Source organism: Hyperolius riggenbachi, chromosome 3, assembly GCF_040937935.1.
Source record: "Hyperolius riggenbachi isolate aHypRig1 chromosome 3, aHypRig1.pri, whole genome shotgun sequence".
Classification (NCBI taxonomy): Eukaryota; Metazoa; Chordata; class Amphibia; order Anura; family Hyperoliidae; genus Hyperolius; species Hyperolius riggenbachi.
The window spans coordinates 417,438,541-417,582,719 of NC_090648.1; the positions used below are offsets into that span (position 1 = coordinate 417,438,541).

At 44.7% G+C, this 144,179-nt stretch overlaps 1 protein-coding gene and 1 long non-coding RNA gene across 2 annotated transcripts in view; both read right to left on the minus strand.

The window, feature by feature from the left end:
- Nucleotides 1-50,374: 50,374 nt before the first annotated feature.
- LOC137561620 (uncharacterized) lies at nt 50,375-99,925 on the minus strand. Its single transcript, XR_011030071.1, has 3 exons — nt 99,812-99,925; nt 53,819-53,990; nt 50,375-50,626 (listed from the first exon to the last, which is right to left on the minus strand). It is a non-coding gene; the product is annotated as an uncharacterized lncRNA (long non-coding RNA).
- A 31,104-nt stretch (nt 99,926-131,029) lies between these two features.
- Nucleotides 131,030-144,179, minus strand: part of YIPF5 (Yip1 domain family member 5) — a 17,462-nt gene continuing 4,312 nt past the window's right edge. The window contains exons 3-6 of the mRNA XM_068277514.1: nt 143,858-144,024; nt 139,885-140,030; nt 136,105-136,286; nt 131,030-131,525 (exon numbers count right to left, since the gene is read on the minus strand). Of these exons, the coding sequence (XP_068133615.1) occupies nt 131,363-131,525; nt 136,105-136,286; nt 139,885-140,030; nt 143,858-144,024 (658 nt within the window). The 3' untranslated portion in view covers nt 131,030-131,362. The remainder of the gene's footprint in view (nt 131,526-136,104; nt 136,287-139,884; nt 140,031-143,857; nt 144,025-144,179) is intronic.

Genomic DNA, 144,179 nt, shown 5'->3' on the forward strand with positions numbered 1-144,179 from the left:
TAGAGTGAAAGGTATTTGATACAGTAAACAAAAGAGATAAGTAAGTGAATTGTATTCATCATTATTTACCAACACTTTAGGAACTCTCTCAGTCCCAGGTTAAAAAAAACAAGTTAAAGCGGACCCAAACCAAACTTTTTTTTAATTCAAAATATTTAGTTGCACCACTCTGACACATACAAAGATAAATAAACACTCCTTCAAACCTATGAACATTTCAATGCATGCTTTTCACCCTTCTCTTTTCATAACTAGGGTTATACTGGGGGCAGCCATTAGCAATTTCTCCATTGCCAGACACCACTTAATTCACCAGTTTGCCGGATTTTGTCCCGGGAATTTGAAAGGAAGGGAGGGGTTCCTCCAATAGATGTAAAATATTTTATATTTGTCATCATGCAGCTGAAAAAAGGTTGCTATTTATTATTATAATTTAGAAAATAGATTTTATTTCTGAAATCTTGTATTTTTAATTTGGGTCCACTTTAATCGATAGTGTTCCTTTAAACATATGTCATTTAAAAATGAGGTCAGGAGTACTTTAAAGGAAACTTGAGATCTGGCTAAAGAAAGAAATTATACATACCTGGGGCTTCCTCCAGCCTCCTTCAGGCTGATCAGCTCCTCGCCATCTTCACACCCCGCCTGCCTTTTCCACTAAGTGGCCTGGTAATTCCACCAGTCAGGGAGTACTGTGCAGAACGCTCCCAGAAACAGCAGCGTGATGGAGAAGCATGCCACCAGACTGCGCCTGTGCCTACTGGCGCTGGGCCACCTAGCGGAGGATCCAGGTGGCGTGGGAAGATGGTGAGAGACCTATCAGCCTGAAGGGGGCTGGAGGAAGCCCCAGGTATGTACAATTTCCTTCTTTTGCCAGATCTCAGGTACACTTTAAACAGCATTTTTGGAAATCATCCGGCTTTTTCCCTTTTTTAACTTTTTATATGTTTTCCATAGATTTTATTGTCCTGATCAGTATTTGATGGAATATATGATTCTTTACCTGGATCCTACTCTTTGTTCCTCCCATTACCCTTAAACTCACTGCAGTGAGGGTATGTGTGTGGTGAGTGTACGATTGGTAGTTTAGAGGCATAGAGGGGAGAGGTGTTAATTAGTACTTGATCAGAAATTTCACGCTATTGATATAATCTGTTAATAAAGGTTTATTAACGTTTATTAAGACTAGTGCTGTGGGCATATTTTTTGCAAATTCCTAACTATTTGGAGTATTTGGGGTAAACTCTGGTCCACATAGCTGCTGACAGTCCCACTAGCCCAGGTGTTCTCTCCTTTTGTTGCTACATAGTGCATATATCTGTTTATAGTGGTACATAAGCTAGAAATCAAAAGGTTAATTACTAGATATAATTTTATAAAAATGAGAAAAACATAATCTACCACAGCAAATCATGTTAAAATTAAGCTATTGGGAATTAAAGACTTTTTTTCTATGACATCTTTTAGTAATATCACACAACAGGAGGCGAGTCATTCACTGTGGTTTTTCAAGGTACAAGTCAAAGTCCAACAACCTACTTCAGAAAACGTATCTTGCCAAATGCAGATAGCAACATAGAATAAATGAAAAAAACAATACTTATATTTATTGGCCATATTCAGTTCTTTCTAGTGTAACAGTGAAGGGGAAAGGGAAGAGAGGCCTTTTAAACTATTGTGTTATCTGTAATGCCCAGTTTCCTAGCAACAAATGCCAAAGCAAGTTTAGGCCCATTATATCTGAGTGGGATGCTACAGAGCTATTATTGCTTCAAGTGCTGCCAAATGTTTCACAGTCTGTATAACCTTCTTCTGTATATTTTGTTGTTTGTTTTTTCCATTTCATTTTTTTAACATTTGAATGAGTAATCAGCAGTGATTATCACCAAAGGCTGTGATTCCTTTGTCCATTTAACAACTGAGTAAAAAGAGGAAATATTTACTAGCCTCTAGATATGACTATGTATACAGTACATTATAAAATAACAGAATCGTTATTTTCTAGACATCCTTGGAAGGTGATGTCTGGGTATATTTATATGCCTGAAGAAATTACAAAACTGACACTTGCCATTTAAATGTACTTTTAATTCAATATGTTGCAATGATGCAGAAACATCTGTTTCCAAAATGACTGGCCTATAGAAAAATGATGCCCACTACCCATTGCAATACTACTTACATAACCTACAGGAAAGGAAAATGCACACTACTGTCCTATGAACAGGCTTCTGGGGGTCCTTTCACACTAGGAGCTGTTCCGTCCGTTTTGACAGAACGCACCTAGGATGCGGTAAGAAAAGTAACATCATGTTACCGTTCACATTAGACAAAGCGTTCCAGAGCGTTATCTTGTAACGCTTTTAATTGTACAATGCAAGCATTTCTCTGTCGGATGAATTGAGAACTAGTGCCGCTGATATGCGTTGAACTGCACCTTCCTGACGTCATGCCATGCCATGCTATATCACGTACATAAAATCTGGTTTATGCATGCATTAGCCAGTGTGAAAATAGCCCTCAGCCTTATAGTAGGAGGGTTTTTTGGTTCCTTTTATCCCCCTATACATTCCTAGTAGTTTGGGTCACCCTGAGCTGCTTGGTTACTCTGTTGTACTCGTCCAAGCCCTATTTCATACAGCCTTATCAATCCCTGCCATGTACTGTTGAGGATCAAAAGTCCAAAACAGGCTGTCTACATGTGGGTTTGATATGGCTGTGTAAAACTTAAAGCAATAGGCTTGCTATACACCAGCGGTTCTGGATGCTTGCTTTGCTTAACAAGGGCGAAATGGGATAATTTGCATATTTAGAGGTAGTGCATTGTGGGTAACCACAAATGTTCACTTATAACTGAATTATTGCAAATTTCCTTCTGTTTTAAGAAGGCAATTACACCAATCTTATAGAAAAAAAGAGATACGTTCTACTGGCCTACTGTAAGCTGGCTAATTTGACCTATAGAAAAAAAGATGCATTATACAAGTGTGCTGTGAACTTGACAGGACTATAACACTGTCCCATGGAACTAATGCTCCCCGTCCCCGCCCATGTAATAATTTGCTACATTGATTTATTCTTTTGGCAAGATTTCAGCAATGGGGTGTATCTAGATTAATTCCTGGAGTGAAGTGGATTCATAATTATACATATATTAAAAAAGATTTCTGCATGAGGTTTTATATGTGTTCCTGTTTGCTGCTTGTTCTGCTGTTCCCTATTGTCTTTCTTCTTTCTCTCCACAGATATTTTGAAATGCTGTTGCTGTGCTTTCAAGATAAGCCAGCTATTGCAAGGGTCCTGGTGGGACTGTCCCTTGAACCTGATTGGTTCTGGAATTATGGCGGGGTTTTCACTGCCCTATGGGACCTAGTGGCATACATATTATGTTTTACCTCATTTCTTCACACTATTTCACAAAAGTCTACCTTACCAACCCACCTTACTCCCTTTAATTGCTGCTCCATATTCTTGGGGGCTATGCCAATTGGGATGGGTGAAAACAGTTTGGACTTTGGGCAATGTCACCCAAAGAAGAACTTTTGGAATACATTTAACTGATGCTTATGAATTGTTATTGATGGTTGTTTGTTTGGCTATGATACTGAACCCAGTTATATTGTTTAATCTCCAGCTGAGCTCGGGCTAAGCCGCTGCAGAGGATTTCTCAGGCCCTGGTTGGCCCATTTGTACAATTTACTTTTCTGATGCGTGTTCTACATGATCGCCGCAGCTCCGCGCCGATTCGCCGCTACCCGCCGCGCCGCCCCCCCTCCCCCAGACCCCTTGTGCAGCCTGGCCAATCACCGCCAGGCAGTGCTAAGGGGTGGATCGGGACTTGCTCCGACGCCATGACGTCGATGACGTCATCCTGATTGTCGCCATGGCGACGGGGGAAGCCAAACAGGAAATCCCATTCTAAACGAGATTTCCTGTTTGCTCTGATCGTCGGAGGCGATCAGAAGGGGAGGGGGGATGCCGCTGCACAGTGGCTATCATGTAGCTAGCACTAGGCTAGCTACATGATTAAAAAAAAAAATGTAAGTGCTGCGCTGCCCCCTGGCGGTTTTAATAGAACGCCAGGGAGGTTAAACCCTCAAAAAAGACTGAAACCATTTTATTCCACTAAATATAATCTCCATATTATTGAAGATTAAGGCTGAAAAGAAGACCAATATGACCTTACTGTCACGTTTGGAAAATCTTAGTGGGCTGCAGATTGAGATGAGAAAGATCATTTTTAATACCATTCAATTTCAGAGACTTGTGTAGGACTAAAGTCCGTTTAGGGTATTTTTTTTAACACGTGCTGAATTTTCCTTTACATAGAACATTGTTAAAATAAATACTGATGATTAAATATATTCTTCAAAAGATATCATCATGCATTGTTATTTAAATATGATCAATGAGTCACAGAGTAAAAGGTAATATTAATTGTATTATTTAAAGTGAAAACAAAATGTATGGTAATTACTCTTTCTGTTAACAATAACATAGTGGTTTAACATAAGAAAAGGCATTTGATGTACATTTGTTATGCGAATCACTTGAAGCCCTTTAAATTACATGCAGTGTTAGTAATTGTTCAGTGCATAACTTCAATTTCAAAGAATACTGAATAAAAACTTTTAGCCACAAATAAAGGGAAGAACAAACGTCATGCTAGTTTGCATAGTATGATGATCTGTTATTTCCAGTTTTATGTTTCAAAACTCTCTCCTTTTATACAATTTAACCCTGATTGATTGAGGTTTAGATATGATGACCATGACAATCAGAAAATTAATGGAGATTCTGTTTTGCGGTGTCATGCTCACTTAACTGAGAAACCATATGATAATAACACTTCAACTGAACAATAAACTGAGCAGTCTCAGACTAGTAATTAATGGCGAGGTGGATTATGTATTTTAACAAAACGAAATGTCTGTAACTGCCCAAACAAACAGGTTGATTTCAATCTGGATTAAAACACCTCCAGAGATGCAGCCGTCCTGTGTGAATGTGGTAAGGAATCCCAAAGGGTAGGGAAAGCATGACAAAGGCTCTGGTTCTAAAGGATTTAAAGTGGATTCTAGGGATGTGTCCTACAGCAATTGGGTCTCCTTTGCTGTGTTTTATATGAAGCTGGTTCAATAAAGTATTTTGATTGCTTTAATAGCTCTCATAGTTTGGTGGTTTAATGATTCAAACCAAATTCTTAGATCCTGTTAATCTGAGGTAATTGGAGGTCTGGTATATTTACAACACATCTTCCATACAGCCAGAGATTTGAATGTAAAGATGCGCTATCATGCACAGTTACTGACACCCGAAGGGATCAGGACTCCTTTTCTTGGATGCCAGTTCAGAGCCGAGTGCTGGACAGACATATTGCTTTCCTACAGTCTAGCAACACATCTGCTGCTATGCAGAGGGAGAAGGGTCAACTGGTGCAGTGCACAATGGAGTGGTTTAGAGGAAGTAGGGTGTGGAGGAAAGCGATGGGCTCAGATGTTGTTCGCTGATTGCTCTTGCTGACGATCCAGCATGCTTGATTTTTATGCGATGTCGGTGACACTTGTACACAGGCTAAATTCTCAGCTGAAAGGTCCTGTCCTGAATAGTCTAAAGGTGGCCATACACTCATTAGATTAGCAGCGGATAGCTCATCAGATTGATTTCTGATCTATCTGATGTGTTTAGGAACATTTTTTACTAGGAACAAATTTCCAATAGATTTCAGTATGAAATCTATTGGTCAATCGATTTGCGATTGATCGATCAATTTCGATCAATCGATCGGCCGCTAATCTGCTCAGTGTATGGGACCCTTAACTTTAGTTGGCCAATTTTGAAGAAGTATTTTCCAAGTTATAGGTAATCATTTGAGTGAATGGAGAATCACTGTTTTGTGGCATTGGTTTGCTGTCAGAAGCATTCTATATTAACTTTAGGTTATGCAGGTCCTGGAAGATCTGTGTAGGGGTCCAGTTGTAATGTGTTGATGAAAGCCTGCGCTAGAATCGGCAGATCATCTGGGATAGGGTGAGGGTGGTATGGGGTGGTGCTTATTTTTTGCAATGTTCTATAAGTGAAAACATTTTTTATGTAAAAAGAGGATGCACCATCATTACACAGAACTGTGTACCTGTATACGACAGGTGGAGCTGCCTTCAAGTTATTTTTCTACAAAAAGGAATTATATCATAAGGCGCTCTTATAGTTTCAAACCTTTATTGAGTACCAGTAATGAACAATGTCATCAGCGCAGCCAGTGATGAGTTCATCCGGACTGGGTATGTGGAAGTAGAGTCTGAGCCAGTAGCCCAGTAGCTCAGAGCCACTTTTTTCCTACGTTCTACTGGACATGCATGGACCTTACTCCAGGGGCGTAACTAGAAATTACTGGGCCCCCCTGCGAAACTTTGGATGCCCCCTTTCTGCACAGGTAAACTTAGAACCAATGTTCATCAATTGGCTAGTGCACACTTGAATGTGTTTTCCCCATGCAGATAAAAACAGACAGCAGTGAAGCAGGCATTTTCTCTATCAATTACATTAGCTTCTGTGACAAAACATGCATGTTTACTAACATACAGACACACGTTGTGCAGAAAACGTATAGAGAAAACTGACAGATGAGTGTGCTCCCAGCCTCAGCTTATTAAACTCACTCTGTCCTTCTCTGATGGAACAGAACTGGCTCTTCAGACTTCTAAGTAGTGTTGGGCGAACACCTGGATGTTCGGGTTCGCGAACGTTCACCGAACATGGCCGCGATGTTCGAGTGTTCGCGCCGAACTCCGAACATAATGGAAGTCAATAGGGATCCGAACTTTCGTGCTTTGTAAAGCTTCCTTACATGCTACATACCCCAAATTTGCAGGGTATGTGCACCTTGGGAGTGGGTACAAGAGGAAAAAAAATATTTGAAAAAGAGCTTATAGTTTTTGAGAAAATTGATTGTAAAGTTTCAAAGGAAAAAATGTCTTTTAAATGCGGAAAATGTCATTTTTCTTTGCACAGGTAACATGCTTTTTGTCGCCATGCAGTCATAAATGTAATACAGATAAGAGGGACCGGTAACGCTAACCCAGCAGCAGCACACGTGATGGAACAGGAGGAGGGCGGCGCAGGAGGAGAAGGCCACGCTTTGAGACACAACAACCCAGGCCTTGCATGAGGACAAGAAGCGTGCGGATAGCAATGCATTTTGTCGCCATGCAGTCATAAATGTAATACAGATAAGAGGTTCTGTAAAAAGGGACCGGCAACGCTAACCGAGCAGCAGCACATGTGATGGAACAGGAGGAGGCGCAGGAGGAGAAGGCCACGCTTTGAGGCGCAACCCAGGCCTTGCATGAGGACAAGAAGCGTGCGGATAGCAATGCATTTTGTCGCCATGCAGTCATAAATGTAATACAGATGAGAGGTTCAATAAACAGGGACCGGAAATGCTAACCCATCACAGATGTTCATTGTTCATGTTAATTGGTTGGGGTCCGGGAGTGTTGCGTAGTCGTTTCCAATCCAGGATTGATTCATTTTAATTTGAGTCAGACGGTCTGCATTTTCTGTGGAGAGGCGGATACGCCGATCTGTGACGATGCCTCCGGCAGCACTGAAACAGCGTTCCGACATAACGCTGGCTGCCGGGCAAGCCAGCACCTCTATTGCGTACATTGCCAGTTCGTGCCAGGTGTCTAGCTTCGATACCCAATAGTTGAAGGGTGCAGATGGATTGTTCAACACAGCTACGCCATCTGACATGTAGTCCTTGACCATCTTCTCCATTCGATCGGTGTTGGAGGTGGAGCTGCACGCTTGCTGTTCTGTGGGCTGCTGCATGGGTGTCAGAAAATTTTCCCACTCCAAGGACACTGCCGATACCATTCCCTTTTGGGCACTAGCTGCGGCTTGTGTTGTTTGCTGCCCTCCTGGTCGTCCTGGGTTTGCGGAAGTCAGTCTGTCGGCGTACAACTGGCTAGAGGAGGGGGAGGATGTCAATCTCCTTTCTAAAGTCTCCACAAGGGCCTGCTGGTATTCTTCCATTTTGACCTGTCTGACTCTTTCTTCAAGCAGTTTTGGAACATTGTGTTTGTACCGTGGATCCAGAAGGGTATAAACCCAGTAATTGGTGTTGTCCAGAATGCGCACAATGCGTGGGTCGCGTTCAATGCAGTCTAGCATGAATTGAGCCATGTGTGCCAGAGTCCTGCCAGAATCCTCATCATCCTCTTGTGAGCGTTGTGATAGTTGTGATGCATCATAGTCGTCACCTTCTTCCTGGTCTGCTTCTGCTGACCATTCGCGCTGAATTGTGGAAGTCCAACGTGCACCGCTCTGGCCCTCGTCAGTGGTGGCATGAAATTCCTGCTCCAACTCCAGCTGTTCCTCCTCCTCTACTTCGTCATAGCTGCTGGGGCCAGCGTTTCCTGAGGCAGATGGCCTGATGTTGGTATCATCACGCTGATCGTTTTCTCCTTCAGATTCCCCCAGTTGCATTATGACAGCTGTTTCCTTGATTTTCAACATTGACTTCTTCAGTAAACACAGCAGTGGTATGGTAATGCTGACTGAAGAGTTGTCACTGCTCACAAGCAACGTGGATTGCTCAAAATTTTGGAGGACTTGGCAGAGGTCCAACATGTTGGCCCAATTGCATCCACAGAAGCTTGGCAGCTGTCCGGATGTGCCTCGGTACTGCGCCGTCATGTACTGGACCACTGCACTCTTCTGCTCGCAAAAGCGGGCTAGCATGTGCAGCGTAGAATTCCAGCGCGTAGGGACATCACACAGCAAGCGATGGTGGGGGAGATTGAAGCGCTCCTGCATCTTGGCGAGTGCCCCCGAAGCAGTACTGGAATTTCTACAATGTTTGGCCACTCGTCGCACCTTCAACAGAAGATCGGCCACGCCTGGGTATGTCCTCAGGAACCGCTGAACTACTAGGTTCATCACGTGCGCCGGGCAAGGGATGTGTGTCAGCTTAGCCAACCTTAAAGCGCGAATGAGATTACTCCCATTATCACACACAACCATGCCCGGTTTCAGGTCTACCGGTGCCAGCCACAAATCCGTCTGTTTCTTTATTCCCCTCCAAATTTCCTCCCCTGTGTGCTGCTTATCCCCAAGGCAGATCAGCTTCAGCAACGCTTGCTGACGCATGCCAAAAGCTGTGTTGCACTGCTTCCACGATCCTACTGCTGCTGGGTTAGCGTTTCCGGATGAGGTACAGCTTTGAGATGCGTTGGAGGAGAAGGAGTCAGAGAGGTAGGTGCTGCTGTTGTTATCCAGTGGGAGGGACGGCGGTGCAGCTGTTTGCGGCGTGGGCAACACCCGCGCCGTAGCAGGTGAGGAATCGCTGCCAGGCTCCACAAGGTTCACCCAGTGCGCGGTAAGGGAGATGTATCGACCCTGGCCGAACGCACTCGTCCAGGTGTCAGTGGTGAGGTGAACCTTGCAGGCAACGGCATTCTTCAAGCTTCGGGTTATTTTGCTGACCACGTGCTCATGCAACTCAAGCACTGCAGAGCGCGCAAAGTGGTAGCGGCTGGGAACCTCGTAACGTGGGATGGCCACTGACATCATGCCCTTGAAGCTGTTTGTCTCCACCACTCGATATGGCAGCATTTCGCAGGCCAGAAGCTTGGCTATGCTGGCTGTTAGTGCCACGGCCCGGGGGTCATTTGCTGGCAATTTCCTCTTGCGCTCCAACATCTCCGAGACAGACAACTGAACCGTAGGGCTGCACACTGAAGGGCTGTTGGTTGTTGTGTTTGATGAAGACTGGGAGACCTCAAGAGCACTATTCCGGAAAGTGACAGTGTCAACGTCGTGGGTTCTTCAACAGACTCATCTGTGCTGCTACAACGGCAATGTTCTCCTTCACATACAAAATCTGGGTCTGTGTCCACATTGTCCAAACCCTTCTCTTCCATCTCCTCAAACTCGTCATATGTGATTGTGGGCCGCCGCCGTGGAGTAGAGCTCCCCAGAACAACCTCTGCGCAGCTCACTCCAACGTCGTCTTCCAGATCTTCTCGGCCGACCTCCTGCAATTGAAACCCCTCCTGCCCAACTTGCTCTGGGATTTGGGTTTCAAAGTCCTCGGACTCGCCTTGCATTTCAGTGCGCGGTGCATTTCCCACAGTAAATGGTTGTGAATCCAGGCACAACATTTCTGGCTGTTTCATTGACCTTTGAAAGGTGGAAGTTTGTTGGGCTGGGAATAGCTCCTGCGAATACTGGTTATTTGGCAGTTGTGTGCGTGGTGTCGCTGCCGGTTGTGTCAGCTTTGTGCCCACTGGCTCCTTGTAACTGGCTGAGGACTCGGACCTCGTGCGTGATGTGCTGGTGCTGCTTAACCCACTGCTGGACGCTTGAGAGGTCATCCAATTAATTATCTGGTCCTGTTCTTTTGTATTTGTGAGGGATGATTTCCTGGACAACATGGGCGGTATTGAGTGGGTTTTCTTCAGTGCTCCACTGTGGCCTGTACGTGAACCGTCAGGGGAAACACCTCTTCCCTTGCCCCTCCCTCTATTACAGGATTTCTTCTTCATTTCACTTATCCTTAAAGTACACGCTGACTGGCAGCAGTACAGTGGCAGTACAGAAATGCTATATAGTGGTGGGTGAGCGGTGTACTACTATTCCCAGTAGCGACACAGAGCACAATGCTATACAGTGGTGGGTGAGCGGTGTACTACTATTCCCAGCAGCGACACAGAGCACAATGCTATACAGTGGCGGGTGAGCGGTGTACTTCTGTTCCCAGCAGAGACAGAGAGTGGCAGTAAACACAATGCTATACAGTGGTGGGTGAGCGGTGTACACAGAGTGGCAGTAAACACAATGCTATATAGTGTGGGTGAGCGGTGTACTACTGTTCCCAGCAGCGACACAATGACTGGGGGGACCCTGGCTAGCCTGGCTGGAGAGAGAACTACCCTGCCTGCCTACCCAAAGCTAAACCCACAGACAAATGGCGGAGAAATTACGTGGATCGGGTATTTATTTACCCGAACCACGTGACCCGTTCGGCCAATCAGAGCGCGTTCGGGTCCGAACCAGGTGACCCGTTCGGCCAATCACAGCGCTAGCCGAACGTTCGGGGAACGTTCGGCCATGCGCTCTTAGTTCGGCCATATGGCCGAACGGTTTGGCCGAACACCATCAGGTGTTCGGTCGAACTCAAACATCACCCGAACAGGGTGATGTTCTGCAGAACCCGAACAGTGGCGAACACTGTTCGCCCAACACTACTTCTAAGGCATCACTATAGTACAGAGCACTTGGGGAGGGGGAGGAGAGGTTGGGGTCTGGGCGCTGTACACAAGACCCTGCTGAACACTGAATAAGGACTGTCTACAAATCTTTGTCTGCAATGCTTTGTTTGATTCCTTTTCAGTGGCTGAGCAGATGCAGTCATTAGAACAGTTGTGCGGAGAGCAGAACGTTTTGTCTCTTCCTTTCCCTTAGTTGTCAGTCTCTCAGGATGGGGCCCCCTGTAGCTTCTGGGCCCCCCTGTGGCTGCATCCCTTGCAGGGTTTATTGTTATGCCTCTGCCTTACGCACATGAGCCCACTCTCGAAGCGCTCGTCTGGAAGCCTCTGGACCACACACTGGCTTCCCACTAATGAGGTGAGTATTTTTTTTAACTTTGGGTGTACTTTAATTATAACTCAAAAGCTTTTGAAAATCTATATTTGCATCATAACCTTTATGTAGTAATATGGTGCTACCACAAGGACACAGCTCATTAAAAGAAAAAAAAAGTCACCTTTCTTTAGCTCTTAGTTTTTTTCCCAAGCACTTTCTGATATAAACATCCATCTCTATTAAATCAGCATATGTTTCTGGGATTACTCTTGGAATCACATTATTTGTTCAAATATTGCACTCTGGCAGCGGGTGAAGATGCTACTGAAAGGTGTGTTTTACATAACTCTACAGCTCCGGTATTTCACAGAATGTAATTATTATATACATTGTAGATTTCTGAAATGATAGAAATGTTTCAAGAACAAAACTGTGTAGTGTGTGTGTTTTTCCTCCTGAAATGAAACACTGGTAGCCTCTGCAGGAAAAATGGAGTATTCCATATCTTCATGACATAACCAGGGCAGACTGTCTGGGCTCATATTATTTCTGTAATAATTAGCACAAGAACTCTTGCTCAACCATCTGTGTAATGCAGTAAAAGCATATTTCTTGTCCTTGGAGAGTTGAATGAAAGTCTAACGCTAGCAGATTTTCATTTTGTAGGACATTTAAAATTGGATGTATTGCAGAGGCATAAAAACTGTACACTAGTGAGTAAGTTTGACAAACCCAATAGATTTGTCCTTGCTCTCTGTTTAGGGATGTATATCACAAACTTGCCAGGCACTTTATGGAGTGCAGCCTGTGTGCAGTGAAGAGGAACTAATGGAACCAAAAATGCTCTAAAAAGTGCTGCAGTACCTTCTTAAAATAAAATGTATTCAAATCTATCATCATCATCATCGAAAAATAAAAACATTAAATCTACATTTAAATGAAATTTACACATTGCCAGCCTAAAGGTATGCAAGTAATATTGCCTGTTTACAAATTACAAGGTCCCAAAGTACAGTTTATCTGCTCTAAAAGCTGTCATTGCATTTAATTAATAGATTTTTAGTTAGAGATGGCTCGAACCTTCGATTTTCGGTTCGCGAACCTCGAACGCGAACATGCGAAAAAAGTTTGGGTTCGCACAAACTTTAGAACCGCAATAGACTTCAATGGGGATGCGAACTTTGAAAACTAGAAACATTTATGCTGGCCACAAAAGTGATGAAAAATATGTTTCAAGGGGTCTAACATCTGAGTTTTTGCATGGCGGAGTGGGATACACACCAAAAGTCCTGGGGAAAAATCTGGATTTGACGCACAGCAGTGTTTTAAGTGCAGAAATCACATTGCATGCTAAATTGGAGGCCTAAAGTGCTTTAAAACATCTTGCATGTGTATACATCAATCAGGGAGTGTTATTAGTGTACTGCTTCACACTGACAGACCAAACTCCCTGTGTAAAGCACCGCAAACAGCTGTTTGTGTAGTGACGGCTGTGCTGGACTGGTGTGCACTATGGCCAGAGTGCAGGGGATAGCGGTTTTCAAGCCCATATGGTCGCCGGGCTGAGGTAGCTCAATGACAGAACAACAGTGACTGTCCAGCTGATCGAATTTGGTCTGTCCAAAATGAAGTAACGACCTTATTATCTATCTTCTTGGGTCAGGTGTACCCCCCAACCCCAACACACTCATATAGCCGGCGATCATTGCTTCATTGTGATACACAAGCCCCTTCATTGCGGCAAGGTAACGCTCAGGAAGGGGAGTTGACACATGTACATGCCTTTTGTTTTGTTGTTGCAGCTGCAGTGCAGCCAGAAAAACTAGGCAGGCATGTACACGCACCAGAAAATTTATTACAGCGGCCGCTGCTAGCTTAAAAATTCAGGAATCCGCCAGGAGTCCTGGACCATGTTGGTGGTGGTGGAGAAGGCAGTCAAGCGGCCTGCAGGCAGAGATGCTGTGTGGGGACCGACTTAGTCTTGGGGCAGGCAGTCACACGGCATGCAGGCAGAGATGCTGTGTGTGGGAACTGACTTAGTCTTTGGGCAGGCCTGACTGTGCTTTGCAGACCAGGCATCCGTGGTCAGATGGACCCTTGACCCAACGCTGTGTGCCAGAGATGTCACCACTTGCCTTTCAACATCACAGTACAGTTTGGGTATCGCCTTTTTTGAGAAATAATTGCAGCCTTGTATCTTCCACTGCAGTGTGTGGCTTTGCTTTTGTGTGCTGCTTTTCCTCAGGTGGTCATACCATTGCAGTTTGTGCTTTGTAGTCATGTGCCTTTGTAAGGTAGTTGTTCCTACGTGGGTCTTGGTCTTACCACGGCTCAATTTTCGGTGGCAGAGAGTACAGATGGGATTTCTCTCATCTGAGGCAGACATACAAAAAAATGTCCACACCGCTGAGCCCTGGGATGATGGCACTTTGGTGATGGCTGCCGACGGAGTGTTAAGTGTGGTGCCAGAATCAGAGCAGGAGGAGGAAGATATGTCACGCTTCCATTTGGAAGCTGAGGAAGATGAGGTGTTCTGTGTTAAATAGTCAACTACGTCCTGACAATATTGGGGGTTGATGGCACGTGCCATCTTCTGAACACTGTACTTTGGTTGAGGGCCACACAAAATCATGACAGCGCGACCTCGAACAGACCTACCAGGTGACCTGCCTCTGGCTCTGTCTCTTGTTTTGTCCATATTGGGGGGGATGAAGTGAAAGGTATGCACTGACTTAACTAATACAATGTGCGGTTACACAGGTGCAGTGAAAAGGTTGCAGTGACTACTGGTACAACAATGTGCGGTTACACAGGTGCAGTTAACAGGTATGCACGGACTGGTATATAAAACAGCGTTCAGTCACACAGGTGCAGTGAACAGGTATGCAGTGACTGGTATTACAAATGTGCAGCTGTCTCACACACACACAGGTTCCCTGAACAGGTATGCAGGGATTGGTACTACAAATGTGCAGCTGTCACACACACACACACAGGTACTGTGAACAGGTGCAGTGACATTACCATAAAGGAAAACTTAAGCCAGGAATAAAAAAATCAGTTTTACTTTCCTAGGGCTTCTATCAGCCCCCTCCAGCCGTCCCGTGCCCTCGCAGTCACTCACAGAGCCTCCGGTCTTACTCAGCTTAGAGTAAATCCTGGAAAACTGCACTAGGCAGGTTTCCTTAGTGCAGTTAGGATTGGTTATCTGTTTTGTTTGTTCTGTTGCGATTGTCCTGTCCCAGCGGTGGTCAACAGGAAATCGTTCTGATCTCTGTTTTTGGAGTATAGCTGGTGCAGCGGTTGCTACCAGCTATCTCTTCTGTTCTGTCTCCTTGGATCGCACTAGCATCCTGCGCTAGTGCTGTGGATCCTTCTGTTCTGTCTCCCTGGATCGCACTAGCATCCTGCGCTAGTGCTGTGGATCCTTCTGTTCTGCTACTCCGTCTGCCTGGATCGCACTCGCCTAGCGCTAGTGCTGTGGATCCTTCTGTTCTGCTACTCTGTACCTGGATCACACTAGCATCCTGCGCTAGTGCTGTGGATCCTTCTGTTCTGTCTTCCTGGATCACGCTAGCCACTTTCGCTAGTGCTGTGGATCCTATCTCTCGCTTGTCCCTGTTTTTGTGTGTCTGTCTTGTCTGCTACGAACGCTTGCTGGAGGCTCGGTGAGGTAACCGTTAAGCAAGCGCTCGCGTCCTCTGTTACATGTTTGTCTGTCGATGGTTAGTTAGGCGTGCTTGTCTCTATTGTGCTTATCACGTGGAGACCGCGCATGAACGCGTGCACTGTTTCGAATGAGTGCGGTGTTCGCGTTCAGTTAGCGTTTGTTATTTTCTGTATCTCCTCATTGTATGATTTGATGTGCCTTTGCTATCCTCGTATTCTGTTCTGATCTGCCTTGTGTCACTTTTGGCAATCGCCTTTCTTGCGGTTGCGTTTCTGTTTCGTATCTGCTGTTGTGTGTGCGCTGTCGCGGGGTGGCGACTAGATTGGTGCACACACATACAACCTGTCCCTTTGCTCGTTCTTATTCGCAATCGCTTCTCTTGCGATTGCGTTCTGCGCTTCGTACAATTCCTGTCTGGCATTTGTGGAGGTACAGAGGATTGGTTCCTCTGCACTCCTCAGCGCCATCTGCCGACAGGAATTTCCCTCTACGGGTGCTTAGCACCTTTTGCTGGGTTCCTGCAATTATACGCTTGTGGAGGATTTCCGCCGTATCAGCGCACGCGTTGTGCGCTGGTCACGGAGGAAGTTCCACAATCGTTACACAGGCTTTACGTTGCATGTATCGGCAATGAAGATGAGAGTTAAATAGTAAAGTCCTGGGAACATTAGTAAAAACAATAAAAATATAGAAAAGCTTAGTAAGTAAACTAAATTATTCTGTGCTTTACTATTGTTTATTAGGACCTATTTCCACTGGGAGCCGAGGCGTAGCTCCCGTTCTGCTGCGTAGCCACAGCCCGAATCGCTAAGCTGTGCCATGCATGGCTAAAGTGATTCAGCTGGGAGCTGCAGAAATCTGTATCATGCCGTCCAGATTCACACCAAAGTGCTATCTGGATGACAAGTCATTAAACAGATAGGCAGCATTTCCCCATGCAGCTCGCAAGCAGGGAAATGCTGAAAATCTTTATATAGTGGAAACGGACCCTTAAAGAAATCCTGTAATAAAAAAATACCCCTCTGGGGGATACTTACGTAGTGAGGGGGGAAACCTCTGGATCCTAACGAGGCTTCCCCCGTCCTCCTCCGGTGTCCCTCCTTTAAGTGCCCTGGTCCACCGAAGTGCGGCGATGTAAATATTTACCTCTCCGCGAACCTGCACAAGCGCACTAGCGGCTTTTCATTTGGGAAAGGCCGGAAATAGCTGAACCCGATCGATCCACTCTACTGCGCAGGCGCAAGTCCTATTGCGACTGCGCAATAGAGTGGATACGATCAGGCTCGGCTATTTCTGCAAAGGAAGATCCGCTACTGCGCATGCACTGGATCCCGGCAAGGTAAATATATCAAGCCTGGTCAGGCTTGTTGGGGAGAATTGCGGGAGGCTTCGGGGGAGCTAGCGCTGGATTGCCTGCAGCTACAGGGATGGAGAAGCATCATTGGGACCCTGAGGCTCCCCCTTCCAAGGTAAGTACCCCCAGGGGAGGTTTTTTTATATACAAAGTCTCTTTAATGTTTACTTACTGTATGTTTTGCAATGTTTCATAATGCCTTTTTATAATTACTGCATCATAGACAGGTCCTCTCACAGAAACCACTCCAGCTAAAAGAGAAACCATATAAATCAGCAATATGGAATACTTGTATCCAATACAGCATTGGTTAACATAAAACACAGCATAACCATGAAAGTAGGCTCAGGGTGGAGCTATAAAGAAGGATCCTAGTTGGTCTGAAACATAATAGCTGTTTAGCCATGTTCTTGCCACTCTAAACATCTTTAAAGAACAACTATCAAAGAAATTGTCCTTCTGTAAACCCCACATTCTTATAGAGCTTTTAGCCAGCAACACTAGAAGGCTTTTCAGATGGCTCTCATCACAAGCTGTATGAAAGAAAAGCTTTATTTTTAAGCTTGTGTAACAAAGTCGGCAGGCAGAGATGTACCATGTGGTTAGGTTCCACCTCTCTGTCACTATTCACAGAGAAATGATTTGCTGTTTGTTCCTGCCCTGCTTACACACACACACTGCTTTATCACAAATCATATGAGAACAGGTGAGAGATTATCTAGCTACAGATAAAGAATCTGAAGTGAAATACCTGTATTTGCATGATCCCTCCTTCACCATTCACAATGAGCTGCCACCGACTGTAAACAGTGTTTACTTTAGAATGCATGAGCAGAGAAAGGGCTAGTGCACACTACAAGAGCTTTTTAAACGCTAGAGATTTTAAAAGCTCTTGCTAATGCAATGCTATAGGGGATTTCTACAAAAAAACATCGCTCCAGCGAGAACACACACATAGGATAACATTAGCAAGAGCTTTTAAAATCACAAAGCGCTTAGAAAAGCTCTTGTAGTGTGCACCAGCCCAGAGACAGTAAAGCACAGGGCTGCAGCTGCTGAGTTATTTACACACACTATTTGAAGGTATATTTCTGCTTTCTATCATTCTGAACACATTTTATGCACAGTATTACTGCTAGTGAGGACTGACTCTATATGCTGGATGTGCTGGACACAGCCCTCCATAGTAATGCTGACAGTGAGAACTCTTCTCTGTCATTTTTTCTTCACACAAATCAAAAGATGAGAAAGCCATTGTATTGCTATTTGCTAGTAATTACTGGAAATATATGTGGCATTTAGAATTTTAGTTAACTTTGAGAGTCGTCCATTAATGTGTACCTGTAGGAAAAAAAAGGTACTCACCTTGGGAGAGGGAAGCCTCTGGATCCTGGAGAGGCTTCCCCCATTCTCCTCCACTAGTCCATTCCTACGCACATGCAGGCACACTAGCACAGATCTGCTCCAGCGGAAAAAGCAGAATCCGACCGGGTCAGTGCTACTGTCCATGTCCAAGCCATCTGTGCCTGCGCAGTAGTATGGACCCGATCAGGCTCGACTTTTTCCACCAGAGCCCAAGTGTGCCCATGCTACTCCGCAGGCACAGTGTGGCCATGCTTTGGGGCGTTGCTGCTCATAATTGGCTTGCTGGAGGAAGACAGGGGAAGCCTCTTGAGGATCCAGAGGCTTCCCCCTCCAGAGGTAAGTATTTATTTTATCGCACACGTAAACTCACAGGTTTACTTTTGATATACATTACACGCATAGATGCAGATCCTCTTCTACAGTGGGTTGCAAAAGTATTCGGCCCCCTTGAAGTTTTCCACATTTTGTCATATTACTGCCACAAACATGAATCAATTTTATTGGAATTCCACATTAAAGACCAACACAAAGTGGTGTACACATGAGAAGTGGAATGAAAAATCATACATGATTCCAAACATTTTTTACAAATAAATAACTGCAAAGTGGTGTTGTCTAAGAGAATATTGGGAGCAACAACACCGTGAAGTCCAAAGAACACACCAGACAGGTCAAGGATAAAGGTATTGAGAAATTGAAAGCGGGCTTAGGCTACAAAAAGATTTCCAAAGCCTTGAACATCCCACGGAGCACTGTTCAAGCGATCATTCAGAAATGGAAGGAGTATTGCACAACTGTACACCTACCAAGACAAGGCCATCCACCTGAACTCACAGGCCGAACAAGGAGAGCGCTGATCAGAAATGCAGTCAAGAGGCCCATGGTGACTCTGGATGAGCTGCAGAGAGCTACAGCTCAGGTGGGAGACTCTGTCCATAGGACAACTATTAGTCATGCACTGTACAAAGTTGGCCTTTATAGAAGAGTGGCAAGAAGAAAGGCATTGTTAACAGAAAGCATAAGAAGTCCCGTTTGCAGTTTGCCACAAGCCATGTGGGGGACACAGCAAACATGTGGAAGAAGGTGCTCTGGTCAGATGAGACCAAAATGGAACTTTTTGGCCAAAATGCAAAACGCTATGTGTGGCAGAAAACTAACACTGCACATCACTCAGAACACACCATCCCCACTGTCAAATATGGTGGCGGCAGCATCATGCTCTGGGGGTGCTTCTCTTCAGCAGGGACAGGGAAGCTGGTCAGAGTTGATGGGAAGATGGATGGAGCCAAATACAGGGCAAACTTGGAAGAAAACCTCTTGGAGATTGCAAAAGACTTGAGACTGGGGCGGAGGTTCACCTTCCAGCAGGACAACGACGCTAAACATAAAGCCAGGGCAGCAATGGAATGGTTTAAAACAAAACATATCCATGTGTTAGAATACCCCAGTCAAAGACCAAATCTAAATCCAATCGAGAATCTGTGGCAAGATCTGAAAACTGCTGTTCACAAACGCTGTCCATCTAATCTGACTGAGCTGGAGCTGTTTTGCAAAGAAGAATGGGCAAGAATTTCAGTCTCTAGATGCGCAAAGCTGGTAGAGACATACCCTAAAAGACTGGCAGCTGTAACTGCAGCAAAAGGTGGTTCTACAAAGTATTGACTCAGGGGGCTGAATAATTATGCACACCCCACTTTGCAGTTATTGATTTGTAAAAAATGTTTGGAATCATGTATGATTTTCGTTCCACTTATCATGTGTACACCACTTTGTATTGGTCTTTCACGTGGAATTCCAATAAAATTGATTCATGTTTGTGGCAGTAATATGACAAAATGTTGAAAACGTCAAGGGGGCCGAATACTTTTGCAACCCACTGTACTTTACGAATCCTTTTATTAATGATGTCAAGGAAAAGACCCCAAGAACTGTTTTGTGGTGACCCACCAGATCTTGTCTTCAGGTATTGCTACACAAAAAGGTATTAAATTCAGTTTTCAAATAAAATAAAAAAATAATAATAAAAAAAAAACACAGTTAAGGAAGGATAACTGAGGAAACCGAAAATTAAGAAAAATCCAATAAAAAGAACGATACCAGATGCACATTTGAGTGTCTTGTTATCTTAAAAGGAGATTGTTAACTTGTTTTGAAAAAAATCATTTGAAAACAATTTGCTAAATATTATGCTTATACTTTGCCATGGTAATTGCAGAGCTTTCAAGTTAGCATTTAAAGAATAAACAAAACATGCTCATAACTAAAAAGCTTGTGTCAAAGCAAATACTACAGTAAGGCCTACAATAGCTGTACAAAATGGCATGGCACTAATTGTTCACTAAAGGCATGCTTGCTAGATGAGATTTTCCCACAATGGCTGCCTCTCTGAATGGTTTGCTAATTTTATATTTTGTCACACAATATTTTTCTTTTATGTGGGTCACCAGGCAAATCAGTTATTTCTTTAGTTATTCCTTTTTTTCTGTCAAAACAGAAACATATAAACACATTAGTACATAATAAGACAGTCATCATTTCAGTTTTCTTCCTCAAAATTGTTCATCATCCTTGAGGTCAAACGTAAAGAAATTACATTTGAAAGCAGTCTGTTTACCATTGTAATTACAGAATAAATGCACACTAAAAATAAAACAAGCTAACATAAAATAGAAGAACAAAGAAAATCAGGAAAACACAATAGAATATTTGCAGCTTTTTCTTACACTAATAACTTGCAGCTTTTTCTAATGTTTTAGATCATTATGTTTCACTGATGGCAAGAATATCTGCCATTAGTGTGCATAACCTTAAAATCAAATATCATCATCCTTAGAGGAGAGGTAAAACAAAACAAGGCTCAGTAGAAAGGGCAACAAATCGAGATAACAAAACAAATGCATTTCCAAAAAAGCATGAACACATCTACATGGCGTCTTTCAAGCTGAAGTCAGAGACACATTTTCAAGTGTTATGTTGCCATTGGGACAATGTAACTTCTTCAATATGTCCCAAGCAGACTGTTGCTTGGACTTTTAAGTGGTCATCATTTCTTATCAAAGTAATTATTATGTAATGCCCATTTCAAAAATTATAGGCAAAACATAAGTTTCAATATGTGTCATAAAATACATGTAGAAGGAACACAGTATCAACATTTGTCTGGCACATACTGTTATAATCCATTGCGTAATACATTGTATTAATAAAACGCATTGAGTCATAATATTAATAGCACTCTGTCCATAGGTACATATCCTCCCACCCTGGCCATCCATGAACCTCCCAGATGTGCATGTCACTGTTAACCACACTACAATTCGCCCTACCTCTCAAGCCCGCTGTCTGGGTGTCACCCTGGACTCCGCATTCTCCTTCACTCCCCGCATCCAAAACCTCACAAAGTCCTGCAACTTCCACCTTCATAACATCTGTAAGATTCGCCCTTTCCTGGCCTCTGCCACCACCAAACTCCTCATCCATGCCCTCATATTTTCCCGCCTCGACTACTGCAATGCCCTTCTGTCTGGTCTCCCTATGATTCAAATAGCCCCACTGCAGTCCATCATGAATGCGGAAGCCAGAATTATCCACTCCTCCCATCGCTCCACCACGGCAGATCCACTCCTTGAATCCCTCCACTGGCTTCCTATCCGGTCCAGAATCAGATTCAAGATACTGTGTCTAACCTACAAATCTGTCCACAAAACCTGTCCAACCTACATTTCTGATCTTACTCAGAGGTACACACCTAGCCATTTACTCAGCTCCTCCAATGAACTTTACCTGACCGCCCCCCCTCCCGCATCACACAGTCCCATGCACGCCTCCATGACTTCTCAAGAGCTGCTTCAACACTTTGGAACTCTCTACCTCCACCCATTAGGGCAGCCCCCTCCTTCAACATCTTCAAGAAGGCCCTCAAAACTCACCTTTTCACTCTGGCCTACCACCCCTCACAATTGCTCTAAACCCACAACGGAACTCTGGTCCCTACCTTCGTGTCTCTACCTCTCCTCCTAGATTGTAAGCCTTTGGGCTGGGTCCTCCTCCTTTTGTGTCCTACCCGATCATGCACCTCCATTACTGTGCACCCATGCTATGCACTTTAATGAACCTAACTTGCCTAATCTCTATGCTCCATCCAGTGACTGACTAAGCATTACCTTGTACTCATACTGTGCTGCATGATCTGGTTTTTCTTGTATTCCTGTATTGTCATATTGCTGTATGTCACCCTAAATATTGTCTATAACCTAAATTAATGTTCAGCGCTGCGTAATATGTTGCGCTTTATAAATACAATAAATAATAATAATAATATTCAAAACCTGATACACATTCATAGCCAGAGGTCACTTCCTCAGAAGTCAGTTTTCAATAGGATGAATAAGGTTGAAGAAGACAACAGATGCCAAGGACATTTTTAGTTCAATTGCAAATAAGCAGCTGTTATCTGTTATGGCAGAAAGCAAGAGTATTTTTTAAGTAGTACTTTATCAGAGAAATGTAATCAGCCCCAATGAAAATGAGCATGGGTTCTGTAGATAATAATGCACTCAAATATGGGAGCAAAATAAGCAGTTATTAATGAGCAATGAATCGCTAACTAACCAGCACTCATAGTTTTGTGTGGTGGCATAGCTAGCATAGTTGCCCTAGTATAGGGAGTTTAGTTGCCCCAGTAGGGCTAGTATAGTTACCCCAGTATAGCTAGTATAGTGCTCCAGTATATCTAGCAAAGTGTCCCAGTATAGCTAGTATAGTGCCCAGTATAGCTAGTATAGTGCCTCAGTATAGCTGGCATAGTGTCCGAGTATAGCTAGTATAGTGCCCAGTATAGCTAGTATAGTGTCCCAGTATAGCTGGCATAGTGTCCCAGTATAGCTGGTATAGTGCCCAGTATAGCTAGTATAGTGTCCAGTATAGCTAGCATAGTGTCCCAGTATAGCTAGCATAGTGCCCAGTATAGCTAGTATAGTGTCCAGTATAGCTAGTATAGTGTCCAGTATAGTATAGTGTCCAGTATAGCATAGTGTCCCAGTATAGCTTGTTATAGTGTCCAGTATAGCTAGTATAGTGTCCAGTATAGCTAGTATAGTGTCCCAGTATAGCTAGTATAGTGTCCCAGTATAGCTGGTATAGTGCCCAGTATAGCTGGTATAGTGCCCAGTATAGCACCCTAGGGTAGGTAGTGCCCGTCCCCCCGTCCACCGCCGCCGCTCCTGTTACCTTATGAGCGGGCGGCCACTTCTTCTCTTATATTCCCCCAGGCGCCGCTCTCCTCTTAGCAGCATCTCCTATTACTGCAGCGCATCTTGCGGCTGCTGTAAGGAAGGGAAGAAAGCAGGGCAGCGGCTTCCTGTAGCGGCGATATGCATCACCGTTACCATGGGAACCGCTGCCCTGCCTCCTTCCCTCCTTACAGCAGTCGCAAGACGCGCTGCTGTAATAGGAGATGCTGCTAAGAGGAGAGCGGCGCCTGAGGGAATATAAGAGAAGAAGCGGCCGCCCGCTCATAAGGAAACAGGAGCGGGGGGAGGGGGGCGAGATGACAGACCCGCCGCGGCCTAAAAGAAAACTGCCCATGGACCACCAGTGGGCCACAGCCCACAGGTTGGGGACCTACGATCTAGGATACACACACAGTGATATTTGAGAAGTGAAATGAAGTTTATTGGATTTACACAAAGTGTGCAAGAATTGTTTAAACAAAATTAGGCAGGTGCATACATTTGTGCACTGTTGTCATTTTATTGATTCCAAAACCTTTAGAACTAATTATTGGTACTCAAATTGGCTTGGTAAGCTCAGTGACCCCTGACATACATACACAGGTGAATCCAATTATGAGAAAGAGTATTTAAAGAGGAACTCCAGTGAAAATAATGTAATAAAAAAGTGCTTCATTTTTACAATAATTATGTATAAATGATTTAGTCAGTGTTTGCCCATTGTAAAATCTTTTGAATCCCTGATTTACATTCTGACATTTATTACATGGTGACATTTGTACTGTTGGCAGGTGATGTAGCTGCTGCATGCTTTTTTGGCAGTTGGAAACAGCTGTAAACAACCAGGGCTGCCATCAGAAGTTTTGGGGCCCCTCACACATCATCGTGCCTGGGCTCCCCCTCCCTGAGCCCACCCACTGCTTGCTGTACCTGCCCACTAGTCACTCCACCCCCGTGTCCGCGCGCGAAGTGTGCTGCGGCAAAAAATGTGCATGGCTCCAACATTGAAGAAAGCGGCATGCGGAAAAAGGTGGACGTGATCATGGCATATTGTGGGTGGAGCCAAATACTACCAAAATACAGGTAGTCCCCGGTTAACAAACGAGAGGTGGTGCCACAGTATAGGTAGCCTGGTGTAGATGCCCCCAGTATAGGTAGCCTGGTGTAGATGCCCCCAGTATAGATATACTGGTGTAGATGCCCCCAGTATAGGTAGCCTGATGTAGATGCCCCAGTATAGGTAGCCTGGTATAGCTGGTGCCCCAGTATAGGCCAGCAAGAGACAGGTGCTCCCAGTATAGGTATTCAACTATAGGTGGTGCCCCGGTATAGGTAGCCTGGTATAGTTGCCCCCAGTATAGGTAGCCTGGTATGGGTGGTGTACCAGTATAGGTTAGCCAGGTACAGGTGCCACCAGTAAAGGTAGCAATCTATAGGCACCCCAGTATAAGTAGCCAAGTATAGGTAGTGCCCTCAGTATAGTTAGCCAGGCATAGGCGCCACCAGTATAGGTAGCCACATATAGGTGCTCCAATATAGGTACCGTAGCTAGCTATAAGTATAGGTGGTGCCCCAGTATAGGTAGCCAGGTATAGGTGGTGCGCCAGTATAGGTAGCCAGGTATAGGTGGTTCCAGCCCCAGTATAGGTAGCCTGTAGCCAGATACAGTTGGTGCCCCAGTATAGAAAGTCGGCTGTAGCGGGCTCACTCATTTGCTCCCCAAGCTCTTCTCTCAGTGCTGGAACGTGGTGTGCTGGTTAGTGAACCACAGGCCCACAGCCAGCACATGCGGCCCTTCTAGCGCTTTTTGGGGGCAGAGGGCCCCCAAAATCCCTGGGCCTCTCACTGCACTGTCAGTTGTACCCCCCTGATGGCTGCCCTGTAAACAGCTGTAAACAGCTATTTCCCACAATGCAACAAGGTTCACAGACAGGGAACTGCCAGGAGTACCACGGTACCCAGAGTTTCTTGTGGGAGGGGTTTCAACACAATATCAGTCATACAGTGCCCCCTGATGGTCTGTTTGTGAAAAGGAATAGATTTCTCATGTAAAAGGGGGTATCAGTTACTGATTGGGATAAAGTTCAATGCTTGGTCGGAGTTTCTCTTTAAGGGGGTAATTTGTAAGTTTCCCTTCTCTTTTAATTTTCTCTGAAGAGTAGCAACATAGGGGTCTCAAAACAACTCTCAAATGACTTGAAGACAAAGATTGTTCACCAACATGGTTTAGGGGACGGATACAGAAATCTGTCTCAGAGATTTCAGCTGTCTGTTTGCACAGCTAGGAACATATTGAGGAAATGGAAGACCACAGGCTCAGTTCAAGTTAAGGTTTCAAGTGGCAGACCAAGAAAAACCTTGGATAAACAGAAGCAACGAATGGTGAGTACAGCCAGAGTCAATCCATAGATCAGCACCAAAGACCTACAACATCATCTTGCTGCAGATGGAGTCACTGTGCATTGTTCAACCATTCGGCACACTTTACACAAGAAGATGCTGTATGCAAGGGTGATTGTCATGAGGTATGGACCTGTTGACGTCACCACTGGGATAGGACCACTCCAGCACAGAGTCTAAGTGACCACGGGTCTTCACCCACGACCCCTTGAGGGGGAAGCAGGAACACCCCCCTAACGAGGATGTCGGACTTCGCTGCCTAGTGCCCACCAGGTTGCACTGGAAGTAGCCCACAGTGATTTGGAGAACAGGAAGACACTGCTTGATGGAGAGCGTAGTCGATAAACAAGCCAAGGTCAGGGCAGGCGGAGATCAAGGATGGTCGGAGTCACAAGCCAGAGGTCAGGGCAAGCGGAGATCAAGGATAACCGGATAACAAGCCAAAGGTCAGGGCAGGCAGAGATCAAAAGTAGTCAGGGTCATGAGCCAAAGGTCAACACAGGAGATCAGGTAGATAATATTTCAGCACACTAGTAACACTAGCCAAACTGCCTGAACAAGCAGCACTGCAGTGAAGGGCAGAGCTGCTTATATACTGGTAGTGATTGAATCTGGCGCCAGAATCAACGCCTGCGCATGCACAGTGCGCAGCGCGCCGTGCACATCATCTTTTGCGCAAGCGCTGTGCGCAATGCCGTGCGCGTGCCCCCATGCGCGCATGCGCACGCCACCACGTGCGCGCACACCGCGCAACGCTGAGCGCCCTGATGGATGCAGAGGGACTACAAGACCCAGCGTTCTCCCACGCGCACGCGTAGAGAACCCTGCTCGAGGATGCTGTGGACCCTGGGCACGGTGAGTATGACATTGCCCCCCCCTTAAAGGCAACCTCCGGGTGCCCTCAGTTCCTGGTCTATCTGGACATCCTAAGTGGAATTGTCTGATCAGTCTGGACGCATGGATATTCTGAGCAGGTTCCCTGGAGTTCTCTTCCATGCCGAACCCCTTCCACTTGATTAGATACTGGATGGAGTTTCTAACCCTTCTACTATCGAAGATCCTTTCCACTTCATATTCTTCAACTCCTTCCACCATGACTGAAGGAGGAGGCTCAGATGAACGTTCTGAAAATTTGCTGGGTTCAACCTTCTTTAAACAAGAGACGTGAAACACAGGGTGGACCCTTAAGGTTCTGGGCAGAGATAGTTCAAAAGCTACTGGATAGATCTGCCTCAGGATTGGGAAAGGCCCGATTAACTTTGGCCCCAGTTTCTTGGATGGACAGCGGAGCCTTAGGTTCAAAGTGGAGAGCCATACATGATCTCCCGGGGCAAGGCTTGGCCCTTCTCTTCTGAGTCTATCAGCAAACTTTTTCCCTTTATCTTGAGATTGTTTCAGAATCTCATGTATTTTACTAAAATTTTCTGAAATAGCAGATATCCTCTCCTCAACTCCAGGATCAGTAGTCTCAGCCCTGAGGCCAGGCACGAAGGAAGGATGAAAGCCATAATTAACGTAAAACGGGGAGTGGTTGGTGGAAGCATGAACTGTATTGTTGAAAGCGAACTCTGCAGTGGGTAGTAATGAGGACCAGTCGTCTTGCGATGCAGAAGTGAAACATCTGAGGTATTGCTCAAGGGTTTATTTCGTTCTTTCCGTTTGACCATTGGTCTGCAGGTGATAACCTGAAGAGAGTGAAGTATGAATGTTGAGACTCTTGCACAGTTCTCGCCAGAATTTCGAGGTGAACTGTGCTCCGCGATCTGAAACAATATCCACCGGTAACCCGTGAAGTTTTACCACTTCTTTCAGAAAAATTTCAGCGGTTTCTGCAGCTGTGGGTAATCCCTTGAGTGGAAAGAAATGAGCCATCTTGGAGAACCTGTCCACTACCACCAGGATAGTGGTGAATCCTTTGGAGGGTGGTAATTCCACGATGAAATCCATGGCGATGTTCTCCCAAGGTCGGCCAGGAATGGGTAAGGGATTCAAGAGACCCCAGGGTCTTGTTCGGGAGCTCTTAGATTGGGCACAGATCTCACAAGCGTTAACAAAGTGATTACAGTCCTTTATCACCTCCGGCCACCAGAAAGTTCTCTGTATTAACTCAAGAGTCTTGGTGATTCCGAAATGACCGGCAAGTCTGTCATCATGGCAAGCCTGAAGAACCGGAAGTCGAGATTCAGGAGGAACGAAAATCTTATCTTGGTGGTAATAAAGACCATCCTTGAGGATCAGATCAGGAGAGGGCCTGTGTACTGAGGATGCTTGCCGAATGGAGGTAATAAGACCAGACTGTAGGAACAGAAAGTGCTGGGAAGACAGAATGTTCTCCGGAACTGGGTTTGAAACTGCTTCTGTGTGGAACATGCGGGATAAGGCATTCGGCTTGACATTCTTGGATCCGGGACAGTAGGTTAAATGGAAGTTGAATCTTGAAAAGAAAAGAGACCACCTAGCTTGTCGTGGTCTTAATCTCTTGGCCGAGCGAAGATACTCCAGGTTTTTATGGTCCGTGAGGATCAGCACTGGATGTTCTGCTCCCTCCAACAGATAGCGCCATTCTTCTAAGGCTGCCTTTATGGCAAGGAGTTCTCTATCAGCTACGTCATAGTTATTTTCGGTGTCGCTGAGTTTCCTGGAAAAGAAGGCACTCGGAACAGACTTTAGATCAAACCTTTGTGATAGGATGGCGCCTATAGCGATCTCGGACGCATCCACCTCCAGGATGAAAGGCTTAGAAGGATCAGCATGCTTCAAGATGGGTGCCGAGATGAAACAGGACTTAAGCTTGTTGAAGGCCCTCTGAGCTTCGGAGGTCCAGTGGAAAGTCTGCCGGGTACTCGTTAGCCGGGTAATGGGGGCTACAATCTGCAAGAACCCCTTGATAAACCTCCTATAGAAATTGGCGAAGCCAATGAACCTCTGTACGTCCTTTCTATCAGACGGTATTGGCCACTCCAGGATGGCTGAGACCTTCTGGGGATCCATCTCAAGGCCCCCTGGGGAAATCCTTAATCCAAGGAACTGGACAGTCTCTCTCTCGAACTTACACTTTTCAGGTTTTGCATAGAGTCCATGCGTTCGGAGGCGCGAGAGAATATTCTTCACGTGGACTCGGTGTTCTTCTAGGGAAGAGAAGAATACCAGTATATTGTCCAGATAAACAACCATCAAATCATCGATGAAGTCACGGAAAATATCATTGACGAAGTGCTGAAACGTAGCTGGGGCATTGCATAGCCCGAACGGCATCACCAGATACTCAAAGTATCCGAATCTGGAACGAAAAGCCGTCTTCCATTCATCTCCTTCTCTAACTCGGACCAGATTGTAGGCTCCCCGAAGATCCAGTTCGGAGAATATCTTGGCTGTCCGGAGTCTCTGGAACAAGTCTGACATAAGATTCTTAATGGTAATCTTATTCAATTCGCGATAGTCTATACATGGACGGAGGGAATCATCCTTCTTCTCCACAAAAAAGATGCCTGCCCCAGCTGGGGAAGTGGATGGTCGTATAAACCCCTTCTTCAGGTTCTCATCAATGTATTCCCTTAATACTTGAGTCTCAGGCTCAGAAAGTTGGTAGGTCCTTCTGAAGGGAATTGTGGCTCCTGACTGAAGATTGATCGGACAATCATAAATCCGGTGAGGGGGTAGAACATCAGCCCCCGTCTTGTCGAAAACATCCAGGAAATCATGGTAAGTGGTAGGCACAGAGTCTTTCTTTTCCATGTTTAAGCAAAAGAGTGTTACAGCCCGTGGAAAACAACTGCGAAGACAGTACTCTGAATGGAAAGACACTTCGCCAGATCTCCAATCCACCGTCGGATTATGCATCTTAAGCCAGGGCATACCCAGGATAATCGGGAACAGAGGAGAAGGTAGAAAATCGAAACAAAGATATTCATGATGCTCTTCTTGGATGATTATCAGGAGTGGAAGGGTCTGTGATGTTATTGGACCTGAATTAATGGCAGATCCATCGGCCAACTGGATAGTTAGTGGCACGCGTTTCTTACGGGTTTGCAGTTGGAGTTGGTGTGCAAGTGTGGTGTCAAGAAAGCAGGAGCAGGCTCCGGAATCAATGATGGCCTTGACTTTAACGATCTCTCCTCTGGGGCCCTGAAACGAGAGGGTGAGAGGGATATGAGAGATAGTTGGCGGTTGAGGAATAATGTCCTTGTTGAATGGAGACTCCGGCTTACCAGAAGGCCTGACTGGGCAATTCAGACGGAAGTGTCCTGGAGCTCCGCAATAGAGACAGAGGTTGGAAGATCTTCTGCGCTGGCTCTCTTCCTGGGAAGTAGCAGGCCGAGCCAATCCCAGCTGCATAGGTTCAGGAATATCCAAGGCGGCAGATGAGGTAGAAGAGCTTGGTGTGACTGTGGTTTCAGACATAGACGGGACCCAAATGGGTCGTGAAGGGCCTGCTCTCTCCAGTCGTCTTTCTCTCAATCGCCTGTCGATCTGGACTGACAGATGAATCAAATCCTTTAAAGTCTCTGGAACCCCAACTCGGGCTAATTCATCCTTCAATGTATCGGACAATCCTTGTTGGAACTGGAACTTGAGTGCTGACTCGTTCCATGCCGTGTCTCCCGACCTGCGATGGAAATCAGTGACGTATTCTTCCACTGGTCGTCTCCCCTGACGTAGGGCTTGGAGGGCAGTTTCTGCAGATGCTCCTCTACCTGGGTAATCATAGAGCCCAGACATGGCTTCAAAGAACGTGGCAACACTGAGAAGAATGGGGTCGCTCTGTTCCACTAGCCGTAGAGCCCAGGCTTGCGGTTCGCCCTGTAAGTGATATGTGATATGATAGCTCCGACCTTGACTTCTTTCCTGGAGAAGGTTCTAGGAAGAAGAGAGAAGTGGAGACGACAGGCACTCTGGAAGAGTCTGAACTTGGCTCGTTATCCTGAAAACCGGTCCGGTAGTGGCAACTTGGGTTCTGGAGTCATACTGGCAGCCCCTTCAACCGGAATAGGTAGAACATTGACTGCTGCAGCTGGTACAGGAACTTGTGCAGGAGCAGGAGCTAGAGCAGGAGCAGGAGCCTGAGTAGCCGGTTGATTCCTGAGGTACTCCCGGATTTCTGAGTTCTCCTTCTTAACTTCAGCGACGGAGAGTCGCAATTGCAAAACCATTTCACATAGCAGATCCATCTGTGATTGGGTTCCATCAGTGTCCATCTTGGCTGCTTGTTACTGTCACGAGGTATGGACCTGTTGACCTCACCACTGGGATAGGACCACTCCAGCACAGAGTCTAAGTGACCACGGGTCTTCACCCACGACCCCTTGAGGGGGAAGCAGGAACACCCCCCTAACGGGGATGTCGGACTTCGCTGCCTAGTGCCCACCAGGTTGCGCTGGAAGTAGCCCACAGTGATTTGGAGAACAGGAAGACACTGCTTGATGGAGAGCGTAGTCGATAAACAAGCCAAGGTCAGGGCAGGCGGAGATCAAGGATGGTCGGAGTCACAAGCCAGAGGTCAGGGCAGGCGGAGATCAAGGATAACCGGATAACAAGCCAAAGGTCAGGGCAGGCGGAGATCAAGAGTAGTCGGGGTCACGAGCCAAAGGTCAACACAGGAGATCAGGTAGATAATATTTCAGCACACTAGTAACACTAGCCAAACTGCCAGAACAAGCAGCACTGCAGTGAAGGGCGGAGCTGCTTATATACTGGTAGTGATTGAATCTGGCGCCAGAATAGACGCCTGCGCAGTGCACAGTGTGCATCATCCTTTGCACAAGCGCTGTGCACAATGCCGTGCGCGCGCCCCCATGTGCGCGCCGCCGCGCAACGCTGAGCGCCATGATGGATGCAGAGGGACTACAAGACCCAGCGTTCTCCCGCGCGCACACGTAGAGAACCCTGCTCGAGGATGCTGTGGACCCTGGACACGGTGAGTATGACAGTGATGCAGAGGAAACCTTTTCTCCGCCCACAGCACAAACAGAGCCGCTTAAAGGTATGCTAAAGCACATTTAGACAAGCCAGCTTCATTTTGGAATAAGGTGCCGTGGACTAATGAAACTAAAATTGAGTTATTTGTGCATAACAAGGGGCGTTATGCATGGAGGAAAAACAACACAGCATTCAAAGAAAAACACCTGCTACCTACAGTAAAATATAGTGCTGGTTCCATCATGCTGTGGGGCTGTGTGGCCAGTGCAGGGACTGGGACTCTTGTCAAAGTTGAGAGACGCATGGATTCCACTCAGTATCAGCAGATTCTGGAGACCAATGTCCAGGAATCAGTGACAAAGCTGAAGGTGCACCGGGACTGGATCTTTCAACAAGACAATGACCCTAAACACTGCTCAAAATCCACTAAGGCATTCATGCAGAGGAACTAATACAACGTTCTGGAATGGCCATATCAGTCCCCAGACCTGAATATAATTGAAAATCTGTGGTGTGAGTTAAAGAGAGCTGTCCATGCTCAGAAGCCATCAAACCTGAATGAACTAGAGAAGTTTTTTAAAGAGTAATGGTCCAAAATACCTTCAACCAGAATCCAGACTCTCATTGGAACCTACAGGAAGTGTTAAAGGGAAGGTTCAAGTAAAATGAAAAAAAAAAATGAGTTTCACTTACCTGGGGCTTCTACCAGCCCCATGCAGCCATCCTGTGCCCTCGTAGTCACTCACTGCTGCTCCAGTCCCCCGCTGGGAGCTTGCCGACCTCGGAGGTCTGCAGGACGCATTGCGTACATTTTTACGCATTCCCGCTAGTACAGGAACATTAACACATACATTTTTACGCATACTGGTTCAATGCGTAAAAATTTACGCATTGAACCAATAACGCGTAAAAATGTATGTGTTAATGTTCCTGCACTAGCGGGAATGCGTAAAAATGTACGCAATGCGGCCCGCCAACCTCCGAGGTCGGCAAGCTCCCAGCGGGGGACTGGAGCAGCAGTGAGTGACTACAAGGGCACAGGAAGGTTGCATGGGGCTGGTAGAAGCCCCAGGTAAGTGAAACTCATTTTTTTATTTTGCTTGAACCTTCCCTTTAAGAGGCTGTAATTTCTGCAAAAGAAGGATCTACTACATATTGAGTTAATTTCTTTTCTGTGGTGCCCAAATGTATGCACCTGCCTAATTTTGTTTAAACAATTATTGCGCACTTTCTGTAAATCCAATAACCTTCATTTCACCTCTCAAATATCACTGTGTGTGTCTCCTATATGATATATTTAACTGACATTTCTTATCTTAACAACCAACTATTTATACAGGAAAATCATGACAAATAACAAGGTTGCCCAAAGTTTCACACCGCACTGTAATATGTCCTATTTCATGTAGGCTTTCTTGTCAAAAATCCTAAGTAAACCTAATGAGTGCAACATGTCTAAAAACTGCTTGCCAGTAGATGTTCATGTTTAGGACAAATCGGCTGGCTGGGAAAGGGTTAAAGGTATCACCTGAATCAACGTTTTTTTGTTTTTATGTCGGCACTTTTGCTCCATGACTAACAGCAGACCATACTTCCCTCTTTTCTTCTTTATAATATGATTTGAAATACTGCTAAAAAATCCTAGGCCTGATTTATTCAACTCCTCACAGAGTGGCCACGCTGCGCAGCATCTCTCCTCCCCTAATTAGAAAGCCGGATATCTGGGACATTTCGTTTTTGTGCTTTTAGCATGTTAAAAATTTGTTTATTTTTACCCTGCATACTGTGCATGGTGCAAATTCTATTATAGTTTGGCATGATTATAACAACAAATGAAAAATCGCACGAGCAAAAATGTGATTATCCGGTATCCTGTATTGACCACTGACCACTAGAGGGCAGTGAAGGGAAGCAGGAGAGATAGCACAAGACTTTAAGTGACATGATCACATGACCACAAGTGACAAGTATATCCAAGTATACTTTTCAGCAACACCGCTGCACTGAGCTTTCTCCTACAAGACAACAAAAAGGTTAAACCTATTAACCTCTTACCCACCATGCAACCTGTGTAATTAGGAAGGCATAGCCCTCAATATGGAGCTCTGTTCCTTGACCTATGTGGTATTTGCAGGGGCAAGGTTGAGGAAGTAATGGTCAGAGAGACTAGAGGAAAAGTGGCATAATTCGGAACACCCAGTCAGAAGTCTGATTTAACTATGCTTGACCTGCAAGTAACGATGAATAATAATGTAATATGTACTGGTTGGCCACGCAATGAAAAAGTAGAGCATTTTTGGAAAATACTAGAACAGGAAGTTCTCAAAACTATTTGGAATAAACATGTTTTTACCTTATGAAACATGCTGATAAAAGTCCTTGCATATCAGTGCTTTATCCCCTGTGAATATTCTTATAAATTTAAAACCAATTTACTTAGGTCACCAAGAAACCAGTGAGGGGCAAATTAACTTAGACCGCAGCTTGTTTGTTTGCAATGATGAATGCCCATTTTCACACCTCTTTTCATTCCAAGGAGAGAAGTTTTCAGTTCCTAAAATAATTCCAGCAGCAAAAAAGAAGTTGCTTAGACAGCTTTATGTCAGAGTTCATCCATAGCTTAAGATCCCAGGGTGATTCGGTAGATGGACCTTAACCACTTCCTGCAGTATGGACATTTATAAATCTCCTATATGTGCACCTTTAAAAGTCCATATGCATTTGTGCAGTGGGAGCGTGTCAGCCCATTTCATGAAATGGTTAACTTTTGGTGGCATTTCTGACTTCCAGATACAGTGAGAAAAATACCTGCAATGCATGCAGATGCCTCTAGATGCTTGCACAACTGTCCCAGTACCAAGTAAGGATGTTAAAGTACAGCTTACTCTGGCTGCTTAAAGTGGGATACAATTCTGAAATAACATTCAATAAAAATATGTTTTCCTACTTTTTATTACCCATACAGTTATCATATTTGGTTTTGTGCACAAGTAATACTGTATGTTTTACAAATGACAAATTCCCATAGTACAGTTTATCTGCTCTGAAAGCTGTCATTGCATTTTATTCCATAGCTGCTGTATTTATATATTGTAAATTTACCTAGTGATCACTTCTCAGCTATTTCTGCTTCTCAGCTCAGTGGAGCTTAGTTTCAGCAGTTTGCTAATGTTTACTAAATGTATCTGACAAAGGAATGTAAAGAAAAGATAATATTTATCACCTCTTCAGCTATGGCCAGAAGCTTTCCACTGGAGAACAAAGTGTTGCGTTTAACTGAATTCTGTGCTGCTATAATTTTTCGTGGTAGTAGATTTTATGCTGTAAATAATCTTTCAGAGCAAAGAGAAAATGCCAAGTTTCATACCACTTTAACCACTTCGCGTCCCTGGGTTATTCCTCCTTAAAAACCAGAGCAATTTTCTGCATTTCACACTCCTCACATTCATTAGCCAATAACTTTATCAATACTTATCACACATAAATGATCTATACCTTGTTTTTTTGCCACCAATTAGGCTTTCTTTGGGTGATACTTTTTGCTAAGAATTATTTTACTTTATAAGCATTTTATAGGGAATAACGGGAGAAAAATGTAAAAAAGTTATTATTTCTCAGTTTTAAGCTATTATAGTTTTAAAATAATAAGAGCTACTGTAGATTTAACACATACATTTGATATGCCCGTTTGTCCTGGTTATTACAACATATAAATTATAATCCTAGTACAATGTATGGCGACAATACATGATTTGAAAATAAAGGTGCTTTTTTCCATTTTGTATCCCTGGCTTTACCTGCAATTATGTAGCTCTTTTATATCCCCCCACCACCCCTAGTTAGCCAGAAGTGTTCCTGTATAAACCCCCCCCCCCCCCATAGTTGGCTAGATGTACCCCTCCTGAGCCCCAGGTAGCCAAATGTGCCTCTGTATACCCCCCCCACACCTGAGTAAGCCTGATGTAGCCATTTATCCCCTCCCCCCCCCAAAGTTGGCCAGGTGTGGTTTTCAATTCAGCCCCCCCCCCCCATAGCCTGGTGTATGCCCCTGTATCCCTCCCCCATGGATTGCTATGTTCCCCATGGAACTGTGTGCCAGGTGTGTGGCCCTTTAAAATACCACCCACATGCCAGGTGTCTCCCCCCCTCCCGCCGAGATAGGCGCAGGGAAGCGTTAGACGTCACAAGCTCTCACCTGACCTTGTTCCAGCGACGATCGCGATCCTCTCCCTGTAGTCCCGCTGTCAGCCTTACTATGCTGCTCGGATCGGGTCCCGGCTTGATGTCGTCATCAAGCCGGGACCCGATTCATTCAGCATAGTGAGGCTGACAGCGGGACTACAGGGAGAGGATCGCGATCGGCGCTGGAAGAAGGTCAGGTAAAGACTGTTACATTTTAATCCTGCCCTGCCCTGCCCAGCCCAATAGCAGCATGGAGGGGGGTAATTACAGGGGATCGGGCAGGTGGTGGGGAGATCGAACCCCATGGCAGGGATGCTAGTATAGAGTAGTTAGGGGGAGGGGGGTTAATGAGCCCAGGAGCATGCTAGCACGCCCGCTGTGCTCATTAAATCAAAGTGAATTATATTCACGTCAGGTGGCTTTCAGGAGCCACTTGCTATGACGTGAATATACTGTAGTTAGGATATAAACTGGTTAAAGAGGAACTTCGGCCTAAACAAACATACTGTCATTAAGTTACATTAGTTATGTTAATTAGAATAGATAGGTAATATACTCTATTACCCACCCTGTTTTAAAAGAACAGGCAAATGTTTGTGATGCATGGGGGCTGCCATCTTTGTCATGGGGCAGCCATCTTTTTGGTTGAAAGGAGGTGACAAGGAGCAGGAGACAGTTCCAGCTGTCCTGTGTCCTGAAAACCCCTCCCAGCTGCACACGCTAGCCTTCAAATGTCAAATGCAAAATGTAAAAAAAAAAAAAAATTGCACCAAAACAGCAGAAAGAGAAAAACAAAATCAGAAATCTCATCATGCTTAGCACAGCATCAGGGGAAAAAAGCCCGGGCAGTTTTCTTCTGTGCAGCTAAAAATGAGGTTTGTATAAGAGAAACAAAGTTCTGATGCTGTAAAACTGTTAAAGAAACACAAAGCCTTTTCAGTGCTGCTGAGTCGATTTTTAGTCCGGATGTTCACTTTAAAGAATGTACACTTTGAGGCTTGATCTTCTGATGTGGATCTTTCTTATATGGGCTGAAATAATGAAGCTTAATAAATACAATTCACTTTATTTAGATACAAAATAAGGTGTGTGACTCAGACTTGACGTGCAGACTCAAGTCAAACGCAAAGGTATGGGAAGTAGGGGGCTTCACAGGGCTACTTTTTTAGACCGGAAGATTCTCTTCCATCACCCTTCTCCCACCACCGGGCGGCACTGCAATGCTGACATCATCCTCTGTGTTACGGACACGTCATATCATGTGATCGGAAGCCAGAAGGGGATGTCAGGATCGCTGCCACGGATGGAAGTAGAGGCGAAACCGATGCAGCCATCTGGATAGATAACTATCTGGATAGATAACTATAGCAGCTTTACCCGCAACCCACACTGTGCTACCAATACCCACAGTGCGCTACCCACAACCCGACCTGTACCCAAACCAAAATGAAAAAACAGGTACCCCAACTCAACACACATTTCGGGTAACCCACAGGTATCCGCAAGTACCAAACCCAATGCAGGCCTCTAACAGAACTATGTTAACCTTCTGGGGACCGCTGGCAGTAAATCCTACGCCGCACTCTGACGCGTACGATTTACACCACCTGCCATTTCTGCTCCCGAAGCGATCGTACGCACCCGAGAGGGGAGATTAAGCTGTCATATGAAAGCTGATATCTCCCCTCAGTGATCAGGAGCCATAGCAATTGGCTCCTGATCACATTATTACAATGATCGCTGGCCGATCGTAGTGATCACTGTCAGGAACAGCCGTGAGAGACACCCCGTCGGCCAAAACGCAATTGCGGTTGGTTTGCGACACAAATCGTTAAACGGAGATGTGATGTGTAATCTCCCTCTGACTAGGAACAGCTGGAGGTTTGGTCTTAGCTGAGAGAATCCCTGTAGAAGGCCTGGGGGAGGTGTTAATTAGCTTGGACAATGCTTGTGTCCAAGAAGAATGTTTACTTTTAATTACCTCAGGGAGATGTCCATAGTCACCATTTGGTGAGCCAGCAAAGGACACTTCCCTCACAGCAGGAGGTCTATTTAAAACCTTCTTTCCCACAGACTTCATGGCACCGATGGAGGGCAGATCTGAATGCATGCGTTGGATGATTTCTTGTCGGTATATGGAAACCGTGTATCACACAGCTATGAAATTCATATAGTCGTATTCGTTAAAGTCTGCTCAACGTGCTGATATAACATTCATGGCAATATCTCGTCCAGTTATTGCGGTATGAATCTTCTCAGGAACCTGACCTGCTGCCCTAGTCACGTCTGATATCATGTTAATCTGTATTTTCCGACAAGTATGAATCTGCTATCCACCTAAATATGACATGTATCGTCCATGAGTTACGGCATTTTATAAGTTTAAACCTCAAATCTCTCTCAGAGAGAATGAACTGTCATTGGTTGGCAATTCAGAGGGGGCAGGCGTTGCCACACCCCCAAACCAGCTTCATCAAAAGCACATTGCCAGCAGGCGGACCTCAGTCCTCCAAATTCCATCTGTATGAGAGCCTGTCTGCTGCTAGCCAGAGGACACATGGTTAGCGGCCATCCTGTTTGGACTTTGCTCTGGAACAAAAGAACTTTGCTACTAACTGAACTGAATTGAAACTGAACTTTACAAGTTTTCCCACAAAAGGACATCTTTCCATGAACCTAAGTATTTTATCCTTTTCTTTTCATACTGCGCTAATTTTAATGATTGTCTGTATATATAAATTATTTATATTGCATTAATAAACCGACGCTATCGTCAGTTGTTTGTTCAGCTACCCTATTATTCAGCCATACAGAAACTGAACCCAGACTTCTGGAGAGACGCTACTTTTGTTGCTAGCTAGACAGAATAGAGTGTGTTTAACCATTTTTATTTGTAGATCTAGGCTCAGCCAGTCAGTGAGTTCCTCTCTCTCAGAAAACAGAGGTGGTGGCAGTTATACCCTGAAATAGTGTGTAATTCGTAATTACCGTAACCCACTGGCTCCCTTCTGGTCGGTCTGCTGCCAAAACTCCAGCGGTTTCTGCGCACTGATCGCGACCACAGCTTGCATGGTCTGTGTGCTGAAACCGATTGGAAGGCATTTGTGGTCTGGCCACGAGGGGTCCTGTGACAGTGGTTGGCAGTGGTTGGGATCTGTGTTGAGCTGAAAGTATCTCAGATAGCGCTATCAGATTAGCCCTGTCGAGAAACAAACTAAATTTGTTGGTAGTGGCTGAAATGCAATATATTTTTTATATATACAAAGAGACTGTGTAGACAGTACCCCTCCCCAAAAGTTTTATTTTATTTGGCATAGAAATGTCCGGGAACTACAAGCTCATGTGCCTGGCAGACCTGCAAAATCTTTGCCAGGCGAGAGACATTGACATTTGCCGCAAGAAACAACAGGACCTGGTAAAGGACTTGTACAGATGGGATAGCCAGCAACTGCGGGAGCTGGATGTGTCCGCTGAGGTGGACACCAGCCCATCTGACTCACGTCGAGTGGAACCAGAGACTGAAGATCCTGAGCGTACAGAGGTTAAGCAACCTGTGGGCAATGCATCAACAGGTACACAGGAGACTGTCAGTGTGGACCCCGATCTGAGAGTTCCTCCAAGTACTCACCCGGAACCGGCCAGTACTGGAATTTCCATTTGTGCTGACCCGGTAATGCAGCTGGCATTACGAAAGCTGATGGACACTGACCTAGAAAAGTACCTGCAGTACATGGCGGAGCAAGAGCGAGAAGAGCACCAGGCTGCAGAAGCACGTGAGGCGCGGACAGAGCGCCGAGAGCGAGAGGAACGGGAGCTCCAACGACAGCATGAGCTAAACATGGCAAAAGTGCAACAGGCCAGCCGGATTTCCCCGCCCAGCCTCCCTGCTGAAGGAGCTGCATCACCCGTAAGTGCAAAATTTTAATTTGCTAATATTGAAAGAGACACAGACATTGATTTGTTTTTGCATTCTTTTGAAAAAGCATGCCGTCCGTATCGGCTGTCCCAAGACCAGTGGGCCAGACATCTGACACCTTTGCTGCGCTACTAAGCGCTTGATGCTTTCGCAGAGTTACCTGCAGAGAAAGAATATGATTATGCCGCTATAAAAGACGCTATCATTACCAAATACCAGCTGACGCCAGAAGCCTATTGCAAAAAGTTCAGGTCCTGGCAGAAAAAGTCTTCTGACTCTTATCGAGATGTGGTCAGCAGCTTGCTCACCACACTCCGCCATTGAACTCTAGGCCTCACCAAAAGGGTCTTATGATGTCCTGGAGGACTTGATCGTCCTAGAGCAGTTTCTGAACATTTGCCCTGCTGATGTACGACAGTTTGTGCTGGAGCGCAAGCCTGCGTCAGCAACTGTCTCTGCAGACCTCGCTGAAACCTTTGCGACTACCCGGGTGACTGACACATGCAGAACTGCACCATCTAGCTGGAGAGGAGGTCAGCCCAATACTCTGGCAGACACTCCTGCCCCTGTGAGCTGTCCGCCACAGAGGCCACCCAGCGCAGCTGCTGCACCCCGGCCTGCAGCACCTGAGGGGGTAACCTGTCACTACTGCCGCAAGCCCGGACACATGAAATTCGACTGTCCGGAGTGGAGGCAGACACCACCAGCACCTGGATCATCTGTATCACCTGTCTCACCTGTACCGCACCCATAGCAGAGGCAACCAGCCAGCGAACCACAGCTGGGATCATCAGATTTTGTTCTGTGTGCTCACGGAAAGGAAATCCGCGACCGAACCGACCAGCAGCAGCCTGTTAGAGTGAACGACAAGTTTGTCACCGGATTCCGAGACACCGGAGCTGACATCACGTTAGTTCACTCACACCTTGTGCCAAAGGAGAGTATCAGCTCCAGCCGATCCCTTGCCCTTACTGGAGTAGAGGGTACCCTTTTACACATAGCCCAAGCAAGAATGAAGCTCGACTGGGGGGTGGGGGTTCAAGAAAGGGTTGTTGGGGTTGTGAAGGATCTCCCAGTCCCTGTATTGCTGGGCACTGATTTGCGCAAACTTGTGTCCTATTATGAACCTGCCACAACCGCCTTGTCGCTTACGGAAGGAGACGGACTCTCCACCCACCGCCAGGTACTGTACACACTTGGGGGAGCACCAGGGGGAGGTGGGTTGAATGTGTCCAGTTCAAGGGTACCGGGGTCAATAGTGCCTTCTTCAAAGGTACCTGAGTTTGATGTACAAACTGTCTGTTGTGATGATGTAACTGTACCTGAGTTTGATGTACAAACTGTCTGTACCGAAAATGTGTCAATGATGTGAAAAATGACAAGTATTGCAATGCTAATGATGTGCCTGTACTAGCAGTCACCCTGGGTGCTGCCAGAATTGTGGGCTCCGCACTGAACTCCTCGTTCAGTACTGACCCCAGAAGTGAGGACCTTCAGCCGCTGACTTCAGCTGGTTGAAACTGACAGCGCTGTACTCACAGCAGCACTACAAAGTGACCCAAGCCTGGAGGTGCTCAGGCAGCAAACCTCTGAGCCCCTCGCAGATGGGGCCACTTTCAAAGTGTACTGGGAAGGTGGGAGACTGTACAGTGAGTCTGTACAGTCCCCTACAGGTAGATCACATGCGAATACCAAATGGCTTGTGGTCCTGAGTGCGTTCAGGGGACATGTGTTGAAATCTGCACATGGTAATCCTCTGGCAGGGCACTCAGGGGTCCGCAAGACACTTGCCTGTATTCGGAAACAGTTTTATTGGCCCGGGATGAACAGGGATGTAGCCAAATACTGCAAAGCATGTGCCGCCTGTCAGGAGCTGGGAAGGTCCAGGGATTCCCGCGGGGTTCCCTTAGGTCCACAGCCACTTAGCAGGGAACCCCTGCGTGGGCTGGCTGTTGACCTACCCAACCTACTGTCCGTTGTCAGCAGTCCTGGCAGACACCACATCCGAACGCAGTGGCGCAAATGTCCTGTCCAGAACGGTCCATGTTGGGTCAAACCCGAGGGTAGCGGACAGCGACCTGTCCAGGTGAACCGAGCCGCAGGCTCCAATGGGTTATCCCGCCATACCGGAAGCTCAAGACCCGTCAGCCAGATCAGCGGCAACACCACACATCTTGCTGATGCATGGCTGTATGCCTTTTTCCCAGGAGGAGCTGTCACGGAACAGCCGTGAGAGACACCCAGTCACCCAAAACGCAATTGCGGTCGGTTTGCGACACAAATCATTAAACCGAGATGTGATGTGTAATCTCCCTCTGACTAGGAACAGCTGGGAGGTTTGGTCTTAGCTGAGAGAATCCCTGTAGAAGGCATGGGTGGAGGTGTTAATTAGCTTGGACAATGCTTGTGTCCAAGAAGAATGTTTACTTTTAATTACCTCAGGGAGATGTCCATAGTCACCCTTTGGTGAGCCAGCAAAGGACACTTCCCTCACAGCAGGAGGTCTATTCAAAACCTGCTTTCCCACAGACTCCATGGCACCTATGAAGGGCAGATCTGAATGCATGTGTTGGATGATTTCTTGCCGGTATATGGAGACCGTGTATCGCACAGCTATGAAATTCATATAGTCTTATTTGTTAAAGTCTGCCCAACGTGCTGATATAACATTCATGGCAATATCTCGTCCAGTTATTGCGGTATGAATCTTCTCAGGAACCTGACCTGCTGCCCTAGTCACGTCTGATATCATGTTAATCTGTATTTTCCGACAAGTATGAATCTGCTATCCACCTAACTATGACATGTATCGTCCATGAGTTACGGCATTTTATGAGTTTAAACCTCAAATCTCTCTCAGAGAGAATGAACTGTCATTGGTTGGCAATTCAGAGGGGGCAGGCGTTGCCACACCCCCAAACCAGCTTCATCAAAAGCACATTGCCAGCAGGCGGACCTCAGTCCTCCAAATTCCATCTGTATGAGAGCCTGTCTGCTGCTAGCCAAGAGGACACATGGTTAGCGGCCATCTTGTTTGGACTTTGCTCTGGAACAAAAGAACTTTGCTACTAACTGAACTGAATTGAAACTGAACTTTACAAGTTTTCCCACAAAAGGACATCTTTCCACGAACCTAAGTATTTTATCCTTTTCTTTTCATACTGCGCTACTAATGTCTCAATAATTGTTGATTTTCATGATTGTCTGTCGTCAGTTGTTTGTTCAGCTACCCTATTATTCAGCCATACAGAAACTGAACCCAGACTTCTGGAGAGACGCTACTTTTGTTGCTAGCTAGACAGAATAGAGTGTGTTTAACCATTTTTATTTGTAGATCTAGGCTCAGCCAGTCAGTGAGTTCCTCTCTCTCAGAAAACAGAGGTGGTGGCAGTTATACCCTGAAATAGTGTGTAATTCGTAATTACCGTAACCCACTGGCTCCCTTTTGGTCGGTCTGCTGCCAAAACTCCAGCGGTTTCTGCGCACTGATCACGACCACAGCTTGCATGGTCTGTGTGCTGAAACCAATTGGAAGGCATTTGCGGTCTGGCTACGAGGGGTCCTGTGACAATCACTATTGGCAGCGGCGGTAGGGAAGGAAGAAGAGGACGTAGACTCACCTTTCCTGCCGTTCTCCCGGTGATCGTTGCTCCCCTCCACTCTGGCCAGCATCCCTGCTCGCTCTGTCTTGAGTGTTGGGTCGAGACTTGATCACGTCAACAACTTAACTGCAGTGCAAGCAGGGGTGTCGGCCAGAGAGGAGGGGGCCAGAGCTGCTCATCGCTGGAACCTGGGAGGTGAGCTAAGGCTACTAGCAATATGGGAGACACCTGGCTACACTGAGGACACCTGGCTACACTGGGGACACCGTGCCTAGCTATCTGTACTGGGGATCCGGCTGCCTGAACCCCCCAAAACGCGCCCCCCTCCCGCATGTAAAATGGCCTGGTCCTTAAGGGGGTTAGGCAACCGGTCCCCAGAGGGTTAAAGTACATTTTGCATTATGAACAAAACTAAAAAGACAAGTTATTAATGGCAGGGAAGGGTTTGCATGCCTTTTTACAATGATTGCCTTCACCTTACACATCGTATGAAAAGGTTATATGAATGACCTAACAGAACAGTTTGATGAATAGATTATCATCATTACACTAACTTGATATGCATATTTGTGTAGGCAGCATGTACAGACAGTTAATTAAAGCCCAGGTATTTTGCTGTATTAAGTAAACACACAGACAAAGCTTTTGCTTTTCTTGTTGCTTAATCTCTGACTAGCCAGCTTAATATGAATGTCACTTGCACACACTAGTAATAGTGAAGAAAATACGTTTCAAGAAATGCTTGTGAAACTAAAGTTTGGTATACACTGTTGGACCGGAAGTTATGAAAGATCTTGGGATACTGTGGTTTGCAAATGGTGACAATAAAGCTATGAACAATGATGTGCATGTACAGTAATCTGCAAAACGGGAGTTCAAAGCCTGGTACACGATTTCAGTAATGACTGGCCAATCACTAACCATTTGTACCACCTCCACCAGGCATTAGGATTCCAGGCAATCACCAGTTTCCCTTCAGATTTTATGGGTGCAAACAAACATCCAATTTTGATTGGTCAATGATTGACCAATTTCACCACCTCCATGTAGTATGAAGACCAACAGATTTTAAATGCTATGAGGAGATTATGTAGGTATACTCTAATACTACATGAAGGTAATATTGGCCATCGATTGGCCATTCAAAACTTGATTTGTGTATGCAACTTAACCGCCCTGGCGGTAACCTCGAGCTAAGCTCGGGCTAGCCACTGGGAGTTCAATGCAGATCAAAGGAGCGCAGCAGGATTTTTTACTCACCTCCCAGGAGATCCAGAAGCAGGCAGCCATTCTACTTCCTCTCCATGCAGACTCTGAATCACCCTGGTGAGATCGCCGTCAGTGATCTCACTACAGAGTTACAGCGCCACCCGGAGGACGGAGGGAAAACTGCAGCGCTGAATTCCAGATAGGTAAGTGCAGGGGCTGCTGCTGGCTTTCTGGTGGCATGATTTTTTCTTGGTTTTAGGGTCTGAAACGTTCAGAAAATACCCTAAAATCCAGAAATAATCATACCTTTTAATTATGATTGGCCAGTCACTGATCAATTTTACCACCTCCATATAGTCTGAGTGTTTATCTACACAACCTGCTCATAGTATTCAATATCTGTTGACCCTCATACTAGGAGGTGGTAAAATTGGTCAGTGATTAGCCAATCAAATTAAAATTGTGTACCAGGCTTTAAGGTGCATATACACTTTCAATTATGATTGGCCAATCGCTGTCCAATTTTAACAGCTGCATATAGTATGGAGGTCAACAGATATTGAATACTACGAGAAAATTGTGTAGGTAAACCCTAATACTACATAAAGGTGGTAAAATTGGTTGGTTAATGGTCAATCATAATTGAAAATGTGTACCAGGCTTTAGTCTCAATCTCCTCTATGCTCTTTACCTATAGAAAAGCCCCCACTTAAACGGGAGACTGAAAACATCTACCCAACTTCGGTTTCCCCCAGTATTTATGGGTATAAGGCCTGGTACACACTTTCAATTATGATTGGCCAATCACCTACCAATTTTACCACCTGTATGTAGTATGAAGGTGAACAGATATTGAATTTGTTGAGCAGATCATGTAGGTAAACTCTCATACTACATAGAGGTGGTAAAACTGGTCAGTGATTGGCCATTTATAATTAAGAGTGTGTACCAGGCTTTAGATGTAGAATATGAGGCCAGGGAGACCAATGAAGGACCAGAAAGCCAAATAGAGACAGAGTTCAGGAATCAGGCCATGGAACAAATACCAATAATCAGAGAACTGTCAAATAAGGGAAAAGGCAGTAGTGTAGTCGTAATAGCAAAAGGTCAACAGAGGCGGCAATCCAATACGTAGTCAAGGTTTATTATTTTATTTATTTATTTATTGTATTTATAAAGCGCCAACATATTACGCAGCGCTGAAGGTTCAAGCAGAAGTCCTAATAGAGATCAATCCACATAACACTGCAGCAGCTTAGCTCTAGGAATTAGCAACTATCACAAACATGGGGCTGAGGCAAGAAGAAACTTTTATGTGAGCAGCAACCAATCAGAGAATGCATGCAAATCAAACTCACCAGGAGAATAATCAGCCCAGACTGAATGCAGTAGAAATTGGTTATATGCCAGAAAGCTCACCAGGAACATAATCAAGGGCTGGTGCACACCAAGAGCGCTGCTGAGCACTTTTAAAAATACTTTGAAAAGCGTTTGGCTAATGTATTTATATGAGATGGAATGGTGTGTTCCATCTCATACAAATACATTGGCCAAACGCTTTTCAAAGTATTTTTAAATGTGATTTTTTTTTCAAATGCATTTGCGATTACGCTGCAATACTAAGTATAGGAAAAGAGGATAATCTCTGAAAAACACTAGAACACTAGAGCTTTTTTTTTTAATATAAAAGCTGATCTCTTCCAGGTCAAAGTGTAGATGTAGAAGAAGGATAAAATTAAATCACTGTACAAAATGCTCTAAAAATCACTAGGCATTAATGGAAATTCTCTAGGCACATGCCTGGAATCGCTTTTTTTAAGCGTTTGCGATTACGCAACCGATTTCTGGTGTGCACTAGGCCTAACAGAGCGAGTTCAGGCAGAAATTGGCTGTCTGCCAGAAGCTCACCAGGATCATAATTGGCCTAGTGAGAATCTGCAATACCTAAGGGCTCATTTCCACTATAGCGAATCCGCATGCAGGCACCGCATGTGGATTCGCATAGGCAATACAAGTGGATGGGATTGTTTCCACTTGTGCGTCGTGCTGGTGCCTTTTGGCGTGCGGGGGAAATCTGCACGGCAGAGCCGTCAGATTTTGCGTGCAGCAGGAATGCGGGCGAATCGCCTGCAATGCTTTTAATAGGGAAATCGCATGCGGCTTTGTCATGCGGATTTCCCCGCGATTTCGAGTGCGATTTCGCATGTAAAGCTATGGAGCTTTACACAGGCAGTGACATGGTTAAATTCGCCTGGTTCCTTGCCATGCGAAAATCGCATGCGAATTCGCGGGGAAATCCGCATGTGGAAACGCATCCGCATGCGATTTCGTCCGCGGTGGAATCCAGGCGATTCCGCACCGCAATAGTGGAAACGAGCCCTAAAGCTGTCACTAGGTGGCAGGAACATAGTTGTCAGATCTCTAAGAAATTGATGCAGAAATAAATTCTGATTCCTGCTTAGAGTGAAAACTAGGCTTTCATTTCATACACTTTGGGCTGGTGCACACCAGAGTGGTTCTGAAGCGTTTTTTAAAATGCTTGCAGGGGGAAAAACGCTTGGCTAATGAAAGTGAATGGGCTGGTGCACACCAGAGCGGGTCGTTTTTTCCACAAGCGCAAACTCAGGGGCTGCAGCATTTTTGGGATTTTTCTGAGGCGTTTCTGCCTCAATGCTAAAGTATAGGAAAGTGGAAAACAGCTCTGAAGAACGCTAGATCAGAGCTGTTTTCCAGGCTTTTTGTTACAGAAGCTGTTCAGTAACAGCTTTACTGTAACAATATTTGTAATCTGATACACAAAAACGCTCCAAAAAACGCTAGGCATGTTTAGAAAACCTCTCCAAACATGCCTAGAAATCTGCTTCACAAACCTCTAGCGTTTTGCAGATCTGCTGGAGGTTTTTGGTGTGCACTTTGCCTTTATTTTGTCCTGTCATCTTGGCTAAAAGTCTAGAGCCAACCCGAGTCAGATGGCGCCAGGTGCCGCTATACCACTAAGGCCCCTTTTAGGGCCTGTACACACTTCTGTGCTTGCGCCGCGCTTTTAAAATCGCATGCGATTTTTAATTGCAAGGTCTTTTGAAAATTCATGAAAATCGTGAAGACCTGAACACACTGGTGCAATGCGATTTTTGTATTTTCATGAAGGCTTTGTGATTTAAAAATTGCATGCGAATTTAAAAACGCAGCAAAAGCGCAACAGTGTGTCCAGGCCCTTACACTTAATCAGTTGCTCTCAGTTAAAACTGAAAGAAAACTGATTTTCACATTAATGCCCATGTTTTCCTATGGCATAGTTCCCACTATATACTGTACGTTTTAACTGAAATCTTTTTCACAATGCACTGCTATGGAAAAAACGCATACCAACGCACACTAACGCACACACTAACGCATACCAACGCATTACGTGTAAAATGCTATAATGCTATAGTGCCCACCCCGCACAAGGGTAATTTACTTCTCCCTCCCAGTTGCTATGTCTTGGAGAAGGAATAGTATTTTATGCCGCTGGGAATTTGAGTGGCAGCAGGGTGAGCCGTCATTTGGCTCACCCTGTGCCTAACTCACCAGCAGCGTTAGAACATCTGTGGTTACCCACAATGCACCGCCACTGAATATACGCCTTATTCTGGCTTGCATGCAAATGTAATGCAGACTGTATGCTGTTTGGAACTGGACTGTGAAATGCACTTCCTGTTGAACTTGACTGACCCAGTACCAAGGTGTATACCATTGGCACTAAATTATTAAAGTAAAAGTTATTAGAATGTAATTGACTTTGTCTAGCCATAAACTACCTAAACTGGGGACACCTAACTACCCATGCTGGAGACACCTTATTACCTAGGAATAGAGAATACTGGAAATTTTACTGTGGGGTGACCGGACCACTGGGCTGGCTATGTCTACTGCGATAGCGACACAGAGGGGAAATAGTAATTAACAGTAGACCAGGCAGCGAAAATCAATGGGGGTGACTGACTTTCCCTTAGGGCAGGGGGCCCTCAGGTTACCTTTGTCCTGGAGCCCCTATGCTGCTAAATTGGCCCTGCTGTAAACTATAGTTATTACACAGAAGCTGTAATAAGGGAGTGTCCAAGTTTGCTGCCATTCAGGGTTTTATTTCAGGTATTAGGCCTGGAACCCACAACAAAGCGCAAATTGCTATTGCAATCGCTTGCGTTTTAATGAGCTTTTTGTAAGCGACTTCATGAGCGTTTTCTGGCAATTTTGGTAGCGATTTTAAAAAAAGTAAGCTTTTTGCCAGCGATTGTGTAGCGATTTGCAATTAGCGTTTTTAATTCTGATTGGTCCTTTAAATTAATTTTAATTTTTTTTAAGTGTGCAGTAATTTAAAAATGCTAGCAAATTGCTCTGTTTAGCGATTCAAAGAGTGATAACGCCAGCATTTATATCCTTTACATTGCAGAAACGCTAACGTTAATGCAAACGCTAATGCTCAAAAAATGCTGCATGTCCTGCGTTAGCGATTTTGCTAATCGCAATTGCTCTAGTGGAATTTGGCCGATCCATTAACATTAACTGAGCGTTTAGGGAAATCTGTAGCGTTTTGAATCACTCCCTTAATGCTCAAAAAAATTGTTCTAGTGGGTTGTAACCCTGAGGCCCTGAGGCTATGTTCACAGTGGGCATTGTGATCCCTGTAAAAGCTGCCACACAACAGAATGGAAAAGCTGCAATGCGCGTTATGAATGCAGTCAAAGAAAAGTATGCTTCACTGTCACCATTAGCTCACATAGTTTACAGTAGCGCACTGTATACAGTGCGTCTGGATGCTGCACATCGTTCGATCGCACTGTAACGGACATACTGTAACCGGCATAACAATAGACCCCGCAAGGGATGCAGCCGCAGGGGGGGCCAGAAGCCACAGGGGGCCCTGTCCTGAGAAACTGGCAACTAAGGGCAAGGAGTGCAAAAACTTTCTGCTCTTGGCACAATTGTTCTAATGACTGCATCTGCTCAACCACTGATAAGGAATCATACAAAGTTTTGTAGACCAAGACTTGTAGACAGTCCCTATTCAATGTGCAGCAGGTTCTTGTGTACAGTGCCCCGCCCCCAACCTCTCTACTCCTCCTCAAGTGCTGTGTACTGTAGTGATGCTGGAGAAGGCTGCAGAGTGAGTGCAATAAGCTGAGGCCGGGAGCACACTCGTCAGTTTTCTGTATGCGTTTTCTGCACAGCATGTGCGTCTGTATGTGTGAAAACATGCATGTTTTATCACAGAAGCTAATGTAATTGATAGAGAAAATGTATGAAGCGTTTCACTGCTGTTTTTTTTCTGAATGGGGAAAACACATTCAAGCATGCACTAGCCAATAGAATAACATTGGTTCTTAGTTTACCTGTGCAGAAAGTAGGGGGTGAGGGGGAGTTTGGGGGGTGGGCGGGAGGAGGCCTCAAAATTTTGCAGGGGGGCCCAGTAATTTCTAGGTACGCCCCTGCACTGTAAACGTTGCATAGATTTGTGTTTTCTTTTTATTTTGCAGTGCTTCCATTGCGTCACACCGCAACACCCCACTGTGAACTTGAAATGGCTGACAAGCTCCTACTTTGTGGCAGCTATTAACTCATGCAACCACATAGGAAGTTTATCAGAACCCGCGCTCTGCAGAGGAGTATAAATTTCAGACTTGCAGAGAAGAGCAATTTCAGTTTCAGTTGCTTTCGGAATTATAGCTGTGTTTGAACTGAATTGAAAAGATACTTTTAAAAACATCACTAGCATTTACATTACCGAAAAAACCTGTAATTTGTGCTAAGCAAGCAAGCATTAACGTTACATTTTGAAATGCAAGTAAAGGATAAAGATTCTATTTATGATCATTTTATATCATTTGGTGAATATTTCAAGGAAAAAAGGATGCTACTTTACTCAAAAAGATAGCTTATTTTTTTTTCTAGTACCACAGATACAGAATACCGTTTTCTGGCTGGGTGCTATTTTCCAATCTTGTATGCAGTATCTTTCCTAGCCAGGGTTGATCTGAGGTCTGCTGCATCACTGGGTCCATTCAGGTCATACAGTTGTTTTGAGCTGACTGTTCTCTGTCTATATTTCAGGTATGTCACCTTGTAAACATGCACACATCCAAGACGATGAACTGTATGCCTCTGTGTGGGAAAGTCTTCTCTCATAATCTTCATATAGACTGAGATCAGCAACTGTGGAAATAAATAATTGAATGCGGTGGGTGAATAATACAGTCAGTTTAGGATAGACTAATACTGGCATGACTCCTCTGCCATCATGGAATATGCATAAGCCTGCGTGTGTGTGTGTGTATATATATATATCCAGTGTAAATGTTTCTTCTATTAAGTGAGCCATTTTGTGTCACGCATGCCCATGCTGCATTCTTTCTTCTGGGATACAGGAAATTTCACGCTGTGAATGTATATATGATCTTAAAAGGAAAATATGCTGTATAATTAGAATTTACTTAAAAGAGCTATTTTCCAGAAGCAGATAATAAATCATGGAGGCACTAATTTCCAAGTGCTGCAGAGGTTACACTTGAGACTTGGAAAGCTTTTTTTCCCCCATTTAAACTGATCTAACCTCAAATTTAGGTCGCTTAAAAAAATAGAGAAATTAGGGAGGGTGCAAAGGGATAGTAAAGTCTTTATATATTCGCCTTTTGGGTTACCAAGGATGTTCCAAGGTTTTTGTTTCAGGTCTCACTGGGGCAGCCAGGCACTATCAGTCAGGTTTCACAGAGACTCTGCCAAGTTGCTGGAGGTCACAGTGCCTCAACCATAGCACTTCAGCTAGCTAACTGTATATGCTTTTAAAACACAAATTTACTCTGCCTAACTGTTTAAAGGATGTGGGGTGGGGGATCAATGCATTGCAAAGTGAGAAGTTAAAAAAATCGAAGAGAGATCAAGAAATGATTGATATTCGCCATTGTAATTCATTTATGTTGGTTGATCCACAATGAACCTGCATGTCTTCCTCTTTACTACTGGAAGACAAGAAAAAATAGAAGACAGCACCAACTGCCATAACCTGTAGCCACACGCACTAAAAAGGTGATAGACTAAAAGGTTGTTTTTTTTCTTATAGATATACATATGGCAGAGAGAGATACTGGTTGCTTGGCAGTTGTAAACGGATGTTATTTCCCACAATGCAACTAGGTTCAGAGAAAGGAAACTGTTATGACTATGGTCATGACATCACACTGTGGGAGGGGTTTCACCACAATATCAACCACACAGGCTCCCCCAATGATCTATTTGAGAAAAGGTAAAGATTTCTCATGGGAAAGAGGGTATCAGCTACTGACTGGGATGAAGTTCAATTCTAAGTTAAAGTTCCTCTTTAACCACTTCCTGCAAAACTGACGTTTTTAAATATCCTTTTTTGCACTTTAAAACATTTTAAATATGAACATTTTAAAATGATCTGTTTTGCAGGAGAGAGGATTGTGATACACCGGCAGGTGCATGCGCGTGGACAGGGCCGGATTTGTACTCTTTACCGCCCAAGGTCACTGTCACCAGTTGCCTCCCCCCCTTCAGTATAGGTAGCGAGATGACCTCTCCCCCCTTCTTATCAGTATAGGTAGCCAGATGACCCCTCCCCCCTAGTGTAGGTAGCCTGATGACACCCCCAGTATAGGTAGCCAGATGACCCCACCCCCCTAGTGTAGGTAGCCTGATGACACCCCCAGTATAGGTAGCCAGATGACCTCTCCCCCCTAGTGTAGGTAGCCTGATGACACCCCCAGTATAGGTAGCCAGATGACCCCTCCCCCCTAGTGTAGGTAGCCTGATGACACCCCCAGTATAGGTAGCCAGATGACCCCTCCCCCCTAGTGTAGGTAGCCTGATGACACCCCCAGTATAGGTAGCCAGATGACCCCTCCCCCCTTTCCCTCCAGTATAGGTAGCCAAATAATTCTTTTAATCCTTCATTTTCCCACCCCCCTTTCAGTATAGGTAGCCAACTTGCCTTTCCACCACAGCAGCCATCAGTGTCACTCATTTCTCCACTCGTCTCCAGTGCAAAAGCTTTCTCTTCCCCCTGTCTCCAATGCTGACCAAGTCCATAGCACCGGCCACGATGCAAATGTGTACAGAGAGCAAGGTGGCCGCTGCACAGGCAGCTAGCGGCAGAGTACCGCGGTCAGGCACTTGCCTGATCTCCCTGCATTGCACCATTTTCAAGTTTGCAAATGCTGCAAAAGTTTAGCCTGCTGCTTTGGTGCCCTTGCTCCTGTGGTGCCCTAAGCCATGGCCTATGTGGCCTTGGCCTATATCCGGCCCTTTGTGTGGCCACTTTCCACTGCTTATGGGCAGTCAGGAAGTGGTTAAAGCCAGGGCTGGGTTCATACATTTTCTCCACAGGGCAAGTTTCTTGTGCCACAACATCCTCTTCTTGCAGTCTCTGTCCTTAAGCTCAGTTCACACGGGTCTCTCAGGGCAGCAGCAGCAGCTCATTTAGCTACCGAGCAGAAAAGCATTTTGCAACCCTAGGCGGCAGTTTCTGGCATTTTGCCTGCGTGTTGTGACTCCTGCAGAGGGACACGAAACTGCTGATCATAGCCAATCCTGGACACTACCTGTAGGACAAGACTAGGGGATCTACTGTGTCATTTATGCGAAAAACGGGAAACACCAGTACCATCATATGAATGGAAGTGGCATCTGATCCCTTTTCAATTTACAGGTTTGTTAAAAAGCCCAACCCCAACCGTCAATATGTTTCTAGATATGTAGAATTACTCAGATTCAGAGCTTGCTGTTGCATTTTGTCTAAATTCTTTAATCATTGACGCAAAAAAATAGGAAAAACGTTTTAGCCATTTATTTAGGAAAAGGTTCTTTACAGTAAGAGTGTTTAAGATGTGGAATGCATTGCCACAGGAAGTAGTTATGGCAAATTCTATACCTGCATTTAAAGAGGGCTTAGATGCTTTCCTTGTGTTGAAAGACATCCATGGCTACAATTACTAGGTAATGCCCAGTGATGTTGATCCAGGGATTTTATCTAATTGCCATGGAGTCGGAAAGGAATTTTTTCCCTTTTGGGGCTAATTGGACCATGCCTTGTAAGGGTTTTTCGCCTTCCTCTGGATCAACAGGGATATGTAAGTGAGCAGGCTGGTGTTGTACTTAGTTCTCTGGTTGAACTCAATGAACGTATGTCTTTTTTCAACCCAAATAACTATGTAACTATGTATTCAGCCTCTGCACACTTCTGTTGGTAGTTGTTTCAGATGCGGCCTGATTAGGAGCGCTGCCAATTTCTCCCTGTTCCCTAATAAATTAATTAAACTAGCTAGTTAAAAAACCCACAATTATACACATTACTCTAAAATTGTAAGCCAAAACAAATATAACAAATACCTCAGCTTTCTCCTTCATCCACAAGCAGCTCCATACTACTGCACAGGTGCTGCCCGTACTTGCGCCTGTGCAGGATAGCGCGGTCACGTCCCTGGAGCCAACAATCTAGGTATGTTTTTTGAGGTGTTGTGTGCATTCAATGGCTTCAGAAGAAGAAAATAAAAACACAGAGCTAAAAAAAAAGAATGAGAAGAATGTTAAAAAGGAACAAGGATAATGACATGTGATTGTAATAAAATACGGAAAGCAGCAGCAGCAGCAGTGTTGTTCATTATATTAAAATATTTTCTCACAGTGGCCTCAATTTTCAAAACATTACTGCATTCAGTAACGCAAAAAAACAAAAAACAAGTAAAAATGGTTGGTTTTTAAGACTAGCTCTGACCTGCTGGTAGTTGGTACCTAGATCTCATCCATGCGGTAAACTATTAGGCAAAGGAGCCAGTAAATAGGAGGAGCTATCTGGTCTAACTTCTCACCCCACTGGTGCCAATGCATTTGTACCTAAACAAACAGTCCAGGCAGCCTCTTTCATGATCAGCTCAATGGCTGTTGGGAGACAGGAGGGAGAAGTAGTGGCGTCACTAGGGGGGTGCGGTGGGTGCGGACTGCACAAGGTGTCACAAGGCAGAGGGGGTGACACCAAGCTCCAGGCTAAGGTGGAGTGCAGTAACGCTGTGTAAATATACATAAAAAGTATTATTGGTTGTGTTTAGCCTGGTGAGGTTGGAGGCTTATGGGGTAGGAGAGGGGTGACGGTGACACCATGAGTTTCTGCATCGGGTGACACCAACTCTAGTGACACCTCTGGGGGGAAGGGTTGCCGCTCTCACCTCGCAATCCTGGTTGGGGATTGGTGTTCGCTGCAGGGTGAAGGCCATGGCTGCTGGCAATAATCTGGGAAGAGTGCGGAGGCTGCCTCCTGACAGGCGCTGTGCTGTCTCGTCACACCCACATGTCAGCAGCTCTGACTCTGCTGTGTGCTCCTGGCCGATCCTCACGCAGATAAGAGAAAACACAAGTGTAGCACGGAGGTGGGTGGTGGAGTCATAATAAAATTCATATTCATAATGCAACATCTCATGCTATTTGAAAGCAAGAACTGCAGCCCTTGCCTAAAACAGGGGGTGTTTAAGCAAGGGCTGAAATCCCTATAGAAATTCCTTAAAGGGTACGTGTAACGATTTGTCAGCAAGAACAGAGTTCTGATTATTAGGTGATCTGCAGTATCACCTATAATGCAGATACATACCTGATTATATGGTGATCTGCAGAACCACCAATAATACAAGTATACAAGATAGCTGATGTGATAACAAAAGAAGTAACGTGATCTTAGTCACACTTTATTGCACTGAGAGTAGTGATTGGTGCAAACAGTAAGTACTGATAGGTTTAGCTATACCTCACCAGAGGAGCTGGTGGGTACAATCAGTACAGAGGCCCTCACCAGAGATCAGGGCTCTCTGGTGGGGAGGCGAGGTCAGACAGGCAAGGTTGGCAACAAACAGGTAATAGCAGTACAAAATCGGATAGCAATAGGAAGGAGGTTATACAGGCAAAGTCGGCAGCAGAATCAGATGGTACAAATGGTACAGAGTCAGTAAACGAGAGAGAGGTCAGAAGTAAGCCAGAGTCATACACAGGTATCAAAATAGAGAGTAATATAAACAACAATTTCCTATCTAGTGTGAAATCCCCGGTTTCCTCCCGGATCAAAGCACACCGGATCTATCTAAGGTCTGAGCGCTAACACGAAGTATTCGCAACAGTAGACAGGTTGCGAGTGAAGCCGAGAGGCTTAGGAAGCAGAGGAGACCCAATTGGCATGCCCACTCCTGCGAGCCAATGAAGAGCGGCGAACGTCTCCTCTGACATCAGCCGACCGACTGGTCAGCTGACGCGCCTCCTTCCCGCATAAAGGTCCTGTCTGTGCACGCGCGTACGCGACAATGCAACCCTATGTGCGGCTGACAAACCCGTCCTCGGCGTGCTAGACGCCGGAGGCACGTGTGACACGCTAGGCAAAGGAATGGAGGCAGCTGCGGAGGACGCCAGACTGCCCACAGCTGCTTCCTCCATGTTTATTACAGTACCGCCCCCCCCTTGAGGCGTGGACTCCGAACACGACCTGCATGGCTTCTCCGGATGCAACTCATGGAACCTTTTCCTAAGTTCCTCAGCATGCATAGGATGACCCGGCACCCAAGACCTTTCCTCAGGCCCATATCTGTTCCAATGCACCAGGTACTGTACTGAGTTGCGCACCCACCGATCATCCAAAATTTGCTCAATCTCATATTCAGGCTCACCATCAATCACTACAGGGGGGGGGGGGGGAGAGGAATCCACATGCACAGCCGGTTTTAACAGAGACACATGGAATGACGTTACACCTCTCATGTTGGAGGGTAATGAAATGACATAAGTGGCATTATTAATCTTCTTGGACACCGGGTATGGGCCTATAAATCTGGGGCCCAATTTAGCTGAGGGTTGTTTTAAAGGGAAGGTTCAGGGACGCCTTGAAAAAAATAAAAATCCATATCCACTTACCTGGGGCTTCCTCCAGCCCGTGGCAGGCAGGAGGTGCCCTCGCCGCCGCTCCAGAGGCTTCCGGTCGTCTTCGGTGGCCGACCCGACCTGGCCAGGCCGGCTGCCAGGTCAGGCTCTTCTGCGCTCCAAGGACGGGCTCTTCTGCGTCCCACACGGGCGCGCTGACGTCATAGGACGTCCTCCGGGCTGTACTGCGCAGACGCAGTAGTTCTGCGCCTGCGCAGTACAGCCCGGCGGACGTCCGATGACGTCAGCGCGCCCGCGTGGGACGCAGAAGAGCCCGTCCTTGGAGCGCAGCAGAGCCCGACCTGGCAGCCGGCCTGGCCAGGTCGGGTCGGCCACCGAAGACGACCGGGAGCCTCTGGAGCGGCGGCGAGGGCACCTCCTGCCTGCCACGGGCTGGAGGAAGCCCCAGGTAAGTGGATATGGATTTTTATTTTTTTCAAGGCGTCTCTGAACCTTCCCTTTAAAGTGTAACTGTCGGGCATAAAATCAAAAATCAATTCTTTATTTTTATCTGGTAAACAAGTAATAAGGATGCTAACCAGGCAATCCAAAAGTTAAAATCTCTATTACTTGTCTTGTTTATAATTGATCATTCCCCAGTTTACCTGACTCTTATTTGGTACGTTGCCACACAAAGGAAGTTGCAGAGCATGCTGGGATGTCTTTTTTTTTCTTCTTTATTTCCCCGCAGACTTAACTAATGTACAGAAGCAAAAAAGGACAACCCAGCATGCTCTGCAACTTCCTTTTTGCGGCAGCGTACCAAATAAGAGTCAGGTAAACTGGGAAATGATCATTTCTACACAAGAAAAGTAATAGTGATTTTAACTTTTGGATTGCCTGGTTAGCATCCTTATTACTTGTTTACCAGATAAAAATAAAGAATTGATTTTTTTATTTTATGCCCGACAGTTACTCTTTAAGGTCAGATGTCGGGTAGAGACCCACACCATGTCTCCTGGAGCAAAATCCAATTCTACAGACCGTCTCTTATCTACCTGTTTCTTCTGAGACTGAAAGGCCTTTTCCAGGTTCTTTTTGACCAACACCCAAATCTCCTTCAAAGCTCCCTGCCAATCTTCCAAGGCAGGAAAGGGAGATGACACCACAGGTAATGGAGAGAATTTCGGTGATCTTCCCGTAACCACCTGGAATGGGGAGAAACCTGAAGAGGAACTCTTCAGGTTATTGTGCGCAAATTCTGCAAACGGTAGAAAATTTATCCAATCCAACTGAGCATCTGCCACATAACATCTTAGAAACTGTTCAAGGGACTGGTTAACCCTTTCAGTTTGTCCATTGGTCTGTGGGTGGTAGCCGTAGAAAAATGATAGGTTCATACCGAGATGATGACAAAAGGCTATCCAAAACTTGGACACGAACTGGACTCCCCTATCTGACACTATATTTTCCGGTATCCCATGTAACCGGAAAATATGCTGGGCGAAGAGTTCTGCCACCTCGAGCTAATGTCGCCACTCCTCAAACGCGAGTTTGATGGCCAACAATTCTCGATTTCCGATGTCATAATTTCTCTCGGCGGGAGAAAACTTCCGAGAGAAAAATGCACATGGGTGTAGTCTGCCCTGCAGACCGGAATGTTGAGACCGCACAGTCCCAACCCCGATCTCTGACGCATCTACCTCAACAATAAAGGGATAAGAGACATCCACATGACGCAAAATTGGGGCGGAGCAAAACAATTGTTTCAGTGAGGAAAAAGCAGCATGTGCTTCAGGTGACCAATTATAGGTATCAGCCCCTTTCTTGGTAAGCTCCGTGAGGGGTGAAACCACAGAAGAAAATCCCTTAACCACCTTAGCGGTATGGACGAGCTCAGCTTGTCCATTACCGCCAGAGGGTGCCGCTCAGGCCCTGCTGGGCCGATTCGGATGAAATAAAAAGCAGCACACGCAGCCGGCACTTTGCCAGCCGCGTGTGCTGCCTGATCGCCGCCGCTCTGCGGCAACCCGCCGCGAGCAGCGGCGAAAGAGGGAAATAGTTCCGGCCAGCGCTAAGGGCTGGATCGGAGGCGGCTGACGTCAGGACGTCGGCTGACGTCCATGACGTCACTCCGCTCGTCGCCATGGCGACGAGGAAAGCCAAACAAGGAAGGCTGCTCATTGCAGCCTTCCTTGTTACTTATGCTTGCCGGAGGCGATCGGAAGAACGCCTCCGGAGCGCCCTCTAGTGGGCTTTCATGCAGCCAACTTTCAGTTGGCTGCATGAAATAGTTTTTTTTTATTAAAAAAAAACCCTCCCGCAGCCGCCCTGGCGATCTCAATAGAACGCCAGGGTGGTTAATAAACTTTCTGTAATAATTGGCAAAGCCAAGGAACCTCTGGAGTGCCTTCAGACCCAAGGGCTGTGGCCACTCCAGAATGGCAGAAACTTTGTTTGGGTCCATAGAAAGTCCAGTGGTAGATACAATGTAACCCAGGAAAGGGACTTCAGACACTTCAAAAAGACACTTCTCTAACTTTGCATATAAAGAATTCTGCCTAAGTTTCCCTAGCACAAATTTCACATGCTTTCTGTGTTCAGTCAAATTGGGGGAAAAAATGAGTATATCGTCCAAGTACACAAGGACGAATCTCCCCAGGACTTCTCTGAAAACCTCATTGATTAGCTCCTGGAAGACGGCGGGAGCATTACACAACCCGAAGGGCATGACAAGATACTCGTAGTGCCCGTCGGGTGTGTTAAACGCCGTCTTCCATTCATCACCCTCCCTTATCCTTACCAGGTTGTATGCCCCTCTTAGATCAAGTTTAGAGAAGATACATGCATCAGTAACCTGAGAGAATAAATCGTCAATTAAAGGGAGAGGGTAACGATTTTTCACAGTAATTTTGTTCAACTCTCTGTAATCGATACATGGCCGAAGGCCACCGTCCTTTTTCTGTACGAAAAAGAATCCTGCTCCGGCCGGAGACTTAGAAGGATGGATGAATCCTTTGGCCAAGTTTTCCTTAATATACTCCTGCATAGCAAGCTTTTCAGGCCCAGAAAGGTTATACAAGTGACCTCTAGGGGGCATACAACCTGGTCTTAACTCAATGGGGCAGTCAAAACTTCGATGTGGCGGAAGTTTGTCTGCCGCTTTGGGACAAAATACATCAGCAAAATCAGAGTACTGAGCAGGCAAACCTTCCATTTGAACCTTGGTAGAGCAAACCGTGACTTTCTCCATGCAATGATGATGGCAAAAGGGGGACCAGCTCAGCAACTGTCTGGAACTCCAGTCGATCTGAGGGGAGTGCTTTTGCAGCCACGGCATACCAAGGATCACTGTGGAAGTAGCCATTTTGAGAACAAAGAACTGTATCTGTTCTTTATGCAGTGCCCCCTCCTGACATAACAATACAGGAGTCTGAGAAAGAGGTTGTTTCCCCTGCAGTGGTGAATGGTCCACTGCAGTAACAAAAATTCTGCGACCCAAGGAAACAAGATGAAAACCAAACTTAACAGCAAAATCATAGTCAATAAAATTGGCTGCGGAACCCGAGTCTATAAAGGCCTGGGTAGATCGGACTTGATCTTCCCAGGTGATAGAGCACGGGAGCAGTAACCGATTTTCTTTTAGAGGTAACACAGGTTCGCCTAGGGTAGTACCTCCAGCTATACCTAGGCGATACAGTTTTCCGCCTTCTTGGGACAATTCTGTACCATATGACCTTTCTCAGCGCAGTATAGGCAGAGTCTCTCAGCGCGTCTCCTAATCTTTTCTGCCTCAGTCAACTTAGATTGTCCGATTTGCATCGGCTCATCCTGAGGAAGAGAAGGAGTTGGAGCAGAGATCATGATGGGGTTGGATCTTACTGGCGCTCTACCTCGGGTTTGCCTTTGATAGCGAACTCGTCGATCTATCCTTACAGCTAATAAGATTGCATCATCCACAGATTTCGGTTCTGGGTGACTCAACATAAGATCGGCAACAGCGTCAGATAATCCTGATAAAAAACAATCTAAAAGGGCAAACTGTCCGACACCGCCCACCTTCTAAATTCTGCAGCGTATGTTTCAACAGTATTATGCCCTTGTCTGAGAGTTTTTAACTTCCTCTCTGCGGTCACCGCTAAATCGGGATCGTCATATTAAATTGCCATAGTTTTAAAAAATTCCTGAACCGAATTCAAGGCCTCATGACCAGTGGGGAGACTGTAGGCCCATGTCTGTGAATCTCCAGATAATAACGTCTTAATAAAAGTAACTTTCTGACTCTCTGAACCTGAAGAGGCAGGACGTAACTCAAAATAGGAAAGGCAACGATTTTTAAAATTCCGGAAATCAGACCTATGCCCTGAAAACCTTTCAGGGAGAGGTATCTGGGGCTCCATAACTACAGGGGATGGCACTAGTGCATTGGGTGTTCGTAGGGTGTGCACCGTCTCAGACAGCTGGTCAATCTGTGTCTGTTGGGTGTTTACCGTAGTGGTCAAATTGTTGACGCCCGTTGTCAGGAGTTTGACCTGACTGCACAGTGTCTCCATAGACATTTTTGGTCTGCTGTTCTGTAACGATTTGTGTCATCAAGAACAGAGTTCTGATTATTAGGTGATCTGCAGTATCACCTATAATGCAGATATATACCTGATTATATGGTGATCTGCAGAATCACCAATAATACAAGTAGAGATGTCGCGAACCTCCGATTTTCGGTTCGCGAACTTCCGCGGAAGGTTTGGTTCGCGTAAAAGTTCGCGAACCGCAATAGGCTTCAATGGGGAGGCGAACTTTGAAAAATAGAAAAAATTATGCTGGCCAGAAAAGTGATGGAAAACATGTTTCAAGGGGTCTAACACCTGGAGGGGGACATGGATGAGTGGGATAGACACCAAAAGCCCCGGGGAAAAATCTGGATTTGACGCAAAGCAGCGTTTTAAGGGCAGAAATCACATTGAATGCTAAATTGCAAGTCTAAAGTGCTTTAAAACATCTTGCATGTGTATACCCGGTGCGCACCATGGCCAGAGTGCAGGCCGTGGCAGTTTTCCAGCCCATATGGTCGCCGGGCTGTGGTAGCTCAATGATAGAACAACGTGACTGTCCAGCTGATCGAATTTGGTCTGTCCACAATGAAGCAACGACCTTATTATCTTCTTGTATGTAGGTAGGCATAGGTAGGAGTCCCAGTATAGGTAGGTAGGCATAGGTAGGAGTCCCAGTATAGGTAGGTAGGCATAGGTAGGTGCCTCAGTAGTTAGCTAGGCATAGGTAGGAGACCCAGTATAGGTAGGTAGGAGTCCCAGTAGTTAGCTAGCTAGGCATAGGTAGGAGACCCAGTATAGGTAGGTAGGCATAGGTAGGTGCCTCAGTAGTTAGCTAGGCATAGGTAGGAGTTCCAGTATAGATAGGTAGGCATAGGTAGGTGCCTCAGTAGTTAGCTAGGCATAGGTAGGAGACCCAGTATAGGTAGATAGGCATAGGTAGGTGTCCCAGTAGTTAGCTAGGCATAGGTAGGAGTCCCAGTATAGGTAGGTAGGCATAGGTAGGTCCCCTAGTATAGGTAGGTAGGTAGGTAGGTGTCCCCGTATAGGTAAGTAGGTGCCCCAGTAGTTAGGTAGGCATAGGTAGGTGTCCCAGTATATTGTAGATAGTTAGGCAGGGCCTGGCTGGCTCAGTAATAACAATTACCAAGGTCCAGCTGCAACAGATAGGGCTTTATGATTTCAGTGTCAGTGAGCAACACACACAAAAAAAAAACACATCAGGAAAGCATTATCTCTCGAAAGAGAGCTGAGGGGTGCTATTTTAGCAATAACAATCATCCACGAGCAAGCCAAGAGCTTAACTAATCTTTCCCTAGGAGAACAAGTCTGCAGCAGCTGTCCCTAGTCTGTCTAGCACTAGCAGGCACACGAGTGAGTGTCATGGCCAGCGAGCCTGCCTTATATAAGGGGGGGTGGGGCTCCAGGGCTTAGTGTAGCCTGAATGGCTACAATGTGCCTGCTGACTGTGATGCAGAGGGTCAATGTTGACCCTCATAGTGCATTATGGGACGAATCGAACTTCCGCAAAAGTTCGCCTGGTGCAGGCAAACGCGAACCCCCAAAGTTCGCCTGGAACCGTTCACCGGCGAACCGTTCGCTACATCTCTAAATACAAGTATACAAGATAGCTGATGTGATAACAAAAGAAGTAACGTGACCTTAGTCACACTTTATTGCACTGAGAGTAGTGATTGGTGCAAACAGTAAGTACTGATAGGTTTAGCTATACCTCACCAGAGGAGCTGGTGGGTACTATCAGTACAGAGGCCCTCACCAGAGATCAGGGCTCTCTGGTTGGGAGGCGAGGTCAGACAGGCAAGGTTGGCAACAAACAGGTAATAGCAGTACAAAATCGGATAGCAATAGGAAGGAGGTTATACAGGCAAAGTCGGCAGCAGAATCAGATGGTACAAATGGTACAGAGTCAGTAAAGGAGAGAGAGGTCAGAAGTAAGCCAGAGTCACAGGGCCGGGCCGAGGCATAGGCTGGAGAGGCTCCAGCCTCAGGGCGCAGTGTAGAAGGGGGCGCACAATTCATTCAGCTGTCATTCCTAATTGTGTTTGAAGCAGAAAGAAATAAGAAAAGGGGATACATAGCAGTGACTGCAAGCCAGATAACTAGATATTAAGGTGTTGGGGAGGTTGTGGGTCCTGTGGTACCTCTTAGTCTAATAGCAATCAGTGTGTGACGGCTGGGGTAGGAGGGATGGAGGGGCGCACTTTGGTGTCTCAGCCTTGGGTGCTGGAGGACCTTGTCCCGCCTCTGCAGAGTCATACACAGGTATCAAAATAGAGAGTAATATAAACAACAATTTCCTATCTAGTGTGAAATCTCTGGTTTCCTCCTGGATCAAAGCACACCGGATCTATCTAAGGTCTGAGCGCTAACACGAAGTATTCGCAACAGCAGACAGGTTGCGAGTGAAACCAAGAGGCTTAAGAAGCAGAGGAGACCCAATTGGCACGCCCACTCCCCTGAGCCAATGAGGCGCGGCGAACGTCTCCTCTGACGTCAGCCGACCGACTGGTCAGCTGACGCGCCTCCTTCCCGCATAAAGGTCCTGTCTGTGTGCGCGCACGCGACCCTATGTGCGGCCGACAAACCCGTCCTCGGCGTGCTAGATGCCGGAGGCACGTGTGACATGCTAGGCAAAGGAATGGAGGCAGCTGCGGAGGATGCCAGACTGCCCGCAGCTGCTTCCTCCATGTTTATTACAGTATGTAAGGCAAACTGCTGTTTGGACGTGGTGGCTACAGTGCTGTTGGGGGCATGTACACAGAGCTTGACTGGTCTTCCTGATCGCTACCTTGAGGCTCCATTTGCCCCAAATTGCTCCATTAGAGGCTATGCATTTAGTGAGTTGCTGACCTTTGACCCAGAGGTTCCAACCACCCCCCTTATGACCACATTTGCCGTTCTCCTGCGGTTCGAGTGCATGGTTTTTGATGGAAGGGAGCGTGGCAAGAATGCAGGATTAACAGCAGTTTACCTCAGGTACAAACAGGTTTTGGACTAGTCCATCTCCTCATGGGGCATTCTCAGGGTTTTCTTTGTTTTCAAAAGCATTTCCTGTAGTGGTCCTTTAAACTTCAGATAAGCACTCCCTTGTGGCCTTGCTCACATCCCAGCACTTCGGTGAACCTGCAAACAGGATTTTTAACTGTATTGTCATTTAGCACCATTCACTGGCACTGACAAGAGTGTTTGCTATTTGGAGCTTTGAAGAACCAGCAGGTCAATGGCAGGTTGTTTTTCAGAAGAATTCCTATTTAGAGTTATTAGATACACCCTACCTTATACTAGCATGTTTTTAACAGTATATAAACAAATCCATTCTTTTAAATGAATACATGCAAATTTTGTCCTTTACTAAGTGTGGAATGATCAGATCCTTGACAAACTGTCTGCACAGCAGCTTGATAAGGTACTATGCATTGTCTCTGTGTCTGAACAATGAGCATAGCCTGTTATATGGAGTAATTGTTAGATGTAGAGAAAACATTTTTTTTAATTAGTTTACTGTTTACGAAAGAGATAAAAGTTCTGTAGCTAGAGAAAAACAACGGTGGCTAGTGGAATTAAACACAGAATGCACAGAAGGCAAATTACAATAAAGAAGGTAGATGACTTTCCAAATTCTGTCTTTGATATTGACTTTAGGGAGCCTGAAGTTAGAGGTATATGGATGCTGCCATATTCCTTTCCTTTTAAGCAGTACCAGTTGCCTGACTATCCTACTGATCCTCTGCCTCTATTACTTTTAGCCATCAGTTGTTACTGACATTTTTGTCGAACTTTGACATGATTAGCTGCAAGCTTGTTTCTGGTGTGATTCAGACACTACTGCAGCCAAACAGATCAGCAGAGCTGCCAGGCAACTGATGCTTTTTAAAAGCAAATGCATTTGGCAGCCTACAGTCCTGGCCAAAAGTTTTGAGACTGTCAAAAATACAGGAAATTACTGTAGAAAAGTTGGTGCTTAAAGAGACACTGAAGCGAATTTTTTTTTTATAATATTATGATTTGTATGTGTAGCACAGCTAAGAAATAAAACATTAAGATCAGATACATCAGTGTAATTGTTTCCAGTACAGGAAGAGTTGAGAAACTCCAGTTGTTATCTCTATGCAAACAAGCCATTAAGCTCTCCGACTAAGTTATGCTGGGAATACACGTTTCGTTTTTGCCTTCGTTTAAACCTTCGTTTCGATTGTGCCTTTTGTCCTTTTCGATCCCGAAATAATCGATCGTACGGTTAATATCACCACCCACGGTTTCGTTTTTTTTTTATTCTGATGGTTTCGTTTTTCCACTGATCGAAGGCTGCAAAGAAATGAAACGTAGTACAGGGACGGACGGCATAAACGAATATATAATCGATCTGAACAGCCATCAAGCCTACCAATGGCTCGATTAGATGGATAAAGAGAGATAATATCAAACATGTTCGATCACTAGTCGTTCGTCTATTTTAATCGAAACTATAATGAGATTATGACTATTTTCACATATGTTTTCAACACTCGATTTGTTTACCGAACGAATCGAAGGCTAAAACGAAGGCAAAAACGAAACGTGTATTCCCAGCATTAGTCATGGAGAGGGCTGTTATCTGACTTTTATTATCTCAACTGTTCCTGGACTATTTACTTTTCCTCTGCTAGAGGAGAGGTCATTACTTCACAGACTGCTCTGAAAGACTTATTTTGAATGCTGAGTGTTGTGTAATCTGCACATATTAGAGAATGATGCAATGTTAGAAAAAACACTATATACCTGAAAATGAAAGTATGAGAATATTTCTTTGCTGCTAATCTCCTAGTAATTATTCATAGTACACAACCAATTCACTATATCATATTTTTCTAATACTGCGTTTGTGTCCCATCTTGTGTCCCATCTCTTCCCCTTGTGTGGATGGTTCAGCCAACTTTGACTGAACACACTTGTTTGCCTCTGAGGAAGCAGCCTTTGGCCGTGAAATACGTGTCAGGCATATTTTGGTTCTGGGATTGGATTTCTTATTCATATGACTGCAATCAAGTATTACTGATATTTATGAAGAATTAAAAGACTGATGCTGTTCCTTTAAAAAAAACCCTTGTGGACTGTTTTGTATATCTAAGTGCAAAGTGAGGTGGAACTGACTGGATACATTTTTATCTGTCCTTTATCACTCACAATTTTGCCAAAAAACACAGCCATGAATAAAAAATGGCACCAAAACACCCTCCAACAGCAACTTCTTCCAACAATTCAACAACAGTTTGGTGAAGAACAATGCATTTTCCAGCACGATGGAGCATCGTGTCATAAGGCAAAAGTGATAACTAAGTGGCTCAGGGACCAAAACGTTGAAATTTTGGGTCCATGACCTGGAAACTCCCCAGATCTTAATCCCATTGAGAACTTGTGGTCATTCCTCAAAAGGCGGGTGGACAAACAAAAACCAACTAATTCTGAGAAACTCAAAGAAGTGATTATGAAAGAATGGGTAGCTATCAGTCAGGATGTGGCCCAGAAGTTGATTAAGAGCATACCCAGTCGAATTGCAGAGGTCCGGAAAAAGAAGGGCCAACACTGCAAACTCATTGCATAAATCTCATGTAATTGTCAATAAAAGCCTTTGAAACGTATGAAGTGCTTATAATTATATTTCAGTACATCACATAAACAACTGAAACAAAGACCTAAAAGCAGTTTAGCAGTAAACTTTGTGAAAACTCATATTTTTGACAGTCTCAAAACTTTTGGCCAGGACTGTACATATACCTCTCACTTCAGGTGTCCTTTAAAGGGAACATGAACTGAAAGGCGTATGGTGGCTGCCATGTTTATTTCCTTTTAAACCATACCAGTTGTCTGGCAGTCCTGATCTATTTGGCTGCAGTAGTGTCTGAATCACATACCAGAGAAAAGCATGCAGCTAATCCATTCAGAGCACTTGATCTACAGTACATGCAGTGGCGTAGCAATAGAGGTTGCAGAGGTAGCGACTCACTCAAGCACAATATTAAGTCTCTATTGGTCCTGTGCTGGTATTAATCACTTCTATAGATGCTTGGAATATAATTAATCATTAACAAACTGTTCTCCATACCTTATTGTTCCTGTGACACTGTGGAAATCCTTGGCAGATTTTGGTGCGCCGTATCAATTGTTATGCATAGAGTGCTTGGGGGGGCCCCATGTCATACTTGCACCGGGGCCCACAGCTCCTTAGCTACGCCACTGAGTACATGCTTGTTCAGGGTCTATGGAATGTATCTGAAGATAGATGGTCAGCAGGCCAGTTGGGCAGTTTGCATTGTTTAAAAGAAAATAATTAAGCTAGCCTCCATATTTCTGTTATTTAAGGCGTGCTTTAAATTCCCAATAACACTGTTCATCTGTACAAAGTTAATACATATGGGTTATTCCACAATGAGCTTAACATTGTTTTTAATGCTCACTAAAGAGTCATATTCTCTTGGCTGAGGTAGCTGATCGGGGCCACATATGGATAGAATCTAGCATGTGTATGGCAGACAACTTCTGAAACCCTCTCATTTCCCCCCATGCGTCGCCAAAAGATCGAGAGGGTTGGATCATCTTGGCCGCAACAGTTCTCCTGCTTGTGTATGAACCTTTACATAGTTACATAGTTATTTCGGTTAAAAAAAAGATATACGTCTATCGAGTTCAACCAGATGATTAAGTACAACACCAGCCTGCTCCCTCACAAATCCCTTTTGACCCAAAGAAAGGCAAAAAACATGCATGTTACAATTAACCCCGAAAGGAAAAAAATTCCTTCCCGACTCCAGATGGCAATCAGATAAAATCCCTGGATCAACACCACTGAGAATTACCTGGTAATTATTTCCATGGATGTCTTACAACGCAAGCAAAGCATCGAAGCCCGCCTTAAACGCAAATATAGAATTTGCCATAACTACTTCCTATGGCAATGCATTCTACATTTTAATTACTCTTACTGTGAAAAACCCTTTCCTAAATAAATGGTTAATTTTTTTACCTCCATGCACAGATCATGCCCACTAATTCTTTGCAAAACCTTAGGGACAAAAAGCTCATCTGCCAAGCTTTAACATATCCCCCTAATTGATTTTGTTGCTTGTCTCTGGTTGCTCCTGCTCTAAAACTGCAATATCTTTCCTGTAATGCAGTGCCCAGAATTGAATTACATATTCCAAATGCGGTCTTAGATAGTTAAGCAAGGGCAATATTATGCTAGCATCCTGAGTTTTTATTTCCCATTAATGCATCTCAAAATTGTATTTGTTTTAGCTGCAGTGGCTTGGCATTGAATACGATTATTTAACTTGTTGACAATGAGTACTCCTAAGTCCTTCTCCAAGTTTGATTTCCCCATCTGTATCCCATTTATTTTGTATGGTGCTAGACCGTTGGTATGACCAAAATACATGACTTTACATTTTTCGACATTGAATTTCATCTGCCATTTATGTGCCCATATAGCCATCCTATCCTTCAGCAAGATGTCAGTATCATCCTGAGAGTTGATGATTCTTTTGAATTTTGTATCATCTGCAAAAATAGCAACATTGCTTTCTACTGCAACTACTAGATCATTAATAAATAAATTGAAGAGTACTGGACCCAGTACTGACCCCTGTGGGACCCGACTGCTGACAGTCACCCATTTTGAATATGATCCACTGAACACAACTCTTTGCTTTGTGTCCACTAGCCAGTTCCCTATCCATGCACACAGACTCTTGCCCAGTCCTTGCATCCTCAACTTTTGCACCAGACTGTGTGGGGAACAGTATCGAATGCCTTTGCCAAGTCCAAGTATATCACTTTTAAACCATTCCCAATATCCAAACTAGCGTTCACCACCTCATAAAAGCTGAGCATGTTAGTCAAACAGGACCTGCCCTTAGTAAACCTATGCTGATTCTCAAAAATAAGATTATTTTCTGCTATGAAGTCTTGTATAGTATCTCTTAGTAATATTACATATATCCCCCCCCTTTTTTAAGAAGACCTACAGCTACATAAGGGATAGTCCAAATGACAACAGACTCCTTTTGAGCAGAACTGTATTCACAATGTATGGATAATATCACTCCAGGGATGTATTGTGGATGGTTACAGGGTTCACAAAGGCATTGTACCATTCATCAAATAAATAGCAATGTAGTCCAAATTCAGAAAAAAACTGCTAGTCAGGATTGGCTATTGCAAATCACAATAGACATATATGAACCAATGGGCTCATGGGAAGGCCTGGGCTGTTTTTGCATGTAGGATGGGCACAGACAGGCAGCTGACCTAGTGTGAACTGAACCTAAGACATTCACTACAAGATTCCACATAGACTAGTTATATTGCCAAAATTCCATTGGCAAGCTATATAACTTTAGCAGAAGTGGAGTAACCATCTTCAGGCCGAGTGCATAAATGGCTGAGCCTCAATTTATGAGAATGAGATCTGCTGGTAAGCTACAATGTTTGGTTACTTAATAAGATCTTGCTTCAAACAGCCCCTGCCCATTCAAATACAAAAATACAGGATGAGTCAATATGTGCGGGTGCTGGATTCACATAAGCACCTGCACTCATAAGCCATAAAACAGTAGCTCATCTGTTGGGAATATTTAAACTGCCACGATGAAGCTGCAATGTGGGAAAAATAAGTATTGGTTTAAAAACAAAGAAATTAGGTCTTTTCAATAAAACATGAACAAGATCACCTTGTCCTAGTCAATACACTTCTGTAGTTGTAGGTGGGTCAGAAGTTCAGGGGCCAGCCTACACGGCACAGCCAATATGTTTTAACATACTTCAGCTCTGGAAAAATCAATTTAGAATATCTGACACAGATAATAGCTGTTTCACAGCTGACCCTGGAATGCCTTCATTCAGCTACGCTTTATCTAAATTAAATGAACAAGAACCACATGATTCCTATCATATACACTGTAAGCACGGGAAACAAACGTTTCTTTCTTATTATACAGAAACATGCTCAACTAAATAATGCCTGCTACTGTGTAACATCTCTAAAGTATTTATAACAAAAAACGCCATGTAAGGATGGCATGTAATATAATATATGTCAATATTCATCTTTTTTTTTTTTAAGTGGAAGTACTTTTAACATTTACTCCTATTGCTCCTCTACTAGTATTTATAATTCTGACATTCTGACATGCTACCTAGGGAAGGTACCAGGTGGAGTGCTAGTCATGCTGTTAGCTGGCTAGCACTCCTGAAAGAAGAGGAAGGAAGGGGGGTTCCAGGGGGAGACACGTGTGACTCATCCAGCAGTGCCCTGGACAGCTAACAGGGTATTCAATGAAAAATACCACGTAAAGAGGGCATGTAATATAATATATTTCAGTATTCATCTTTTTTTTTTTTTAAAGTGAAGTACTTTTTTTTTTTTTTTACAATATTTTTATTTGAAAGAAAAAAGTTTGTGATACATGAGATAGAGCACATAGAAGTCAAGAAGTTTGGATATCACCAGAGTATCACAGATAAAGAAAGTTCAAACAGACGTAGAGCATAAAACTTGGTAACAGCTAATCAAATACAGTATTGCTCATGAAAATATTAGACTATACAACGGCATTACTTGTGAGGTGGAAGGAGCTTAGTGCCTCTTGAAGTACAATAAATGAGTTAACCTGAAGGATGTTGGCCTAAGGGGAATCTTAGCATCCAGGGGTCCCAAATTCGGTCAAAGATATGTATTGTTGACTTAAGCATATGGGTGATCTGTTCCATGCGATAGAGCCACCAGATTTTGTGGATAAACCAGGATGGAGGTGGTAAGGGACCTTTCCAAAATTTAGCAATAAGATATCTGTTGGCCACACATATTAAAGATACTAGCTTGTTCTGATGTAAGTTAAGACCTGGGCAGTCCTTACTTTAGGTACTGGGAAACCCAGTGTTAAAGTGATTTGATGGAAGCATTCGTCCCAAGTCTTGGAAATTATAGGGCAGCCCCACCAGCAGTGAATCGTGTCCGCATTGGTATCATCACAGTGGAAGCATTTAGGGGTTGGTATGGCTTTGATTTTAGCTAACTTCCGGGGGTGAAATACCAGTGGTACAGTATTTTGTAAGCTTTTTCCTTTAGCACTATGTTAGCTGAGGTTCTAGCCATATTGTCAAAAATGTAGGTCCATTCTTCGGGAGAGTCTATAGCTAAGGCGTAATTCCATTTTTCTATAGGAGGAATGAGGAGCGGTAGGGTGTCATACCATAATATTGTATATAGTTGAGAAGTTGGATTTGGCCTAGCTGCCCCTTGGATAAATTCCCGTTCAACTTGTGAGGGTTTATGTGTTGTATCTAGCTTTAGAGAAGATGTGATATAGCTTTTGAGCTGCAGATAGCAGAAGAAGTCGGAGTTTGGGAGATTGAAGCTAGCTTTCAGATCTTCCCAGGAAAGTAATTTACCATCGCTAAGAACAGAATTGACATTCTTAATGCCCGCCCTTTTCCATCTCTTCCAGTTAGGCGATTGGGCAGTGAAGGGGATGTTGGGGTTGTGATATAAGGGCTCTAAAAGGGCGTGTGGGTAGCAAATATTAATCTTTTTCCTCCATGACAGCCATGAGCTAACTGCATATTGGATGAAAGGCTAGAGCCGGAGTTTGTCTGGAAGGAGTGACCCGCAGGGGAGCCACAAAATATCAGAGATAGAGATAGGCTAGATAATTTGAGCCTCGAGGGAGACCCATCTTGGGGGGGAGACAGTAATGCCCCAGGCCATATTTTGGGCTAGGCGTGCTGCTTTATAGTAGAATGAGAAGTTAGGTAAGCCTGTGCCACCTTGCGATTTTGATCGAGCTAAGTAATTGAACTTAATTCGGGGGGTCTTCCCCCTCCAGACAAACCTGCAGGATTGACTCTGTAATTTAGCCAGGTCCTTATGAGACACGGGGATCGGCAGGGCTCTGAAAAAATAGAGAATCTTTGGGAGGATATTCATTTTTATTGAATTTATGCGCCCGAATAAGGAAATGTTGTAATCCTCCCATTCCAGAAGTAGGATTCGAAGTTTCTGGAACAGGGGTTTGTAGTTAAGTTTATATAAATCCTTTAAATTTGAAGGGAGAATAACTCCAAGGTATTTCACACCCTTGGGCTTCCATATAAACCCAAAAGATTGGTGTAAAGCCATTTGCTGGGTCTCTGATAGGCAGATAGGGACTGCTTCTGATTTAGTAGAGTTGACTTTAAACCTGGACACCTGGCTAAAGCTGTACATGAGTTTTACAAGGTTGGGCAGTGATACTTCCGGGTTGGAGAGGGAGAACATTGTATCATCTGCAAATAAGGAGATTTTAAACACCTCTTTACCTACTGTTAGCCCGTGAATATCCGGGGACTCTCTGACTCTAATAGCCAATGGCTCCATGCACATGGCAAACAGCAGGGGTGAAAGTGGACACCCCTGCCACGTGCCATTTTTAATGCTTACTTCTTCGGATAAGAAACCCATATTGCAGATTTTTGCTGTAGGTAAGGTATACAAACTTCGAACAGCATTTAAAAAATGAGGACCTACTCCAAATTTCTGTAGAGTCATACGTAGAAACCTCCAATCTATCCTGTCGAACGCCTTCTCCGTGTCAACTGAAAGGAGCAGAGAAGGCGTTCGACGGGTGTGGTCCCAGTGTATTAAGTCCAAGTTTCGCCTGATATTATCGGTGGTTTGCCTGCCCATTATAAACCCTGTTTGGTCAGGGTGGATGACACGACAAAGTATAGGGTTAAGGCGAGTTGCCAAAACTTTCGCGAATACTTTAAGGTCTGTGTTAATTAACGAGATCGGACGATAATTGTTACAATGTGTGGTATCTCTGTTGGGTTTGGGTATTACAACAATATGTGCTCTAAGAATGTCCGGAGGCCATTCTATACCCCTAAACATCACATCATTGAAAACCTTTGTGAGAAGTGGGACAAGTCTATTTTTTATAATAAGCCCCCGTATAACCGTCGGGTCCGGGAGCTTTGGAACTTTTTAAGGACTTAACAGCAGTGGCTACCTCCTCTGTTGAAATAGGGTCATTTAATAGAGTTCTTTCTGATTGAGATATTTTGGGGATGTTGGTAGAGGATAAGTATTCTGCCACTTTAGGGGCTGGAACTTTAAGCTTATCAGTCACAGACCCGTCATATAGTTTAGAGTAGTATTGTTTAAATTCTGCGAGGATTTCTAAAGGGTTATGTAAAAGTTTCCCTTGGGAGTTACGAAGAGGTAGGAGTCTGGTCTGAGCTTGTTTCTGGTTGAGGCGTTTTGCTAATAGGGATTCTGGCTTATTAGCTTTATCATAATATAGTTGGCCAAGGAATCGAAGGGCTTTCTCAGTTTTATGAGCAAGTAGGCTTTTGAGCTCGTCCCTGAGTTTATTTAATTCGAGAAGTGTGGAGTCTAGTTTAGTATTAGCATGTTGGAGTTCTAAAGTTTTAATAGAGGCAGATAGCTCAGCTATTCTCTTCTCTCTCTCACGCTTAAGTCGAGAAGCTTTTTGTATCAATTGTCCACGAATTACTACTTTGTGAGCAGCCCATACCATGGCAGAAGATTGATCTTGCCCAGAGTTAAGCTGATAATAAGAAGCTATAGCTTTACCAAGTTCTGTAACATAATTGGGATCTGTTAAAAGAGTTTCATTAAGCTTCCAAAAATTGGGTCTAGGGGTATTTACCCAGTTAGAGAAAGTGGATAATACCATGGAGTGGTCTGACCATGATATTTCTGAGGTCTCTGCATCAGTGAGAAAAGAGATAAGCCCAGCAGCTATAAAAATAAAATCAATTTTGGAATAGGACTTGTGCGGGTGAGAATAGAAGGTGTGTACCTTTTCGCCTGGGTGTAAAATACGCCACGTATCCCAGAGATTAAAAGAATTTAGGATATTCATTAATGCACGGGAGGAGGGGGGGAGAAAGGCGTTTTCTGGATGGTGAAGCAGGGCCTACTAGTGGTGCAGGGTCATCGATCTTGGTATTAAAATCTCCGGCCAGCACAATGATGCCCGAGCATTTGCTAAGCATAATGTTATGGAGTGATTTGAAGAATTTTACCCTTCCATCTGTTGGCGCGTAAATATTAACTAGGGAGAATGAACGCCCTCCTATTGTCCCGTTGACTATTAAGATATGACCATCAGAGTCCCTGTAGGTGGAGCACATTTCAAAGTTCAGCCTTCTATGGACGACAATAGCCAGCCCCGCCTTTTTGTTATTATTGGAAGAATAAAAATGTGAGGGGTAGTTCTTGTGCCAAAATTTGGGCTCTTTACCTTTTTTAAAGTGTGTTTCCTGGAGCATCCAGATATCACCTTTTTTCCTACGATATTTGTCTGAGGCTTGTCTGCGTTTAGCAGGCGAGTTTAGGCCTTTTACGTTGTGGGAGATAACCACCACTGGATTTGGAGGGGTTTGTTGTCTTGGAGGAGGGCTAGCCATTGTCATCCACAAGCAGCCGCCATAAATCATGCGAGAATATAAGATGCACTTTCTGTTTGCGTGTATAGTAGCAATGAACAAAATAGTACCGCATGCATTGAGCAGTTAGTAAGTTGAATATGAAGTTAAATACACTATGCCAAATAAGATTATACCAAGTTGCAAAAACCGTGTTAACTTTAGTATACGAACGGGGGAATAACAAACATCGAATGAACGAGAGGAGGGGAAGGGGAGGAGGGGTAGGAAAGGAACAACACGGGTAGGTGCAAGCCTTCAATGTTATTAATAATAAAATGCAGGTTATAAGCATTAAGGCCCGCAGGATGGGAATATCAGTCCCGTAATAATAAGCCATGTGTACTGCTGTAGTAGCAGTCATCGGGGGTCGGACCATGTCCAGAAACGACACGAACAGCGTATCAACCCAGTTTGGTTTGGCTTAGATCCGAAAAAAGTTATGCTCTGCAGAGCAGTTAAGCCGACACTCTGACAATAGATAATGTTAAAAACAATAATAGGAACTCAATAAGTACTTAAGGGAGTGCAAAGTCAGTCAAACCGAGTTTGCTGGTGAAGTATGACCTTTGGTAGGGCGCAATCTGCTGGAAGAGCGTAGAGGCAGCGTACTCCACTCCAGTGCCGGTGAGGATCTGCGCGGGGTTCCAGGGGCTGGTGAGGATGTACTTTAATCATCTTGTGGAGCGGTGCGGGCTTCAAAACATTTCAGGAGCCTAGCTATATCATCAGGGGAAGTTGCCGTTATTTGGGCCCCGTTATGGGTGACGATGAGCCTAAAAGGGTATCCCCAGCGGTATTTGATGTTTTTTGCCAGCAGTACAGAGGTTAGAGGTTTCATTTCACAGCGCCTCGTCAGTGTGATTGGAGAGAGATCTTGATAAATCTGCATGGTGTAATCTGAGAAATTAATAGAAGAGAGATTCCGCGTTTTAGCGAGAATCGCTTCCTTTGTAGAGAAATAATGGCAGCGTAGTATATCTCTAGGAGTAGCGGTATCTCTTGGTTTAGATCTAAGAGCTCTATGTATTCTATCGATCCTATATTTTTCTTCAGGCAAATCAGGGACCAAGAAGTGAAATAATTCTGAAGCAAAGTCAGGGAGTTCAGTTACTGTCTTGGGCACAAATCTTATGTGCAGGTTGTTTCTGCGGTTTCTATTGTCGTGATCTTCCTGCTCGTCTTTAATAGAAGATATTTCAGTTCTGAGCTCTGCAATGTCAGCTTCTGCCTGATGAAAACTTTCCTTAAGCTTGTCCAGCCCCATCTCTACAGTATTAACACGATCTCCCAGTGCAGAGATCTCAGATTTGATCTCATTGATCACTTTGTTGTTAGCTGCACTAATAAGTTTTTCAATATTGCCCAGCAATGTGGATAAATCAGCTTTTGTGACAGAGTCTACCTTACTTTGTGCGCTGGAGTTGTCTGGTGAAGAAGGGGCTGTGGCAGACTTTGCAGCGGCGCCATCTTTGTTACCTGCAGTCTTGGACTTCTTGTTGAAGAACTCCGAGATGGGAGCCTCTGGGTCAGTCGGTTTAACTTTCGGCGACATGACTGAGGTGGTAGCTGTGCCGGTAGTTAATTAGGGAGAGTTCCGTGCTCGTCGGCGAGTGCCCGGGCCGTTTACCGCTGGGTGATGTGAGGAGCTCTTACTCCATGCGACTGCTCGCGGCGGCCTCCAGACTCCGCCCCCAAAGTGAAGTACTTTTAACATTTACTCCTATTGCTCCTCTACTGGTATTTATAATTATGGGCAGGGTTGGACTGGGACACTGGGACACAGAGAAATTTCAACCTGGGCCCCACCCATCCCATGATTGCGGTGAAAACAAGGCGTGGCCATGCACCAGAAGGTGGGCGTGGTCATGATGTATTTGGACAGGTCCAAATGTACACGATCTTAGCAGCATTGTAATTCAGAGACACTGCTGCCCAGCAAAACTTTGCATAGAGTCCCCTCCTTCAATATAAAGTAATGTCCTAGTTATCATACATGACATTGATTAGATTGTGAGCTCCTCTGAAGACAGTCAGTGACATGACTGTGTACTCTGTAAAGTGCTGCAGAAGATGTCAGCGCTATATAAATACATAATAATAATAATATGGTAGGACATTAGACTATGAGTATGGTAGGATCAGAGTGTGAGCTCTTCTGAGGACAGTCAGTGACATGACTGTGTATTCTGTAAAGTGCTGCAGAAGACGTCAGTGCTATATAAATACATAATAATAATATGGTAGGACATTAGACTATGAGTATGGTAGGAATAGATTGTCAGCTCCTCTGAGGACAGTCAGTGGCATGACTATGTACTCTGGCAATGAAGCACGATCGAGGAGGTGTGTTGCCAGTGCCATGCATGTGCAGTAGTCCACAACTACTGGGCTGATAGCTGCAGAATGGAGGGTAAAGTGTAGACACTGAGAGAGCTGACAGACTCAAGGGGGCTCAAAGAAGCCCCAAGTAAGTATAAGTCCCCCCTAATCACATGGATCTGGTATGTACCGTAGTAAAGACAGGAGAGAACATGTGAATTACTGTAGGGGAGGAATAGATCATGTGAAGAGAGATATGGCAGTTGCACTGTGGAGAAGAGAACATTTGTTTGAGTAGCACCAGGCAGATTGCAGATTTGTAAAGCGTGCAGCAGAGTGCAGGTCTCTCTCTCCACATGAAGGATCCATTCTTACCCAGCACAGTAACAAACATGGACAAAACCACCGGTAGTTCCGTATATCAGGTATGGTAGGGAGGGTAGAAAAAGGATGGGAGGAAACCGGGAGCCCAATCTGGTGTAGTATCGTAGGGTAAATAGGTCGTAAAACCAATCTATGTGTCAGATATACTCACAAAGGTGATGCGCATGTAGGGAAATACTGTCCCCACTCGGCCTTGTGTCTAGGTTTAGATGGTCGCCACTCCTGAAAAAGGTCCACCTTCCACGGTGGTAACCCCTGGCTCCTCTATGATCATCATGTACAGGAGATACATAGATGATCTGTTCTTGATCTGGAATGGTAACGATTAATCCATCAGGGAATTCTGTCAATATCTCAATCACAACGACTGGGGCCTCTCCTTCACATCCAACCACAACAAAGAACAAATCGAATACTTTGACTTAACCCTCTATCATGAGGGACCTGCTATCAAGTCTATGAACTTCTTCAAGACGGTGGATGCTCATTCATACATTGATTATAAAAGTTGTCACTATAAACCCTGGAGGAACAACATTCCATATGGTCAGTTCCTGAGGATCCGCAAAAATTCTAGCGACACAAGTCTTTGATAACCAGGCGAAAATCCTGCCAAAAAAATTTACAGATAGACATTTTCCAAAAAGACTGGTGAAAGAAGCCAAAATGAAGGCGAGGCTTACGGATAGAGGAACCCTACTAGGGGAAATTTTTTACAATCAACAGTAACCTGGATTGCTCCACAAACTTTGTTATATATCTTATCAGCTGCCCATGCGGTCTACAGTATGTAGGCCGAACTACCCAACAGTTCCGTACCAGATGGGGCAACATCGTAGGAACATCACCAATGGATACCTCAAAATTGGTCTTTCCAGACATTATCATCTGGTACACAATTGTAAAACAGAAGGAACCCTCATTATGCTCATTGAACACATCACTGACAACACTCGGAACCGCATGGGCAGATTGAAATCCAGAGAGATGTTCTGGATATTCAAATTGGGAACACTACAGCCGGAAGGATTAAACATCCGTCTGGAGCATAACTTGTGAATATAGGACGCCTCAACACCACCTACTAGTCCAACTCTCCTTGCTATACAATAATAATATTTTCCATAGGTTACATCCCAGACCTAGTTTATAGACCTACAACCCTCAGGGATCCCAGTAGATACTGTTTCCCACTCCACATACTGTTCATCTCCTTTCCAGTCCCCTCACACCTAGCGGAATCTCAGGTGTTTAGGACTTCTCATGATCCAGCCGTCCTACTACCAGAGACACACGCTTCCAACCTTGGTACAGACGGGTACTGTCATTCATATGGGTCCAGATATATTTAGGGACCCCGCCCACCTATCTTTCCCAATGTAGTCCCTTATATAATTTTCCTTATATCCCTGGGTCCCTTCTCTCAATTAGTTAGGGGCAGCCCCAGGCCTCAGCCACTTTATGCCTAGCTCAAATCTGTAATCAAGACCTAATAGCAAACTGCATAGTATATTCATATGTATATTTTATATGCATTTATGTATAATAGTATGCATGTATTATACGCATCTATATTTTAAATGAGCACTACCAAGCTGCCACAGTTCCATTAGTTATAGAGCCACATCCCCTGTGCACGGGTATGCAGGGCCGATTGTGCATGTGTGTATGTATGTATGTGTGTGTGTGTATGTAAGTATGTATGTATATGTGTATATGTGTATGTATGTGTGTATATATATATATATATATATATATATATATATATATACACATGTGTGTGTATATGTGTACATATATGTGTGTGTGTGGGTACGTGTGTGTTTGTCTTCTCTATCCCACCAATTAGTTATTTCCACTTCCATAATGATTACCACCGCTCTCCTACATCACTTTATAGAGCCACATCCCCTGTGTACGGGTATGCCGGGCCTGTGTGATTTTGTGTGGGTGTATATATATATACAGTATATATATATATATATATATATATATATATATATATATTGATGTACAAGTGTTTTTAATCTTTTCATTCTTCTAATTCCAGTTAGTGCTGTGGGCTACTTCACACATTATGTTGGTTGCAATAATTCTACCATGTATTTATCTTGTTTTATATACCTTTTATCAATTTTCTCTTATGATATTTTATTATTCTTTTTTTATTACTTTTCAGACATATTCCCTTGTACCTATTCCTTCCCTTATCAGCACGGAGGACATCCCACACCACCCCCCCTCCGACCATTTCCATATAGGTGGCCACAGTATTCCATCCAGATTCATCCCCCTGTCTTAGACCTGCAGGATCCGGCTCACCCCGTTTCCTCCTGCACTGTCTACATTCTAGTGCGCACGCGCCTAGGCTTATCCTAGGATGCTTTCCCATTTGCCTGAGAGACGGCCGTCCCCACCCCCTCCCTTCCCTCCGCCCACGGCTGCCGGCTCTCTCCGAGAGCCCACCACCGCCATCACTAGCGTGCAGACCTCAGAGACGCTGTGATGTCATCCCAGGCCCGCCCCTGGCATCATAGCGCGGAGATACGCGTTGTCTCTCATAAATAACGCAGACTCCAGCGCAGCTATACGGGTGCCTTAGGTTGCAGTACTCTGTGCAAGGTAAGAGGGGCTTACATCCCCTACCACAACCTTTTTACTACAATTTCATGACTACTCGTATTGGCTTCATGCCCTCACTCACTACGCTGAGTCCCTTCCCTCCTGTTTAGCCATACCTCCGCCTCTTCTCCTACACCTATGTTCTGACTATCGCTCCCCACCTCTCTCACCCTGGTCCATATCCATCTTATAGATTGATCCTGCAGGGCTACCACTTACTCATACCATCCATCACCCCTGGGGATTCTTTCTCCTTTCCCTACTCCTTCTCCCCCCAACCCACTCATCTCTGTTATTACAGTATGTTATTATATTATACTGTGTTTCATTTGCATCTTTGCCAGACCAGAGGTAGTATATCTGTTCTGATATTACCATTTTAAAGTGATATACACCAACAGCCATATATGCCTTTGTTTTATTGGAGTGGATTGTCTTTTATTGCCAAAGGTTTTTTAATGTATATGAGCATTTTAATGTGTTATTGTTGTCCTAAGTGCCCGTCTTTGTTCTTAAAGGCACGGTAATCGACCTGAGGAAGCGGGTTATACCGCGAAACGCGTTGTCATTTGTGCCAATAAAGCTTTTTTTCCAAAAACATTCTGATGGACTACTCATTCAGGTAGGAACATATTTATCTATACTTACGAAAATTATTGAGATAACCTCAGAGATCATATAATCAGATATTCAAATCACCACCGTGTCACGAGTACTCCGAACCTACGCTTTACCCCGAGCCAGGGGTTACCACCGTGGAAGGTGAACCTTTTTCAGGACTCAGGAGCGGCGACCATCTACACCTAGACACAAGTCCGAGACTTGATAGCAGGTCCCTCATGGTAGAGGGTTAAGTCAAGGTATTCGATTCGTTCTTTGTTGTGGTTGGATGTGAAGGAGAGGCCCCAGTCGTTGTGATTGAGATATTGACAGAATCCCCTGATGGATTCATTGTTACCATTCCAGATCAAGAACGGATCGTCTATGTATCTCCTGTACATGACGATCATAGAGGAGCCAGGAGTTACCACCGTGGAAGGTGGACCTTTTTCAGGAGCGGCGACCATCTACACCTAGACACAAGGCCAAGTGGGGATGGTATTTCCCTACATGCGCATCGTAGTGATTGCCTTACACAACCCACCTTTGTGAGTATATCTGACGCATAGATTGCTTTTTCAACCTATTTAACCTACGATACTACAACAGATTGGGCTCCCGGTTTCCTCCCGGTTTTTTTCTACCCTCCCTACCATACAATTCATATTTATACTTCATATGTATAATTTATATTTATACACCTTATACTACATATTTATTATTGGAGTGACTTCTATGAAATAAAAACAAAACGAAACTGATGTTGCTCTACTTTTTTGATTTATTGATCTACTGTATTCATGTTTATTTCCTACTTTAGCTATTTGTATGTATTGATTGCACACTACCTTATTAGTTTTTGGCTTTTAGGTATTTCAATTTACATTGCTGGACTTTATTTTTTGTTGCATTTCCTGTATTTATTTACAGTATTTACAGTTTTTGCTGGTTTTTTTTTTTTTTTTTAACAAAGAGCCATCATATTATGTAGGACATTTAAGAGCTAACATAACTATTCACATCTACTCGTCTGTCTGTCTCAAACTGGCTCACAAATGTCCTTGCCACACTCTAGTCTAGAGCCAGTTCCTGGAAAGAAGGTATATGTCTGTGAAGTGTATCATTAATTCAGGTTACAGTGTAGCTAAACAATGATAATATAGTTTAAACTAGAGATCTGTTTGTGTTGAAGAAGATGTTTTGTCACTACCACAAGTAATGTCTTCAAATTATTATTATCATTACACATTTATATAATCTACCTACATTTTATGCTTTACAGAGTTGAGAGCTGCATTGAATGAGTAATGACAATATCAATTTAAACTGAATAAATCAAGACAGAGTATATTGAGCAAATTCCATTACTGACTGCCTCTCAGAGGGGCTTGAAATGTAATGTCCTTACACTGTAGAGGGCTAATTTAGGAGGAATATAATTAACCTACTGTGATCACCTGGGAGTTTGGGGATTTTCTTTCTAAATGCACAGGCTGCAGCCATATCGTTCAAAAATAATCCATTTTATTGTTTCACTGAAAAGGCTTACTGCAGCATAAGCTTAACTTCAGCATCCAAATAAACATAGACAATCACAGCCAGACATGGCAACCAGTTCAAGAACAATCTCATAGGAAGCAGCCTACAACAGGGACTGGACTCTGAGGCAGAAGTCCAGTGCTTTCAATGGCAGCAGAGACCAGTGTGTTTGCTGAAGGAATAGTCTGCTCATTATAAGTGGCACACCTGCTCTACTCCTCCTTCCCGTCCCCCCTGCCTAAAAGCACTGGAACTCCAAACCCATTCACCTGGGATGATTAACTTCTTGTTATCCTTTATATACTGTAGCTCCTGAACTCAGTGGCGTAGCTAAGGAGCTGTGGGCCCCGACGTAAGTTTTACAATGGGGCCCCCCCAAACACTCTATACATAACAATTGATATGGCGCACCAAAACCTGCCAATGGCAACTACAGTGTCAGAGGTGCAAGAAGGGGATAGGGAACAGTTTGTTAATGATTACCACTATTCAAAGTATCTATAGAAGTGATTATTATGAGCACAGGACCAATAGAGAGCTAATACTGTACTTGAGGGAGGGCCCTTAGGGGCCCCGATGCGGTCGCAACCTCTGCAACCCCTATTGCTACGCCCCTGTGAACTAGAAAACAACCTAAATCATGGACATACATACAGTACTTACAGGATACATGAGCCAAAAATAATAAATGCTGATCTACTTGAAGTCTCTGTATCCCTCTTCTGCAGTCCTGTCCATAGCGGCTGCTATGCTATGCATTGTGGCGGAAGAAGCCCCAGGTAAGTAGATCAGCATGTATAATTTTTGGCTAATTTATCCTTTAAGTACCTATTCCTGGAAACTTGTAAACTCCCGATGGGAGAACATACATAGTTCATGTATTGTAGATAGTATTCTTACAAGAACATACATATCTAGATTGTATCCCTGCTGGTATTAAAACCTGGAACTTTAGCACTGCAAGGCAAAATTGCTGAGAGCTTAAGCACTGTGACTGTTAGGATTCCTCCTGTGACGTGTTCTGTCCATTGCAGGTGGTGCCGCAAATGGACAGTTCTGGCTTGTCAGTCTGCATTCGGTTGCGCATTCGCAGTGAGCTATATTGTCATTTGCAATTGCTCTGCAGTTATGAACAGCTCAGAATACTGTCATTATTCCACTAATGGTTTGCTGCAGCTGAGCTGAAGCCAGATAGCCCTGGATTTCCTGCATGCATGTTCTTGCATAGAACTGCATGCATTTGTTATGATGGTCTTTCAGCTAGCAAATGGGATTCAGGCCAGCACAGGATTGAGTGATTGCCATTCAGCTGTGTGGAGATTTGCATGCTTGCATCCATTGGCTGATGCAAGCATAAAAGCCTGCCTCTGCTGTTAGACTGCGCCCCATCATAGTTTCAGTCTTAGCCTGTCTAGCTGTTACTACTGGGCCCTTGTTCCTGGTTCTGTGTTGCCTTGCGTGGATTGCGCTGACTCCTGCAGAGGAGTAGCGAATCCTTCCTAGTCCTGTTCCTGTTACCTTGCGTGGATTGCGCTGACTCCTGCAGAGGAGTAGTTAATCCTTCCTAGTCCTGTTCCTGTTACCTTTTGTGTTGGCCTGTGTGTGAATACTTGCTGTCGCCGAGTCAGTGACTGGATTAGCAAGCGTTCATTCTGTTTGTCTCAAGTCCTTGTTTATGTTTAGTCAGATCCGTGGTACATTTGAACTGACAGGACCCCAGGGATTTTGTACAATAGTTAGTTCTGTTATACTGTTTAATACTACCTGTGATTATCTGTGTTTGACCTATTGCCTGTTTATCTTGCTCTGTCTGTCCTGTCTTGTGGATTGCGCCATCTCCAGCGTAGGAGTGGCGAATCCTCTAGTCCTGCTCTTGTGAGGTATGCCATCGCTGCGGTCGCAATTGGCTGCCTCACTCCAGTCTGTCTTGTATATGTCTGAATGTTTGCTAATGCAAGAGCAGCGCAATATCGCACTGCGCTGCCATTGCGTTTTATCAGAGGCCCAGAGCTGCAGTTGCTCTGGGCAGCCTGTGTAGCCTCTTCCATAATTCAGCTCTCAGCCTTGTTTTACTGGCTGGTCAGAAAGTATGCCCCCCCCCCCCCCCAGCGTAACAGTGACACCCATGCAGGTCTGTGTTATATCACCTAAAAGATGACCCAGCCCCTCCAGTATCTACACTACTTCTCGGTTGTTTTCAGGCAGCACCTTAGGCTACATTCACAGTAGTGTACTGTGGTGGGGCATAATGGCCACTTTGTAACAAGGCTTTCCACGCTGCATTGCACCACCTATAGCAACGTTCACATTGCGTCAGGTGTATTGTGGTTTAATGGCTTACGTCATCAAAATGCACTGCATTACCGCAAATCACGCACAATAACAGTGCTTGTGGAGCATAATTTTTTATTGACTGTATGCTTCACTGTACTTAACTGTATGCAATGCAATGCGATGATAACATTCGGCGCTGCTTTCCTGATCCATTGCGTTCCTGCTGTTACAGGGAGCACAATGCAATGGCCACTGTGAATCTAGCCTAACAGCACTTTGGGCTGATGCACACCGAGCGGCTTTTTCCAGCGTTTCTGCAGCCGCTTGCGGCTGCAGATCTGCTTGGTCAATGTATCTCAATGGGGTGGTGCACACCAGAGCGGGAGGCGTTTTGCAGAAACAAAAAATGCCAGTGTGAGGCATTTTTTGGATTTCGGATGCGTTTCTGCCTCAATGTTAAGTATAGGAAAAACGCAAACCGCTCTGAAAAACGCCTGTTCAGAGCGGTTTTGCCGGCGTTTTTGTTACAAAAGCTGTTCAGTAACAGCTTTACTGTAACAATATATGAAATGTACTATACTGAAATCCACTGCAGCAATCCGCAAAACGCTAGCAAAACGCCATAGAAAAATAAGAAAAAGCGTTTCAAAATCTGCTAGCATTTTGCGGATCTGCTAGCGGTTTTTGGTGTGCACCAGGCCTAACTGCACCTTTTAGGGTGTGCTCAGTAGGTAGCAGCAGTGTAAGGGAGTCTAGCCCACTGACTCCTTACTGAATAAGTGCTAGCTTACGGAACAGAAAGAGAGATCTTGTGTCAGAGGCATAGCCTTTAACCATTACACTACATGCAATACTTGTGTAGCAGGCAATGTAGGTATTGAATATGTTACATGAGTTATACAGATCATGTAAGGAATTATATATCAAGTAAAACAAAGATAAGACGGCACACTACTGGCTGCAAAACTTGTGCTGTATTGAGTGGACAAGAACACTACATGTTACGGGTAAAACTATCCTTCATCAGGTGTTAAACGGATGAAGGATAGTTTTATCCATAACATGTAGTGTTCTTGTCCACTCAATACAGCACAAGTTTTGCAGCCAGTAGTGTGCCATCTTATCTTTGTTTTACTTGATGTTGCAAGCTGTGTGAGCAATCCAGCTGAGACCAGGTACCGGCAACTTTCCAGGCCAACCAGACCTGTGAAGCTGTTCATCCAGCAATTTCCATTACACATAAGGCATTATATACTTTGCATAAGGTCCAGAAATGTTTATGCCTGCACAAGTAAAGTTTACAGGGGTGAATATACCCCTATGCGTGGTTCTAAGGCTAGATTCACAGTGGACCATTGCAGAATGCACGTGTTAGGCTCCCTGCACACTGCAAATCCGTTTTGCGATTCCGATTTTCAATTCCGATTTTCCCTGAATGCAATCAACAGAAAACGGATAAAAAAAACGCAGCATGCAGTAATGATTAAAAATCGGAATCGGATGTAAAAAACGATTAAAAATCGGAATTGGAATCGCATGCAGTGTGCAGGGAGCCTTATAATGTGTGTGAACTGCAATGGAGACTGAACATAGACTTTAATTCAGAGCCTGCATGCAGTGAGTAATGCGCTCAGTTAGGGCTTGTTTACACTATCAGTGTTTGCTGATTTTTTTAAGCACTGGCAATTTTGCCAATCGCTCTAAAAGCACTTGTGTAATGATATCCTATGACAGTGTTCACATTTGAGGGTTGCAATTTTTTTAAAAATCACAAGAGCACTACCTGTACCATTTTCTGAGCGCTTTGGCTCAATGGCAGGTATAGGGAAATCGCAAAGTGCTTGACTTGTGACTTTGATGAATACATTGGGCCTGATTCACAAAGCGGTGCTAACAGTTAGCACGCTGGTGAAAAGCCCTTTATCATGCCTAAACTCAGTTTAGGCATGATAAGTTTAGGTGTAATAAGTTTAGGTGTGATAAGTTTAGGCATGATAACTTTAGGCGTGATAAGTTTAGGTGTGATAAGTTTAAGCGCCAAATGGGTTAGCACCGCAGTGCACAGCTGATCAAAAGTTTTGCACTAGCAAAGTCTGGTGCACTTTGCATAAAGTTTAATGGCGCTGCTTTGCGTGCGGGACTTTGCGCGCGATCTAAACTTATCTAAACTTATCATGCCTAAACTTATTACACCTAAACTTATCACACCTAAACTTATCATGCCTAAACTGGCTTTTACCAGCGTGGTGCAATGGTTATCATGCCTAAAGTCTCTAACTGGGTTAGCACCGCTTTGTGAATCGAGCCCATTGTATTTATTAATTTCCGGGTTAAAGAGTTCACTTCCTGGTATTTATTTCAGGAAGTGAAAAATCAATCGCTCCGCAAAAGCGCTCAGGAAATCGCTTTTCTAAGCCAAAATCGCACTGAAAGTGCTTTCAAAATCACCCCATAAATCGACAGTGCTTGCGATAATGCTGGCGATTTATAATGTGAACAAGGTCTTACAATGCAGTAGTGTGAACAGCTCCAAATAATTGTATTGGCAGTGAGTTGACAGGCAGAATTATTCTGCAACACAACTGGGCACTGTGAACTAGTCCTTACTCATAATGCACTGGCTAGTATGTGAGGTAAACCTCAAACTGCCACACAGACGGCATAGGTCCCAACTGTCCCTCTTTTGGAGGGACAGTCCCTCTTTGGGAGCCCTGTCCCTCTTTCCTCCTCATTTGTCCCTCTTTCTGTGTAAATACATATATTTCTCTACTAAAAAAATGTGTTTGATTGACTCTAAACTTTATCCCCTTCCTTTAAATTGATATATTACTAATTTTAGAATGTCAATATGAAGGAAAATGAACCAGGATAGAAAGGACCAGTGTAGTTTGAATTATAAAAAAACATATTTTTCTTATGAAATTGTTGTGGCGGGTGCGTGACCAGGGGTGTGGCAGGGGCGTGGCTTAAGTTTACCTATTTCTCATCTCAGAAAGTTGGGAGGTATGCAGACGGAATATAACAATATATTCCTAGAGGATTTTAGTATAGTGTAACGGAAATTCAATTGTATTAAAATATCGTGCCTAGATTACCCTAAAAACTATACTGTACAGCACTGCCTGTATATTTTTCACACAAGGAGCTCTGAGATTCCAAATACTGTAGGGACCATGGAAAACGCTAAATTCTGTTATTGAACATGTTGCTACTCCTGATTTCATTTTTCTCAGGATGCACAGGATAATACTGCCACCTTGTGGAAAAATCCATACAAAACCATTACCCAGTTCAGACAAGAGCTGCCAGACTTTAATATTAAACCTCTGGCAAAGTAAACTGTTTTAAGTGTATGTTTGCTTGTCTTGGAACCATCTATAAATTGCCCTAATATATCAGTATAAGAGAAGCCCATTGCTACAAGTGCAAGGATTGCGATCTGATTAGGTTGTAGTATATTTATGTGTGTCTAAAACACAACAGAGAGGCAAGCACCGGTCAAATAATACAAGAGCTTTTCTATGTCAAAGATATATTTGCATCACCCAAGCGTGCAGAAGGGGAATAGTAATAATACAGTAAACAACAAACAAGGCCTTTCCCCATAAAACCGCATCACAACAAATTAGAAAAATATCAAAAAAGCTTTAACTAAGTCACAATTGGTTTCCACAATAAAAACAATTAAAATACATCTCCAGGGTACAATACAATACAATAACATTTGTAAAGCGCTTTTCTCCCATAGGACTCAAAGCGCATAGCTGTGTCTCAGATTAATACAGGGTTTCAGGCTGGGTTGTGTTACAGAGGAGATAGTCAGATGTTCATGAATGCCAGACTGAAAAGGTAGGTTTTCAGTTTAGACTTAAATGTTTCCAGGGATGGGGCTGTCCTGATTGGGTGTGGCAGGGAGTTCCAAAGTGTAGGGGCAGCATGACAAAAGGCTCTGTCTCCAAAGGTTTTGAGGTGGACTCTGGGGGTGACCAAGGTGTTACGTCCTTTTGATCTAAGATTGTGGGGGGTGTGATGTAGTTGCAACAAGTCCTTCAGGTATCCAGGGCCCAGATTGTGCAAGGATTTGAATGTCAGTAAGCCAATCTTAAACAGAATTCTCCATTTTATCGGTAGCCAGTGGAGTGAGCTCAGGGTTGGTGTTATGTGGCAATGGCGGGGTTGGCTCGTTAACAGCCTTGCGGCGGCATTCTGTACTAATTGCAGGCGGCGTAAGTCTTTCTTATGCAGGCCTGTGTAGAGGACGTTGCAGTAGTCTAACCTTGATGTGACGAAGGCATGAACTAGGGTTGGAAGATCCTCTGAAGGAATTAGGTGTTTAATCCTTGCAATATTCCTTAGGTGAAAGAAGGAATGTTTCACAACAGCTGAGATTTGATTCCTGAAGCTTAATTTCCCATCAATCAGTACTCCCAGGCTGCGCACACAGTCTGAGTTGTTCAGGTCTGAGCTCCCTATCCTTAGCGGTGTTGGTTGAGACTGGGGCTGCTTTGCTGTTGAGCCCTGGCCCTCGATAACAAGAACCTCAGTTTTGTCAGCATTAAGTTTTAGCCAATTATTATTCATCCACTCCTGAAGCTCAGCTAAGCATGCGTTTATTTGTGGAGTAGGGTCTGTGACGTCAGGTTTGAATGACAAATATAGCTGGGTGTCATCAGCATAGCAATGATATGTCAGGCCATATTTTTGTATGATTTCTCCAAGTGGCAGCATGTATATGGTGAACAGTAAAGGGGATAATATTGCGCCCTGAGGTACACCGTATTTTAGTGGTACAGGGTTGGAGAGGAAGGGCCCTAAGGCTACCCTTTGTGTTCTGCCAGCCAGGAAGGAGTTGAACCACCGGAGAACAATGCCATCTATGCCACAGTACTCTTGTAGCCTGTTGAGTAAGATTTCATGATCGACTGTGTCAAAAGCCGCTGAGAGGTCGAGCAAAATCAGGATGGAACATTGACCCTTGACTCTTGCAATGAGCAGATCATTGCAAATCTGGGTGAGGGCTGTTTCACAGCTGTGATATTTCCTGAAACCAGATTGAAGAGGGTCAAGGATGTTGTTTCTGGAGAGCCTGGCTTCAAGTTGGAGGTAGACAGCCTTTTCAATAACTTTTCCCAGAATGGGGAGGTTTGAGACAGGTCTGTAGCTATTTAGAGCATCTGGGTCTAAGGATGGTTTCTTGAGTAGAGGCCTGACGATTGCTTTGGTACACACCAAATTGTATGAAATAGATCATACAGTGGTGTGAAAAACTATTTGCCCCCTTCCTGATTTCTTATTCTTTTGCATGTTTGTCACACTTAAATGTTTCTGCTCATCAAAAACCGTTAACTATTAGCAAAGATAACTAATATTGAACACAAAATGCAGTTTTAAATGATGTTTTTTATTATTTAGTGAGAAAAAAACCTCAAAACCTACATGGCCCTGTGTGAAAAAGAAATTGCCCCCTGAACCTAATAACTGGTTGGGCCACCCTTAGCAGCAATAACTGCAATCAAGCGTTTGCGATAACTTGCAACGAGTCTTTTACAGTGCTCTGGAGGAATTTTGGCCCACTCATCTTTGCAGAATTGTTGTAATTCAGCTTTATTTGAGGGTTTTCTAGCATGAACCGCCTTTTTAAGGTCCTGCCACAACATCTCAATAGGATTCAGGTCAGGACTTTGACTAGGCCACTCCAAAGTCTTCATTTTGTTTTTCTTCAGCCATTCAGAGGTGGATTTGCTGGTGTGTTTTGGGTCATTGTCCTGCTGCAGCACCCAAGATCGCTTCAGCTTGAGTTGACAAACAGATGGCCGGACATTCTCCTTCAGGCTTTTTGGCAGACAGTAGAATTCATGGTTCCAACTATCACAGCATGCCTTCCAGGTCCTGAAGCAGCAAAACAACCCCAGACCATCACACTACCACCACCATATTTTACTGTTGGTATGATGTTCTTATGCTGAAATGCTGTGTTACTTCTACGCCAGATGTAACGGGACACGCACCTTCCAAAAAGTTCAACTTTTGTCTCGTCGGTCCACAAGGTATTTTCCCAAAAGTCTTGGCAATCATTGAGATGTTTTTTTAGCAAAATTGAGACGAGCCTTATTGTTCTTTTTGCTTAAAAGTGGTTTGCGCCTTGGATATCTTCCATGCAGGCCGTTTTTGCCCAGTCTCTTTCTTATGGTGGAGTCGTGAACACTGACCTTAATTGAGGCAAGTGAGGCCTGCAGTTCTTTAGATGTTGTCCTGGGGTCTTTTGTGGCCTCTCGGATGAGTTTTCTCTGCGCTCTTTGGGTAATTTTGGTCGGCCGGCCACTCCTGGGAAGGTTCATCACTGTTCCATGTGTTTGCCATTTGTGGATAATGGCTCTCACTGTGGTTCGCTGGAGTCCCAAAGCTTTAGAATTGGCTTTATAACCTTTACCAGACTGATAGATTTCAATTACAGTACTTTTGTTCTCATTTGTTCCTGAATTTCTTTGGATCTTGGCATGATGTCTAGCTTTTGAGGTGCTTTTGGTCTACTTCTCTGTGGCAGATAGCTCCTATTTAAGTGATTTCTTGATTGAAACAGGTGTGGCAGTAATCAGGCCTGGGGGTAACTACAGAAATTGAACTCAGGTGTAATAAACCACCTTTAAGTTATTTTTTAACAAGGGGGGGCAATCACTTTTTCACACAGGGTCATGTAGATTTGGAGTTTTTTTTTCTCACTAAATAATAAAAACCATCATTTAAAACTGCATTTTGTGTTCAATTAGGTTATCTTTGACTAATAGTTAACGGTTTTTGATGAGCAGAAACATTTAAAGTGTGACAAACATGCAAAAGAATAAGAAATCAGGAAGGGGGCAAATAGTTTTTCACACCACTGTAAATAGAATATTACAATGTTGCAGCTTCCATTACAACACCCTAAATTATAAGGGAATGCAGATCAAATGAATTGGATAGCTAAAGTGCTAACATGAAAAAACATGTCTGTCAAAAACAATAATAAATAAAAGTGCTAGTGCTAGAAAAAGGAGGATGCCCCCCTGCGTGCACCAGGAGGTGCCTTCGCGATTCGCCGCCACTGTGGCTTCTACAGGGCAAGTGGCAGGCGAATCGCGAAGGCACCTCCTGGACACACCATACTTCCACCCCAACTCTTAGCGGTTGGTAAGCTTCTTATCCACACCTCTGCACGCTGTTTTCTGCTGGCGCTGTCCAGATTAGTGGTCACCTTTTGCACATTGTTGTTTCCAGAACTAGCCGGTCTGATTCCTCTATTGTACACTTTTCACTATTACTTGTATTTTCCTCCTGGGGGATGCCTTGTTGGGAGCACAATATAGGTGCATGCAGACACAGAGGCGCTCAAACCTACTGCTTGACCCACTGAGTTGTGCTCCCATTTTTGCCTGAGGAAGCGGGGTCACGCCCGCGAAACGCGTTGCATTTGTGGAGTTGAATAAATTATTTGTCAATTCTGTTTTATCGAGACTCGAGTGAGTTTTCTTTTTTTTAAGAGGGAGGTAAGTCTACCCTAACATCCCCCTCTGCTTTTAAACGGTTTTTAAAACGTTTTAATCTACTCTGGCGCCTCTGTATACCGAGCTTTTGCTGATCTTCTAGTCCACCCTGGGTGGAGGAGTGCATCCCCAGCTACTATCTACAGAGAGCGACTTCTTAACCTGAGTGGGGTCAGGTCCTAATGCTCCCCACCTGCATTTAAAGTGGTTGCCTATGGGTAACCCGTGTTTGTGAGTATATACACATAAAATTGCATTGAACTCTTCATTTTACCTGACAATACTGCACCATATTGGGCTCTCGATTCTCTTCTTGTTTTTAAAGGGGAACTGAAGAGAGAGGTATATGGAGTCTGTCATGTTGATTTCCTTTTAAGCAATACCAGTTGCCTGGCAGCCCTGCTGATCCTCTGCCTCTAATACTATTAGCCATAGCCCCTGAACAAGCATGCAGCAGATCAGGTGTTTCAGTGGCTCAGACTTTAAAGTCAGATCTGACAAGACTAGCTGCATGCTTGTTTCTGGTTTTATTCAGATACTACTGCAGAGAAATAGACCAGCAGGGCTGCCAGGCAACTGGTATTGCTTAAAAGGAAATAAACATGACAGCCTCCATATACCTCTCTCTTCAGTTCCCCTTTAAGCATGTAGGGGGGCATCCTCCTTTTTCTAGCACTAGCACTTTTATTTATTATTGTTTTTGACAGACATGTTTTTTCATGTTAGCACTTTAGCTATCCAATTCATTTGAACTGCATTCCCTTATAATTTAGTGGGTTGTAATGGAAGCTGCATTATTTATTATTATTTATTATTATTTAGTATTTATATAGCGCCGACATATTACGCAGCGCTGTACAGTATATATATATCTTGTCACTAACTGTCCCTCAAAGGAGCTCACAATCTAATCCCTACCATTGCCATATGTCTATATTATGTAGTGTAAGTACTGTAGTCTTGGGCCAATTTTAGGGGGAGCCAATTAACTTATCTGTATGTTTTTGGAATGTGGGAGGAAACCGGAGTGCCCAGAGGAAACCCACGCAGACACGGAGAGAACATACAAACTCTTTGCAGATAGATATTCTATTTATGATTTTTCATACAATTTGGTGTGTACCCTGGAGATGTATTTTAATTGTTTTTATTGTGGAAACCAATTGTGACTTAATAAAAGCTTTTTTGATATTTTTCTAATTTGTTGTGGTGCGGTTTTATGGGGAAAGGCCTTGTTTGTTGTTTACTATTTATGTGTGTCTGACAGATTTCAAGTGTAGTTGTTATTATTTTTTTCCCGCCTGAATAATTACTTAATGTGTGATAGCAAATGGTTTATTCTGTGTGAGGTTGCACAGATTTGGATTATCACTCATACATTGTACAAATGAGGCCTTTCATGTGGATGACTTTCCTGGGTAATGAACACACCTGAGTCCATTTATGAATCAATTATGAACAGCCAGTGATCACTGACTTCTATCAGGCCACTAGATTTGACAATTGCCTAACGTTCACATCAGTTACCCACCAGTTAAAGGATACCCGAACTGACATGAGACATGATGAGATAGACATGGGTATGTACAGTGCCTAGTACACAAATAACTAGGCTGTGTTCCTTTTTTTCTTTCTCCGTCTGAAAGAGTTAAATATCAGGTGTGTAAGTGGCTGACTCAGTCCTGACTCAGACAGGAAGTGACTACAGTGTGACCCTCACTGATAAGAAATTCCAACTATAAAACACTTTCCTAGCAGAAAATGGCTTCTGATAGCAAGAAACGAGGTAAACAGGGGAATTTCTTATCAGTGAGGGTCGCTCTGTAATCACTTCCTGTCTGAGTCAGGACTGAGTCAGCCACTTACATACCTGATGTTTAACACTTTCAGGCAGAGAAAGAAAAAAGGAACACAGCCTAGTTATTTGTGCGCTAGGCACTGTACATACCCATGTCTATCTCATCATGTCACATGTCACTTCGGGTGTCCTTTAACTCTGCTTGCATGCGTCTCAATCAAAATACATTAATGGACACCAGAGCCAAAATAACCTTGAGAAACGGGGGAGCAGGCATACGGTATACTGTGACCTGTCCTGATGCCTACCGCTCCCCCTGTGCTCCTTTTTACCCCTGCATCCAACCTAAATGCCCCTCCGGCAGCCTTTTCCGAGTCGCCGGAGTTGGGCACTACTGTGCAGGCGCTGGGCGGGCTTCCCATGGCCTGGAGCGCTCTGTACATGTGTATGACGTCACTACGTCATGCGCATGACGTCATCCACATAGCGCTCCCTGCCACGGGCGCATACTGTAGGACGTGTGCAGCCCGCCCAGCACTTGAGCAGTAGTGCCCAAATCCAGCTACCAAGGGGCATTTAGGTAGGATGCAGGGGCAGAAAGTAGCACGGGGGAAGCGGTAGGCATCAGAACAGGTCATAGCATATGCCTGCCCCCCCCCCCCCCCCCATCCCATTTCTCTAGGTTATTTTGGCTCTGGTATCCTTCATTACCAATGTGGATACTTACATTAGTTAGAGCAGGTACCATTGATATAATGATGGCAAGTAGAGATGAGCAAGCCAAACCATTGGCATGAGGTGAATTTTTTGGGGCGTAGTTGTCTTTTCTTTTCTACCTCCTATAGAGTGCTCCCATATATCCTTGGAAAAGATTGAGGTCCATATTCAATTCACTTTTTCTCCTACGTTTTCTCCTGGGAGATACATTTTCATCTTCTGTTTAAAATAAATTTTCACATTCTGCTAATAGAAAAGTACCAAAAAGAAGGTGAAGAAGTATTTTCTTGCTTGCTGGTGGCTTAAAAGGCATTGTATTGATAAGGAGTGAAAATATCACCTAGGAGAAAAGTTAGGAAAAAAAGTGAATTGCATATGGCCCTCAGACTATATAGACCCTGCTCTTAACAACCAATAGGAATTAGGACATTCTCATCACTATATGCAGAGGAGAGTGAGAGTAGAAGGGTTGTCTCATTCAGTTTCCTTGTTTCGCTATAAACAGAGAATGTTGTATTGCAATGAGAGAGTCAGTGGACCTTATTAACCACTTCCGGGTTTCGGGTGGTTTGGATGATCTGTGCTGCGGGGGCTCTTCAGCCCACAGCACAGATCAGATAGCAGGCAGGGCGATCAGACTTCCCCCCTTTTTTCCCCACTAGGGGGATGTCCTGCTGGGGGGGTCTGATCGCCGCCGCGCTGCTGTGCCTAGCGTGGGGGGGGGGCTCCTCAAAGCCCCCCTCCGCAGCGCTATTCCTCCCTCTGCCTCCTTCCATCCCTCCCCTCTTCATTATGGGCTGCGCAGGACGGAAATCCGTCCTGCGCCGCCTCAGATAGGCTTCAGCCTATCAGATGCCGGCGATCCCCGGCCAATCAGAGGCCGGGGATCGCCGATCTCCTCTACGGCGCTGCTGCGCAGCAGCGCCGTATGTATGTAAACAGCGGGGAAGATCTTCCCCGCGTGTTTACATTTACCCTGCGAGCCATGATCGGAGGCTCGCAGGGTGTTCACGGAGACACCCTCCATGAACTGACATGGAACGGCCGCTCATACGAGCGGCCGTTTCCATGGAAACCGCTTCAGGATTCAGGGGCGTACTTATGCGTACGCAGAATCCTGAAGTGGTTAAATTAACTTTTTCTTCTAAGTTTCTACTAGGTAATATTTTCACACTTTATTAATAAAATGCCTATTAATCCACCCGCAAGCAAAAAAATACTCTGAATCCATCTAACAGTACTTTTTCTTCTACTTTTGGTACTTTTTCAATTGCAGAGTGCTGGAAATCTATTTTAAACAGAAGTTGAAAAATAATCCCCTAGGTGAAAACTTAGGAAGCAAAGTGAATTGAATAAGGGCTTGCGTGTGTATAAAGCTCCATCTACACCAGGGGTGCCCACACTTTTTCGGCTCGCGAGCTACTTTAAAATTCGCCAAGGCCAGGAGATCTACCAACCAACCAAGTAGACAATGAGCGCAACTAAGGAACTTTTGCTATGCAGCATGGCTGCACCTAGCGTGTGCAAGTTGTTTTTCAATATACGCTGCTAGAGCAGCACAGTTTGAGCCCCAATTGAGCCCTATATCACCTGCATTACAAGTGATATAGTATGCGTCATCTACTGGATGAATATCATATCCTGATATAGATAGATAGATAGATAGATATGTGCATGTACGTTCAATGGCCACTATGGATGGGACCCCAGGAGAGAAGATAAGAGTGGAGCTGCTTTGAGGGACACAGAGGCTGCTAGGGGCTGGAGGAAGCCCCAGATATGTAAATCTGCAGACATTTAGTTTAGCTCCTGTATCAGTGATCAACAGATAAAACCTGCTCTTAACTTACTTGCATAACAATAGGCCAGCATTTAGGACCCTGCAGCATGACTTCTGTCAGTCCGGATCCTTATCACTTCACTACTGTTGCTGGGAGTGGAGGGGGCAGGGTGACGGCTAATCAACATTCTCTTCAAAGTAGTGTCACTTCTTCCCTGCTGGATCTCGCCACAGACAGCCCGTTAGGAGGGAGGGGGAGGCGGGCTGTACATTACACAGGAGCTGTTATCTCCTGCTCTCCGGTCAGAGCACAGCTGCAGCACGTGTCTGCGAAAGCCTGAGAGAGACACTCGGGGATGGGAGGGAGCAGCCTTTCCAGGAGCAGGCCAGGCAGGCACCATTCTTCTCTTGTAAATCCAGCCCTGGGCGGAAGTGTTGCTTCCCGCTCTGCCTCCAGCCATGACACTACGTCATGGCAGAGCCGCCCCTGGCCTCTCAGCCAAGCCTCTCTTCTCCCCTGATTGGCGAGAACAGCGGCCAGCAGCAGAATCTGATAGGACGCGGCCAATTGGCCGCGTTCTACAGCTGCCAGCCACAAAATTCAATGGGACGCGGCCATGAGGCCGCGATCTACCAAACAGGCGGTCGCGATCTACCGGTAGATCGCGATCGACGTATTGGGCAGCCCTGATCTACACCATACAATTTTTTGTGCTATTCAATTTGCCATTGTTTTGCCATGGCAAATCGAATCCCGATTGGACATGTTAATTGAATCAAATCGATTAATTAAATGGAATCGCACAAAAAATTGTATGGAGTAGATGGGGCTTTAGACCAGTAGATATATCACTATGTGGATTTCATTGAATTATGTACATTGGTATATAATTGTGCGTCAACCTCTCTGGCAGTATGATTCTTTCCTGATTTTAGGGTCAGCAATACCATTTTTTCATGTGCTTCTAGACCCAATCTAATAAACAATCATACTGCAGAGAGTCCACAGCAGCCCCTGCACATTACGGACTTTCCTGGGATCCAGCATTGAAATTCTGTCTCGTGTCCTCTGGGTAGCGCTCTACTCTTATGGTGAGATTGCCATCTGTCGTCTTACAGAAGGGCATGATCAAACTACCACTCATCTTCTCTTCAGCTGTGCCTTCTGGGAGGGGGAGATGGCCATTAGAATGGGGCCTAGTGATTGCTATGCCACTGACAACAAAAAACTTTAGAACACCCAATTTGTCCTGTTTTTTTTTTTTTTTTAATTGAAATTCAGACAGTTCAAGTAAAATGAATAGATTTTAAATGGTACACAGGGTAAGTGGTGAACTACTAGAGCAGCCTTTCTCAACCTTTTTCGTCCCGAGGAACCCTTCTGAAAAATTTCAAATCTCAGGGAACCCCTGTGTCTGCGAGCGAGATTTATATAATCTATATACCCCGTATTAAAATGGGATCCATGTCCTGTGCCCCCCCCCCCCCATTTCTGTGCTGCTATATCCCATTTGCGTGCTGCTATGTTCCCCCATTTCTGTGGCTGCAATGTCCCCCCATTTCTGTACTGCTATGCCCCGTTTGTGTGACTCCGTTGTCCCTCGTTTCTGTGGTTGCAATGTCCCCCTATTTCTGCGCTGCTATGTCTTGTTTGTTTGGCTGCTTTTTTCCACCACTTCCGTGGCTGCATGTCTCGTCATTTCTGTGCTGTCCCGTTTGTGTGGCTGCCGCTGCTATATTCTCCTGTTTGTGTGTCTGAAATGTCCCCCCCCCCCCTTCCCCACGTTTGTCTGGCCATATGTGCAATAAATTCATTGGTGTCAGTGTGGAAAAAAACAAAAAACAAACCCATACTTACCCAACAGATGTTCTTCCTTGAAGCTGGGATTCTGCTTGAACTTCCGCGTGTGCCGGGACCTGGCTTCGGTTGAGTAGGCTATTTACAAATCCTTCCGCCTCTCGCTCACAGCAGCATGAAGGAATTCCTCCGCCGCTTCTGTAGATGGATGCAGAAGCGGGACTATATTGTCCTTCAGAAATGGGGAAAGTGGGACTGTTTCCCACGGAAGTGTCAAATTGACACGGAAGCCCTGGAGGGTTCTCACGGAACCCCGGTTGAAAATAGCTGTACTAGAGGTTAAAAAGGTAAAGTTACCCAAAATTGGGAAACAATATACATTTTTGTAATTTAAAAAGTGGCCTTTTCAGAAAGCAAGAAATGAGTCAATAAAGTACAGCTGTTGTGCAGCAAAAAGAGTGATTGAGCCTTGAAAATTGTTGCTACCAATTTGTACAGGTTTTTACATTTTTCTTGATTACTTACAAAACCATCCGGCGGGCATAAATGTAGTGTTGGAACACACTGTGGTACCATATCCTTCTGAGCTTTATTTGATCAGTATTGTACTATAGAGAGTAGTGTGTTGCTATGAAAAAGGAAATAAAAAATGGAAGAGAGACAGATCATCATAACACTCAAAAGTTTGCATGATAAGTTTGCTTCCAGCACAGCGAGTAAGAGGCTCCTTGGGCCAGGACAGCTACCACAGCAATCTGCAGTGCTGTGCAGTACCCTCTAGTACAGCCTTTCTCAAGCTTTTTTGGCCCGAAGAACCCTTCTGAAAATGTTCAAATCTCGGGGAACCCCTGACGCAATTTATATATAACATTTTACCTATATTAAAATTGGACTCATTTCCTCTCTATAGTATCATGGCACCTGTACCCTTTATTTAGTGTGGCCCGCTATGTCCCCCTTTACAGGTATGGCCCCCCCTGGTCCCACTTGTTAGCAACTATGGCTCTCATGTGCCCTTATTAACAAGTGTGACCCCCATTTGTGTGGCTGCTTTGTCCCCCCAGTTTGTTTGGCTGCTATGTCCCCCTTGTTTGTGTGGCTTCTTTGTCTGTTTGTGTGCTGTTTTGTCCCCTCTTTCTGTGGCTGCTTTGTGCGTTTGTGTGCTGCTGTCCCCCTTTTCTGTGGCTGCTTTGTCCATTTGTGTGCTGCTGTCCCCCTTTTCTGTGGCTGCTTTGTCCATTTGTGTGCTGCTGTCCCCCCTTTCTGTGGCTGCTTTGTCCCCCGTTTCTGTGGCTGCTTTGTCAGTTTGTGTGCTGCTTTCTCTCCCCTTTCTGTGACTGCTTTTGTCATTGGTGTCAGTGCAGGGAAAAAAAAACATACTTACCATCTGGCATCCTTTCCTCCTTGAAGCTGGGATCCTGTTTGAACTCCCGCGCGTGCCGGAACTAAAGAGCTGGCTTCGGGTGATGTGGCTGCTTTATAGATCCATCCACCGCATCACTCGCAGCAGCATGAAGGAATTCTTCCGCTGCTCCAGACCTATGGAGAAGCGGGACTATATTGTCCCGCGGAAGTGTCAAATTGACATGGGACCCCTGGAGGGTTCTCGCGGAACCTCGGTTGAGAATAGCTGCTCTAGTATGTCCATAGTTGGTCAGGGGTTCAGACTACAGCACGATAATGATCCAACACATAAATCCATGCCAGAAATACCTTAGGAAAAAATAACTAGATAGTAAGCTTGTAAACATGCAGTGGCCAGCACAGTATCCAGACTTTGAGATGAACTGGACAGAAGAGTGAAAGTAAAGCACCCTACAAGTGCCACACATTTGTGGGAACTTCTGCGTCAGAGTTGGGAACAACTTTTTATTTGATTTATATTATAGAAAGAATGCCAATTTAGAATACATGTTGGTTATACATAGATTCCATGATTTAATTTTAACTTCAATTGCTTATTTGTTTATTGAAGAACCTCTGCACTCTAGGAAATTTCAGCTTTTAATAAATAAAAACATATAAAAAGATACAACATATATGGAAGCTAAAGGACCCCACTACAGATCGAACAACACCAGGCTGGCTGGCACACATACCCTTGTCACACAGCTACACCGCAGTCACTGACAGCATACAAGGTGTGAATTCTCGCACTATCATGGGACAAGAGTGGGTTATCCACTGGCATTCTGTGTGCTGGTCCTGAATGATAAATCTAAAGTGAAAAAAAAAAAAAAAGTTTAAAGCGGATCCGAGATGAAAAACGAACTATAACTAGTAACTTGTCTATATATCTTATCTAAAGTTTAGATAGTTTACACAGCAAATCTAGCTGCAAACAGATTTAATAGAAAAAGATTATTTCTTCCTGTGATACAATGACAGCAGCCATGTTGTTTGTAAACATTACACAGAGGCAGGCTTATCTACACCATCAGCACTCAGATCAATTGCTAGTAACACCTCCTCCTCCACCTCCTCCTCCCCCTTCCCAGACTGAGCTCCCATGAGCCCTTGCTACTGCCAAGGCTCTCTGAAAATCTGTGGGCGTGCTTTATTTAGTTTATAGGGAATTAGAGTAATAAAAAAAAAGTATTTGGCTTGAGGAATGCCGTATAAACAATAGGAAAGGAACACAATTATGCAATGAGTAAAAGTTCACCTCGGATCCACTTTAAGTTACCTGGGGCTTCTTGCAGCCCCATTCAGTCATCCTGTGTTTGTGTCCTCCTTCCGCAACCCTCCAACAAGCAGCAGTAACCCACTGAAAGCTGGCTGGCCAAGTGGATATGCATATCTCTCCTTGCTGCCATGGAATTGATGTGAAGCGCGCTGCAAATCTGTTTGATCTGTTTGTTTATTTGTTCTGTGCTTTCATTTCACTTCTTGAATTTCAATTAAGCAATGTAAAAATTGTGGTGTTCCAAAACTTTTGACTAGTAGTATATGTACCTTTCATGTGACCACACAATAAAACACTTTAGTTTTATGGTCATAAAACACTACTGATTATTTAGGGCCGGTACACATGGATGTGTGAGCAGAAAAAAACGACAGCTGTGGCGTTAGTCATTTAAGCGCTGTCCATTCAGATGAATTGACAGCACTTCGTACCGTAATTTACTGCAGTTCGTGTAAACGCCACGTTTCAATCCTGGTTTTCGTTGGCGTTTCGTTTTTGTCCTGGAGACAACCGTTCAGAATTATTATTATTATTTAGTGTTTATATAGCGCCGACATCTTCCGCAGCGCTGTACAGAGTATATTGTCTTGTCATTAACTGTCCCTCGGAGGAGCGCACAATCTAGTCCCTACCATAGACATATGTCTATGTATGTATTGTAGTCTAGGGCCAATTTTAGGGGGAAGCCAATTAACTTATCTGTATGTTTTTGGAATGTGGGAGGAAACCGGAGTGCCCGGAGGAAACCCACGCAGACACGGGGAGAACATAGCAACCACAGTGCTTCCCTATCCTTCAGTGGGCGACAAACACGTGACACACGGAGCGAACGCCAGGAAGCGCCACTGAAGGTTATCATCTCCATGGTTGAAGGAACGTTAAGCTTTAGGTTGTTGCTGATGCACCAGGTAGAAAGTTTTCCCACTACATGCCTGTATGCAGACTACATTAACTATTAACTTTTTTATCGATCCCCTGTTCTCAGAAGCTGTTCTCTGCAGGAAAGTTTTATGGCTGTAATCCCATATCAGTGAGGGTTACACAAGGGTCCAACAAGACACAAACTGTCACTTGCATGCCTGAAGTTCAACTCTTTCAGGCAAAAAAAAAAGCGGGAAAAAAAGAAACACAGCCTAGTTATTTGTGTGCTTGACCTTGTACATACACGAGTTTCTTATCATGTCATGTCACCTCATGTACACTGTAAGGCCTCTTTTACAGTGGGACGTTGCGTTTGATGCGACGTTAAAGTCGCACAACGTGCCTCTAACGCAGCGCATGTAGGTTATAAAATTGGACGTTATTTTGTACTACGTTATGTGTCTCTTGGTTTTACTGAGCATGTGCAACACACATAACGCAGCAAATGTATTGCTAAACGCACAGCATGCAACACTTTCTAAATATTGCTACACATTACACACATGCAACGTGTGCACTGTGAATGTCGCACAGACTTTGCATTGCTGTGTGTTAGTCTGCGTTGGAACATTTTCTAATGTGCGACTTTAATGTCGCACTGTGAAAGAGGCCTAAACCAACGCTTGATTTGAAGGCCTGAGAATTTTTCCCCTTAATACACTGGTGCCAAGTGCCAGATTTTGAATATGAAATTTTAAAGCAGTTGTTTTTTCTTTACAGAGCAGTATATGACAAAATATGTACAGCAACTTTATTCTAGTAATGATTCTTATTGGCACGTCAAGAGTTCAGCTTTAACTTACTGTTTATTTGTATGTGAAAGTGGTGCAAATGAACTACATTATAAAGCTATACTGTGTGGAAAATAACACGGGAAAGAGTATTAAAACAAATTTGTTCACCTTGAATGATCTGCTAACTTTTAATTGGCACAAAATCTTGGAACATATTAGCCGTGCTTGAATTTCAATGTTTTCATCTGTGCCTGCAACAATCAGCCAGAGAACCAAAAGTACTCTGCCAGTCTCATGTATTACGTTCACTTGGTGAAAATTTGCATTTTAGTCAGTCGCTTAATAATAAAAATAAAAGAAGTTATAAAAGACTCTTGGTGTATCTAAACGTACCAAAAGTGTACTTATAAGGACAACAACGTAATAAAAGTAAATTACAGGGAACTTAAAGAGACACTGAAGCGAAAAAAAAAATGATGATATTATGATTTGTATGTGTAGCACAGCTAAGAAATAAAACATTAAGATCAGATACATCAGTGTAATTGTTTCCAGTACAGGAAGAGTTGAGAAACTCCAGTTGTTATCTCTATGCAAACAAGCCATTAAGCTCTCCTACTAAAGGCCCATACACACGTCGGATTTTAGCGAACGACCCGTCGTTTGAACGTTCCGTCGTTCGGACGTTTTCGCATCAAATCCGACGTGTGTACAGACTATCGTTCGGGTGATAAGACTGGTTACCAGTTGGTAACCAGTCTTATCACCCGAACGATAGTCTGTACACACGTCGGATTTGACGCGAAAACGTCCGAACGACGGAACGTTCAAACGACTGGTCGTTCGCTAAAATCCGACGTGTGTATGGGCCTTAAGTTAGTCCTGGAGAGGGCTGTTATCTGACTTTTATTATCTCAACTGTAAGTGAACTGTTTACTTTTTCTCTGCTAGAGGAGAGGTCATTAGTTCACAGACTGCTCTGAAAGACTCATTTTGAATGGTGAGTGTTATGTAATCTGCACATATTATAGAATTATGCAATGTTAGAAAAAACACTATATACCTGAAAATATTTTCTTTGCTGCTAATCTTCTAGTAGTTATTCATAGTACACAACCAATTCACTATATCATATTTTTTTTTTCACTTCAAAAGCTTTTGTTTAGGCTGCTAGGTAAGTTCAACAAAACAAGGCATCAATTAACCACTTCAGGACCGCAGTGTTAAACCCCCCTAAAGACCAGGGCATTTTTAATTAAATTGGCCACTGCAGCTTTAAGGCCAAGCTGCAGGGCCACACGACACAGCACACAAGTGATTTCACCCCCCTTTTCTCCCCACCAACAGAGCTCTCTGTTGGTGGGGTCTGATGGCCCCCCAGATGTTTGTTTATTTGTTTATTTATGTTTATTTGTATTTTTTTTTATAAAAAATTTGTTTTTTTAAACTCTCTTGTACTCCCCCCTCCCTCCCCCTGCTAGCCAATTCCCGTGATCAGCTGTCATAGGCTTCAGCCTATGACAGCCAATCAACCCCGGTGCCTCTGGAGGGGACAGCCGTCTCACACGGCTGTCCCCAGTACAGCGCTGCTGCAGATTGCAGCGCTGTACCAGTACTTAGGCGGCGATTTCGCCATCTAACAGTCTCCCGAGCGGCAATTGCTGCTTGGAGACTGAAGGCGGGGCGGAGCTCCACCCCCGAGCAGGAGATGCGCGCGCAGCCTGCGCGCGATCTCCTGCAAAACAGAGCCCCATGACTTTACGCCGATCGGCATTAGGCTAAGCACCAATCAGTTATTCTCAAATACTATTTTTATTAAATATTTGTTATAAAGGGGGTAAGTGGTACCCCGATACAAGAAATAGAATAGAATTAATAATGTTAAATGCATTAAAAACTGTCCACTATGGTGGACCCACATACGTATTTATAGAATCACATGTAATCACAAAAATCACATGAAAAATACAGGAAGTATGGTAAGTATGGGCCATAACCTAGTAACTTTTTTACTGAGCGACATATCTTCAAACCTTACCAATAAAATACATTGAAAGCTTCCAGCATGCAAAATAAGTTTGATATTACTCTTTAACATACTCTTTAACATACTTTTTAGTACTTTTTCAATTGTTAAGTGCTAAAAAGTAATTTTTTAAATAAGATAAATTATCTCCTGGGAGAAAACTCAGGAGAAAAAGTCACTTGGATAATGGTCTGTAATTTCACAAAACACTATAGCACAAAAAGCACTTCAGTCCAGCAACCTAATAAATAGACTCTTCTAGAGAATGTTCAGCTATGCTTGTTTCAGATATTTTATTAAAGGGAACCAGAGGCCCCCCAAAAAAGCTTTTATACATACCTGGGGCTTCCTCCAGCCCCATACGCATGGATCGCTCCCACGCCGCCGTCTTCTGCTGCCTGGATCCGCCGGTACTGGGTCCCGTCATGGCCGCCAGTCGGCCAGTCGGCCGGCAGACGCGGCCAATTGTCCGCATCACATGGGGCTCCCTCCATGTATGTACGCGTGAGGCTGCCTACTGCGCAGCCTCACGCGTACATACATGGAGGGAGCCCCTGTGATGCGGACAATTGGCCGCGTCTGCCGGAAGTGACGGGACCCGGTACCGCCGATCCAGGAAGCGGAGGATGGCGGCGTGGGAGCGATGCAGGCTTATGGGGCTGGAAGAAGCCCCAGGTATGTATAAAAGCTTTTTCTTTTTTTTTGTTTCGTTTCTCTCTGGTTCCCTTAAGCTTGTTGGAATCTAAAGTATATACCATATAGTACTATAAACATACTATAAACATATAAACAGCTGAACAATTGGACAGGCAATGTAGATACCTGCAGATAAGTGATGCGTAGAACAAAGAATAACAGTGAATCGAAGTTCACCGCAAGTCAATATCAGTAACAGAACGTGGTACTCTGTCCTACAAAAATTGACCATTATAGGTAACAATGGCCTCAATTTGTAAAGCTAGAGGATTTACGCAGTAAGGCCCTGTACATACGCTGGCTAGTGGGTTCTTGGCCAAAATGGCTGGTGGGGGCTGCTGAGAATCTAGTGTGCGTGCAGCAGCCCCAATGTGAGCACAGACTGGTTCTGTCCTTTACCCCTCCCGCGTGAAGCCACTTCATAGTGCACTGTCATCCTTCCTCCCCTGCACAAAGGTTTGTGGATACAGCATGAACATACCTCTGTACATCGGTAGCTTTGCCTCGGGTCAGGTAACCTTTAAGCAAAATCCTTCAAGGACACCTGAACTGAGAGGGATATGGAGGCTAACGTGTATTTCCTTACTAGCTTGCCAGTAATCCTGCGCTTACCAGGTCAGTCCGCTGGCAGCGCATCTGGGACTTCCGGTGCGGCTGGCCGCAGTGGCAGGAACGGTGTCAGCGACGTTCCTGCGGGGATCCGGCCGCATGATACTCAGACTGTAAATGAGGGCGGACGCATGCGCTGTCAGCGTCGCTCCTCTTATGCTCTAAGGAAGCGTTTCAGCTGACCAGCTGTCAGCTTATACGCATGGCTCCACCTCCGGTTCCGGATTGGCCAAGCGGCTTGGGGGCGTGTTCTCCTGCTTACCCGGGCTTCTTAAGCGCTGTTCTGACACTTGCTCACTGTCTGCTCTAGCTAACACTTCGCATTGAAGGCTTCAGACCCTAGTCAGTTCCGTGTGTGGCTTGAACCGGCAGGACCCCAGGGATTCCATATTAGCTCAGCTTATACATACATATTACTTGCTTGTGTTTGACTATTGCCTGTTTCTCTGACTTCTCTCTGCCTGCCGATTCTGTACCAATCTTTATATCTGTATCCAGTGTTAGTACTGCCGTCTACTATCACTGTCTGTAAGACATTTCCCTTTCAGGGAACGTCTGATTGTTGTCTGACTGCTAGTGGCCACACACACTAGCAGATCGTTACATAGCTGATGGCCCGGTGTTGTCCGGGTATGTATTTGGCTGTTGTTGGCTCCGCCCACTTTTACTAACCCTAACACACAATTCCTCAATGACCTAGTTTGTGAGCTTTGCAGTCTTTGGCATCAATAATTTGCATTAAAATGAAACAAATCTGATTGGATGTGGCTCCATCCCCTTTTCTGAATTTAAACCCCAGTCACCCAATGACCAACTGTACCAGGTTTGAGGCTTGTGCCATTAAAAGTGCAAGAATAGCAGCAATTAAGTATTCCCCTTGAAAATCAATACGTGAATTTTGATTGGCTTTTGTAGGCTTCACTCACTTTTCTGAAAATGAATCCCGGTCATCCAGTGACCAAGTGTGCAAAGTTTGAGAACCCAGCCATTAACAGTGTAAGAATGGCTGCAGTTTACATTTTCCCAGTGAAATTTGTATTTGTCTCCGCCCACTTTTTGGTTATGGGGATAAAAAGTATCCTATATGTTATTTCAGGTAATACTATGTGTGTGTCAAATTTCATTCAAATCCGTTCAGCCATTGTTGCGTGATTGAGTAACAAACGTCCAAACGTTCACATTTATAATATTAGTGAGATAAACAATACCAGATGTCTAGCTGTCCTGCTGATCTGTTCGGCTGCAGTAGTATCTGGATCACACCTCTGTAACAATCATGCAGCTTGCAACTAAAGTCCAACTAGATTAAAGGAAATCTGAAGCCACATAAAAAAAATCAGTTTAGCTTATCTAGGGCTTCTTGCAGCCCCCTGGAGTTATCCTGTGTCAGAGCCGTCATTCAGAGATCCGCCGGCCAGCAGCGTCGACCCCTACAAAGCTGGTTGGCGCAGTATGCGGAAATTGCTACTGCGTATGCAAAGAGTGCTCCCGGAAACGGGAGTGTGATCAGAGTGCGCTTGGCTTGGGGCAGCGCATGTGCAGTAGCCTCTGAATGGCAGTGACCAGCCAGCTTTCAGCGGGTCGCCGCTGCTCACTGGAGAATTAAACAAGGACTGCGTAGGGACACGATGACTCCTGGGGCTACAATGCCATCTAAGCCCCAGGTAAGTATAACTGATGTTTTTATTTGGCTTAAAGGGAACCTTAACAATACCAGTTGACTGGCAGCTCTGCTGATCTCTTTGGCTACAGTAATAAGTGAATCACACACCTGAAACAAGCATGCAGCACGGAGCTAATCCAGTCTGACTTCAGTCAGAGCACCTGATCTGCATGCTTGTTGAGGGGCTGTGCCTAAAAGCATTAGAGACACAGGATCAGCAGGAGAGTCAGGCAATCAGTATTATTTTAAAAGGAAAAATCCATATCCTTCTCAGTTTAGGTTCGCCTTTAAGTAACCCTTTAAGTCAGATTTCAGTCAGAAACAATCTGCATGCTTGTTCAGGGTCTATGGCTAATAGAGATGTCGCGAACCTCCGATTTTCGGTTCGCGAACTTCCGCGGAAGGTTCGGTTTGCGTAAAAGTTTCGCGAACCGCTATAGACTTCAATGGGCAGGTGTAAATAGAAAAAATTATGCTGGCCACAAAAGTGATGGAAAAGATGTTTCAAGGGGTCTAACACCTGGAGGGGGGCATGGCGGAGTGGGATACATGCCCAAAGTCCCGGGGAAAAATCTGGATTTGACGCAAAGCAGCGTTTTAGGGGCAGAAATCACATTGAATGCTAAATTGTAGGCCTAAAGTGCTTTCAAACATCTTGCATGGGTATACATCAGTAAGGGAGTGTAATTAGAGTTCTGCTTCACACTGACACACCAAACTCACTGTGTAACGCACCGCAAACAGCTGTTTGCGTAGTGACGGCCGTGCTGGACTGGTGCGCACCGTGGCCAGAGTGTAGGCAATAGCGCTTTTCAAGGCCATATGGTCGCCGGGCTGTGGTAGCTCAATGATAGAACAACAATGACTGTCCAGCTGATCAAATTTGGTCTGACCACAATGAAGCAACGACCTTATTGGTGGTGGCTGGATGGTGTAATGGTTAAGGGCTCTGCCTCTGACGCAGGAGACCAGGGTTCGAATCTCGGCTCTGCCTGTTCAGTAAGCCAGCACCTATTCAGTAGGAGACCTTTGGCAAGTCTCCCTAACACTGCTACTGCCTATAGAGCGCGCCCTAGTGGCTGCAGCTCTGGCGCTTTGAGTCCGCCAGGAGAAAAGCGCGATATAAATGTTATTTGTCTTGTCTTTGTTATTTGTCTTGTCTTGTCTTATTATCTTTTGTGTGCAACCCCCACCCGAGACACTCAAATAGCCGGTGGTCATTGCTTCATTGTGATGCGCAAGCCCCTTCACCGCGGCAAGGTAATGATCACAAAGGGGGATGGGCACATGTACATGCCTTTTGTTTTTTTGTTGCAGCCGCCCGCAGTGCAGCCAGAAAAATTAGGCAGGCATGTACACGCACCAGAAAAATTTGTGTAGCGGCCGCTGCTAGCAGCGGCCTTAAAAATTCAGGAATCCGCCTAGAGTCCTGGACCCTGTTGGTGGTGGCGAAGAAGGCAGTCAAGCGGCCTGCAGGCAGAGATGCTGTGTGTGGGGACTGACTTAGTCTTCGGTCGTGCAGTAGCCCTCCGTGATCCATTCCTCATTCATTTTGATAAAGGTCAGGTACTGAACACTGTCGTGACTTAGGCGACTTCTCTTCTCAGTAACTATGCCTCCAGCTGCACTGAAGGTCCTTTCTGACAGGATGCTTTCGGCAGGGCAAGAGAGAAGTTGTATGGCAAATTGGGACAGCTCTGGCCACAGGTCAAGCCTGCACAACCAGTAGTCCAAGGGTTCATCGTCGCTTTTCGCAGAGTCTACATCCACACTCAAGGCCAGGTAGTCGGCTACCTGCCGGTCCAGGCGTTGGTGGAGGGTGGATCCGGAAGGACTATGGCGAGGAGTTGGACTAAAGAACGTCCGCATGTCCGACATCACCCTGAGATCGCTGGAGCGTCCTGTCCTTGCCTGCGTGGACTTGGGAGGAGGCGGGTTACTGCAAGTGATACCTTGATTGCGTTGTGCAGCCACATCACCCTTAAACGCATTGTAAAGCATCATCGACAGCTTGTTCTGCAAGTGCTGCATCCTTTCCGCCTTGTGTTGACTTGGTAACAGGTCCGCCACTTTGTGCCTGTACCGAGGGTCTAGTAGCGTGGCCACCCAGTACAGGTCATTCGTCTTGAGTTTTTTGATACGGGGATCCCTCAACAGGCTGGACAACATGAAAGAGGACATCTGCACAAAGCTGGATGCAGACGTACTCTCCATCTCCTCTTGCTCTTCCTCAGTGACGGGATGCAACTCCTCTTCCTCCCCCCAGCCACAAACAATACCATGGGAACGTGGAGCAGCAGAAGCCCCCTGTGACGGCTGCCGCGGCTGTTCTTCTTCCGCCCCTTCTTCCTCCTCCACAGAAACACCTTCCTCATCATCACCATCATCAGAGTCTGACTCCTCTCCTTCCCCAATCGACTCCTCTTCTTCCTCCTCCTCCTCCCCCCTCTGTGCTGCCGCAGGTGTTGTGGGAACATCGGGTTCGGGTGTAAATGGCTCCCATGACTCCTGCTGCCGTAACTCTTCTCGTTCACGCTCCTCCACAGCTGTATACACCACTCTACGCACGGCACGCTCCAGGAAGTAGGCGTAGCGGATCAAGTCGCTGATGATGCCCTCATCGCGACTCACCAGTTTGGTCACCTCCTCAAAGGGCTCCATGACCCTGCATGCATTTCGCATCAGTGTCCAGTTGTTGGGCCACAACATCCCCATCCTCCAAGATTGTGTCCTTGTACTGTAATGATACAGGTACTGGGTGACGGCTTTCTCCTGGTCTAGCAGGCGAGAGAACATCAGCAGGGTGGAATTCCAGCGAGTCGGGCTATCGCAAATCAGGCGTCTCACCGGCAAGTTGTTTCTACGCTGAATGTCCGCAAAGCGTGCCATGGCCTTGTAAGAGCGCCTGAAATGCCCACACAACTTCCTGGCCTGCTTCAGGACGTCCTCTAAGCCTGGGTACTTGGACACAAATCTTTGCACGACCAGATTCAGCACATGTGCCATGCAGGGTATGTGTGTCAGCTTTCCCAAATTCAACGCAGTAATGAGATTGCTGCCGTTGTCACACACCACGTTGCTGATCTCAAGCTTGTGCGGGGTCAGCCATTGCTCCACCTGTTTGTTAAGAGCAGCCAGGAGAGCTGCTCCAGTGTAACTCTCCGCTTTCAGGCAAGACATGTCTAACACTGCGTGACACCGTCGTACCTGGCATGCAGCATAGGCCCTGGGGTGCTGGGGCTGTGTAGCTGGAGAGGAGATCGCTGCACCAGCCAAGGAGGAGGAGGAGGATGACGACAGCGAAGCGGTGGTAGTAGGTGGAGAGGAGGTGGCTGGAGGCCTGCCTGCAAGCCGTGGAGGTGTGACAAGTTGGTCCGCTGCGCAGCCACGTACTCCCTGCTTGCTGCCATCGGTCACCAGGTTGACCCAATGGCCTGTGTATGTAATGTAGTGGCCCTGCCCGTGCTTGGCAGACCAGGCATCCGTGGTCAGGTGGACCCTTGACCCAACGCTGTGTGCCAGAGATGACACCACTTGCCTCTCAACTGCACGGTACAGTTTGGGTATGGCCTTTTGTGAAAAATAATTGCGGCCTGGTATCTTCCACTGCGGTGTACCAATGGCCACAAACTTACGGAAAGCCTCCGACTCCACCAGCTTGTATGGTAATAGCTGGCGAGCTAATAGTTCCGCCACGCCAGCTGTCAGACGCCGGGCAAGAGGGTGATTGGCAGACATTTGCTTCTTACGCTCAAATACTTCCTTCACGGACAGCTGGGTACTGCTGTGGGCAGAGGAGAAGGAACCACTGAAGGGAAGAGGCGGTGTGGAGGAGGGTGGCTGTGAAGGTGCAAGGGAGAAAGTGGATGAAGACGATGCACCTGAAGGAGGAAGAGGAGAAGGAGGGTGGCTTGTCTTTTGAGGGGTGCTGCTTTTCCTCAGGTGTTCTTGCCATAGCTGTTTGTGCCTTCTCTCCAGGTGCCTTCGTAAGGCACTTGTCCCTACGTGAGAGTTGGCCTTTCCACGGCTCAATTTTTGCTGGCAGAGACAACAGATGGCTTTGCTCCGATCTGAGACACACACGTGAAAAAATTTCCAAACCGCTGAACCCCCCTGGGGTGATGGCGCTACGGTGGCATCAGCAGCTGACGTTGAAGGGCATGTTGGCTGGCTGGCCATAGCTGGTGATACATGGCGCCGGACACTGCCCCCAGCTGTTTCTGAGGACGAGCTCCCTCTGCTTCTATCATGGAGTCGTCTCCTCCTACTCCTCTCTGACTCCTCCTCTGAACTGTCCCCCTGGTCATCTCCTCTACCGGGAACATATGTGGTATCCGTATAATCGTCATCATAATCCTCCTGGCCAGCTGCGCTTTCCTCAGACACCTCCTCAAGTGCACCAACTTCAGGTGGTCCACCATCATCCCCATCCACACACGTTACGTCCATACTATCGCCACCTAACTCAGACGTAGGAGGTGGTGTACCTGCGCCTTCTTGTTGTTGTTGCAGTAGTGGCTGGGAATCAGTGATTTCACCACCACCACCAAATAACTCCTGCGAAGTGTCAAATGCAGCGGATGTGGTGCTTGTTGTAGCGCTGGTGACTGCGGGAGATGAGGTGTTCTGTGTTAAATACTCAAGCACCTCTTCATGATTTTGGGAAGTGATGGCACGTGCCTTCTTCTGAGCACTGTATTTTGGGGCAGGTCCGCACGAAATCACAGCAACACCACCTTGCACAACCACAGACCTGCCGGTGCCTGGTGGCCTTCCTCTGGGTCTGCCTCTACCTCTTCCTCTACCTGGTTTGTCCATTTTGTCCATCTCGGGGGCATGCTAGCTATATGCAGTGAGGTGGGTTCTCACTCAACACAACAGGTAGTTAGATGCAGTGAGCTGGGTTCACTGAACACAACAGGTAGTTAGATGCAGTGAGCTGGGTTCACTGAACAGTAAAGGTACTTAAGATGCAGTGAGGTGGGTTCTCACTCAACACAACAGGTAGTTAGATGCAGTGAGGTGGCCAGGTGGGTTCTCACTCAACACAACAGGTAGTTAGATGCAGTGAGCTGGGTTCACTGAACAGTAAAGGTACTTAAGATGCAGTGAGGTGGGTTCTCACTCAACACAATAGGTAGTTAGATGCAGTGAGGTGGCCAGGTGGGTTCTCACTCAACACAACAGGTAGTTAGATGCAGTGAGCTGGGTTCACTGAACAGTAAAGGTACTTAAGATGCAGTGAGGTGGGTTAAGTAAACACAACAGGTACTGGATAGTTAGATGCAGTGAGCTTGGTTCACTGAACAGTAAAGGTACTTACGATGCAGTGAGGTGGGTTCTCACTGAACACAACAGGTAGTTAGATGCAGTGAGCTGGGTTCACTCAACACAACGCTAGGTATATGCAGTGATGAGGTGGGTTAAGTAAACACAACATGTACTGGGTAGTTAGATGCAGTGAGCTGGGTTCACTGAACAGTAAAGGTACTTAAGATGCAGTGAGGTGGGTTCTCACTCAACACAACAGGTAGTTAGATGCAGTGAGCTGGGTTCACTCAACACAACGCTAGGTATATGCAGTGATGAGGTGGGTTAAGTAAACACAACAGGTACTGGGTAGTTAGATGCAGTGAGCTGGGTTCACTCAACACAAAGCTAGGTATATGCAGTGATGAGGTGGGTTAAGTAAACACAACAGGTACTATGCAGTACTGGGTAGTACAATGTGCAGCTCCCTGTCACACACACAGGTAGTCACTGAATGTGCTGGGCTGCTGGCAGTGGCACACACAATATCAATTAGCAAGGCTGTGCATGCAACAAAAGTGTCAGTTTGACAAACAGAAAAAAAAATATGTACAGGATGAGCTCTGAAAAGAGCTGTTGCTGGGTGCTTTAAAAGCAATAATAATCAGTCAGGAGCAAGCAAAGCAGCCTAGAACCTAACTAATCTGTCCCTAGGAGAAAAAGTCTGCAGCAGGTGTCCCTTTCCTCTCTCTAGAAGGCACACGAGTGAGGCTAATGGCCGCCGGACCCTGCCTTATATAAGGGGGGGTGGGGCTCCAGGGCTTAGTGTAGCCTGAATGGCTACAATGTGCCTGCTGACTGCAATGCAGAGGGTCAAAGTTGACCCTCATAGTGCATTATGGGGCGAATTGAACCTCCGCAAAAGTTCGCCTGCTGCAGGCGAACGCGAACCCCCAAAGTTCGCCAGTGAACCGTTCGCTACATCTCTAATGGCTAAAAGGATTAGAGGCAGAGGATCAGCAGTACAGACAGGCAACCAGTATTATTTAAAAGGAAATAAATATGGCAGCCTCCAGATCCCTATCAGTTCAGGTGTCCTTTAAGGTGCGTATACAAGCACTACTGGTTAGAACAACGGGTCCATCAGACCCTCCCGCTGGGCAGGCATTCTCCCGACAGTAGTGCGTGTGTACAGTCTGTCAGACAGACAGACTGATAAGGCTGTTTCTGAATGATCAGCTGAGCGGATCGTTCAGAAACAGCCTTATCAGTCTGCTGATAGACTGTACACACGCACTACTGTCAGGAGAACGGCCGCCCAGCGGTAGGGTCTGACGGACCCTTCGTTCTAACCAGTAGTGCGTGTGTACGCAGCTTTAAATGGTTTAAACAAAGTGCACCATAATGTTTTTTTGGAAAGTTTGAAAAGACAAAATATTTAAATAACTCTTGTCCAAACTAACAAAAATAAATGATCACAATTTAGATATGCAAGGTAAACCTAATTATTTTGGCAGTCAAAAGAAGCAAAACCATATTTGTGCAAACACAAATAATCCGAGCTTTTAAATATATTAGGAGAACAATTGTGTATTTAATTAGTCCTCATTTCAGCAGGTAATGATTTTAATTCACTTGCATAAACAGAGGACATTGTGCTCCATTAGCAGATAATCTTCCTCATTAAACAGTGTAAGAACTTTGTGCTCTGGGGCAGCTGTACGTTTTTCGGATTCATAAAAAGGTAAAGCAGAGCGGTGAGTTAAATTTGCCAGCAGACTTGGCAAGGCACACAGAGTAAAAACTAAGTCTGTTCCTATTGTCTATAGTCATAAATTCAGGTCAACTGACTTTTCCTGGACTACTTGACCTCATCTAACCACCTTTCTCTCAAGCAGTGCAAGAATGGCAATGAAACCATTCAGTGTGCAGAAATGTTTAACTACTTGAGGACTGCAGTGTTAAACCCCCCTAAAGACCAGGCTATTTTCTGTAAATTGAACACTGCAGCTTTAAGGCTTCGCTGCAGGGCTGCACAACTCAACACACAAGTGATTCACCTCCCCCCTTTTCTCCCCACCAACAGAGCTCTCTGTTGGTGGGGTCTGATCGCTCCCCCAGTGGGTTTTTTTTTTTGCCTATTTATTTTTTTCCCCCAACTCCCCCCCGCCGACATTACTCACTGAGCGCCGCTATAGACTGATTCCTATTATAGTCTATGGTGGCGCTGGCTGCGCCCAAATCTAGCAGCGCCGAAAAGCACTGCTCCGTCCTGGACATGTTACAGAGGTGGAAGTTGTGGACTAGAACACTGAACTACTGTTACCAAAGACAATGTTGCCTAGCAATGCACGCTGTTGCCTAGCAATGCATCTGTACAGCACTAGGGTCCCCAAAATGTGTGCCCTACCTAACGATCGCATACAATTGCTACAGACGCACAGGCTGGTGACAATGGTACACTACATGCACAACTAGTGATGAAATATGGCATATGTGGTATATTTGAACTGGGACAAGCCAAATAATGTATTTTGATGTGTCATGTGAACATTAGTAAGGGAGAAACATGATAAAAAATAATTTTTGCATATACTCCTATTTTGCTCCTGTAAAATGCCTATAAAATTAAACAATTCTTGGAAAAAAAATTACCCAAAGAAAAACAATATATGTATCACTTTGATAGCATAAGTAATAAAAAGTTATTCCTGTTTCAATAACGACACAGCAAAAATGCCAAAATTGTCACAAATCTTAAGGGTAAAAAACCCAGAAATGAAAAGTGGTGAATGATCTGGCATGCTGAATCTTTAAAGTAATTGTAAAGTGATTTTAACTTCTTGCCGACAATTGGCTTGAACGCGGCGGTTCCCCCAGGATCGTGTAATGCCAATTGGCGTTAAGTCCTGGGGGCGTGTTTTTTGCAGGAGATCGTGCACGCCGATGTGAGTGAAACTCCGCTTGAATGGCGCTCGGTCTATTTACATAGTACAGGGCTGCGATCTACGGCAGTGCTGTACTGGGGGCAGCCGTGTCACTCGGCTGTTCCCTTGAGAGTTTCAGGAGCGATCGGCTCTCATAGGCTGATGCCTATGACAGTCGATCGCAGTCATTGTCTGGCGGGGTGAGGGAGGGATGGATGGGGAAAAAATGATTTAAAAAAAAACAAAACACTGCCTGCAGCAGCGATCAGAGCCCACCACCAGAAAGCTCTGTTAGTAGGCAGAAAAGGGGTGGGGGGATTAATGTGTGTGCACGGATCTGTGGCTCTGCAAGCCATAAAAGCTGCAGAGCCCTAATTTGCAAAAAATAGCCTGGTCACTGGGGAGGGGGTAAAGCCTGTTGTCCTTAAGTAGTTACAAAAGAAAACCGGATACTTACCAAAGGAAAGAGAAAGCTATGGGTCCCAGTACGCCCATGCGCAGTACAGTGCAGCTTGTCTTCGCGAGCACATGCGCAGGACTGTCGGTGGCTGCTGCGATGACGCGTAGTGAATGGAGTGATGACGTGGAGCGTCAGCGGTCAGGCAGTGTTAGGCCGACAGTCGACCCGGGTGTTGCTAGTAATGAAGTCACCAGCGGGACTGGGAGAGGAGCCAGGAGGACGCTGGGGGACCTTCTGGCCTACAGTGGGCTGGAGGAAGGCCCAGGTTAGGTATTGATTTCATTTTTATCTACTACTCAGGGTCCCTTTAAATGTAGCAAGGTTGGAACAGAGGTGTCAAAAACTGGATAAAATATTTAAAAACCATTTAAAAAAAAAGGAGGTAGTGGTGGACTTACCTCCCCAATAAGTAGATACCGAAACTTGGTGAGAGAACATCATACATTGGCGTGGGAGACTTGGGTGCAGGATACAGCCGGTATATGGCTGATCCTGCTGCTGCTCAAGTCCTGGCCCTGTTAAATACTATTCCTCCTCCAGGCCGCCATGGATGGTGGGGAATGAAATAATTCGGCTTCCAGCAATTTCTGGAAGCTGAATTATTGTGTTTTAAAAGTAACTTCAGCTCTGTCTTCTGACGGCGCCAAAGTTACTCCCTGTGCGCCCAAGTCTCCTGCGCTGGATTTACTGTGTTCAAGAAACTTGTACTGTTGTAACATGTACTGTTCAGTAGCAGCCAAGCGCCTCTGTGTCTGCATTGCATTGTGGAGTTTACAATTAAATTGCATTGTTGACTAATAAATCAAATGTTTCGGTGTCTACTTATCAAGGAGGTAAGTCCACCACTACCTCCTTTTTGAAACAGTTTTTAAATATTTTATCCTGTTTTTGGCACCTCTGTTCTGCTATCTCTCTCTGCTGGTTATCACATGCACTGCTGAAGGATATGTCCGTATCGGCTGAGCGCAGACATTCACATTTCACTGTGAGCATCACAAGCTACAATTTAAGCCTTCAGCTGAGTTTCTACATTTCCCGCCTCATTGGCTTAGAATACTGTTGCAAGCCCAGTTCCTGGCTGAAGTGGGACACACTTACCGGGGCCTTCCTCCAGCCACAAGCTCCCAGCATGTCCCTCGCCGCAGCTCTTCCCGCAGCCGTTCGCCGCAGGTGTAGTAGTTCTGCGCCTGCACAGTCCGCTCTGGCCCAAGTGGCGGTGATTGACAGCGCCGCTTGCGCAGGCGCAGTACAGGCCGACCTGGAGGTCGCCCTGACGTCATCGCCAGGGACCGGGACAGAGCTGCGGCGAATGGCTGCGGGTAGAGCTGCGGCGAGTGACGTGCTGGGAACTTGGGGCTGAAGGAAGGCCCCGGTAAGTAGCACTTATTTTATTAGAATTTCCCTGATGACTCCTTTAAAGTGTACCAGAGATGATACACTACTGTTTCATAAGCACCAGGGCTTCCCTTGCCGTCCTCTTCAACCCCTCAGTTCTGGAGCTACGACTCCTGGTAATCCGGTCAGTCGCTGCCAGTCGAGGGCTTCTGTGTATGGGCGACTGGGCCGCATGCACGCCAGCCCCCTGAAGCATTCTGCGCCTGCCACGATGGGTGCGCGCACGGCCAGGCCGTGCATGGGCAGAAGGCCACAACTGCCTGAATGACCTTAATAGCAGCTTAACGGAGGGGACGAGGAGGACGGCAAGGGAGGCCAAGGTACTTATGAGGCTGGAGTAAGCCCCAGGTAAGTATAAATTTGCGCTAGTGAATAATCTCAGGTTAACTTTAACAGGTGAGACCACTCCAAATGGGGCATTAGCTCAGTTCATATGAATTGTTACAATGTACACTTTTTAAAAATGTTTTCTTGTCTCCCTCTTGTAGTTCTATTTTACACAGGGAACAGCACTTTAGTCTCCTACACAGATCACTGTCTAGAAGGCAGTACCTCTAGAGAAAGCCTGGGCAAACTACAGCCCGTGGGCCAGATTTGGCCCACAGCTAAGAATGGTCGCTGGATTCCGCAATTCCGGACGGAATTTGGTGATGCTGATTCCAATATGACGGAACGAAATTGCTATAGGGCTAAAACGGAATTCTGCGGAAAATTTTAAAATTCCGCGAAATTTTACGGAATTCAAATTTGTTTCCCCACAAAACTGATTTCTGCCTGATAACAAAGTATTTCTAGGGTCTCATCTTCCAGGAAATTGTAGTATTTTAAAAGCCAGCTTACATACCTTGGCCAGGAATTGAACCCAGGTCAGAGTGCATGGTAGGTAGCTCTCTTCACCACTATACCACCACCAACACTACCACTAACAGCAGCGATCAGAGCCCACCACCAGAAAGCTCTGTTAGTAGGCAGAAAAGGGGTGGGGGGATTAATGTGTGTGCACGGATCTGTGGCTCTGCAGCAAGCCATAAAAGCTGCAGAGCCCTAATTTGCAAAAAATAGCCTGGTCACTGGGGAGGGGGTAAAGCCTGTGGTCCTTAAGTAGTTACAAAAGAAAACCGGATACTTACCAAAGTAAAGAGAAAGCTATGGGTCCCAGTACGCCCATGCGCAGTACAGTGCAGCTTGTCTTCGCGAGCACATGCGCAGGACTGTCGGTGGCTGCTGCGATGACGCGTAGTGAATGGAGTGATGACAAGAAGCGTCAGCAGTCAGGCAGTGTTAGGCCGACAGTCGACCCGGGTGTTGCTAGTAATGAAGTCACCAGCGGGACTGGGAGAGGAGCCAGGACGCTGGGGGACCTTCTGGCCTACAGTGGGCTGGAGGAAGGCCCAGGTTAGGTATTGATTTCATTTTTATCTACTACTCAGGGTCCCTTCAAATGTAGCAAGGTTGGAACAGAGGTGTCAAAAACTGGATAAAATATTTAAAAACCATTTAAAAAAAAAGGAGGTAGTGGTGGACTTACCTCCCCAATAAGTAGACACCGAAACTTGGCGAGAGAACATCATACATTGGCGTGGGAGACTTGGGTGCAGGATACAGCCGGTATATGGCTGATCCTGCTGCTGCTCAAGTCCCGGCCCTGTTAAATACTATTCCCCCTCCAGGCCGCCATGGATGGTGGGGAATGAAATAATTCGGCTTCCAGCAATTTCTGGAAGCTGAATTATTGTGTTTTAAAAGTAACTTCAGCTCTGTCTTCTGACGGCGCCAAAGTTACCCCCTGTGCGCCCAAGTCTCCTGCGCTGGATTTACTGTGTTCAAGAAACTTGTACTGTTGTAACATGTACTGTTCAGTAGCAGCCAAGCGCCTCTGTGTCTGCATTGCATTGTGGAGTTTACAATTAAATTGCATTGTTGACTATTAAATCAAATGTTTCGGTGTCTACTTATCAAGGAGGTAAGTCCACCACTACCTCCTTTTTGAAACAGTTTTTAAATATTTTATCCTGTTTTTGGCACCTCTGTTCTGCTATCTCTCTCTGCTGGTTATCACATGCACTGCTGGAGGATATGTCCGTATCGGCTGAGCGCAGAGATTCACATTTCACTGTGAGCATCACAAGCTACAATTTAAGCCTTCAGCTGAGTTTCTACATTTCCCGCCTCATTGGCTTAGAATACTGTTGCAAGCCCAGTTCCTGGCTGAAGTGGGACACACTTACCGGGGCCTTCCTCCAGCCACAAGCTCCCAGCATGTCCCTCGCCGCAGCTCTTCCCGCAGCCGTTCGCCGCAGGTGTAGTAGTTCTGCGCCTGCACAGTCCGCTCTGGCCCACGTGGCGGTGATTGACAGCGCCGCTTGCGCAGGCGCAATACAGGCCGACCTGGAGGTCGCCCTGACGTCATCGCCAGGGACCGGGACAGGGCTGCGGCGAATGGCTGCGGGTAGAGCTGCGGCGAGTGACGTGCTGGGAACTTGGGGCTGAAGGAAGCCTCCGGTAAGTAGCACTTATTTTATTAGAATTTCCCTGATGACTCCTTTAAAGTGTACCAGAGATGATACACTACTGTTTCATAAGCACCAGGGCTTCCCTTGCCGTCCTCTTCAACCCCTCCGTTCTGGCGCTACGACTCCTGGTAATCCGGTCAGTCGCTGCCAGTCGAGGGCTTCTGCGTATGGGCGACTGGGCCGCATGAATGCCAGCCCCCTGAAGCATTCTGCGCCTGCCACGATGGGTGCGCGCGCGGCCAGGCCGTGCATGGGCAGAAGGCCACAACTACCTGAATTACCATCATAGCAGGTTAACGGAGGGGACGAGGAGGATGGCAAGGGAGGCCAAGGTACTTATGAGGCTGGAGTAAGCCCCAGGTAAGTATAAATTTGCGCTAGTGAATAATCTCAGGTTAACTTTAACAGGTGAGACCACTCCAAATGGGGCATTAGCTCAGTTCATATGAATTGTTACAATGTACACTTTTTAAAAATGTTTTCTGGTCTCCCTCTTGTAGTTCTATTTTACACAGGAAACAGCACTTTAGTCTCCTACACAGATCACTGTCTAGAAGGCAGTACCTCTAGAGAAAGCCTGGGCAAACTACAGCTCGTGGGCCAGATTTGGCCCACAGCTAAGAATGGTCGCTGGATTCCGCAATTCCGGACGGAATTTGGTAATTCTGATTCCGATATGACGGAACGAAATTGCTATAGGGCTAAAACGGAATTCTGCGGAAAATTTTAAAATTCCGCGAAATTTTACGGAATTCAAATTTGTTTCCCCACAAAACTGATTTCTGCCTGATAACAAGTATTTCTGGGGTCTCATCTTCCAGGAAATTGTAGTATTTTAAAAGCCAGCTTACATACCTTAGCCAGGGATTGAACCCAGGTCGGAGTGCGTGGTAGGTAGCTCTCTTCACCACTATACCACCACCAACACTACATGCTGAAGCCAGCCTAGCATGTACCATTATGATATATCCAAGAGAAAAATGAGCTTGCTTAAGGATTTGTAGCATGTCAAAAGCCAACTCACATTGGTCAGGAATAGAACCCATGCCTATTGCGCTGTAGGCTACTATCCTAACCATTATACCACCAACACAACACACTACAATGCTACATGCTGAAGCCAGCCTAGCATGTACCATTATGATATATCCAAGAGTAAAATTAGCTTGCTTAAGGATTTGTAGCATGTCAAAAGCCAACTCACATTGGCTGGGAATCGAACCCAGGTCTAGGGCTCGGTAAGCTGATATCCTAACCATTATACCGCCAACACAACACACTACAATGCTACATGCTGAAGCCAGCCTAACATGTGCCATTGTGATATACCCAAGAGAAAAATGAGCTCTCTCTCTCTCTCTCTCTCTCTCTCTCTCTCTCTAGGACTTGATGCCATTGAACTGAATTTTCAGCTTAAAACCATGAACGGATACCGGCAGAATTTCACAGGCAATTTCGGAATTCTGCCAGATTGAAAAAGCAATTCCGTTCCGACCAAACAGAATGGAATGACCAATTTCCGCCTAAAATTGCGGAAAATACAGTTCAGCGGAAAGCGGTGACCATCCCTACAGAAAGAGAGAGAGCAAGAGAGATGAATCTACTTGGCTATCTGGGTTTCTCTTCGGACAACTGTTGAACACAAAAGGCAAGGCCATGCCTGGGTGAGCTTGAACCACCAACCTTGCAGTTAACAGCCAAATGCGCGAACCAATTGTGCCACAGACACTGTGTACCACAAAGACGGTGCATGCAGTTGCTGTTGAATGATTTATGGGGATGTGTGTCTTTTGGAGGGAGGAAGTAAGTCTGTAGCAGCCTACAGAGCGGTAGGCCTGGGTTCTATTCCTGGCCAATGTGAGTTGGCTTTTGACATGCTACAAATCCTTAAGCAAGCTTATTTTTCTCTTGGATATATCACAATGGTACATGCTAGGCTGGCTTCAGCATGTAGCATTGTAGTGTGTTGTGTTGGTGGTATAATGGTTAGGATAGCAGCCTACAGAGCGGTAGGCCTTGGTTCAATTCCTGGGCCTGGCCAACGTATGTGAGTTGGCTTTTAAAACTCTACAAATTCCCAAGCAAGCTAATTTTTCTCTTGGGTATATCATAATGGTACTGTCACGAATGGGGAATTATCTCCGTGGTCAGCGCACAATATATGTGTGCTGACACTGCGGAAACCCTCCACAAACGCTTGGAAAAGGGAACCCAGCTTTGGTGCAAATGCACCAGTAGAGAGGAATTCCAACCGGCAGATGGAGCTGTGGAGTGCAGAGGAATAAACCCTCTGCACTGCCACAGATGCCAGTTAGGAATTGTACAAAGTGAAGCTATACAGGGCAAGATAGCCTCTCTCGAGAGAGTGAGCACAGAGACAGAATGTATGTATGTCCACCAATCTAGTCACCACCGGGCGACGGTGGACACACAACCGCAAAGACTAAGTGGGAAAGCAATCGCAAGAATGGCGATTGCTAATAGAGACACAAGATTGAGTAAAGACAGAGCATAGGAAGAATAAAGACAGAACCAATAACAAACTGTAATCCAACACGAAGGCGCAGACAGGACTAGCTACACGTAGTCACCACACGTTAAGCGCAATAGCGACAAAGCGCGTGCAAGTCACGGTCACCGCACGTTAAGTGCAACAGCAACAAAGCGTACCAACCCTGACTAACAAATGAAACACGAAAAACGAAAACAAACAGAACGCAAACACTTGCTAATCGGTTACCTTACCCAGACAACAGCAAGCGTTCGTTCCAGACAAGAGAGACAGAAGGAGTAACCAGTAGCAACCGCAGCTCTGGCTTACACTCCAAGACAGAATACAGAGAGATCCGCTAGGCGAATGCGATCCAAACAGACAGAGCGATTCACTGGCAGCCGCCGTTGGAGCAAGTGCAATCGCAACAGATAAGACAGAACAAGGCAATACAGATAATAAACAAGCTGACTGCGCTAGGAGGAATGCTAGTGCACTCCCAAGGATAACTACTCTAAGATAATATTAGCAAACAATTAGCAGAGGGCTGAAACTCAAGGTAAGTCTAGCAGAACCAAACCTTTATGACCAGCAGGGAATTCTGGGAGGAAATGGCATTTATACTGCAAGCCTTCAAAGGAAGCAGATAAGCAATTTGCATGACAAGTGGATGCAAATCTCTCACCAGAACAGCAAGTCTGAAACTTGCAGAATGAAAACAGGTCTCTTTTCCAGGGACCTGCAGCATGCAGACCTGAAAAATTGTCAAAAAGCTACCTGGCTGTGCAGACAGCAGAGCAGATCATTACAGGTACATGCTAGGCTGGCTTCAGCATGTACCATTGTAGTGTGTTGTGTTGGTGGTATAATGGTTAGGATAGCAGCCTACAGAGCGGTAGGCCTGGGTTTAATTCCTGGGCCTGGCCATTGTATGCGAGTTGGCTTTTAAAATCCTACAAATCCATAAGCAAGCTCATTTTTCTCTTGGATATATCATAATGGTACATGCTAGGCTGGCTTCAGCATGTAGCCTTGTAGTGTGTTGGGTTGGTGGTAAAATGGTTAGGATAGCAGCCTACAGAGCGGTAGGCCTGGGTTTAATTCCTGGGCCTGGCCATTGTATGCGAGTTGGCTTTTAAAATCCTACAAATCCATAAGCAAGCTCATTTTTCTCTTGGATATATCATAATGGTACATGCTAAGCTGGCTTCAGCATGTAGTGTTGGTGGTGGTGTAGTGGTGAAGAGAGCTCCCTACCGAGCACTAAACCTGGGTTCAATTCCCGGCCAAGACCTGGGTTCAATTCCCGGGCAAGGTATGGCTTTTGAAATCCTACAATTCACTGGAAGACGAGACCCTCCTCCCTCCGGGAGGAGAGAGGGAGGGAGGAAAAAGGACTAAGGGAACAGTCAATAGGGTCTACGGGCTACCATATAGCATAAACAAAGTTCCATTCGCGATTATTATAATTTTTTTTGCCGGAATCCGGATTTCCGTGGAAAATCGTAAAAATCCGACGGAATTCTCATAGCGAGGGAATTTAGCTCTGGCGGAATCCGCAAATTCCGGTGGAACGGAATTTGTTCGTTCCGATTATCCCTACCCACAGCCACTGTGAAGATGGCCCGAGGATATAGGGTGGCATTCCACTCTTCCCTCACAAACATTGTGCAGGGTATGTACAATAATCAGTTTACCCAATCGCACTCTGCAGCACTGATATCCATGGCTATAGCATCATTATATGACCTGTCAGTACATACTCGTGTGTCACGACACCTTTGCCATGGAGATCACCGCTGGAAATGCAATTGGGTGAGTTACCATACAAACTCACCCTACGCTTGCATTTCCTAGAGGGAGGAGAAACTGCAAACACTGTAGCTGCATGCCATATTTTAGAGGAATGCGGTTTGCAGCCTGAAAAGTTTCAAAATTAATTAATTGGAGCCTATTTTTTTCCTGCAAGCCTATAGGGTAGATGTCTCTTGTTTCTCCCATTTAATAGGTTGCTCTGCCTCTGGTTGAGCACCAACCTGTGTTGTATACTTTATACCATGAATGTCCACACAGCAAACTAGAAATTACATTTGTATTGTAGGATGCCCAGGCAGGTGAGTGATAAAAGTGGCAGCTCTGAACAAGTAACAGCCGTTTCCTGCACAAAGGCTTGCTTGCAACTTTCGGAGATGTGGGCAGGAACTGTAATTCTATCCCCTACCCGTTGGTTGACCAATCATAATGGGAGATGGGGAGGGTGCACATCTGCATGTGCAAAAAGTTGCATCATAAACTACATGGAAACAGACACTTCTTCCAGTTTGTGTGAGCATGTCTACAGCATAGGTTGGTGCCATTGCCTCCTTTCATTACCTGCTATAATCATGGCCGTTTAAAGATCTTACATGCCAGATTTGGTTTGTGGGCCTTGAGTTTGACACCAATGACCTACAGGATTAACTTTACCCCCAGGAAAGTATACATTTTGTTATTTATGTGTGTCAGCAATGCTGCTGCTTCGTCTTTTGCCATACTTTAAATGCGTGCTACTGAACAGATCTTGTGACCGGATGGAATGGCGTCTGAAAATGCTATTCCAAAGCAATATTTGGATACTTCAGCAGTGGGCAAGCATTGACTGTCCTGAAGCTGCATGTAATTTAGTTTCCCTGTAACTAGGACATGGAGAATAAAAGATGGCATATTTACAATTGCCAGTCAAGCTTAGGATTAATTTGCAACTACTGTCTGAACTCTGTACTAGTTGGGGACCTCATCACCCATACAGGGCAGATGCATTAAGTGTGGAACTAAACTCGGAACTTCCTCTCTGCTCTAAAAGATTAGGCACCGCACAATAACCTTTAGGGCAAAAAAAAAAAAGCAAAAAAATCATTACAGTTTTACTTGGATTCATTTCACTAGAAGCACTGAAAGGGTTTAAGTATTCCTGAAGTTGGAAAAAGTGCCACAGGAGTGGGAGTCTCTGGGTCCTATAGAAGCTTCCTCCATCCTCCTTAGCGGAGGAGATTTAACCACTTCACCACTGAGGGGTTTTACCCCCTGAGCACCAGAGCAATTTTCACCTTTCAGCGCTCCTTCCATTCATTCGTCTATAACTTTATTATTACTTATCGCAATGAAATGAACTACATCTTGTTTTTTTCGCCACCAATTAGGCTTTCTTTAGGTGGGACATTATGCCAAGAATTATTTTTTTCTAAATGTGTTTTAATGGGAAAATAGGAAAAATGTGGGGAAAAAAAATAATTATTTTTCAGTTTTCGGCCATTATAGTTTTTAAATAATGCATGCTACTGTAATTAAAACCCATGAAACGTATTTGCCCTTTTGTCCCGGTTATAAAACCATTTAAATTATGTCCCTATCACAATGTTTGGCGCCAATATTTTATTTGGAAATAAAGGTGCATTTTTTTCAGTTTTGCGTCCATCCCTAATTACAAGCCCATAGTTTATAAAGTAACAGTGTTATACCCTCTTGACATAAATATTTAAAAAGTTCAGTCCCTAAGGTAACTATTTATGTATTTTTTTTAATTGTAAATTTTTTATTTTTTTTTTAATTACAAAAAAAAAAAAATGGGGAGTGTGGGAGGTAATGAGTTAATTTTATGTGTAAAATTCATTTATTTGTATGTGAAAAATGTGTAGGGTGTAGTTTACTATTTGGCCACAAGATGGCCACAGTAACTTTTTGTTTTAATGCGACCTCCAAGCTTCCTTCCGGAAGCTTGGAGGAAGTATAATGAGCATGGACACGTGAGTTTTTTCTCACAATGATCGCGCTGCCCATAGGAGAGCAGCTGATCATTGCGGGGCTTAGATCAACGAACGGGAATGGATTTTCCCGTTCATTGATCTCTGGGCGAGCGGGCGGCGGCGGTTTTACTAGCGGCGGGCGGCGTGTTTACGAGCGGGAGCGCGGGCAGCGTCGGGAACGCGGAAAGTACGTGTTTCTCCGTCCCTGGTTTTTAAAGGATGGAAAAAGGGGCGGAGCAATACGTACGCGCGGGGGTAAAGTGGTTAAAGAGAATCTGTATTGTTAAAATCGCACAAAAGTAAACATACCAGTGCGTTAGGGAACATCTATTACCCTCTGTCACAATTTCGCCGCTCCCCGCCGCATTAAAAGTGGTTAAAAACAGTTTTAAAAAGTTTGTTTATAAACAAACAAAATGGCCACCAAAACAGGAAGTAGGTTGATGTACAGTATGTTCACACATAGAAAATACATCCATACACAAGCAGGCTGTATACAGCCTTCCTTTTGAATCTCAAGCAGTGTTCTCCCCAGGCTCTTTTAGCCGGGTGCTCCACCCGGCTAGATTTGGTGACCACCCGGCTGTCATCGGCTCACCTCCTCACCACCTCCTATGCTGTAAGCACAGTTGCCCTGCATCTTCAACTCGCCCCACCCGGCTACTTTTTCATGCCACCCGGCTACTATTTTATGCCACCCGGCTGGAAAAAAATTCTGGGGAGAACACTGTCAAGAGATCATTTGTGTTTTTCTTTCCCCCTGCAGCTATCTTCCACTGAAGTGTCAGGCTGTTTCTTCCTGCATAGTGCAGACAGCTCTGCCTGTATGTAATTCCTCTGTATGTGAAAGCCCAGCCAGCTCAGAGGAGGATTTATCCAGCTTGTAAAAGATAAGAGAGAAGCTGCTCTAATCTAAATAATACACAGGCAGTGTGCAGAGAGGGGCCTGGATGTGGGAGATGCATCACAGAACCACAACACTGAAGAACTTGGCAGCCTTCCAGACACAGGCTGACAAGTCTGACAAGAGAGAGATAAGCTGATTTATTACAGAGATGGTGATAGTAGAACGTGCTGCAGTAAGCCAGAACACATTAGAATAGCTTTTGGAACTTGTAGGATGATAAAAAACAGGATGCAATTTTTGTTACGGAGTCTCTTTAAGGATGACTCTCCACAAAAGTCTGCTTGCTATTTCTCCTGGACAGACACACCTGTTGCTCTCCCTCGAAGCTCTACCGGAAAAAGCTGAGCCAGATTGGGTCCAGTGGAGTAAGTCTTTGGCCCGTCTCAGGCAGGATTTGGAAGTACAGGGTTCCGTACTGCACTCATGCATGCACAGTACAAAGCCGCTCGTCTTCAGAAGCATTCGGGTACACAAGTGCATCCAAAGGCTGCTGAGGTGTCCCGAAGGTGCTAGATTTGAGCAGGACAGCGGGGGAGTGAGGAGACAAAGAGGACCAGGAAGGCTGTGTGGGATCCAGAGCCTTCCCCTTTCCATAGGTGCATCTAACCTGAAGCAAATTTTTTTGCTTCAGGTCTTTAAAGTGGATCCGAGGTGAACTTTTACTTATTGCATAATTGTGTTCCTTTCCTATTGTTTATAGGACATTCCTCAAGCTAAATACTTTTTTGTGTTTTAATATTCTAATAACCTATAAACTAAATAAACCATGCCCACAGGTTTTCAGAGAGCCTTGGCAGTAGCAAGGGCTCATGGGAGCTCAGTCTGGGCAGGAGGAGGTGGTGGTGTTACTAGCCATTGATTTCAGAGGCAGAGGGGAGGAGGGTTAGGTTTTTTTCACAGGCTTAGTGATCAAGATACAGATAAGCCTGCCTCTGTGTAATGTTTACAAACAACATGGCTGCTGGCATTGTATCACAGTAAGAAATAATTTTCTATTAAAGAGACACTGAAGCGAAAAAAAAATGATGATATGATTTGTATGTGTAGTACGGGTAAGAAATAAACCATTAAGATCAGATACATCAGTCTAATTGTTTCCAGTACAGGAAGAGTTAAGAAACTCCAGTTGTTATCTCTATGCAAAAAAGCAATTAAACTCTACAACTTTCAAAGTCGTGGAGAGGGCTGTTATCTGACTTATCTCAACTATTTTCTTTCTCTCTGGCAGAGGAGAGGTCATTAGTTCACAGACTGCTCTGAAAGAATCATTTTGAATGCTGAGTGTTGTGTAATCTGCACATATTAGAGAATGATGCAATGTTAGAAAAAACATTATATACCTGAAAATAAAAATATGAGAATATTTTCTTTGCTGCTAATCTTCTAGTAATTATTCATAGTACACAACCAATTCATTATATCATATTTTTTTCCGCTTCAGTGTCTCTTTAAAGCTGTTTGCAGCTAGATATGCTGTGTAAACTATCTAAACTTTAGATAAGATCTATAGACAAGTTACTTGTTATATTTAGGTTTTTCATCTCGGCTCCGCTTTAAATTCTCTACCTAATGATGCAACAAAAATACTAAGCAATTTTAATCTGCAAAACCTATAAAATAAATAAAAGCTAATGAGCTTCGAGGAAGAGCTGTATAACCTGCACAAGTGTAAGTGCCCATCCTGCATGTTATTATAGCCAAGTGTAGTTTCTAAATGTATAATACAGAAAAAAAAAAATAGGTAAAAGGCAAATATTAACACGCTGAAATGTTTAAGGTGATAAGCTAAATTTAAGTTTGACGTCTGTTACGAAAAAAACAAAACAACACATACTACAGATCACAGATAGCAGTAAAAAGGTAGGAAATTGGAACAAGACACTTTAATAAACAGAAATTTGTTAACTTATAACTTAAATGTGCAATTCCTTACAAGACTGTAGAGAAAAATATAGTATGTCATGGCTCCTCGAACAAACAAAATTGTTGGTAATATTAAAGGATAACTTACAAATCCAAGTATAATTATCAATCTTACCCCACTAAACTCATTCATTTGGCAAAGGTAGGTCAATCTGCTAGAGCCTAACCCCTACATGGTACACTGCCACTTAAAGAGAAGCTGTAACAAAAAAAAAAAAAAAAAGGTTCCCTGGGGGGTACTCACCTCGGGAGGGGGAAGCTTCAGGGTCCCAATGGGGCTTCCCCCTCCCCTGTAGCTGCAGGCAGTCCAGCACTGGGCTACCCTGGAGTGTCCCAGAATCCTCCCTCGACAAGCGCCGATTTATTTACCTTTCCTGGCTCCAATGGGGGCGCTGTTGCAGCTCTCCACGCGGATATAGGCGAAAATAGCCGATCTTCGTCGGGTCCACTCTATGGCGCAGGCGACTTGCACCTGCGCAGTAGAGTGGCCCGACAGTGATCGGCTATTTCCGCCCATCTCCGAGCGGAGAGCAGATACTGCGCCTGCACTGGACCCAGGAAGGTAAATATTGACCTCCCGCTGTTCGGAGAGCTTTATCGCCGCCGCGTGACCGAGGAGGACTGGGGAAGCGTGTCTAGGATCCGGAGGCTTCCCCCACCTGTGGTGAGTACCCCCCAAGGGAGGAACAAAATGATGTTGAAAGAACTGTATGCCAGCATATCATGCTGGACACTTCTGTATAGGCATGTGGCTGATTATAACGTTCAGTGCTCAACCAGGCCACAGCAGTGTGATCTACTAAATGCTAAATGTGTGTGAGCTTTAACATACACTATTATGGAGCACTGCAGAGGTCAGATGGATAATAGTGCTTACACTTGTAAAGTTCAGTTACCCTTTTAAGCCCACATCCAGCCACGTAGCTCAAAAATTTTAGATCAAGTGGGCAGAAGTAAGAACGTCCCATTGTTTGCTACTGCCTTCTGTGCCCGCATTAATAATTTCCCTCACTTCCTCTTTATTTATATCCTTAAACGCAGGTTATTAACAAAAGGAAAATTCTTCCCATTAGGGACAAAGACATAAAATCAGGAGCCACACACAAAACTAAAAAGAACATTTTTTGCTGGATAAAGACTTCTAGCACAGTTGAACTCACTTTTTTAATAAAAGTGAGATAAGCTTGCCGTCTAACCAGCCTTATGTTGTTGCAGGATTGTGCAAATTTTGTATGCAAATGTATGCAGCTTGAAAATGGGTCAGTTTGGTCTGATGTGGAATGGGATTGGTCTGGTTTAAGCTACATAAATTTGCATACAAAGTTTACATAAGCCTAACTAAGCTTGGAATTATTTGCATCTCATTGACCATCCCTGACTCATCAAGCTCCTCAGCTCAGGACCCACTGAGCTCCTTGCCCTGTATTTCAGCCCCTGATTTGGTTTTGGAGTCTGAAGAGTGATTGCAGGAGGAGTTATGCCCTTACATCCCGCATACAGCACTGTACACAGTGCAAGAGACTTACTGGGGCTCAAATGAGAATTTTTGAAAGTATATGGAAAAACTACTTTGCTTTTGTGTAGTTCAGGTCCACTTTGAGATGATTCTTTAGCTTCAGTGGAAAAACCACTAGGCACCATGCTCCTCCCCCAATGAAACAAGGAAAAACAGCATACATTTTCTGTTCCACCCATACTGACAGCGTACGTGTCTGGCCTACCTTGTGACAGGGTAGAGCTTCACACATGCATCTTTCCCTGTGAGGAACACGATTACGCAACTTACGCAGGAGCCGGATCTCTGTATAAAAAGCGAGAACGCAAAATATAGGCACAAGGAAATTTGGGCATCGGGATATAGCCGCTAACAGAATATCAGCAACATTTATCGATATTCTACTGTTTTAGTTTTAATTCCGATGGTAAAATATTGATAAATGTTACATTTGACTATAGCTAAACATAACCCTACTCTCACACAAAACCTACCCCGTTCATGCCTAACCCCCCCCCCCCCCCATAACTGCCTGCCCACAAACACTGGAGGCGCTTCCAAAGGCACCCATACAAATAACATTTATAGCTGGAAATTTGGATGTCGCAGGCAGAAAGAAAGGCGTACTGATGTATGCTTCTTCTATTGAGCACCAGGCAGTGACTGATGCATGTGCGCAGTAGGGTCTGTCTTCGGGACAGACTGTACATCACTGACAGATAAAGGAGCAGGTAAAGTATAGTATGTTTCATGGACGCCTTATTCAGGAACATTCAGCCTGGTGGTTTTTCCACTGAGGGCGGAACATCACTTGAGCAATCATTTCTAACACTGATACATTGTATTCATTTCTAATAAATGGACAGCACATTTATTGTGAACTCAGCTTTAACATTATGCCTTAATAAACCACGTACCAGCCCTGCATCCCTGTTGCTTCTTCACCAGTGAATGACATGAAAAACAGATCTAATTCTTAAACACGAGCTTGTAGTACATCGGGAAAAAGTCCACTCTGTATGTAAAAGTTCTGTATAAAACACTAACATCGGATTTTCGTCACTTTTCCATTGTTCCCCCAGAATGTGCATAACAGTTCACTCATCCTTAATGTGATATCGGTCTTTCTTGAGATGTATTTGGCCCATTTAAGTCCCAGTGGAATATTCAGTTCAGAACACAGAAATCAGGGCAAACACACCATAGAGCAGAGCACAAGGATAAGCGACAAGAAACTGTTGTCCCTCCATGGCTAAAGCCGATATGAAGATCTTTGAGGCAGAGAAACTGCACCAGCCAATAATCAAAGCTGTAAGGATAACTCCGACCATGCCTCTGTGGGAAAAACAAAAACAGAAACAAAAAGAGTTAATACAACGGATTTATATCTCCAATTGTTCTGGTGTACCAACACAAGGCTATATGTTCATTTGTACAAGCAATTAACCAGCCTGGCGGAATGGACGAGCTCAGCTAAGGGCTGGATCGGAGGAGGCTGACGTCAGGACGACGAGGAAAGCGAAACAAGAAAGGCCGCTCATCGCGGCCTTTCTTGTTACTTCTGATCGCCGGAGGCGATCAGAAGTACGCAACAGGAGCGCCCTCTAGTGGGCTTTCATGCAGCCAACTTTAAGTGGCTGCATGTGATGTTTTTTTTTTTAATAAAAAAAAAAAAAAAAAAAAAAAAAAACACGTCTGGTCGCCAGCCTGGCGATCTTAATAGAACGCCAGGCTGGTTAAAGACAGAGGCAAGCACTTTCAGTATGGCTTAAAGTGGACCCAAATTAAAAATACAAGATTTCAGAAATGAAATCTATTTTCTAAATTATAATAATAAATAGCAGCCTTTTTTCAGCTGCATGATGAGAAATATAAAATATTTTACATTTATTGGAGAAACCCCTCCCTTCCTTTCAAATTGCCGGGACAGAATCCGGCAAACTGGTGCAGTAGATGGTATCCAGCAAAGGAGGAATTGCTAATGGCTGCCACCTGTATAACCCTAGTTATGAAAAGAGAAGGGTGAAAAGCATGCACTGAAATGCTCACGAGTGTTTATTTATCTTTGTATGTGTCGGAGTGGTGCAACTAAATATTTTGAATTAAAAAAAAAAAAATGTTTGGTTTGGGTCCGCTTTAATGAAGAGAAGGCACAAAAAACCTCCATATTCTCACTGCTGATACAAAAAGATTAGATAGCCAGGTAAATGCTATTGGTTAAGGTCGCATTCACAGTGGAACGTTATGGTCGCACTTTATAAAGTCATAACGCAGCTTACCGCACTGCAATGCTAACCCTATGGGCCGATCACAGAGCGACGTTAAAGTCGCATTAAAAATGTTGCGTTGTGGTAACTCACTGCTTGCAGTCATGTTGCAACTTTAAAGTGAATGGGAACCGAAATCTAAATAAGTCACATACTCACCTAAGGAGAGGGAGGCTCTGGGTCCCATAGAGCACTCCCTCTCCTCTCCCGGTGCCCGCTGTTGCTCTGGCTCCCCTGTAGCGGTATTCAACCGTTTCAGTCAAATACCGCTGTTTCCCCGCCGAAGGGAGGCTTCAGAAATGCTTCGGGAGCCTGAGTGCTCCCAAATACGGGCCGCTCTACACTGCGCACGTGCGAGCGCCCTCTATGGCGCACCCGCACGTGCGCAGTATGGAGCCACCCGTCTTCAGGAGGACTCGGCTCCCGAAGTCCCTGTGGCGGGGGATTTGAACGGGGGAGTCAGCGCAGCACCGGGAGAGGAGAGGGAAGGCTCATTAGGACCGAGACTTTCCTCTCCTTAAAGGGACTCCGAGCAGTGCAGAAACTATGGAAAGATGCATATCATTTTAAAGCTCTCTTTCTCCTCTTTCCAATGATATATAAACCGCCGCCCTACGCCTTTTAGTTTTCGCTATTTTCGCGATTGAAATTGCCGCGGCCACGATTTCAATCGCAAAAATAAAGAAAACTAAAAGGCGTAGAGCGACAATTTAGGTGTCGCCAGAAAGAGAGCTTTAAAATGATATCCATCTTTCCATAGTTACTTGTATTACACAGGACGACACTTTCCCCAGTGTCAGCAGCTCCATTCAGCAGAAAAAGTCGGCCTGTGTAATACAATGTAACTATGGAAAGATGGATATCATTTTAAAGCTCTCTTTCTCCTCTGGCGACACCTAAATCGTTGCCCTACGCCTTTTAGTTTTCTTTATTTTCGCGATTGAAATCGCGGCCGCGGCAATTTCAATCGCAAAAATAGTGAAAACTAAAAAGGGCTGTAGGGCAGCGGTTTATATATCATCGGAAAGAGGAGAAATAGAGCTTTAAAATGATATGCATCTTTCCATAGTTTCTGCACTGCTCGGAGTCCCTTTAAGTATCTGACTTTTTTTATTTAGGTGTGGATTCCCATTAGCTTTAACATCGCATTAAAATGCAACGTCCTACTGTGAATACAGCCTAAAAGAAAATAAAAATGGCAACCTCCATATTCCTATTACTATTGGGTCACTTGGAAGCAAACCTAAAGCAAAATGTATATGGAGGCTGCCATGTTTATTTCCTTTTAAACAGTACCTGCTCCCTGACGTCCTGCTGATCTCTTTTGCTGTAGTAGTGTCTGAATCCCACAACTGTAACAAGCATGCAGCTAATCATATCAAAAACATTTGATCTGCATGCTTGTTCAGGGTCTATGGCTAAAAGTATTAAGAGGCAGAGGATCAGCAGGACTGCCAGGCAACTGGTATTGTTTGAAATTAAATATGTCAGCCTCTGTATCCCTCGCACTCCAGGGTCAATTAAAAAAGTTGTGCAACTCTGTTCTGTCTCCTTGATATGTAACACAGCTACAGAGGAGTATTGTTTGCACATTATTTCATTTTTCTGTTTCCAAGTTCATATCATTAGATAATTTGTGGTAAAATGTTGATCCACAGATACATTAGACAATTTTGAAAAGCTAAGCAGGTTGTGAAAGTTCACGGTAATCCAAACAAACTAAACCAGTTATGGAGTGCTTACATGTCTCCTAACGAATTCCGAATGGAATGTACTGTATATACTCGCAAGCAAGCCGACCCCCCAACTTTTACCTGAAAATATAGGGAAAAAATGATTGACCCCCATATAAGCCGGGGGTAGGAAATGCTGGCCGCGTGATCCCCTCAGTGTGTCCAAGTGTAGCTAGTATAGTGCCCAGTATGGGTAGGCAGTACCCCAGTATCGCTAGCATAGCGCCCAGTATGGCTAGCATAGCGCCCAGTATGGGTAGGTGGGTAGGTAGTGCCCCTCCCCGCGGCCGGCGCTGCTATTACCTTAGGCGGCGCCACTTCCTCTATCCCCGTCCTGCTCCGGTAACTAATTCACAGCAGCGCGCCCCTCGGCGGCTGCTGTGATGACGGAGGAAACCATAGAGAGCGGCTTCCTGTAGCGGCGATATGTATCGCTGTTACTATGGGAACCGCTCTCTATGGTTTCCTCCGTCATCACAGCAGCCGCCGAGGGGCGCGCTGCTGTGAATTAGTTACCGGAGTAGGACGGGGATAGAGGAAGCGGCGCTGCCTAGGGTAATAGCGGCGGCCGCGGGGGGGGAGCGGGGAGGGGCACTACCTGCCTACCCACCCATACTGGCACATGACTCGCAAGCAAGCCAACCCCCCAACTTTTGGGCCACTTTTGGGGGGTGAAAAATGTGGCTTGCTTGCGAGTATATATGGTAAATGTTGCCCTCCATTGATGGCGTGCCTCTCAGTCCACAAAAAAGAGCCACGCCATCAATGGAGGGTAACACAGACCACGTGACTGCATCTGCTTTATTCAAAATATAAGTATTTAACAACATTTTAAATCTGTTAGACCCATCTTATGTAGCCAGGGGACAGTTTTTTTTTTTTTTTTTTAGAAAAAAAAAAAATGAAGTTGGAAATAGGCTTTAATGAGAAACCTTAAAGAGGAACTCCAGTGAAAATAATGTAGTAAAAAAAGTGCTTAATTTTTTACCATAATTATGTATAAATGATTTAGTCAGTGTTTGCTCATTGTAAAATCTTTCCTCTCCCAGATTCACATTCTGACATGTATTACATGGTGACATTGTTACTGTGGGCAGGTTATGTAGCTGCTCCTAGCTGTTTTGGCTGTTAGAGACAGCTGTAAACCGCTAATTCCTGTCTGTGAACCTTGTTACATTGTGGCAGTTTGCCCAGAGTACCGCGGTACTCAGAGCTTCTTGTGGGAGGGGTTTCAGCACAAAATCAGTCATACAGCGCCCCCTGATGGTCTGTTTGTGAAAATCATTATTTCTCATGTAAAAGGAGGTATCAGCTACTGATTGGGATAAAGTTCAATTCTAGGTTGGAGTTTCTCTCTAAACTAGGATTCACCTTCAACCTGATCAGTAAACGATATTTACCTGTTCTCAAATGAATCACCTGTGGGGTGTGTATAGCCGATATTGTGGTGAAACCTCTCCCAGTATGTGATGCCAGGGCCATGGCCCTGACAGATTTCTGTCTGAGAACCTCATTGCATTGTGGGAAATAATATCTGTTTCCAACTGCTAAGCAAGAGGTGTGTGGGGTGTGTGCGCGCGTGTCTACCTTTATACCTATCACATTGTATTTGGGTGCCTGTAGATCATGCCACTTGGTGCAGTCTATTTTTTGCCCCAAGTTTTACATCAGTAAATATGATGACCTGCTGGCTCACAGTGGATTTAACAAAACAAACTAATTACACAGCAAGTATCAATTTATTGATCTTACCTTAAATTTTTTTTCACTTATAACTTTGCAATGTATTGAATTTATTTCTCCCTCTACTACTATCTGTCGGTTAAATTCCTCAAAGTAAAAAATACCTCAGAAATAATTTTCCATTGGCAAAACAATATAAGATGAAAAACAGAATGAGTATGTCTCACTTACTGTAAAGAAAAAACTACAGCAAAGCCAGATAGGATGATCATAGGTAGCAGACAGTAACCGAGGACACTGGAAACACAGCCAAATGAAACACCAGTCATGCTCATAAGATTCAAAAGGCAAAACATTCCCAGGCAGCCAATTGCACTGATCCCATAAACATAGCCAAACTGGATCTTTCCCGCCTGTCAGAAGAAATAAAGAATACATTTCAGAACCACATACACTTATCTGTCCAAACAAATATTGAGATGCTCTTTGACAAACACAACAAGTTTATAAACAAATTTCTTTATAAAAATAGGCACAAATGGGCAATCCCTACCTGAAGCGAGGCAACTTGCTTCAGGCTAGATACTTACCTATGCAGAGGTAAGGCCTTGAATCCTATAAAGCATTCCCGGTCCCTGCTCTGTCCCCTCATTCCACCAATGTACCCAGTTGGATTTACATGCCTTCGGTACTCCTCAGCAGGCTATGGAGGTACTTGTGACTCCAAGTGCTCCTAAAGAAAGGCGCATCTGTACTGCACATGCAGGAGCCTGGACCTGCGGGCCCTCAGTATACATGTGTTCTCTGGGATGCGAGTACTTCCAAAGCCTGCATGACAAGTGGCAAAAAGGTATTCTGCCTCCAGTATGAATAACTTCAACTGTGGACTCAAATTAATTGATGGGTCTGAATCAGGAAAGGTGTGGTCCGTCAGGTAGAACATACTCCCTCTCTCTCTCTCTGTCCATCCTAAACACTGGCATGGATCAGGCCCTCCAGGCCTGGAGTTCGACACCTGTGCTTTAAGAAGAAGCGGTGCATATCTTTCCTGTATCAGATAGTGTACAGTTTGATTTCAAAACTGCAGCCGCTGATTGTGCTAGTGAATCATTCAGCTCCTCATTATACTATGCCTTCTAGCTGCAATTGGTAAATATTTATGTAGAAGTATAGGTCCTGTGGCAAAAGAAAATAGAATCGCTACAACCACCGATACTTAGCCAGCGGGCGCGTGGGATCCAGGTATCTCAGAGTTAGGCAACAGAAGGAGGATGTCCCGCTATACCATTGGCAGGGTAAAAATCTCCAAATTTTATTTAACACATCAGTGGATACACAGAAAAATGCGCACGCGCATCGGAGCTCTAAGGAGCCATGTAGAGTTCCGATACGCGTGAGCTTTATTTTCTGTGCGGGACATCCTCCTTTTGCTGCTTAACTATAGGTCAGGTGGTTGCCTCCACAATTAACCCCCCCACACAAATATAAGAACAAAAATTTGTGCACATGTCTAAAAATAACACTGCAAAAGTATTAACCACCTTTTAAAAATAACGCAACAATATTTTTTTATTATTGTCAATGAACCTGTACCCAAGGAGACATGTCACATGGTGAGATAAACGTGTATGAACAGTGCATTATTATATTTTTTTTTTATTTTGCTGCCTGGAAGAGGGGGGGGGGGGGGGGGGAGGGGGGAAATAGTACAACCTCTGAGCCTCTGAGGGCAGGGAAGAGATAGAAAAAGGTCAACAGTTCATGTCTTTTAACTCTGGGCCACTTAATAGACTGCTATTAAGCAGAGACAAACATTTAATCTTTTTTGTAAATGTTGAAACATAACATATCAGCTTTTGCTTGACCATTTCCTTTCAAATTCTATCAACTCCCTTAGGTACACTTCCACACAGAATGGTTTGGGGAGTAGGTTGTACCAAACATTTAGGAGAACTAACAATAGCTTTTCTGGGTATTTCAAATCTGGAATCCTGAATCCAGAGCACCTACCAAATTTCCCTCAATAACATAGGAGCCTGTGTGGTGCCCAGACTTCTGCAGGGCCCAAATCTCCTGTTACCGTACCAGGGACCCATTGGTTTCTATCAGGTGTAAGTGGATGGGACAACTGGACATCTTCCTATTGCAAAGATAACTGGTGTGCCCTTCACCTGATACAATAAGGCCCTTTGATTCAATTCACTTTTTTTCCTAGGTTTTCTCTTTCACACCTTATCAATAAAGTAACTTTAAAGCCACCAGCAAACAAAATACTTTTTGGTGCTTTTTCAACTGCAGAGTATTGAAACATTATTTTAACCACTTCAGGACCATAGGCTTACACCCCCCTAGTGACCAGGCTATTTTTTTTTACAATTCAGGCCACTGCAGCTTTAAGGGCTTGCTGCAGGGCCGTACAACTCAGCAAGCACACAAGTGATTCCCCCCAACACAGATTTCTGTTGGTGGGTTCTGATTGCTCCTGCAATGTCGATTTGTTTTGTAATTAATTTTTAAAAAAATAAAATCTGTTTTTTTTACCCCCTCCAGCCAATGACAGCGATCGGCTGTCATAGGCATTAGCCTTATGAAAGCCGATCGCTCCTGAGCCTCTCTAGGGAACAGCCGAGCGACAGGGCTGTCCCCAGTAGTACATCACTGCCGTAGATCGCATCGCTGTACAATGTAAATAGACGGCGGTTTCATTGTCTAACAGTCTCCTAGCGGCTATCGCTGCTGGTAGATTGATGAAGGAGAGGAGCTCTGTCACTCAAGTGTGGATGCGCACGCGATCCCCTGCAAAACACGCCCCCAGCAGTTCACGCCAATTGGCGTTGAGCGGTCCTGGTCCTTCCATTTTAAAGGGAACCTGAGGTGAGAAGGATATGGAGGCTGGCTTGTTTATTTCCTTTTAAATACTGCACATTGCCTTGCTTTTCTGCTGATCCTCTGCCCCTAATACTTTAAGCCTAATGCTACGTACACACATGCGACAACGATCGTTCGTTGAGGACGACGAACGAACTTTTAATTGATGAAAGAACGACCTAAGTAAAGTTAGTTTTAAAAGGTGTGTAACGATCTGATCGTTAGAACGAACGTTACATCACGTAAAGCAACTATTGCGCCTGCGCATAAAAATGAGAAGTTTCACGGAGATATCGGGAAATGCGCATGTCAAGCCTAGTACGAACGACCGTTTCCAACGATGTACTACTTTTGCAAACGATCGTCGTTGGTTAAAATCCGCCGAGACAGAACTTTCTTTTGTAGCGATTTGGCTCGTTCGTCGTTTGCCTTAATAGTCTGTGGTTCGTTTTTTGCAACGATCGTCGTTGGTAAAGATCGGGGAACGATCGTTACAAACGACTATAGTCGCATGTGTGTACGCACCTTTAGACCCGGAACAAGCATGCAGATCAGATGTCTATGACAAATCTGACAAGATTAGCTTAGCTGCATGCTTGTTTCAGGTGTGTGATTTAGCTCCTGCTGGCCAGGAAAATCAGCAGGGCTGCCAGGCAACTGGTATTGTTTAAAAGGGAATAAATATGGCACCTTTCATAGGTCTGACACTTTGGGTTACTTTTAAGAAGGCAAAATTCTGTTTTACAGTGAATAAGAGCCCAAGTTTCATTGGCTAACCACTGTGTTTCTGGTCTTCAGCTTTACCAGTTTCTTTGTGCTTTTACAGAAGGGCCTGAGCAGAACATTTGGAAACCAGTTTCTTCCTTGAAATGACTGCCTGTAAGACCTTGTAAATGTGGCAAGACCTTTTCTGGGTTTTCTTGCGGAGCCCAGTCTTCAAATTGTATTAGATCAACCTGTCTTCAGTGACCACTGTTTGTTAGCATTTGTCAATCCCTATACAATTCCTTGGAGGAGGGAGCAGAATGGTAGAGGTAGCATTTTCTGAATTGGGACTTTACCAGAAATAGCGATCATATAAAGTAATCTATATTGTAATTGTATACCACTAATACTATAAAAAAAAAAATTGAACCTGCATACCAGAAGTAGTGTGGCTCCAAAAGCAAGACAGAAAACCATTGGACCAGCCAAATCTGTCTCGTTCATAATGCTGCCATCTGCGACTTTTAATGGATGGAGGACTGTTAATGTTTTCTGCCAAATGTGGTCAAAGTTGATTCCAAGCTCTGCAAAAACAATGCAAATGCATCACTGTGAGAAAACTTGAGTTTAAAAAGCTTATTTTAATTTTAATAGATAAAGACTTAATTTTATTTCAATCAAATCATATACAACAGGTTATGTTTCCAAAATGCATGTAATTCAAAATATGCAGGATGAAAGTAAATTAACTGTTTGGAAGTAAACGTATACACTGATAATTAAACACTATGTGGCAAGTTCCTGACGGAAAACCTAGAGGACACCTGAAGTGAGAGGGATAGGGAGGCTGCCATATTTATTTCCTTTTAAGCAATGTAAATTGCCTGGCTGTCCTGCTGATCCTCTGCCTCTAACACTTTCTGCCATAGACCCTGAACAAGCATGCAGATCAGATATTTCTGACATAAGTCTGGCTTAATCTAGTCAGACTTTAGTTGAAAGCTACATGCTTGTTTTATGAATATGATCCAGACACTGCTGCAAATAAAGATCAGCAGGACCGCCAGGTAACTGGAATGGTTTATCTTTACTAATAAAATGGCAGGTGTCTGTCTACCTGCCTTCGTATGTGCCATCTGTGCAGGGCCAAGGGCATGCACACGGGAGGGGGCCATGGCTGTGTGTAGGCCAGCATGTTCATGGGCCACAATATGCAGTGCGGTGGGTGCGAGGCACATCTATTGCCTGTTAATGGAATAATATGGGTGAAAGAGGCTCCCTGGTGTGGAGTCTACCTATTGGCCTGAGAAAGCGGGCCTATACCCGTGAAACGCGTTGCCTGTGCTTAACAACAATCTTTTGTTCTTACAAAGATTGTTAGTTATTTGAGGTAAGCTACCTCCCTTTCTCATTTTTTTTTTTTTTTTTTAAAGAATTTTATACACACCAGGCGCCTCTTTCACCCATATTGTGCTTATTAACCCCCCCCCCCCCCTCTCCACCGACATATCCTGCTGGAGGGGTTCAGATAGACTGCATGTAGTTCACACCACAGGGGACAACTGTCAATTTTCCTAAGATAGCGACCACGCAGAGTGGAGTCGGGTTTATGGTCTCTACCTGCTTCTTGCGGTTGGTTGACCCTCTGCAACCCGCCTTTGTGAGTAGTTTTCATTATACCACTTATAGACCTTTACTAAAACGTATAACGCTATTAGGTTCCCGTCCCTTTTGTGTTTCCTGTGTCTTTTCTCCAGGGTGTCAAGACACCCCTACCACTGTTAATGGAATGGGCATAATGAATAGTAAGAAAATAAATTTGACAGCATCCATATCCCTCATTTCAGGTGTCCTCTAATGCAGGGTTTCTCAATCCTGTCCTCGTGATTCCCCAACTACGTATGTTTTGCAGGCAAGCACACCTCTGCACATGTGGGGTAATGACGCGTTTTAGCTAGGTGGATTCCATGTAGCTGAGACACTAATAACCCCACCTGTCCAGAGGTGAGCTTGCCTACAAAACATGTGCCATTGGGAAGTCACAAGGACAGGTTTGATAAAACACTGCTCTCATGAATTAGTCATAACACTTGAAGGAATAATATCGATGTATGCATTTATTTTTAAATGCTGTATGTTGTAGCACACATTAGGACAAGTACTAGGAGCAATTTGATTCCTCGCACAGCTGTTCCTCTCAGCTGTAAAATCCTCCGTCAGTTTTGGATACAAAATGTATCTAAATACTGACGGCTCCCAGAGGGCTAGACCATGTCTCTGCACAGGGGAGTTGCTATCAACTCCTCAGTTTATAGTTTAATTATCGCCTTGCTGAAAGAAACTTGTTGATATGGTGGTAAGATGTTAATGATTCTAGCAATGTGTGTTTATTATCTTTGCTTCTCTTGGCTGATAAAGATACTAATAATGCTAATTGTAAACAGTGGTCAGCCCCTCTCAGCAGCTTGTAAAGTGGATGCAGCCTATAGTGAATCATCATCACAAGCAGGCAGCCAGGAAACCAGTCTGAGTGTAAACACAGACTAGTGTTATAGCTAGTTATATTGCAGCAATATTTCAGCTCATTTAGTTACCTGTTACCACCTCAGATCAGCCAATTTCTCCTCATGTCTCCTGCATGCTGTGAGTGACACAGTGAAATATATTTGTGAGCTGTGTGAGAAATGAATTTTTAAGCAAAAATAGAGGGAGAGAGACCTGGGTGAATAAATAAAGTGCCCCTAGCACTAGTGGTAATGTGTACACTAATATAGAGTATTAAAAAAAAAAAAAAAAGTTGTTTCAATCGATAGTATTCCTTTAAGGATGTCATGCATAGAATAATCTAAATGACTGTTCATTCTAAAATTAAGTCTAATCATTTTGGCATGTCTTATGGATTGTGACAGTTTTGAAACAGCTTTATTGCATATGTGCTGTGTTCTCCTCAGAATTTTTTTTCCATCCAGATGGCACGAAATAGTAGCCAGGTGGCATGAAAAAGTAGCCGGGTGGGGCGAAGTGAGAGAATGCAAGGCCGGTGCTTCTGTGCGCAACTCTGCTTGTAGCATAGGAGGAGGTGAGCCAATGACAGTCGGTGTTGCTCATCAAAACTAGCCCGGTGGAGCATCCGGCTAAAAGAGCCTGGGGAGAACACTGGTGCTGATTTAACCTATTTGAAGCACAATTCCAAGAATTATTTATGGACGTTTCTAATAGAGAATTATTGGTAACATCAGCCTAGCCGCTCTGTGTACACTATTAAAGCATTTCGGGAGCCTAAGTCACAGTAGCAGCCACAGGCACAGGAAAGCAGGTGGAGTCAGAGAGATAGATAGATAGAGATATAGAGAGATAGATAGATAGAGATATAGAGAGATTATATATCTATATATATCTATATATATCTATATATCTCTATATATATATATCTATATCTATATCTATATCTATATCTATATCTATATCTATATCTATATCTATATATATATATATATATATATATATAAATCACTCCGTTTAAAACCACCCCTCCCCCATTAAAATGCCAGTGTAAAATATTAAACAAAAGTAAGCACTTAGCCTTTCTTCTGCACCTCATAAAGACTTCTTAACTGCTTACTTTAAACCTTTACATAGCTGGCCAATTTTATTTCAATAAGTGGAATGCTTTATGCTCCATTCAACATTTTCAGGCCCCTTTTCCATGGGAGGCTGAAGGCGGTGAAATCACTACCTGTCAGTAGCTCCCTTGCAGTGCCGACGCTCTACATGGGTGTCTGAAGAGTGGTTCTATTAAAGAGGACCCGAGGTGGCATATTGCAATCTTAATAGGACCCAGAGGCATGTTGTGTGCACAATGACATGCCTCTCACTGCTGCCAGCCCCTCTTGCGCTCTTGCTGTCCCCCCTTAAAAGATCGCCAGGCTAGCGACAATTAGCTTGTCGCTAGCTTGCTTTATTTATGTGAGGCTGTTAATCAGCCTTCTCCTCACCGCCGCCTCCATGACAGGCTCCCCCCGCCATTCACCGCCTCTGTTAGCTTCCTCCAATAGGAAGTCAAGCCACGACCCAAGAAGTACTCCTTGTGCAGCTGTCATGCACTTTGTAGACTTATGACATTTGGATTTAAATATAACTTTTGCTTTATCAATAGCATTACACACAAATGAAGGGTAGCTTAGGGTGATTTTTTTGTTATCTTTTCGAGGTTCTACATCAACAACTACAAAATATATCCCACAGACACCTTTTTATGAATGAGGAGATACTAAATATAACCAATAGGGAATATACGTGGGATTATAGCACATCTATGCGATAGCCAGTGTACTAGTTATTGCTGATCTTTTCTATGTAACCAAACATATCTACATGCAGCAATATTTATATACAATCAAACTAGATGTACCTTCTAGTAAAGGTGGCTCATCATCAAAAGAGCTTCCATACACAGAGTCTGCAGCGGCTGGAGTGTAGGTTTGTGTAGGCTGGTAGATCTGTCCTGTGTAAGGCTGCTGTTGGTTCATCATATCTGGAGGCATGAAAGGTCCTTGCTGCCCATAATCATAATATTGTCTGCATATAGAAAGTATTATTGCTCCATTACAATGAAAATCTGATTACACATAAGTATATCAAATACAGTGAATGTACAAAAGAACAATAACTTAAAATGCAAAATTCTAGGCTAAGTCACCTATACTGTCTACAGATATAGGGTTGATTAATAT